Genomic DNA, 134,588 nt, shown 5'->3' with positions numbered 1-134,588 from the left:
TATTGAAAGTTGTTCAATAGATACATTTGTTGAAACACAATAGACATATTTGTAAAAATAGTACAAACACATCTGTTGAAAGATAATAGATACAATATTTCAGTGTCTGTAAAAGGAACGTACTTCCAAACTAGACTTCATTCATTCAAAAGCATTCCACAATAGGCTTGTTGTATCTTGGAGAGTCTTTGTCTGCAAATCTCCATAGTAGGCAACAACTCTTTCTTATACTACTTATTCTAAAAATTTTAAAGAGTTGTTCTAAATGGAGTCTAATCCAAATTCAAGATTTTAACTCATAAATAAAAAATTCATCAAACTTGATCGGTTTGATGGAGCCAGTTTCACTCGCTAGAGGGATAAAATAGTGTTTTTGCTCACAACCTTGAAGGTTTATTATCTTTTGGATCGAAGTCTTACTGCATTTCAAAAATTGACTGATGAAGTTTTTGATGCATAAAAAGCAAAGAGAAAAAATGTGAAGAAGATGAATTGATATGTTGTGGACTTATCTTAAATACTTTGACAGATTATTTATATGATCTTTACTCCAATCAAAAGACTCCAAAGGAAATGCGAGCAGCCTTAGAGACTATTTACAAGAATGAAAAATGAGGTATTGACAAATTTTTATCTTTAAAATATTTCGAGTTTAAGATAAGTGACAATTTGCCTATCATGGATCAAGTACATGAATTACACGTTTTAGTTTCAAAACTAAAAGACCATGAGGTTAAGGTTCGTGATGCATTACAAATAGGTGCAATTCTTTCTAAACTGCCTTAATCTTGGAATAATTATAGAAAATAGGTTTAGCATTCTATAGAGTCTCTATTAGTAGAATAATTCATGACTCAGATGCAAATAGAATATGAAACACATGCTTGTGGTTCATTATTTCAACCTTTTAATTTGGATGTGAATCTTGTAAGTCATAATTTTAATAATTTTGGGAAGAATTCTACAAAATCCAAGTCATCTACTTTGAAAATTTCAAGACACGCCTTTAAGAAAAAAAAAGAAAAATATAAATTATTTCCATTATGGAAAGAAAGGCCATATGATTAGTGAGTGCAGATTAAAGAAAGCAGGAAAGAATTTTGGTTCTAAAAATCCTGAAAAAGCAAACGTAGCATAAGTGGCTGTCAAGGAATTAGTTGCCATGGTTTCTACAATGAATATTGGAATGGTAGCAGACTTGAATATGGCTATTGATTCCAATAAGAGTAAAGATTGGTGGCTGGATTCTAGTGCTACAATTTTTGTATGCAATGACAAAAACTTGTTCAAGACTTACCTGGAAGTTAATAAACTAGAAGATATTTTAATGGCAAATCATGTTACAACCAAAGTTAAAGGAAAAGGAACTGTTGAGTGGAATTTCACTTTTGTATAGAAGTTAACATTACTCAATGTATTCGATGTTCCTGAAATTCGAAAGAATTTAATTTTTGCTATTTTGCTTGCAAAGAAAAGATGTAAACTTGTAATAGAATCTGATAATGTAATAGTACCTAAGGGTGGCCTATTTGTAGAAAAATGATACTTTTGTGATTGCATGTACAAATTCTACATCAATGAAATAAATATGATTTCTACTTATATTATTGAGTCTTATTCTTTATTATGGCATGTTAGACTAGGACATTTAAGTTTTGGTTCCATGAGATTTATGTCTAAACATGGTTATATTACATGTAAACATGAGCACGTAGAAGAATGTGAAATATGCATACAAGTAAAATGACAAAAAAATCTTTTCATAATGTAGAAAAAAACTCACAATTATTAGATCTTGTGCATTTTGATATTTGTGAGCTAAATGAAAAATTAATTAAAAGAGGAAAAAGATATTTTATAACTTTTATTTTTAATTGGGGGAAAGGGGATTTGAACCCTACTCTTTAGGTAAGGGATCATGCACCATCCAATAAGCTAAATGCTCAGGTGCAGATATTTTATAACTTTCATAAATGATTATTTTAAGTTCACTTATGTCTATTTAATTAAAACAAAAGATGAGGTTTTCATAAATTTAAAGAATATAAATCTGTTGCGAAAAATCAGAAGGTAGAAAATCAAATTTCTAAAAAGCAATAGAGAAGGAGAATATTTTTCTACAGAATTTGGTAATTTGTATGAAGAACATGGTTTGATACATTAAAAAAGTGCTCTTTATCCACCATAACAAAATAGATTGGCTAAAAGAAGAAATAGAAACTTTGGTTGACATGAGAAATGCTATGTTATTGAATGCACATCTATTGCACGGTTTATGGGGTAAGGCTAGCATGTCATATATTGAATAGAATTCCTTGCAAGAGTATCAAGGTTTCAGTTTATGAACTTTGGAATGAAATTAAACCAAACTTGGAATATTTTAAAGTGTGGGGGTGCTCGGCCTTTTATAAAGTTCTTGAACCACAAAGAACAAAGCTTGGACCTAGAGCAATGAGAGGAATTTTTATTGGTTATGCTCAACATTCTAAACATATAGAATTTTAGATTTACATTGAAATGTTATTGTAGAGTCTATATGTGTTGAGTTTATTGAAAATAAATTTTTGTATAAATTTAATAATAAATTTGATTGTGAACAAAATGTCTTAATTCCAATTTGTAACCAAAGTGATATGACTTCTCATGGTATATCCAGTATAAGAAAAAGTAATGATACTTAAATTTAGCCTCGAAAAAGTCAATTAGCCAGAAAAAGAAAGCACCTAGATTCAGATTTCATTGACTTACAAGCATTAGCATTCCATGTGGAAGGAAATGGAACCAAAATGCATAAAAAAACCTATTTTATTAAATGTTGAAGATGATTCAAAAACATTAAAAAAAACTATGTCTTCAAGGGATGTAACGTTATGGAAAAAAGTAATAAATGTTGAAATGGATTCAATCTTGTCAAACAGAACATGGGTTTTGGTTAATCTTCTTCTTGGAACGAAACCTATAGGCTATAGATAGGTATTTAGAAGGAAATATAACATAGTTGGTTTGGTTTATACCTGTAAGGCTAGACTAGTTGCCATAGGTTTTATGCAAAAAGAAAGCATTGATTATTTTGATACGCATGCTTTGATAGCAAGAATGACATCCATAAGAATGTTTTTGGCTTTAACGTCTATTCATAAATTACGTGTACATCAAATGGATCTTAAAACAATCTTCTCAAATGGAGAACTTAATGATGAAATATATATGGAGCAACCTGAAGGTTTTATACTTTATGCAAATGAGCGGAAGGTTTGTAAACTAATCAAATTTCTTTATGGACTGAAATAAGCTCCAAAGCAATGGCATGAAGAGCTTGATAGTGTTATTCTTTCAAATGGATTTGTACATAATAGTGTAGATAAATGCATTTATTTGAAATTTACAAAAGACTGTGGTATAATCATATGTCTTTAAGTGGATGATTTGTTGATCTTTAGTACAAATATGCTTGGAATTATTGAAACAAAAAAATATTTGACTTCAATTTTCAAAATGAAAGATCTCAATAAAGTTGATACAATCTTGGGAATTAAAGTCAAAAGAGATCAAAATGTGATTTCATTGAATCAATCTCATTACATAAGGAAAATTCTTCACAATATTGTCATTTGGAAATCAAGGAGTTTAATACTCTTTATGATTCTAGTATAAAATTGACTAATAATTGTGAAAGAGTTATGGTATATTTAGAATATGCAAATGTCATAGGCAGCATAATGTATGTTGCACATTGTACCAAACTAGATATAGCCTTTGTTGTTTGCAAACTTTCAAGGTTTACAAGTAAACCCAACAAATATTATTGGAAGGCTATTATTAGAGTACTTGGATATTTAAAGAAAAAAATTTGAAAATTTGTTACAGTGGTTTTCCTAGTACTTTAGATGGATTTGTTGATACTAGTTGGATAACTAGTATCGATGACAATAAATCTACATCAAGATGGATTTTCACCTTCGGAAGTGGCATCATTAGTTCAGTATCTAAGAAGTAGACTTGTATTACACATTCCATAATGGAATCTTAATTTTTAGCATTAGCAGTTGTTGGAAAGGAAACAGAATGACCGAGAAATGTTTTATTAGATATAAAGATGTAGCCACAACCGATTCCAACCATTTCCATATATTGTGATAATGAGGCTACAATGTGTGTAGCCCGTAATAAGATTTATAATGGAAAGTCTAGACACATAAGTCTGTGATATGCCTACATAAGAGAATTAATCTTAAACGGTGTTGTAATAATAGTTTATATTAAATCTTGCAAGAAATTGGCTGATCAACTTACCATAGCTATGCAAAGAGAGGTTGTAAAATGAACATCTAGTGGAATGGGGCTAAAACCCTTAACTTATAAGCATTAGTAATGGAAACCCAACTTTGAGTTAGCAAAACTTACAATAAAAGGTCAATGGGTAATAACAAGTTACTATATGCTATTATCGTGCACTAAATTTTTTTTATATTAAATAACCTCGTTTTAGAATACTTAAATAGCCTCATTTTAGAACATTCAGTGCGACTGTTATGAAGAGAGGATGAACAAAAGGCTCTTAATGGAAACATTAAATGCTAGTAGTAACAGGTGCATAATGACAAATTTTACCTATATGAATATTAAGTTGTGCTGCTTAAAACAAGAGTTGAAAGGGTTTATTCTTGTAAATATTCATAAACAAGGATTAGCATAAAGCCATGCAAGTGCTAAAGCAATTGGTAGAATCTTAAAACGATTAAATAATGGTATGTGTGTGATATTTTTGGTTATGACATAAAAAGTTATTGTTCAATCCCTGTGATACCAATAACTTCATTTTAACTTTAAATTTTTTACACTAATAGAAATTTAAAATCTTCAAGATACTTTCTATTATTCAATATTATTATTAATATTACCAATTGGTGGGAGATTGTTGGATAGTTTGTAATATTTGAAAGTCTCACATTGGAGGATAATTACTCAGATGTGACTGTTCAAGATTAAATATAACTCTTAAAATAAGATAAGTGTTTGCAACATAATTATTGAAAGTTGTTCAATAGATACGTTTATTGAAACATAATAGACACATCTATAAAATAGTACAAACACATCTATTGAAACTTAACAAGACACATCTATTGAAAGACAGTAGACATAATCTTTTAATGTCTATTAAAGGAACGTACTTCTAAACCAGACTTCATTCATTCAAAAGCATTCTGCAATAGGCTTGTTGTATCTTGGAGAGTCTTTATTTACAAATCACCATAATAGGCAATAACTCTTTACAGAAAGCGTGTTTCAGTAGGCCTTAAACCTTCTTACTCCTTTTCTCATACTACTTATTCTAACAGGGCTTTCATTCTATTACTTGGTTGGGGTCTTTATTTTAAGAATATGCATTAATTAAATATCCCTTTATCATGGTCAGTTATTTTTTTGAAATATAATAATAATAAAATAAAATAAAATAATGAATAGGTTAGTTTATAAGAAAATACGTATTTCCCTAAATATGATTGTAAAAAATAATATGTATAAAAAATATAAAATATCGTTTAGTAAAACTTAATACACACACACACACACACACACATACACATATAAATAGAAAAAATATAGTATGAAAAATAAAAATAAGTATAAAGTTTAGTCAAGAAAATAAATAAAACTTAGAATTAGTTGATGCAATAATATATAATGTTGATACTAAAAAAATGAGAGAGAAGAAATTATAATATCCATGCTTAGAAAATAGAATAGTTATACTTTAAAAATAGTAACATAGGAAAGTATTATTTAAATTAATTTCCAATGATGGAACTTCACTTGAGAATGTGAAGAGTCACATTTTCGAGACGACTTTCCTAGATGAGGAATTTGATTACTGTTTTCACCAAAGCATTGGGATAAATCTTAATTTTTATATTCCAATACTTTGCTAATTCAAATAATTATCTTAATAAAGATAATAATTTAAGGAAATTAACTCATTAATTTTTTACTTAAAATTAATTAATTAAAAATCAATATAGTAATTAACAATTAATTCAAGTAATTATTCTATATAAGTGATTTTTGAAGTTAATTTATTTATTAAATTAAAAGTTAGCTTAATTGTCACGACCCGGCACTCCCTTCTAGCCCGTGACAATCGCCACGAAGTCTTGGTAATCATTCATTATCTAGTTTGTCAACCGAAACCTTGCAAGGCTCTTGCATCAGTTTTTCACTTCCCTTGTGAGCAATAGTTACTAAATATCAAGTTTTAAGAGAATATAAACTATTTTAGATCGAAAACAATGAAAATAAAATTTTCGCCACCCAGGGGTATTTTGGTCATTTTTACCTGAAAATTTTGAAACCTAATAAAAATACAACGTATGGTAGAAAGATATCCATTTTCATTTAAAAATAAATTTTTGTAATCTAAATCATCCATTTGGAGTGAAAAGTTGGCTAATTAGACTAAATAAAAATATTTGATAATATATTCCATTTTCTTATAAAACAATTTTTATAGAACTACACATAAATAATTTTTATAGTGTAAGAATAAAATAAATTCATACACATAGTGATACAGTAAACCAGGTATTCAAAATTATCCTATAGTGGCATATGGACCCCGAGATAACCAAAAGTGTGCAAGAATGTAGACCTACGATTTCCAAGGAAGTAAGTCCAAAAGAAATCCTTGATGAAATCGACTGCCTACAGATTATCATGAACCTGAAATGGTTAAAAAAAGAAAGGGTGAGTTTTCATAAACTCATATTTAAATCATGCTAAAACGAACCATATATGAAAGTTTGATGTCTGCTTTCTTTGGCGGAATCCTCTTTAGCTTTTCGTTTTTAACTTTTGCACACCAAGTAAGACTTATCAAACCATAGCAGCACAATTGTTCTACCTCTAATGTTGATTCGTATAATGATTTGTATAAATCTATTCACTAAAAGTGTGTTAATCCCTAAGCCAAAGTTTGTGCTAGCAAACTCTCAACTTTGGGCTCCCTTGTATTTTCCTTTTTTTTTTTTTTTTTGCTATGATCCTATCTTAACACATGAGAAAATAAAAATAGAACTCTTCTGTACGTTCAAAAAGGATTAGACAATGTCTTGGGCTAATTGGGCCTTTATTTAATATTCAATCCAATTGGATTTAACTCAATACTTAATTGGATTAAGCCTCTACAAAATCAATTAGATTACATCTAATTGAGCTCAAATTAATTTTGACAATTCATCTTATGTGTGTGGCCTATTAGGTACCCAACATGTTGACAATAAATATAAATTAATTCAAATAAAAATTTATATTTATATTGTAGATCATGAGCAGCATTTAGCAATACATCATGACTAACCAAATGTCAGGAGAGTAAATATGGTTTGACTAACCTTTTAGCGTACAGTATCTTAGTGTAATCCGATTCTTTCATCATATATCCCAAATAAATAGAAAGCCTAACTCGATGTCTACTTTCTAAGTTATCCATATTAGTCTTGCAGCTTTTATATTGACCTATCAAGATTGCCTTAGCCAAGAACTTTCAGTCAATATAACCTAAGAGTAAGTGAGATATGACCCCTTCAAATCAATTGGGGTGATGAATCCTCTCTAGACTACTCATTCATCTATGTATGCTTCATGCCACACTTAAAAGCACCTTGTTTAAGCATCTGGTTGCCTCCAAACCCATAAAAATGAAATCAAAACATGACAATTCACATTCAAGATGACTTGGTATTGCAAGTCTAAAGATTACTTACACTATTGACACATGCTAGCATTTTCATAGATACTTGAGTGAAATACCAAATGAAACCCTCATAGCGGGTCATGTTTAGTGAACTTGTTCCTTAACAAGCACCCACATACTATCCCCAAGTATCTCACATATTTTAACCTATGAGATCGGTTGCTTACTTTCAAAGTAAAGAGGCTTAGCTTGTAATAGTCTTTGAGCATTGTCAGTGTCTTTATTCTTGACAATACAATGAGCAAGAACATATTTAGGAACAAGGTTTTGATGCATAAGAATCTCATAATTATAACATTTATATTTTCTTTGCAAGGCCATTCTATTCTAAAGACTTTATCTACATAAGTCTCTCATAACTCTTTATAAATAAACTCATGGATAAAGAAATACCTCATACATTATATAAAATATCCATAATGTATTTAACATGAAATATGGCAAATTAATGTAGTGTTTTACAAGCTCAATACCAATTGACTTGTAGGGCTTACACTAATAACTTAGATTCCATCATTCACTTAAACAAAATCGCATACTATGACCACTAAATCCAAGATTAGCATTGTCAAACCCAACCCTAAATATGCATATCTAACATACACATTCCAGCTCACATACCCCATGAACCTAAAACACTCAAAACTTTCGTTCAACATTTAGGATGGCTAGTTGCAATTCAAGAACAGATTATAGCACTCCATGCCAATGACACTTGGGAACTTGTTCCATGAACGTTTTATATGAATGTCATTGGAAGTAAGTGGGTTTACAACAAAAAAATCAAGTCTGATTACACTTTAGAAATGTTGAAGGCTCGATAGGTGGCAAAAGGATATTCCCAAGTGCAGGGCTTAAACTTTTCAAAGACCTTTTTTCTTATAATTAAACAAGCTACTATGAAGGTTGCTCTTACTATTGCTCTAAAACATAATTGGGGTATCAAACAATTATGATGTAAAGAATGCCTTCGTCCATGGCACCATCTCTGAACCTCTCTACCTTAAGCAACAACCTGTATTTCAAGAAACTAGTAGACTTAATGTTTGCAAAATAAAAAAGGCATTATATGGTCTTTACCAAGCTCCACATGTTTGTTGTTGACTCCATATGTTTTTTATGATAACAAAACATTCCTCATTCATTAAATTTCTAATCTTGTTATTTAAGTGTACATGATTTATATTTAATACCCTTAACAAAGTTGTTAAAGGCAAGTCAATAAGCTTTCTAAATTTAATAAAAAATTAATCAATTAAGAGAAAGAAAGATCAAGGTGATTATAAAAGATAGAAGTTTAGTAAATGATTAACAAAGAGCTATAATCGGTTAAGGGATACCTAAGTGTTGAAACCTAGTACCTTCAAGCGTTAAAATCAAGTTTGAAAAATAGTTGACCATTGAAAAGAGCCAAAATGGAAAAGTTTAAAATTTGAAGCTTTTCTAGTTGATTTTAATTGGTTATGATTGAATGAAGTAAAGCTTCAATTAGTTAAGGGAAAAGCTGACTAATTAAAGAAAGGTTGTTATGTACAGAAAAATGAAAACAGAAAATTTACAATCAATTAGAGCTTGCCGTAACCAATCAAAAAAAATCTATTGAAGAAGAGAAGCATGAAGATAGAGATCTTTTAATCGGTTAGAGCCTATTGTAATTGGTTAGAGCGAAGAACACAGTAGCAAGATAGTGTAAAGCAAACAAGTTGTAATTGATTAGCGCTACTTGTAACCAGTTAGTCGAACTTTGTTTCCTTTTTTGAATTTATGCATTAGATGATAAAATAACAGCTATAAGTACATCAGAGTTATTTCTAATGGCTAAAAACAATCTTCAACAGAAAAATCTGACTCCTCAAGTATAAAAGGAAGCTTTAACGGTCAAATAAAGTATATTGGATGAGAAAAGAGCCATTTTAAGCAAAAAACCAAACATTCTTCACCAAAAACACTTGTTTTTTATTCTAAATCCAGAAAAAGTTTTTGAGCTTAGTTGTAATATTTTCATATTTGTAAAGTGTCATAGTTGTACTTATTTTTCTTGTCTTTCTTGAGAAATTAGAGTGTGAGAAGCACTTTAGAGCTTGTTGTAAGGGATTAAAACTTGGGTTGGAAACTCACCTTGTAAAAGCTTGGTGGAATATGTTAATTCCACTAGTATAGTGAAGTTAGATTGAAAATCTTTGATTGGGAAGATCAAGATAGTGGATGTAAGCCAAGAGGACCGAGCCACTATAAATAGCTTTGTATTATCCACTTCTCTCTGCCCTTCCTTACATGGTGTCTTTTAACTACCACAAGCTTTATATCTATTTTCCTCTAATCGGTTACAAGCTCTATCACTTAAAAAACACTAATCTTTAAATTTTTTTAGTGTTATTCACCTCTCTTTAGCACTAAAATGGGGACCAACAAGTGGCATGTGAGCCATACTTTCAAAATTAAGCCTTAACATCCTTAGGGAATATCTACATGGCTTTGCAAAAGTCAATTATTGTTAAGGGTCAATCCACAAATACGCCTCTTCTGTTTGATGGATTAAATTATGTTTATTGGAGCACTAGGATGTCCATATATGTTAGAGCCTTTGACTATAAAATGTGGGATGTTATTAGAGAAGGGCTTTATATTCCCACCTTACCTAGTTTTTGTCACTAGTGAGAAAATGCCTAAACCTAGAGCGAGTGGATTGAAGCTTAGAGTTGAGTGGACTGAAGTTGAAGTTAAAAAGGTCCAAACAAATTTTAAAGCCATCAACACCCTTCATTGTGCACTTACTCTTTTAGAATTTGACAAAATCTCTAGTTGTACTATAACTAAAGAGATTTGAGAAAAACTTAAAGTCATTTATGAGGGGACTTCACAAGTCAAGGAGTTCAAAATTGTCTTCCTCAATCATAATTATAAAATGTTTAAAATGGAATTGGGTGAAGATATCACTACCATGTTCGATAGGTTTACCAATATTACAAACAAGCACTATCAACTTGGAAAAACCATCCTTGAACATGAGTTTGCAAAAAGATTACTTAGATGTCTCCCTAAGAGTTGGAAACCTAAAGTCACAACTATTCAAGAAGCCAAAGATATCAATGTGGTCACACTTGATGAAATTTGTGACTCACTCCTCACACATGAACATGAAATGAAAAAAGAAGAAGAGAAGGAAAAGAAAAAGCTGAAGAAAAGAAGAAAAATTTAGCACTCAAGATTAGCTTACTTGAAAAGGAATTAGAAAAGCTGTAAAGTGATGATGAAGAAGAATCAACCATGATGGCTAGAAGATTTAGAAAGTTAATAAGATAAAAAGGTAGAAAGTTTGGAAGGAAAAATTAAAAAAAGGATCGAGGTTCTTTTTGGAAAAACAAGCATAAGGGTGATTTCATCAAGAAAGAAGAGGTGGTCTATTTTGAATAGAAATCCTAATACACTTCAGATCAGAATGCTCATTACTTAAAAAGAAACCTCAAAAAAAATGAAGAAACCAAAAAAAGCAATGGTGGCAGCAAAATGGTCTGATAGTGATTCATCAAGTTCAACAGAAGAAAAAGAAGAATTGGAAGAAAGAGCCAATTTCTGCTTGATGGCAAAAAAAAGAAGAAATTAAGGTTGAGTAAGGACAAAATGATCAATGTTTTGAAGCTTAACCAAAGAAAAGGCAGCTTTGGTTCTTAAACAGTGGCTGCTCAAGGTACATGACCGGCAAAGAGAACTTGTTTGCCAAGCTTGATAGAAACAAAAGTGATATTGTTTCCTTTGGTGATGACTCCAAAGGTGTTATCCAAGGAATTGGAACCATTGATGACATTGAGAAGAAAATGGAGAATATGAGTTTAGATAGCAAAGAAAATGATGAAGAAAGCTCGAAAGAGAAAGATAATGATGAACCACTATTAGAAGACTTGCAAAAAGCTGAAAAACAACACAATGATCTTCTTAGAAGCTAGAGATTTGTAAAGAATCATCCTCAAGAACTTATCATTGGTGATCCCTCAAAAGGCATTAAAACTAGAAGGGAATTAAGAGAAGCTTGTGAGTATCTAGCATTCATGTCACAAGAGGAATAAAAAAACTTTGAGGAAACTGAAAAGGAAAATAGTTGGATGATAGCTATGCAAGAAGAGTTTGGCCAATTTGAAAAGAACAAGGTTTGGACCTTAGTTCCAAGGTCAACCAACCATCCAATTGTTGGTACAAAAAAGGTATTTAAGAACAAGATGGATAAGTTGGAAAATGTGGTAAAAACAAGGCAAGGTTTGTTGCTCAAGGCTACAATCAAGAAAAAGGTATTGATTGTGATGAAACCTTTGCCCCAATAGCTAGATTAGAAGCTATTAGACTTTTACTTGCCTATGCATGCTTTATGAACTTTAAATTGTTTCAAATGGATGTTAAAAGTGCATTTCTAAATGGCTTTATACAAGAAGAGATTTATATAAAACAACCACCTAGATTTGAAGTTTTTGATAAAATTGACCATGTTTATAAATTACATAAAGCATTATATTAGTTGAAAAAAGCTCCTAGAGCTTAGTATAAAAGACTATCAAAATTTTTAATTGAAAAGGGATATACTAGAAGGAGTATAGATATTACTTTTATTAAGAAAAATGAGAATGATTTGATAGTAGTTCAAATTTATGTTAATAATATAGTATTTGATGCTACTAATGAATAGTTGTGTGAGAATTTTGCTAAAAAAATGTAAGGAGAATTTGAAATGAGCATGATGGGAGAGCTAAAGTTCTTCCTTGGTTTACAAATCAAGCAATGTGAAGATGAGATATTCATCAACCAAGAGAAATACACCACGAAAATGCTAAAAAAGTTTGGTGGGATGAATATGAAGTCAATTAGAAATCCCATGGGTCCTTCCACAAAGCTTAACAAGGATGAGAAAGGAAAAGAGGTGGACCAAAAACTTTATAGAGGTATGACTGCTCACTTCTTTATTTGACTGCAAGTAGGCCTAATATCTTATTTAGTGTATGCCTGTGTGCAAGATTCCAATCATGTTTCAAGGAATCACATTTGACTACTGTGAAAAGGATTTTTAGATATCTCCTGGATACTCAAAGCTTGGGCCTCTGATATCCAAAAGGTTCATCTTTTAATCTTTTTGGATATTTTGATGTTAATTTTGCTGGTAGCAAAACTGATCAGAAAAGCACTAGTAATAGTTGTCAATTCCTTGGAAACATGTTTGTGTTTTGGTCTTACAAAAAACAAAATTCTATTACTTTATCAACTGTTGAAGCTGAATATATATCACTAGGTAGTTGTTGTGCACCAATACTATAGATTAGGCAACAACTAATGGATTTTGGAATGACTATGCATAAAGTTCCCATACATTGTGATAATATGAGTGCCATTAATATCTTCAAAAACCCTATTCAACATTCCAGAACAAAGCACATTGAAATTAGACATCATTTTATTAGAGATCATGTGCTTAAAGTAGATATTAAAATAGATTTTATAGGCACCTTTCATCAATTGGCTAATATTTTCACAAAACCATTGAGCGACAAACAATTTTGTAAAAGTAGGAGAGATTTAGGAATGATTGATATTGATGAAGTCTAAGTTATGTTGAATTAGTCATGTTTTTGATGATATGCCTTATGATAATCATGTTCTTATCTTGACATAATTGATTATAAAATGTTTTGATGAATGATAAAAGAGAAATAAAGTTCAGCATAATCAGTTCAAACCCTCTCTAATCCATTAGAACATCTCTATCCTAAGTTAGCTAGGCAAGTCAGTGAATTCATAATCGATTAAAGGTGATCGTAATTGGTTAATGAAAATTTAACCCTTTAGAAAACCTTAAGTCAGAAACATAGTAACCGATTAAGACTTAAGTTAATCGATTAGAAAACCTTTAATAGTGAAAGGACTGTGGCGCGAGATTTTTTTTTTTTTAAAAAAAAAAACTAAGTAGGAGGTATGGGAAACCACCCACTCAAAACGTGGGTAACTAATTAATAACCCTTCATAAAAGACCCTCAACTTACTAAAAACCATACCTTGAGAAATGAAAAATGCCAAAAAATTCCAAATTTTTTTCTCTTCTTCTTCCTCTGAAACCCAAGAAACCCAAAAAAGGAAGTCTAATAGAAAAAACTTCTCTTACCCACAAAATAGCTGAAAAATCAAAAGGAAAAAGGAAAGCTGATGATTCTAGCACACTTTCCCCTAAGAAGAAAGGAAAAATCAAAGAACCTTCAGCCAAGAGGATGAAGGAAAGAAAAAAGAAAATGATAGAGAAAGGGAAAGGATCGGTAGATGTAAGAACCACCACAAGCAAAGGTTTGAGTTCCTCATCCTGATTTTGAAATCACTTGCATGTTGATAGGTTTAGAAAAATTGAGAATGCCACAATCTCTTGTGGGATGTTTTTTGACTGGGCTAGTTTTAGTGCTGCACCAGTAGTAAAAAAAATATTTAGAAAGGTATTTTAGAATATTGAAACTAAAGAATATGAGTACATTTGGGGATAAGATGTTTAGCCCCTCCTTGGTTAATGGAATTATATTCTAGCATTACTATAGACAAAAATGAATTCAAAGACCAAGAAAGGTTTGCAGAGGATAGCTTGAATGTGTTTCTAAATGATATAGACTTTCAAATCAGTGCCCAAGATTTAGGAGAATTTCTCAAAACTAAATTTGAAGTAGGATAGTACAAGATGCTTGAGAAATATGATCCGAGTCATCTTTAGGAGATTGTAACTGGACAAAGGAAAAAGTTTCCTTTCAGAAGCTATGATAGTTAGATTAAGAATGGTTAGCTTAAGATTCTACATTATTTCATAGCAACCACTCTGCATGGAAGAAGTAGTAGCTTTAGCTATGTTAGTGGACAAGACTTGTGGCTGATGGAAGCTATATTCAATGAAATCCACTAAATGTGGGAAGGTATATGGTACAAAGAATAAGGGTAACTGATAATTATATGATATAGAGTTATTTGGGTTTAATTTTGATAGTAATTTAGCTTAGTTCTTATAGTAATGCATAAAAATTAGTAGGTTTTATTTAATTATTTTAAATTAGTTAATTTAAGTGAGTCAATCTAACATTAGTTAATTTTATGCTTAATTTGGTGTTAATGTGGTTAAGATAGGTTGTTATTGATTTATTTGTATTTTTGTAGGTGTTTGATGAAACAAGAATTTTAGTGGAAGAAGAAGAGCAATTTCAAGGTACAAACTTCTACTGCACATGTTTTGGTATTTCAGCTGTAACTCTCACTACAGAGCTCCAAATGAGATGGTTTTTAGACCATTGGAAAGATAAGAGAAAAAGATACAACTATCACGTTTACCAGTTCACCCAGTTCGGCTTGGAAGGTTGTCAAAAATCTTGTTGAATTTGAAACAATATAGTAGTCTGAGAGCAATTACGATTTCTGTTAATTAATTGGGTAAGGCTGCAGCCCACAAAGTCTACTGAGGAAATCCCAGCTGAAATTGACTTCTTTCTTCATCCAACCTGGCCTAACTTCAAAGCCTTATAAAAACAACCTTCGAGAAGGAACGAAACACCAAGTTAACAGTTGAGAGTCAAGCCACAAAGTCATTAAAGCTAAGAAGAATTTGAAGGATTCAAAGAGATTTAGAGATCAAGAATACAATTTTTGAGTTTTTCTATTTATGTTTTATTCTCTTATTCTCTTGGTTTTGTTTTTAATATTTAAATTTTATTTGATGATGATGTGTGACTTGATGGGGAACTAAAATTTTTATTTAAGATTATGATTGAACTCAATATGTAGTCTGATTTATTTATCTCTCTTTTGCTATGTTTGACGGATTTAAGTTGTTTATTTTATTTTGTTCTTAATGCTTCTAATTGTCTGAACACCAATTAGATTAAATTGGAAACTTAGGTAAAACCTTGACGAAAGAGATTTAAGTAGACCTTGAATAGAATAGCATATGATCGAATACACTTAATTAATTAGGTGGTTTGATTTGCATATAGGATAGATATACACCTATAAGCCATGTGTAGCCTAAATTAGAGTACAAACTTAATGAATTTTTCATCAATATAATTTGCATAGACATATAATAAATTAATTGAGAGAGGTATTGATATGAGAAACTTGATAGAGACTTGTAAATAATTTAAAACTCTAAGTTAGCAACTTAATCCATTAATGTAAAGCCCGACCCTATAAAATATTTGTCATGACATACATATGATGGATAGTATGTTTACATACTAAAAGAGCCCCGAAAAATCGACAAAAGTCGGTATTGTACCTAGCGGTACAATAAAGTTGATCTACGCCTCGAACTAGGTCAAATAGGGATTTTAAGGTGAAATTCAAAATTTGACAGTTTAGGAATGACTTAAAATGGTGATTCGGGTTCGAGTATCAATTCGAAGTTAAACCAGAATTTTCACCATCTAAGGGCAAAATGATAATTTTGTCACCCTAGGGGCAAATCGGTAAATTTTCACCCCCGACACTTGTCAAGACTAAGGGATTTTATTCATCATAGAAATGGATAAATATGAGAAAATGTGTGGTGGAGAATTAAAGAATTAAAAGATAAATATTTAAAGTGTGGACCAATCACAAAGTGCCACGTGTCAAGCTTTATTATCTTATTATTAAGCTATAAAAATCAGCATAGAATCAGCCCATTCTCACCATAAGGGTCGGCCAAGCAAGAAAACAAGAGAGGAAAGAAAGAAAATAAGGAAAACAAACCCTAGCCAAGGAAAATTCAAGAGAAAGTGTGAAAATCCAAGGAATTAAGCAAGGTAAAGTGAAAATTCTTTATTTTTACTTGAGATTTACAATACCCATGCTTTATTTGCTTATTTCTATGGTTGAGAAGCATGATTTCATAGTGAATAAGTGGTAGGGCGAATGGGTATGGTGAGAGAAATGATGTTGGAATTGTTTGATTTTAAGTTATGTTAGTGATTAAGGTTAGTTTAGCATATTTAGAAGCAAAACAATAAGAAAAGAATCCATTTTTCCCATGAATCTTCATTGGCCGATTCTACCTTGATGTGTGTGGGTGATGGATTGTTATTATTTCAAGAGAAATGGCTTAGAAAATGATGAATAATGGTGAGAAAATTAAGTAAGAAAAATCACGATGTTAGTGCACTGTAATGGCCGAATTTTTCCATGAAGAAATGAGAGGGTTTTGATGCTGAAATTGGTGTTATTTGAATAATGTTTGGTGAATTGAGGTATTAGAAAATAAATGGAGTAATTTGAGATTAAATTAGACGCGTTAGTAATTTAATCGAATGATAGACCGAATTAGGTCAACATCGCATTTAAGCAGTTGACCGAGCATTCCATGCATTCATTTAGATTTAGAGAGCTTGAAATAGTTTATGACAAATTGACACAAATTATTGAATTTTGTGTCATGTGTGATGTATAGGTGGTGAGCTATTTGATAAGGATAAAGAGATTACACTAAAGACCGGGAGTAAGAGTATTTCTACTCCTGATACTGTGAGTAACCTTATTATCGTCTTAACTATCTAAAGTAGTTTTTATTCGTTTTTGTGATTTTATGAAAATTGAGTTAAATGGTAAATCCTTATGTTTTATAAGTAAAATGTGTTTAAATAAAATGATTTTATTAATTGTTTTGAAATTGAATTATGGTTTTGAAAATAGAGTAATTGGAGACCACTTGATGTGTTGTAAATTTATGGTTTTACATTGAATGGCTTAGGACAATATATGAGCATGAATGGTTAAACTGATTTTTGGTGTTAGAATTATTTGTACTGTGTATTCAGCCTTGAGAGGCTAGGTTGTGATAAATTGCCATGTCATGCAGATAAAGATTTTATAAATCAGGTGGTAGATAAAATAATCCATAATTCCTATAGAGGAGGTTCTGTGGACCAGCCTAAGAGAAGGGGCACAGAATCAGATATACCTTACCTCGATCGAAAAGCTGTGTAGAGGGTGTCTCTGGAGGTAAAGATTTGAGTGTACTTCACGTGGACCACCGCGTGAGAGTGAGACTCAGCCAATGCCAAGGCATGGCTAGATTTTCAAATGTAAAAATATGTTCATGTGTGTACTACACTGAACAATCTTGGTGGTCTCGATCAGATGCCTAGGCCAAGGCATCCTCGGGAATTATCTTGGCAGGAGCCAAGTTTTGTGAAATACATAAGCCAAGTTGATTATTTGAGTAAATTGATTATTGATGTTATGAAAAACATACTAGAATGGAATATCTTACTTGTCTCCATTTACTCGACTTTAGATGGTTTAGATGGTATCTGTTTACTCATTGGGATTTTATAATCTCACCACTCTCAATTTCTCACATTTCAGGCTCGGGATAGCCAGTAGATAGTCGATTGCATCAAGGACTTCAGTTAGCCTTGCATCTATAAAATTGTAGGTTCACAGACTCGCACCTTATTGGTTAGTTTAGGGCCCATGTGTCACTGTAAAAGTAATTTTATACTTCAGTTATCTACTTTAAAGTACATATGAATATATTTACCTTTTACACTACATAAATTAATTTCTCTACAGAAATTAAATATGTATGAAAATGCCTCTGTGAGCTAGAAAATAATATTATATTATTTTTATTTGGAAACTACTTATGATTTCTTGAAATGCGAGATTTAATAACTGTCGCTCATCGAGGAGATGCGGAAGCTGATGCTAAGCCTTGCGGGGCTCCGATCGACATTCCGAGTAATAAGTGCCTATTGGGACGTCGCGGCGGTTGTCATGAGCCCGATGGGAGTTCCGAGTCGTGACAATTAAACTGAGTTAAGAGAGAGGGACAATATTCAGATGAAGTATTGAGGGATACCATAATCTTAGGTTTGGTAATCATTATAAGTTAATAAAATAATTTTACTGATATATTTTAGATTAGTTTTAGTTATTAGTTTATTAGTTTTAACTTTAAATTTAATTGTTTAGATAAAATTAAGGTGTGTTAATTTTAGTAGTTAACAATAAGAATTAATTCAATTCTTTATGGGATCGACACTCTACTCATCATTATATTATCTTTACAATACGTATACTTACTTGGGTAGAAAATTGAACAACAGCAACCCTACTAGGGGATAAAGCAAACTTGCTTTATGGCAACATTCTTACAACTCTTGTGAAAAAGAAAGGAATTTGGATTGTAAGATTTCAATCTGATCTTACAAGGAACAAGGATCAGGGGATATTTCTAAGAAGTGTGCTTAAAATGAGTTACAAGATAAAGAGGAATGAATGCATTAAAACAACAAAAAGTATACCTCTGCTCCCTCGAACTGGAAGTCTTGCAACACCCTTCACTAGGGTCAGTCAACCCCCTCTTCAAAGTGAGATGATATTTAATCTTCTCATGAGGATAGATGGTAAACTAACAAACCAGGCTGATAAGATAAACAAGATTAAAGAAAAACTTAAACGTCTTGAAAATCTGCCGCTTCAAGAGAAAGGAACCAAAACCCCTGCATCTAAAAAACAACCAACAGCCTCAAGTGAATCTAGTGAAAGAACTGCCACATAGTAGTTTAAACCACATGAATTTAAACATGAAGGAGAAATCAGAAAAGATGAAGCTAAAAATGAAGACTTGAATCAAGCTAAGAAAGGAATTTCTATAAAAGAACAAGCTACAGAAACTAAAAAGGGAAAAAATGTGCAAAAAGAAATGGAAAAAGAATCTCAAGGTAAGGAAGAAAACTTGAATGAAGAATACTCAGCTAGTGGTAAAACTAACGAGAACTCCATTGAAGAGTCTAAAGGTATTATTCTCTCAAACTTTATTAAGGAAATTATCAAGGAAGCTAAAGCTAAGCAGACTAAACAAAAGGAAGACATAGAGCAGGAAACATAGTCAGTTCCATAAAGTGAAGAACCCACTACAATGCAAGCACATTAGGACAAGGGAAAAGGAATTGACATTGATATTATTGCAAAGAAACCTACTAGTAGGGGAAGAAAAACAATAGCAACCAAAACCAAAGTGTTGAAAAGAATAAAATCTGCCAAAATAGCTAAAGCCACTGCCAAACCAATTCCTAAATCTACATTACCTCAAGTTATTTCTTTTACATCTTCCTCTTCCTTAGAACCTGAATCCTTTCATTCTATCCGCATTAACCCTTTTAACATCAACCTAGGTACTGATGAATCCTTTGAATCAGATTAGGTGGTTTATAGCTTCATCTCTTTTTTTTAAATGATGACAAAAAGGGAGAGAAAAGTATAAGGAAAAATAGGAAAGATAGGAAAGACAAACTTAGTCCTTATGTTATGTTTTTATTGTCTTTACTTTGGTATGTTTTAAGGTGTGTTTTGAACAATGGTTATGCTAATGTTTTATGGTGTGTTTTGAACAATGTTCATGCTGTGCTATGAACAATGGTTGAATGTGGATGTTTTTATTGAATTGTGTTTATGCTTATGTGGCTTTTGTTTTCATGGTTGGATGATTTCATGTCTCTATTTTCATACTTGTATATTGAAAATTTTATTAAGGCACACATGTAGGGGGAGCACATACTCAAGGGGAGCAATGCCAAATCTGCACATAAATTCTTTTTATAAACATTACACTTTTAATCTAGAAGTGTTTTGTCATCATCAAAAAATGGAGAGAATGTTGACTCCATATGCTTTTGATGATAACAAAACATTCCTCATTTATTAAATGTCTAATCTTGTTATTTAAGTGTGCAGGATTTAAATTTAATACCCCTAACAAAGTTGTTAAAGGCAAGTTAAGAAGCTTGTTAAATTTAATAAAGAATTAATTAGTTAATAGAAAGAAAGATCAAGGTGATTGTAAAAGATAGAACTTTAGTAACTGATTAACAAAGAGCTGTAATTGGTTAAGGGATACCTACGTGCTGAAACCTAGTACCTTAAAGCGCCAAAATCAAGTTTGAAAAGATAATTGACTGTTAAAGGGAGCTAAAATGGAGAATTTCAAAATTCAAAGTATTTCTAGTTGATTTTAATCAGTTATGATTGAATGAAGTAAAGCTTCAATCAGTTAAGGGAAGAGTTGACTAATTAAAGAAAGACTACTGTGTAGAAAAAAATGAAAACAAAAAGTTTCTAATCAGTTAGAGCATGCCGTAACCAATTAGAAGAAGTCTGTTGAAGAAGAGAAGTTTGAAGTTAGAAATCTCTTAATCAGTTAGAGCCTTCTATAATTGGTTAGAGTAGAGAACACAGTAGCAAGGTAGTGCAAAACAAAGAAGCTGTAATCGTTAGAGCTGCCTGTAACCAATTAGCCGAACTTCGTCTCCCTTTTTGAATTATGCATTAGAGGACAAAATAATGGCTACAAGTGCATCAGAGTTTTTTTCAATGGCTAGAGACAATCTTTAACAGAAAAATCTGACTCCCCAAGCATAAAAAGAATCTCCAATAGGAAAAAAAATTGATTGGAAGAGAAAAGAGCCATTTTGAGTAAAAAGCCAAACATTTTTCACCGAAAACACTTGTTCTTCATTCTAAATCTAGAAAAAGTGTTTAAGTTTAGATGTAATATTTTCAAATTTGTAAAGTGTCATAGTTGGACTTCTTTTTCTTCTCTATCTTGGGAAATTAAAGTGTGGGAAGCACTCTAAAGCTTGTTGTAAAAGATTAGAGCTTGGGTTAGAAGCTCACATTGTAAAAGCTTGATGGAAGCTGTTAATTCCATTGATATAGTGAAGTTGGGTTGAAAATCCTTGATTGGGAAGATTAAAGTAGTGGATGTAGGTTAAGGGGACCGAACCATTATAAATAGCTTTGCATTGTCCACTTCTCTCTACCCTTCCTTACTTGGTGTCTTTTAACTACCACAAGCTTTATATCTATTTTCTTATAATCGGTTAAAAGCTCTATCACTCAAAAAAGGCTGATTTTTAATTTTTTTTAGTGCTATTCACTCCCCTCTAGCACTTAAATTGGACCAACACTTGGTTTGATCGTTTTAGCTTATTCCTTATTTTAATTGTTTTTTCTTATAGTGTTGTAAACCTTTCACTTTTTATTAAACACAACACACACAACATCATCTATCTACTTGTATATGTTGATGAGATTCTTTTCAAGGCAATGATACAAAGTCCTTGCATGATCTTATTCAAACATTAAACAAAAAATTTTCTATGAACGATCTTGGATTCATTCATTACTTTCATGGTAAATAAGTTTATAAATTTCATTAGGATCTTTTTCTCAATCAAACCAAATATGCTAGAGAACTTTTTGACAAAGTTTAAGTGCTTGATTGTTAACAAATCTCTACGTCACTAACATCCAAAAATCTCTTCCCCACCACTAAATCTTTTGAAGATAACCATCTATCTTGAAGCATTATTGATAGCTTACAATATTTAACATTAATTAAACCAAATATTACTTTTAGTGTTAATTATGATTTATGCATTAACCTGTTAAGCAAAAAATAAAAAAGTTATGCATTCACCCCACATCACTTTTAATTTGTTAAAAGAATTGTTAGATATGTTAAGATAACTATTGTTGGGATGAGCCCTGCAGCCAATTGGGATTGGCTGAGGCTTAATTCTAATCATGCAACAGTATCATTTATGTTGAATGATTAGAGGTTTTCCTTCATCAGTAAGACATTAATTATAATGAGTTATAAGTCTAATTGGATGAAGTCCATGAGATTAATATGCCTTGTAAGGAAACTGTAATGGGTTGCAGTTATGAGATTCCTATGCATCAAAGCATAATCTCAAAATGTTCCTGGTTAATGTATCATTGAGATTGGACATTAATGATGCTTAGAGACTGGTATATTCTATGTTCCTTACTTTGGAAGTAAGCAATCAATCTCATAGATTGAAGTATAGAGATACTCGAAACTAGAATATAGGTGTTTGCCTAGGAGAGCAAGTTCACTGAACATGACCCGCCATGAGAAGTGCATTTGGTAATACACTCTAATGTCTATGCAACACTTCTCATGTGTCAGTTGTGTAAATACTCCCTAAACTTGAGACACCAGGTTGTCTTATGTGTGGAGTGCTATGCTTTGATTTCATCCCTATGGGTGCCTAACCAAGGATGCCAAAACAGGATGCTTTTGTTTATAGTATGAAGCATGTGAAGGCAAATGAGTGGTTAAGATAGGAATCATTACCTCAAGTGTTTTAGAGGACATATCGTATCAATTCTTGGTTAACATTAGCTTATTGAAGTCCTTGGCCAAGGCAACATGGAGATTATGAAAAAGGTTTCATAACTCTCTATAAAAGCTAATGCTATAATTGTAGGAACAAATATAGAGGTCAATAAGAGTAGACACTGTACCAAGCTCTTATCATCTCCGGGATATATGATGAGGGAATGAATTACACTGATAGATTGTACACTAAAAGGTTGTCAAAGAACCCTTTGACTCTCCCAACAATTGGGTGGCCATGATGCATTGCTAGATGTCAATCTTGGTCTATGAAATTGATTATAAACTAATTGATTAAAATTTATATTAATCAATTAAGTCATTAATTAACTCCATTGCCAACATGTTGGGAACCTAATGGGTCACACACAATGATTGCATTTGAATTAAATTGAAAAAGTGACGATTTAAGTTAGACTTAAATCACATGCTAGGTAATTAACTTCTATAAACTTAATTAAAAAAGTTTAATTAAGTTTTTGGCATAATTATAAATAGTTATAACTATAAGGCCTTGATTGCAAAATATAAAGGAAATTAATTTTGATTTTAATTTCCAAGGACTTAATTAAAAGAGCTTAATTAAGTAATAGGCCCAATATTATAATGTGTTATAATATTGAGGGCTTAATTGCAAATTTGAAGTTATTTTAACCTAACTATATAAGTTACATTTTAACTATTTTTCCTTATGAGAGTTTTTCACAATTGAAGAAAACATAGTTTTTGTCAGAAAAAGAGAAACGTTTTCTTTCTTTGCCACCACTCCCTTTGTGTGAAAGAGAAAATTACTTATGAAGCAATTTTCGAGAAAGGTTCAACTAAGATTGTGAAAAAGAAGAAAAGGACAAATAGTTAAAAACTCCTTCCTTTGTTGAAGGTTCAAGTGCAATCATGTGTACTACCATTGGAGGCCAAGCACTTGATTGGCTAGGGTTTTTGCTCTTTGTGGTGTTCGTGGGATTGCTTCAAAAAGTGTCATCGTGATTACGAAATTACATGACAAGGTAACTTTCTAAACAATAATTTATTTTGTGCTTTTATGTGTTAAATATCACCAAGGTGATCCATGGGTGGCGGCATGTTTTGTTGTTTAGTTATAAAGGTTTTAATTTTCTTTCCGCTGCGTATTTTGAGTATGCCATCCATAGCCAAACCCATCAACTATATCATATGGTATTCGACTAATATCTCAAAATCCCTTCATTATTTGTGTTTATTCAGATGTAGGTTGGCCTAGACGGCCTTCCACACAACGATCCAAAATTGGCTTTTGCACATTTATTGGTGGTAATTTCATTCTTGGACTTCCAAGAAGCAATCCATAATAGCTCGAGTTAGTGCTGAAGCTAAATATCAAGCCTTATCCTTACTATTAGCAAACTCACCTGGCTATCCCACCTATTGCGTGATCTTCATCTCTATATGGCTCAACCAACCTTATTTTTTTTGTGACAACATATTTATTATATTAAAATATAAAACTTGGATGGAAAATGCACAAAATAGATGCAACATTTGTGCATGAAAAATGTGGGAAAGTTATTGAGGATACAAGGAATGAGGAGATGAAGAAAAGTTTAGATATAGTGGGTGAGTTTCTAAAATGATGTAATTGTAAAATCCAAAAATAGAAATCTCTTAAAGTTCTCACAAAATCCAATATCCAGTATTGCTTTTTTTACAAGATTAACATTCATGTATCAAGAGTGTAAATTAGAGGCAAAATATGGTATACGTTACATATATGTTTGATATGAGGTGTATATGTTTTGGTAATAGAATCAACATATTTGGTAGGTTCTAGGAACATTATGTAATGATGTGGCAATGATTTTACTATATTATCTTGGGAAGCATATAATAAGAATTGAAATTAACTTAGAATGGCTAGCATTAATGTATATATAAAAGATGATCTAGAATCATGATTCTCAATAAAAATCTCACTTTTGTTTCCAACATGAACTTTGAAGGGAGTTTTTTGCTCTTCAAAATTTTGAAAAAAAGAACTAGTACACTTGGCAGAAAGAGGGTAATGTAAAAATCACGATTATTTATTTCTTTGATAAGGCTTCCTTCTAGAGCTCTTTGTTGTAATTTGTCGACAAGAATGTATAGAAATGGTATGTAGATCTCTATTCAGACTGTAGATCTATATCTCTTCGTATTTTTTATTGTTCACAGTTCAAGTCAATATCACCATATACTGAAACTTGCTTCTTCAAGGTTTTTAAGGTGTTTGTATATGAAAGAATAGCTCCACAAAGTCAAAAATAAAATGAATCATTCCTTCCATTTTACTCTAGTTATGTTTGAATTGCTTCAAGGAAGATGATTAGATAAGTGGACAAACTCTAGCAAGATGTATAATGCAAACATGTATTATTATCTTTTAAATGGTGAATAGAAAGGAGAAAAAATATATTTCCTACAAAATTAAACTAGATAATTAAGGAATACTATTTATCAACAGTTACAATATAAAAGAATACTATATCTATGCATTATGATGACCACAAGTTACAAATTTTTAATATCTAAATCTACCTTAATTAGATTTCTTAGAAATTATACAAGTGTAAACCTGCCATGTACCAAAAAAAACAAAAAGTGACACTAGCCACCTAGGGATTTGCCATGGTAGTATGCCAGACACCTTTTTTCTGATTTTTTTTAATTCAATTTTTTATTTTTTATTTTTTAAAAAATTTTGATTTTTTTAGTTTAAGGGCATTTGAGCTTTAAAGGTTAAAAAAGGAGTCCAATTTAAAATCAAACCAGATTGATTTTGAATTTCAAAAGTTCAAAATGGCTCAATTTTAATTGGGTTTAGATCTAGCTTGATCTAATAATATAATGTAAATAAAAATAAAATAAAGTAAACTATATGGATGAAAAATCGCTATGGCAAATTGAAGTGTCTATATTAGAAATTGTACAAGTGTAGATATGGCAAGTATAAAAAAATGCAAATTAGGAGAGAGATTTTTCCATTACATATGGTATATAATTAGAGAAAAATATGGTATTTAATTAACTAAACGTTACGTTCTGTTTGATATGAGGTGTATATTTCTTGTTGATTGAATCAAATATATTTGAATGATATTTCGCAAGATTATCATGGGAAGCATATATCACAAAATTGAAACTAATTTACAATGGCTAACATTGTCGTATATATAAAAGATGATCTTCAATATTGATTCTCAATAATCTTAAACATAACTCGTTTACTAAACTGGAAATTCTTATTTAGGTAATGAGTTTAATTGGATCATTACGAGAACATGGAGAGAAAAAAATTTAATGTTGAAATTTCTTCAATAAATTAAAGTTATTTATTTATATTTATGATTACTGTTCTATATTTAATGTCCAATAAATTATTTGATTTTATAATCAAAATTTTAAAATATAAAAGAGTAATTAAAGTATTAAATCACGTGGAGCATGCATGTAAGACAAAAAACTAGTTATATATAGAGGAGAAATTCTTCGTTTCTCATCAGATCACCCCTTATTTCTAGACTTTTCTTCAACATTTCCTCCTTCCATGTATCCTCATCTTCCTTCCCATATTTCTCGTGCATAGATGTAGCATCTACTTCCATGCATTTCCCATCAACCCCATACATTAGGCGTCGGATATTTTAAGTTGAGAATCCACCAGCTTTGGAGTGGTGATATTAATCTCTTTAAAAGCATCAGTGAGCCTCTTGCTTTTTGTAGCCTCATCAACATTTAAAGTAGGTCTTCGTCTCTAGAGCCTCAATAGCCCCCCTACTTCGTCGAGTATAGTCAGCGTCGGTAACAAATATCTTTCCAACTTCTTCCATCGGGTCAACTTTTCAAAGCCTTTGCTAAATCAGTCGAGTTCTTTTTCATGCTTTCACAGTATTTCACCTTTGATGAACCAAATTTTGACTTACCAGGACCATTATCATTATTAGATTTTTCAGAAGTTTACCCTTAGAATTAGAGGAAATCTTAGGGGTTTCTTGCTTGGACTTGGCTGCCTTTGAAGTGCCTTGCTTTGACTTGGTGGAGCTTTTGGTGTAACACTACCATCATCTTTGGATTTGGTAGACTTGGGTGCGTCATCATTGTTCTCATTCTTGGATTCGTTGCCTACTTTTAAAGCAATGTCACCTAATGGTCTACCACTTTTGGGGGTATGATCCTTGGCTTTAGTAGCAATGTCATTCTCTGATTTACAGACACTCTTGGAGCCATCTTTGGATTTGCCATCCACTATACTATCTTCCTTTGTTTTGCAACGACACTCTGTGGCAGCACCCTTGGGTTTTCCAAACGAAGCTCCTTCACCCTATTTTGTTGAATCATCCATCTTAATTTTCTTTGCTGGTTGACCAGATGATTTTGCTTTCTTTTTTTGAGGCATTTAGATGAACCATCAAGACTTGGATGATCAGCTGCTTCTTCCTCATCTGACCCAGACTCCTCTTCAATAAGCTCCCAGTTTTCTCTTTTAAGATTTAAAATTTCTTCATCACCATCATTATAGTGCACCTTGTGCTTCGTTTAAACAGGATCAAATGTATGAATAACACCTTTATAGAAAGCACGACCTTTGACCCACCAGACCTTCACCTTTAAGCCAACCAGATTCTCACCATATTCTATAGAATCAAATGCTTTTTCTTTACTTTGGGTATGCTTTCTCTTGGAATTTGTCTTAAGGGTCTCCTCCATGCGAGAATCATTTTTGTTTGGCTTCACTGACTTTTGAGAAGCAACCATTTCCTTATCATAATTAATTCATACTTCAACCTCTTGTGTAATCACTTAAACTACACAAGAATAAGGTTCTCTTTGTGATGGATGCAACAGCAACAGGAAAAATCCAAACTTTTGATGGACCGTACAACTCATTTTCATGGCAAAATCATCAACTCAGAAAATATTCAAGTTTTTCTTTAAAGGGCTGGAGATTATTATCCTCAAAGTAACTAAGGAAAAGTCTTGTAAGCTTCAAGCAATGTTTATCCCCGAGACAGACTATGCTTGGGGAAATAGGAGGGTTATCGGGCTCCGGAAATGAAGAACTACTTCGTGGCTGAAAATAATACAAATGTTGATAAGCCTACAAAAAGCAAGACACTCGCTGATGCTATCGGAGAGATTAAAATCGGTAGATTCTCAACTTACAAAAGATCTAATGGTTAAGAAATGAGCTTGGACGGGAAATGCATAGAATTAATGTTATATTTGTGCATGAGGAATGCCAAAAAAATGCAGACGTTACATGGAAAGAAGAGGTGCTGAAGATAAGTCTAAAAATAGTCTAGAAATATTTAATCAAACTTTTACACTTTTATTTTAGGTTAAAATTGATGTAAAGAGTGAAAAATATATGATTATATTATTATATCAATTTAGTATGTCATGTCATCATTAATTATGATATATCAACAAATTACATCATAATCGATTATAATATTTTAGCATACCACATAAGCACACGTGACATATAATAATAAATAATATTTTGACTAAATCAAGTGTTAATTATAAGAGTTTATTTAATTCAAAATAAAAAATATAAAGATTTATTTTGTTCAAAATAAAAAGATAAAAATTTATTGAACATTATAAAAATATAAAGACTTATTTAATTTTTTAAAATAATTTAAAGATTTTTTTGTATATTATGCCTTAGTTTTTTGTGTCCTTCTAAATTAAGAAGCCACTAATTGCTTTTTGAGTGACTGCTCGTAGCAATTGTACAAATTTCTTACACCAAAACTGATTCTGTATGCCGCAGGGAGTCTCAAGCCCACAAGACCACTGACTTGTTTTGACATAACGGTTGTGAGATTAATAAAATTGTTCAAGGAAATAAATGTTCACATGGCAATTGCATTGAGAATTCCACCGCATGTGTCCGACCCAAAGACTTATCTCTCCGCATTGAGGCCCAATTGCAACCTTAATTACTTAGCAGAATTTGTCTAGCCCATAAAACTTGAGCTTTTCTTTTCCTTTTCTTTTTTGGTGTAACTTGTAATTGTGATTAGTGCAAGATGTTGTTCATCTTTCTCATAATTATATAGCTATCACATTGCATCATCACTATTATTACATGATTTTAAATAATTAAGGTCTAGAACCACCCTTCTTAAAAATGAAAATTTGAAAATTACTGAAATATTCAAACAATTAAATAATGATATTTATGAAAATAAATGTTGACAGAAAAAAAAAAAGCTGAGTGAAGCCTTTTTTAAGATATTATTATTCGTATATGGCATTGCACCTGATTATTACTATTTTTAATCGATTTTTACAATTAAATTAAAATATTTTTAAATATAAACTTGAATGGTCAAAGATATACAGTTTAATTAGATAAAAAAATTCATATATACGGATAATTAATTCAAGGTAGAGGTACTACTATTTGTAATAAACTATATATATAGTGATAATACATACGCATGTATGTATTTGGGATCAATATTTTTGTGACTAAGAACTACATGGATGCATGCACACATATATTTAGCTTTTCAATGTTCTAACAAACTATTAGATGTGAATAAATAGGTGTTTAAACAATTGAGAAAGGAAGAATAACTATTTTACAACTTAAAAACGCAGCAAAAATGGGAACAATAACAAACAATAAAGGAACTGTCTTGTTTAGACTATATGAGGAATAATTTCTAATATACATAAAAAAATTTAAACTTTTTTTAAAAAAATTCTTAATATGTTTCAAAACTTTGAATATACTTAATTTTTAAATAAAAGTAATTATATCATATACAACAACATTTTTCTACCCTTACAGTCACTTAGATCAACTTAATCCTGAATTTCAGCAACTTTCATTCCAGCATCAACGTTCCCACCATTTGCTCACAATTTATTAACGACAACAAGATCATTAAATCCACTACCATCTTCCTCAACAACACAAACTAATGTTCTCCTTGCATTGTCAAAGGCTAGTGCACCTTTATCACTTATAACTTAGCTTTCAGCATCAACTCAAATAAATTCACATATTATAACTACTAGATCTAGGAGCGACATTGTCAAACCAAACCCCAAATATGCATATCTAGCATACACATTCACAACTCACATACCCCATGAACCTAAAACACTCAAAACTGCCCTTCAACATGCAAGATGACTAGCTATAATCCAAAAAGACATTGGAGCACTTCATGCCAATGACACTTTGGAGCTTGTTTCATGAACATCCGATATGAATGTCATTGGAAGTAAATGAGTTTACAAAACAAAACTCAAGTCAGATGGCACATTAAAAAAATTGAAGGCTCGGTTGGTAGCAAAAGCATACTCCCAAGTGCAGGACTTAGACTTTTCAAAGACCTTTTTTTCCTACCATTAAACATGCTACTATGAGGGTTGTTCTTACGACTGCTTTAACACATAATTGGGACATTAAACAATTAGATGTAAAGAATGCCTTCCATGCCATCACCTCTAAACCTATTTACCTTGAGCATCTAAATTTCAAGATATTAGTAGACTCAATGTTTGCAAACTAAAAGAGGCATTATATGGTCTCTACCAAGCTCGACGTGCCTAGTGTGATCATTTTAGTTTATTCCTTTATCAATTGGTTTCTCTTGTAATATTACAGAGTCCTCACCTATATTAAACACAATAAACACAACATCATCTATCTATTTGTATATGCCGATGAGACGCTTCTCATCGGTGGGGATACAAAGTCCTTGCATGCCCTTATTCAAACATTTTTTTTTTGAAAGATAAGAAAATATTATTGAATAGAAACCATAAACATGCAGGACCACTCTTCCAAAGATAAGAAGACAAGGTCCCACATGAAGAGCAAGTCCAAATTACAAAGACACTCTGTAAAACTACCCAACCCCGAATGAGAACAAATGACCATGAACAGGACAACCTAAGGAAAAGATGATGAGAGAAGGCACAGCATAACAAAAGAAACAAAAAACTCAGTCGGGAAAAAAGAGACAACAGCTCCAACACAAAAAGCAGCCCAAAGGAGTAAGCAGCAGAAAACAAAACTCAAGGCAACAAAAATCAGCAATCATCCACAAAAGTCCGAAGAAACGAAGCCAACAAGATCAAAAAGTAGACAACTCAAAATTATTTTCAACAGGATGAACATTCAGCAGATCATCAACTCTTTCAACTCCAGCTTTGGCAAGGGAATCAGCAATAGAATTCTCAGATCTAAGAATGTGTTGAATATCCCATTGATTAACTTTGCTAGCCAGAGAAAGTAAATGAAGAACCTGATTTCTCAGCCTCCAAGGAGCCGAAGCAGGATCCTTTATCCATTTAATAGCAGTGGTTGAATCACTTTCAATAATCAGACCATGAGTAGTAACCCATCTTGAAGCAGCGAAAATAAGAAAAGCCTTTTTAAACTCTTATTCAAACATTAACCAAAGACTTTTCTACGAAAGATCTTGGATTCATTCATTACTTTCTTGGTATCAAAGTTCATAAGTTTCCCAAGGATTTTTTTCTCAGTCAAACCAAATATGCTACTGAACTTCTTGACAAAGTTCAAGTGCTCGATGGTAAACCAAATTTCTACCTCATTACCATCCAAAAATCTTTTCCCCACCACTGAACCTTTTGAAGATCAACATCTCTATTGAAGCATTATTGATAGCTTACTATAGTTAATATTAACCAGATCATATATTACTTTTAGTGCTAATTATGTCTCTCAATTTATGCATTCACCCTTTAAATATTACTTTCAACTTATTCAAAGAATTGTTAGATATGTTAAGAGCACTGTATAATTTGTTATTCAACTAATATCTCAAAATCCATTACTTATTTGAGTTTATTCGGATGCAGGTTGGGCTGGATGTCCTTCCACACAACAATCTAGAATTGGCTTTTGCACATTTCTTGGTAGTAATTGTATTTCTTGGAGTTCTAAGAAGTAATTCATAATAATTCGATCTAGTCCTGAAGTTGAATATCAAGCTTTAGCCTCAATTGCAACAAAACTCATATGGCTAACCTACCTATTGCGTGATCTTCGTCTCTATATGGCTCACCAAGCCTTATTCTTATGAGACAACATATTTCCTACTCAAATCACTATTAATCCTATGTTTCATACTTGAACAAAACAGACAGAGGTTGGCTATCACTTTGTTCGTAAAAAGGTGGCCTTAAAGGATCTCTCAAAGGCAAGTTCATTCCTTCAAAACTAAAAGTAGCAAACAGTCTCACTAAGAATTGATACACCATTCAGTCACAACTTTGACCCTATAGTCACTCTCCCTACCGTTGCATAAAGTTTCCTTGTATAACAGATTTTGTAACCTATTTAAACAAGAGGACAACCAGCTAAGTTCTCGAGCTACAACACCAAAAATTCAAATCCTTGTCTTCTTTTCCTTCTCTGCCTCCTATCTCTCTTTAACTCTCTCTCTGCCTCTCTCTTTCTAAATTTTTTTAACTAGAAATGGCAACATCGTAATCATTGTTTGCGGCTGAAATTCCTATTTAGAGAAGCCCATGGAGGATCCAAATGTTAAGTTCCATGAAAATCTTGATTGTTGCTTTATTTGGATGGATGCCTCTTTACCTGTTACGAATGGGTAGGAAAGCACGTCGATTAGGGATCCAAAGATGGAGAACTATTTTTTGATTGAGAAAAAACTAAGTGTTTGGCGAGGCTACGAAAAGCAACATCCTCAAAAATGTTATTGAAGAGATCAAAACCAACACTCGGAAGTTGGTAAACTCTTAACTTTAAAAGATTCAACAGTTTAGAGATGAACTTGGATGGAAAGTTCACAAAATTGATGCTACATTTGTGCATAAAAAATGCAGGAAAGATGTTAAGCATACAAGGAAGGAGGAGCTGAAGAAAAGTTTAGAAATAGTGGGTGAGTTTCTAAAATGATGAAATTGTAAAATCCAAAAATAAAAATCTCTTCGATTTCTCACAAAATCCAATATCCCATATTTCTTTTTTCACAAGATTAACATTCATGTATCAAGACTGCAAATTAGAGGAAAAATATGGTATACGTTACATATTTATTTGATATGAGGTGTATATTTGTTGGTGATAGAATCAACATATTTGGTAGGTTCTGCCAACGTTATGTAATGATGTGGCAAAGATTTGGCTTGATTATCTTGGGAAGCACATATTACGAATTGGAAATTAACTTAGAATGGCTAGCATTAATGTATATATAAAAGATGATCTGGAATTATGATTCTCAATAAAATTCTCACTTTTGTTTCAAGAAACATGAACTTTGAAGGGAGTTTTTTGCTCTTCAAAATTTAAAAAAAATAAAAAACTATTACATTTGGAAGAAAGAGGAAAATGTAAAAATCACTTTTATTTATTTTTTGATGAGGGTTCCTTCTAGAGCTCTTTGCTTTTATGGTAATTTGTTGGCAAGAATGTAGAGAAATGGTTTGTAGGCCTATATATACATATTCACACTATAGATCTATATCTCTTCGTATTCTTGATTGTTCACAGTTCAGGTCAGTCTCTCCTGTACTGAAACTTGCTTCTTCAGGTTTGTTAGTGTTTGAATATGATAGAATAGCTTCACAAATTCACAAATAACATGAATCATTCCTTCCATTTTACTCTAGATATGTTTGAATTGCTTCAAGGAGGATGATTAGATCCTTCATTTTATTATCTCAACTCCTTTAGTAATTTTTTAAAAAAATGTCATGTCCATGTGATCACTCTCAGTTTTACGTAAGGGATGATTTTGTTCCTATTCTCCTACAAAATTTTTGTTTTTAGGATCAGTATACAAATTGATTTCCTTGGATTTGTTCACCATTCCATTGATTTGTTTACCTTTGAATTTGTAAATGCATAGAATGAAAGGTATAATATGGTTATTCAAATAATTGGTGCAGAGCTCGGGAAGGAGAAGAAAAGACAACAAGTCAAAAAGCGAAAGGTGAAAGTTTGAATCTAGCAGGTTAGTTTGAATGCATAATTCATGCCTAAACTTCTTGTGTAATCATTCAAAATCAGCTATGATTTATTGACTAGAAAACTTTCAAATCACTACATGAAAATCGTCAGTCTGAGTGCCTGGCAATTTGAGATTGCGTATATTTTTTTTCAGTTCTCTTCTTTTTTCTGTTTAAGATTAATTTTAATTACACATAAATTTTTTGGACTAAGAACAAGATTTTATAAGGAAAATTCTTGTAGCATGATTGTCGATGAAGAAAACAAAATTAGAGAAGCATGAATGGCTGTAGGTAGTGTTTACTTTTGTGCTTGCTTGGTTGAAGATGATTATTGTGGCTTATGTTGAGTTTAACATTGGTATTGGGTGGTTCTACTCATTGTTTCAATGTTTTGGTGATTAAAAGTCTGATGGTTATTATGCTGGTTCTCTTAGCATTTTAATATTATACAAAGCAAATTGAATGATTTTAAGTTAATCGTAAATTCAAAGTAAATTCAATCTTAAACTTTATATATCTCTTATACAGTTTAAACATTTTACAAGTTGCACGTATTTAATTGAGTGTTATAGCTTGTATTATATATTGCATCTCAAAACTGTTGATTTTTCATAGTGTTTTTCCCTAGACTTTTTGAAACAATAATAATTAATTATTCGCCATTAAGTTTCTTTAATTATTGTCATTTTTATCATAACTACTTAAAAATTTTGAACTAATGTATGAACAAATTTACAATATTTTTGCTGAGCAAAAAAAATTTTACAACATTTTTATCTTAAGTACTTAAAAGACTAATTGAAGTACACAAACATTCATAGTTTTATATGCAAGTTACATGTTGTGTGATCATTTGTATTTACATTTTATACAAAATTTATTGTTTGTTAAATATAGCCTTCTTCAACTCTTATGTCAGCCAAATAACTATGAACACCATTGGTTCTACTTCTGCTCAACACCAAAATGTGAAGAATAAGGTTATCTTTGTAATGGGTGCAACAGCAACAGGAAAATCCAAACTCTCAATTGACCTTGCAACTAAGTTCCATGGGGAAGTCATTAACTCGGACAAGATCCAAGTTTTCAAAGGGCTAGATATTATAACAAACAAAGTCACCGAGGAAGAGTCTCGTGGTGTGCCACATCACTTGATAGGGATTGTGGATCCTGAAGAAGATTTTACTGTTGGTGACTTCTGCCATCATGTGCTGAAAGCCATTGATACAATTTTGAAGAATGGTCATATCCCCATCATTGCCGGTGGATCAAACTCCTACTTAGAGAAGCTTGTTGAGGATCCAAGTATTAAGTTTCGAGAGTATTTTGATTGCTGCTTTATTTGGGTGGATGCTTCCTTACCTGTTTTGTACGAACGGGTAGGAAAACGAGTGGACGAGATGGTAATGAATGGCCTAGTGGAGGAAGTTCGAGCGGTATTTGTTCCCGGAGCTGACTATACCCGGGGAATTAAGCGAGCAATTGGGGCTCCAGAAATGGAGAACTACTTTTTAGTTGAGAACAACATCAAGGTTGATGAGGCTATCAAGACAAAGATCCTCGCTAATGCTTTTGAAGAGATTAAAATCAACACCAGAAAATTGGTAGATTCTCAGCTCCGAAAGATCCAACGGCTGAGGGACGAGCTTGGATGGAAAATGCACAGAATTGACGCCACATCTGTGCATGAGAAACATGGGAAAGATGCTGAGGATACTTGGAAGGATGTGGTGTTGAAGAAAAGTCTCGAAATAGTGGGTGACTTTCTAAAGTAGGAAATAGAGGATTTCTCTAATTAATATATAAGTTATCTTTCGGGATATAAATTCTACAGACATTTCTTTTTATAATAAACAATTTTTATGTTCTATGCATGGTTCGAATAAGAGAACGGTTTATATATTCTCCTATTCTATTTATATTAAATTTAATTAAGAGTGGCTATCTCCATTTGCAAAATTGTAGTAGTGTTTATTTATCTCTTAAAAATGTAAGACTTTCATTTAGGGTTTATATGAAGAATCGGTTAAGTTGGTTAAAAAATACTATTAATTGATAACGACTTGCATACATATTTTAACCAAATTAACTGATTTTATCCATTAATCGAATTAATCGATTAACTGACTTAAGACGGTTAATACGATTTTAATCACATTTGCCCTTACCTTTTTTAATAATATTTGACCATTGACTGCGTAGGAAAGTAATTTTTAGAAGCAGTCTTTATTATCCAAGGCAAATATTCATCATTCTAATTTCACAACCTTTGCACAAAAAGTTAAAAGTTTGAGCTGACAAAAAAAAAAAATCGACAATATTAATTAGCGGAGTATAGACTTTGTATATGATGTGGAAAAGATTAGAGCAGTGAAGCCAACAAAAATTAGAAAAATCTGACAAAGCAAAAAGATAGATGGAAGATGGACACTCCAACAAGATGTACAAGGCAAACAAGGATTATTATTTTTTGAAATGATGAATAGCAAGAAGAAAAAATTTAGTTCCTACAAAATTAAAATAGATAGTTAGGCCTTACTATTTATCAACAGTTTCAATAGAGAATACTATAATCTATGCATTCTGATGACAACAAATATCTAAATCTTCCTTTCTTAGATTTCTTAGAAATTTCACAAGTGTAACTATGCACATGGTATATAATTAATTATACATTATGCATTTGTTTGATATGAGATGTATATTTCTTGGTAATAGAATCAAATATATTTGGTAGGTTCTGGTAGCATCATGTAATGATTTGACAATGATTTTTTACAAGATTATCTTGGGAAGCATATATCACAATAATCTTAAACATAACTCCTTAACTAATTTGAAAATTCTTATTTCGCTATGAGTTTAATTAGATCATTATGAGAATATGGAGAGAAAAAAAATAATGTTGAAAGTTCTTCAATAATTTAAAATAATTTATTTTTATTTATCATTACTGTTCTATAAATTATTCAATTTATGATCAAAATTTTAAAATATAGAAGAGCAATTAAAGTATTAAATCATGTGCAATATGCATGTAGGACAGAAAACTAATTTTATATAGAAGAGAAATTCTTTGTTCCTCATCAGAAATTCACCCCTTATTTCTAGACTTTTCTTCAACTCTTCCTCCTTCCATGTATCCTTATCTTTTTTGCCGTATTTCTCGTGCATCTACTTCCATGTATTTCCCATCAACCCCATACCTTGGGCGTCGTATGTTTTGAAGTTGAGAATCCAACAGCTTTGGAGTGGTGATCTTAATCTCTTTGATAGCATCAGTGAACCTGTTGTTTTTTGCAGCCTCATCAACATTTGAAGTAGATCTTCGTCTCTAGAGCCCAATAGCCCCCTAATTCTACAAGTATAGTCAGACTCGGTAACTAATATCTCTCCAACTTCTTCCATCAGATCGGCCATTACCACTTGACTGACTTGTTTCGCAATTCGTGTATACACAACAGGTGAGAAAACTAATATTATAGATCTGTATGTCTTAGTGTTCTTGAATGATTAAAGTTTAGGTCAAATCATTTTCCTTGGATTTGTTCATAACTCCTATTGATTTTCTTACCTTTGAGTATATACACAATTCATAGCATTAGAGAGTGTTATATGTTGTTTCCAAATATTTGTTGCAGAGCTTGGAAAAGAGAAAGTAACAACTAGAAGTTAAAAGAGCGAAAAGATTGCATTCAATAGGTAAATTTTTTTGCATAATTCGTACTTCATTTTTTCAAAAAATAAATAATTACAGTCAATCATCTTTATTGACTTCATTATTTTTATTATATCTGCCTAAATTTTAAAGTAATAAGTAAAAGACTAATTATAGTCAACAGAATCATAGTTTTATGTCTAAGATTTTGTTTTAGCAAATTCCCTAGTATACCAATAATGAATGCAGAATTAGATGCACACAATTGCTGGGGTTCTTACTACCAAAAATCCTAATCAAGATTCAAGGGTGCCAATAACTACATGATTCTCCCTTCTTGCAATACCCGCATTCCTAAAATTTACAAACTCGCTGCCCTTTGGGCAGAGGTCCGAAAGAACCAACTCCATGTGGCTTACCGTACAACGATGACTGCCTATTCCATGAAAAGATTCATAAAAAGTATAAAGAAAGTCCTGTAGGTAAGATCTTGATCAAGAAAGAAGGCTCATCTATTACCAGTGAAAGAAACTCAGCACAGAAAATAAAGAAGGCTTTCTTGTATTAACACATGAAGTCCCATATCAGCTTACAATATAAAAACAACAGACAAAATATTACAAAAAAGGAAAAGCAGCTTAACAAATGGTGCAGCACCACCAAGGTTGTCAGCTGTCCTTTGTTGCAATTGTGCAAAGGCTAACACGTTGCCTGACTAAAAAGCAAAATTGCAGAAGAAGTTAAAATAACCAAAAGGTTTTTTAAATAACTATGTAAGTAGCAGATAAGGTCTTCTTTTTCAATCCAAATTTGATGTCTTCGCTCCCAGCAGAGTATTGAACCAGGTACTAACCTTCAACATTCCATAAGGACCTGCCCCTATCCAAACTTGATTCTCTGCCTTGAAAATCACGGTCCCTTGGACCAAAGTCCCTTTGTTGGCTTCCCCAAATATGGCGGATTCCCTACAGAAGTGCCTGAATTGATGCTGCCATTCTCCTGGAATGTTTCCTGACCTGTTCCCAAGTTAACATTCGAGGATCCTTGACCTAAACCTCCCCAATTAAAATTTGCATTTCCTTGAACTGCTCCCCAATTGGTGCTTGTAGTTTTCGGTCCTGATCTCCAAGCATTATCTATAGTAGCCATGCCCTTAATTGTTACATGTGGTGCAGTAGGCTACATTTTTGAACCAGCTTCATATTGGTTAACTGAGACGTCACTAGGCCTTAGATCTTCATCCATGTCAACACCTGTGGAAGAATGCCCGTCAGAACTCTTCTGAGTATCGACTACTTCAGACTGTGAGACCCAAAATGGTTCGTTGGTGACAGTTGACTGAGAAGGCTTTTGTAGATCATTTGTTGAGCTCAAAACATCGCTTTTTCCTAGATTAAGTGCAGGGCTCAATCCTCCTAGAGGACTAAGACAATCAAGTTCAGAACCTTGAGCCAAATGTCCATCACAACGCAATATCGATGTAAGTGAAGCCAAGCCATTAAGAGACTCCATTGCTTCGATCTCAGCCAAGAGATCTGAAACTGATTCATCACCCAAAGAATACTCGTTGTGTTCGGGAACAATTAAATCCAAACCAGATGGATTATTTGCAAGATCTGGGGGAGAAGAATGTATCAATTGGCCACTTCCTGAAGTTGGAATACAGCATGATCACTTGCCAAGTCAGTTGGTTTCAAAGAAGATTCAAGCACAAGATCTGAGCTTCATTCCTTCACAGAAGGTTTTGCTGGAGTGGAGGAATACCCACCCCATTACCTTTTGAGTCATGGCTCAACTTTGATGTCAAGGTAGGAAAATCTGGGAAATAAATACCCTGATTGGGTTCTGATGCTTCAAGAGCCTTAACTAGAGAAATAAGACCAGAATTGGGGTCCCATCCATTTGAAGAATCATCTAAAGGTGGAGATCGCAAGCTTTGCCCACAAGATTTTCCTGATTTTCCCTCACTGTCATCTTGCTTCACATTTCCAGCAATAATTTGACCTTCAGAGGTTTGGTTCAAATTCTTATTCATGTTAATCGAACCACAATCCCATCTTTCAACCCCATGACCTTCACTCAGTTGACGAGACTGAGTTTCACATTGCTCCTTAATTAGATAATGTAGATGAGGGAAGTGAACTGCTCACTTGGAGCTGGCCAGGGAAGTTATTCATCACCCTTCATAGAGTCTCAATGTGGTAAGGAGCTTCCTGTCCGTGCTGCATTGGAATTGACAACATCTACAAGAATAGTACAAGGAGAAGATTGAGAGCCGAATTCTTTGCTCTTTGTAGTTTCATTGTTTCCACAACAATAATCACTTGTGTCATTCTGCATTGACTTCAAGCTCTTTTCAACCCCTTTTACTTTGCATCTTACTCACTTTCATATCCCCGTTCTCTCTAATGTCGTAATGTACAAGTCTGAGAACCCGACCATTAGATATGAGAATTATTAGAAGTCGTCATTAATTTTTTTTGTTTAAGTACGATTGGCCACCTATTGATTTCGTTCTGGTCAACAAGGTCCTAAATTGATTTCAGATCCGTCGAAAGAATAATAAGTTGGTCTATAAATTTTTGTGTGGGTTCGGGAGTACAATTACATACGGGGAACGATTAACATCCCCATGACGCCCGTTCCACGAACGGTACTATTTAATCATATGTTACCCTATATTAACCTTAGCTTTCATTTTATTCTTATGTTTCCCTAATTTTTGTTTATTTATTTTATTCTTTATTTAATTAGCAATTTAAGTATTTTATTTAGTTTTACAGGTACACATGATGTAATTATGAAATGATGTCATGATTTACCAATTTTATATAATGGGAAACAAAAGCCTTGTATCGAAAAGTTATTCATAGACCATCCAACATTTTGGTAAAGTCTAGAAGCTTTTCTCACTTAGGAAAGTCTTAGAAAGAACTCATCTTTACAAGTCTTTCAAGAAAATCCCATCATTGGAGTTCTCATCCCATTAACAAAATAAACGTGTCATATGCTATGCCAAAATAAAATTATGAATGATGTCGCATGAGCGTGTTTATGAACATAATTTTGTTCATTACAATTTACATAATAATATATTTAATGGTTTAATGTAATTTACTACCTTATTTATCTTTATTATGTATCTTTTAAAGAAACATTCTATTTAAATCAATAATTTTTAATTAATTTTATAGGTTATTATTATTTTATTTTTTGAACTATTTTTTTTATTGAATAGACAACTAATCTTTTATTTGGTGATGATTGTTTGAATTAATTAATAACTATTTCAATTTTAATTTTAGATAGAATATTATATGAATTTATTTCTTCATGAATTTTAAGGTAATTGCTTGAATTAACGGAATATTGGAATATAAAATTAGGATTTATCCTAACACTTTGAAGAAAACCCTAATTGAATTTCATTCATAGGAAAGTCATTTCGAAAATAACAACTCTTTGCCCTTCTAGGTGAAATTTCGTCATCGAAATTAATCCAAAACAACCATTATATTTTATATTTCATATCATATAAATTTGTATAGCTAAATATTTCATTTCTATTACCTTCCTAAATTATTCTTATTTATGATTAAATATAATTATTTTCCTTATATTTTCTTTCATTTATAAAAGTCTATTTCTTTATAACCAGGTATTTTCCATTTTTCTATTTAAATCTCTTTTTTCTACTAAATGTTTATTTATTTTCTATATTTTTACTTTAACTAAATCTATCACCGTAAATATATTTTTTATTTAGACATTTACTTTCTATCTATATATATTCAACTTACCTAAAACTATATATTTTTTTATAACTAAATATTCATCTAAGTTTATGTTCTTTTTATAACTAACCATATTTAAAACATTTATTTTTATTTTTGTTGTTATTATTATTTTTATATTTTTCTGTTTATTTTAATTTCCTAACTCTATTTCTAATATTCGTACTACAAACATATTTTTCCCTATTTATTATTTTATAAATATATTTATATCATTGGAAAACTATACTAAAATGCTCATAAATTAACACTAACATCAATATGCCAGCCCAAATAATTAAAGGTCTAGAACATACTCAAACTCTAAGCCCAAAACAAATCCAACCACAAGAGAGCCTGCAAACCTACTTCAAGAGGCCCAACTCCTTCCTATGAAACGCATCTTTCTCCTTTCTTCTTTTTGTCTCTCCCCATGAATGATCAAAAAGCCTTAAACTTTCGATCTCTCTAACTCCCTCTCTCAAACACCAACTGAACCCTAACTATACTAACCCAAAAAAAAAAAAAACATTATCCACCCTACTATCGACTTTTATTATATGTTTCATGGTTTTTTATTTCTTTTTTTGGTGATTTCTTGGTTTAGTTTTTGATTGTGGGTTGTTATTTGGTTGCTAGACTAAAAATTAGGTTTCTTTGGTTTTTTGTTTTAGGGATTTCTGTTTTCTATAAGGTTTCTTGAGGTTCTTTGGCTATTGATACTAGGGAAATTTCTAGGGTTTCTTCATTAGAGAATCTCCGGCCACCTTTCCTTTTTTTTTTCCCTGATTTTGGAGTTCTTATAGAACCCAATTGTCCAAGTTTTTGGACAATCAGGAAGTGAAATCATGCTCTCTCCTAAGCATGATTTCACCAGTGAGGGGCTATAGGCAAAAATGAGGTAGAACCGCCTAGCAAGCTACCACGGCAGTCTGTCAGCTGGTTTCTCTTTTTTTTATTTGATTTTTTTTTCAAAAAATTGATTTTTGGTTTGTGGGCCTTTGGGACTTAAAGTCAAAAGGGTCCAGTTTAAAATCAAACCCAAATTGGTTTTGGGCTTAAAAAGCTTAAAATGGGTTAATTTTAATTGGATTTAGAACTAATTTGACCCAATAGCATAATAAAATTAAACATAAAATAAAATAAACTATATGAATAAAAAATAAAATTATCCGAACAAAATGAGATGTCTATACCTGCCCCTCTTTACGTATTTCTAAGAATCAAGAATTAAGTAAAGATATAGACACCTTACTCGAACAAGATTGAAAAACGTTCCTTAACTATGTAATTTAAAAAAAAAAAACCATTAAAGCTCTTCATCTCAAAATGAGGCTATGTAACTTAAATTCTCTCATGCCAAGATAATTGGGCTTAAACGTCTTGGATACCAGTTAAATTTGAGCTTAAAATTATTTCGTGCCAATATAACTAGACTTAAATATCTTGGATGCCAGTTTGATTGGGCTTAAACTCTTTTGTGCCAACGTAGCTGAACTTATACATCTTGGATGTCAATTAGATTGGGCTTAAATTCTTTTTGTGTCAACATAACTAGACTTATACATCTTGGATGGCAATATGATTGGGCTTAAACTCTTTTTGTGCCAATATAACTGGACTTAAACATCTTGGATGCCAGTTTGATTGGGTTTAAACTCTTTTTATGCCAACATAACTAGACTTAAACATCTTGAATGCCAGTTAAATTGGACTTAAAATCATTTTGTGCCAACATAACTGGACTTATACATCTTGGATGCTAGTTTGATTAAGCTTAAACTCTTTTTGTGCTAACATAACTAGACATAAATATCTTAGATGCCAGTTAAATTGGACTTAAAATCATTTCATGCCAACATAATTGGGCTTATACATCTTGGATGCTAAATTGATATTAAACTCTTTTTGTGCCAATGTGACTGGACTTATACATCTTGGATGCCAACGTAACTTGGGCTTAAATTCTTTCATGCTAGTATAACTGGACTTATACATCTTGGATGCCAACGTAACTTGGGCTTAAATTCTTTCGTGCTAGTATAACTAGACTTATACATCTTGAATACCAAGTAAATTGGGCTTAAACTCTTTTCATGCCAACATAACTAGACTTATATATCTTGGATGCCATGTAAATTAGGCCTAAACTCTTTTTGTGCTAACGTAATTGGACTTATACATCTTGGATGCCAGATTGATTAAGCTTAAAATCATTTGCTGTTTGATTTTCCTTTTTTCCTTTTTCAATGAAAAACTAAAGTCCTTCCTTACTTAATCAAGGTTTCGCAACCTTGAAAACATTGCATTTAGTGAATTTCACTTCTAAGGCTTGAAAAGCACACATTAGTCTTGACATTTGTTTGAAAATTTTCAATTTTGATGATGCATGGTCATGTGTGTGATTGGACATGTATGCACGATTGAATGATGGACAAATGATGCATTGCTTCCCTTTGTTTTGCACCATATATTCCTCACTTGAAAGACCATTTTTCTTAGTTATGCGTCTTTTAGCGATGTTCTTTTACAATTGCCAATTTCTTTGCCTTTAAAAAACCTTCTTGCTAATCTCATCATATTGATTTGGATTCTTGAATCACTTTTCCACCATAGATGTCAACAAAAGATCACCAGTTCAAATTGGGTTTCAATGTTTCCATGCCTCTTGATCATGAAAGCTCTTCCAAACATTTCTTTTTCTCACTTTTCTTGAGATATGAATTTGTCTTTTTCAAAAGTGTTTGTCTTATCTCACAATGATTGAAGGATTTTCCCCACAAAGATCATAAGGACTTTCTTTCTTTTTCTTTTTCTTTTGCTTTTAAAAACATCTTGATTTTGACAAAATCATAACAAAATTGCCCCACACAATTATTTTCATGATCAATGATAGTTGAATTTCGGAGCAAGAATGTATCAATTCTACACTTTTATTGTTAAAGTGATAAAATATCTAAGTCTGGAGAAACACGTGATATTTGAATCTCTTAAGAATTAGTGATTCCTATTTAAAATGACCCTAAGATGGGTCAAATCATAATTGGATCTTTCAAATGGATTGAAAGGTTCAAAAAATTAAAGTCTAGCGTAACAAAAAGGTCTCACTATTTTATGGGAAAAGGAAGGATCGATGTTTCTTCATCTAAGCTCACAAATATCGCATGATTTCCTAAATTTATACTCTTTGAAAATCAAACTCTTCACAAGAAGACTCATTCCAAATCGTAATCAATTTTGACACTCTCCTTATCTCATGATCTGTGGCATTTTGATAGATGTCAAGACCAACTTTAGATACTTATTTTTTGCAAAGTTATTTTGGAAAAGAAAGGTTCAAAGTTCAACATTAATTTTCTGACAAATCTTAAATCTTACATTCTTAGACATTTTGAGGGTATCCAATGCACTCTAGTTGCTTTGAAATGATCTCTTTATCATGCTTCTTGTTATAGCCTCGGTAAAATTCATGAGTAGCTTTGTAAGTTCCCATTTTTGCTCTAGACTGCCTTTTAGGTTTTCACCCTAAAGCACATTGTTCTCTTTTCTTTTTTTTTCTTCATCCCTTTTTTATCTCTTTTTCTTTTGTTTTTTTTATTGATCGTTCCATCATCCACTCAAAAAAAATTCAAACTCTACCCAAAATGGATTGATGGATTCAAATGGATAATCTTGGCAACGAAAAAGAAGCCAAGCCTCATTGGTTATATGATGAATTTTTTCTCCTAGAAGAAAGCTCTTTAATTTAAGCATCCACACTTAATCAAAATGGACTTTAAGAGCATATAATGTAGGTTAAGGTTAGGGGTTTAGACAGAATAGATAAAAGTGTTAGTATAAGCCCTACAAGCCAATCTGTGGTTGTATGGGAATTACAATTTTGAGATATTCATGTATGACATTTTATTATTCATAATAACATTGAGGTAGTTCTTTATCCATAAGTTTGTGATTTAATTACTTTTTGTACTTATGTAGATAAAGCCCATGGAACTATATATGTCTTGCAAAGGAATTGTATTGGGATACAATTATGAGATCCTTATGCATTAAAGCATTGTTCCTAAAAGTTCTTGATCATTATGTTATTCAGACAAGGCATCAATAATGCTCAAAGATTGGCACATGTTATGTTCCTTACTTGTGAAGTAAGCAATCGTTTTCATAGGTTGAAGTATAGAGATACTTGGACCTAGCATGTGGGTGCTTGCCATGGGAGAGCGAGTTCACTGAACATGACCCGCCATGAGAAGTGCATTTGATATTTCACTCTAGTGTCTATGCAATACTTCTCATGTGTCAATTGTGTAAATATTCCCTAGACATGAGAAGTGCACACTATATATGTCTTATGTGTGGAGTGCTATGCTTTAATTTCATCCCTATGAGTGCCTAACCAAGGATGCCAAAATAGGATGCTTTTGGGTATAGCATGAAGCATATGAAGGCAAATGAGTGGTCAAGATAGGAATCATCACCACAAGTGATTCAAGGGGAAATATCTCATTAGTTCTTGGTTGATATTAGCTTAATCAAATCCTTGACCAAGGTGATTAGGAGATTATGAAATGAGTTTCATAAGTCTCCATAAAGCTAATGATCTAACTGTAAGAATAAATATGGAGATCAATAAGAATAGGCACTGCACCAAGCTCTTATCATCTTCGGGATATATGACGAGTGAATGAATTACACTGAAAAACTGTACATTAAAAGGTTATCAAGAATTTTTTGACTTTCCTAACAATTGGGTGGCCATGATGCATTGCTAGATGCCAATCATGGTCTATGAAATTGAATTAGTTAATTTAAAATTGAATATGATTCATTTAAATTAATTAATTAAAAATATTATAATTCAATTCCATTGCTAACATGTTAGGAACCTAATGGGTCACACACAAAGGTTGCAATTTGGATTAAATTAAGAGTGTGATGATTTAAGTTAGACTTAAATCAAATTCTAGGTTTTAACTACTAAGGACCTAATTAAAAGAGTTTAATTAATTATTGGTTAAATATTATAATTGTTACAATATTAAGGACTTATTTTGCAAATTTTAATAAGTTAAACCTAGATATAAATATCACATTATAGCCACTCTTTTTTTTTAAGGAGAAGGAAACAAAGAAAAAAAAAAAGAGATTTTCTCTTGAGTGCTGCCACTCTTGAGAAGTTTATTTTTTTAAAAAAACTTCTCATTTGATTCTTTGTTGAAAATCAAGTCGGGTTATTTTTTCTAAATGCACCTTAACCAAGGATCACCTCTCACAAAGGTTATTTTACAAGTCGGGTGTATTGGAGGTATTGAAAAGTTTTCGTTTTTCGATCATCTTGTCCAAGAGTATAGATGAAGGACAACTTTAGGCAATGGGTGGAGAAGCTCACATTTTGGATCCAATCGAAAAAAGTTGAATGGTTTTGATGTATTTGAAATTCTTGCTAGTCTTGACACTTATCAAATTACCAAATTCAGATTCTATCCAACAGTGCAAGATTTGCCTATTTTTTGGAAAAGATGAATTTTACCTTGTCACAATATTGATCATTACTTAGACGAAGACCAACATCCTTGGATGCCAAATGATAAGATTGATGGAGTTTCAAAGCTTTTGCTTTTTTTTAGATTCGAGCCGTTGCATGGCCTTTATTCACTTGGTTAAGGCATTGAGAGTGTTTGAAGATATGGTTTGAGAATGTTTAGGAAGATAGGTTAATTTGCAAATAGCAACTACCAATTCTTTCGAGATTCTTTTCACCATTTATTTTATAAGAATCTTTTTCTTTTTTTTTTTCTTTTTTGTTTTGGAAACAAGCAACATGGGGCTTTTATTTTCAATTGATTTTAATTTGTCAACATTCTAGAAACTCCTCTTTTTTTAAAAAAAAGAAAGAAAAATAAATAAACAAGAACCAAAGAAATTTGAGCAATTTTCAAACTCATATTTACAAACTTGATTCAACTCATGACAACATGTTATGATGATAAAAACTAAACATACACTCATCTCAAATTATATGATCATGCATGAAAGACAAAAGTCCATATTCCCATGCGTTTATGCTCTCAAAACATAAACCTGTACACGACTAGAAGGTGATCAAGGATTGCCTTCGAATTGGCATGCCACTCAATTGTTCCAAAACCCAAGCGTTGCAGCCATCACCTTTGATTTCTATAGTTGTTGACAAGTTCTTTGAATTTAGTTGGGTCTGCATTGATTAAAGCTTGAACTTTGTTCTTGAATGCAGTGCAATTCTCCATGGAATGACCTTCAACCCTAGAATGGTAATCAGATTTAGCATTTGGGTCATACCATCTTGTGTAAAGAGGTTTCCTAGGCTTGGCAGGAATAATGGAAATCTTATAGTTTTGCACCAATAAAGGAAGAAGCTCTACATAGGACATTGGTAATGAATGGTACACTTTAGCCTTCTTTCTCTTATTGCTTTGAAGGTAATCTAGATTAATTTCTTGATTACCTAAAATGGACATGTGGGGTAGAGGGGCTTGTGTAAATGCTGATTGAACGTCAAAAACGAAAGGTCAAGGTAGATTATGGACATATGGTGATGGGTGTGAATGAATGCCCATAGGATCTCTTTGTATGTCACACAATTTCCTTTTTATTCTTTGAAAAGTCATTGCTTGAACTCCTTTATCAAGAGCATCATATTTTCATTTGACGAGATTATTTGTTTGAGTGTCTATGATCTTTCTCTTTTTTATCCCATCTTGAATCCTTCCCATGAAGAACACCAAATCTACGAAATCTAAAAAAGCATTGCCTATTAATCTGTTATAATATGGAGGAAGGAGAGTATCAACAAATAAAGAATTTAATTTTCTACTAATAAGGGGTGGTTGGACTTGTGATGCTATTTCCTTTCACATACAAGCATATTCTTTGAAACTTTCAAAAAGGCTTTTTTCCATGTTTTGAAAGGTCATTCAATCTAAAAATGCTTCTAGCCTGTGCATGTATTGTCCAAAAAATGCTCGAGCCAAATCTCTTCATGTACGAATACGATTTTTTTCCAACTTGAAGTACCATTTAGTCGTAGCTCACTTCAAACTGTTTTGGAAAAAATGAATGAGCAATTTCTCATCATGGGCATATGGAGCCATCTTGTTGCAATACATGATCAAATGTGCCTTAGGGCATTTCGTTCCATCATACTTTTCGAACTCCGAGACTTTAAACTTGGGTGGGATAACCACATTAGGCACCACACCTAATTCCCTTGCCTTAACGGAATCATAGAGATCCATTCCCTCTATGGCTTTGAAGTGTTCTCCTAAAAATTCTTACTTTTGTTGCATTCTCGATTTTTCTCTCAGTCTTGATAAGTCCGCTTTCAATTTTCCTTGTTCTTTAAGGTCATTCAAGTCAAGTGTAGGAACCTGGTTTGAAATATTTGCTTCCAGAATTGGCATAGTTTGCCTTTGTATTGACAATTGGCTTAATCCTTGAAAATTTAACGACTATTCGATAATCCCCTCTCTTTTCATTAGCATTAACTATCTCTATTAGCTTTGCCAGCTATTTTCTCATCTTTTCTTGAGTCTTCTCCATCTTGTCTATCAAATTTGATTGGTCATCTCCCATAATTCTAGCTTGAGCACCTATATTGTGCCAATTATAAGTGAGCTCCCTCAACCTTTTCTCTTTTCACAAGATAGAAATAAATTAGACAGAAAAACAAATTATACCAAAGATCTTTCTAGATATCTTGCTTATTTAATACATAATTAGAAAGAGATCTTTTATTATCGAGAATCAATAATAATCTTGCTTCTTTTTTCATGGAATATAGTAAGGTCAAGTGATGCTAGTTGCAACAAAGGAGGATGAATGATGAGTGCATGTGTGTCAAAATCAATGGATGTTTGAATGCATGATGGAATGATTAAATGTATAACGCGTGATTTGAAATACAAAGACACTTGATTATTAATAGTGCACCAATATGTTTACATTTCAAACAAACTCTCTTTTTACATTTTTTTGGTTTTTTTTTTTTTTTGTTATTATGAAACAAAATTTAGAAAAATGTTAAACAAGACGTCAAAAGTCAGCATTGATATGTTCACGACAACAAACATAAACCCATTCTTAGAAGATTCAAAACAAGTTAAAGATTAAAATGTCTTAAAGTCTAAAAAAGCTTTTCTAAAAAAAAATTAGCACAATCAATCCTTCTTTCATCCTGACACCGAATTATGCTTCCCATAACCATGCCCGATCATTTTTGCTGGATCAAACCACTTGGCATCTATTAATGTTTGCACTTGATACTTGAGAGCATCTCAATCTTCAATGGAATGTCCCATAGCTCCACCATGATAATCACATCTTGCATTTGAATTGAACCAATTTAAGTATGGAGGTGGCAAGGGTTCCAAAGGCACCAAGACAATAAAATGATCAAGAACCAATTGATACAAGAGTTCTTTGTAGGCAATGAGAATACATTCATATTGTTTTTTCTTTCTGGATTATTTTTGAGGGGTGCTTAGGTTAAGAGTAGGGGTAGTTAATAATGGTGCCCATGGTTGGGTTTGAAAGGCTTGTTGAAAGGGTGGTCGAAAAGTGCTTGCACAAAGGTATGAATTTGGCCACAAATTGATACTTATGGGTTGAAAAGTGGTGGGTTGAGAATATGCACTTGGTTCAAACCCATTGTTCGAGAGTTGTGTAACATTTGGAGACCGCATCTTAGTCAAGAAACTTTTCAACTCAATCATTTGCGTATTCAACTCATCCATCCCTTTTACAGTTTTTTTCCAAACCTTGATCCTTACTTGGGCCATTGAGCAATGTGTTGGATCTATCAAGGACAAATTGACTTTTATTTAGTGATTGCTTTTGACGTGGTTTGATTTGAAGCGATGGGGATTCTTGCAAATGAATTCCATTAGCTTTATTGAGACGTTCAACCTTTCCTATCAATTTGGCAATCTCTCGAAGGTCATGCCCAAATTCTTCTTGATTACGTTCTAGTGCACTTATCTTTACTTCCAATTAGTGTTCCATATCTTTCAATCCTTTTGACCCAAACCAAAATAAATTAGGAAAGTAAATTGAAACTTTACTAAGATTTTTGGATTTTTTCCTTTTAAAAAAATAGATTTATTCCTTTTCCTACAAAACTAACAACATAGTAAGGTTCTTCTTTATTAGAAAAAACATGAGATGGTTGCATGTAGATGAAAATATCATATATATACATGCATGCATGAAATGCTAAAATGCAATGATGCCTTGATGTATAGATGATATGAAGTGAAATGGAAAACCACATTATTGAAAATCATGTATAGTGGGAAGTTGAAAAAAATTTTAAATTGAAATCCCTCTCTTTTGTTGTTTTTGTAGAAAATGGAAGAAATGAAAGAACCTTTTTGTTGCCTAAATGAAAAAAAAAACCCTTTTTTTTCGCAAGAAACATGATTTTCTCCTTTTCTCTCCTTTTTTTTTTTTTTTTGTAAGAGATGAAGCTTTTCTCTTTTTCTTTTTTCTCATTTTTATGGACAAAAGTAACTACAGACCCCCCTTTTTTTTTAGAAGACCTCACTCGAAGGAAAAACCTTTCTCTCTTTTTTGTTTACTTTCTTTATATTTGTTTTGTTTTTTTTTTTCACGAAAGAAAAAAATCCGCTCTCATTTTCATGTTTATTCTTTTTTATTTTTAGGAGAAAGAAAGAAAACTATTCTTTTGATATTTTTAAAGTAAAAAAATAGAGAAATAATGAATGTCAAAAATCTTGTTCTTTTCTTTTCTTTAAAAAAGATGGAAAAGGAAAGGAAATAATTTTTTTTTTTGTTTTTGTTGTTTTTAAAAAAAGGATCACTTTGGCATGTGTTACTTTTGTTATATCAAAAATGAGGTTGTTAAGACAGTGTTACTCTTCATGACGGTTTGTTACGACTCTACCTATGGGATGGCTCTTCACAGCCTTCTATATATCGAGTTCAATTCACTCAAAGCTAAAGGTTCCCAAATTGTTCCTTGTTGTCATCTCACATAGACTAGCAAGGCACTCTGGTCCTTACCCATCATAGGCTTCAAACGAACTAGGTTCAACTTGAGTGAGAGTGTTTCACTAGCCCATACGAAGGTTATCACCTCACAAAAGCGTAGCTACTTAACCCCCTTCTAATGAGGACAAAGCTCAGGTAGAAGGCTCATTCATGAATGCAAACATGTCATGCGTGTGAAGAAACATTCCGACCCTTGACCATTAATCTCATGCCCCTATCCTATATGCCCTATAATTATTAAAATATAGAAAGTAAATTAAATAAGATAAAATAATAAAGATAAACAAACCAAGTGAATACAGGGAATGTCATTTTTTTTAATTTTTCTTAAAATAAAGGCAAAGGTTGGATATTGAATCATAATTAATTAAGGCTTAGGATAACACATAATTAATTATTGACTCGACTCTCGAAATCCCCAGTGGAGTCGCCAAGCTGCCGTAATGTACGGGTCTAAGAACCCGACTGCTAGACATGGGAAATGTTGAGAGTCGTCACCAATCTTTTTTGTTTAGTTGCGATTGGCCACTTATTGATTTCATTCTAGTCAACGAGGTTTTAAATTGATTTTAGCTCCATCGATAAATTGGTCTGTGAATTTTAGTGTGGGTTCAAGAGTATGGTTACACATGAGGAACGATTAGCACCCCACTAACGTCCGTTTCATGAACGATACTATTTAATCATATGCTACCCTATATTAACCTTAACTTTGATTTTATTTTTATATTTCCCTAATCTTTGTTTATTTATTTTATTAGCAAATTTAAGTATTTTATTTGATTTTACGAGTGCACATAATGCAATTATAAAATGATGTCATGATTTACCAATTTTAAATAATGGGAAACGAAAGCCTTGTATAAGAAAATCATTCATAAACTATCTCAATGCTTTGGTGAAGTCTAAAAGTTTTTCTCACCTAGTGATGTCCCTAAAAGAACGCATCTTTACAAGTGCTTCAAGAAAATCCCATCATTGGAGTTCTCGTCCCATTAACAAAATAAACATGTCATATGCTATGCCAAAATAAAATTATGAATTATGTCGCATGAATGCATATGAATATAATTTTATTCATTACAATTTATATAATAATATATTTAAAAATTTAATGTAATTTACTACCTTATTTATCTTTATTATATATCTTATAAAGAAACGTTCTATTTAAATTGATATTTTATAATTAATTTTATAGGTTATTATTATTTTATTTTTGAACTATTTTTTGTATTGAATAGACAACTAATCTTTTATTTGCAATGATTGTTTGAATTAATTAATAACTATTTCAATTTTAATTTTAGATAGAATATTATATGAATTTATTTCTTTATGAATTTTAAGGTGATTGCTTGAATTAACGGAATATTAGAATATAAAATTAAGATTTATCCCGACACTTCAGAGAAAACCTTAATTAATTCCATTTCTAGGAAAGTCATCCCAAAAATAACGACTCCTTGCCCTTCCAGGTGAAATTTCATCGTCAAAATTAATCCAAAACAATCATTATATTTTTATATTTATAATTTTATATTATATCATATTTTCTTTTTCTATTTATATATATATATATACACCTATATGTATAAATTTGTTTGGCTAAATATTTCATTTCTATGACCTTCCTAACTTATTCTTATTTATGATTAAATATATTTATTTTCCTTATATTTTCTTTCATTTGTAAAAGTCTATTTCTTCATAACTAGGTATTTTCCATTTTTCTATTTAAATCTCTTTTTTCTACTAAACGTTTATTTATTTTCTATATTTTTACTTTAACTAAATCTATCACCATAAATATATTTTTTATTTAGACATTTACTTTCTATCTATATATATATTCAACTTACCTAAAACTATATATTTTTTATAACTAAATATTCATCTAAGTTTATGTTCTTTTTATAACTAACCATATTTAAAACATTTTTATTATTTTTGTTATTATCATTAGTATTTTTATAGTTTTCTGTTTATTTTAATTTCCTAACTCTATTTCTAATATTCATACTACAAACATATTTTCCCCTATTTATTATTTTATAAATATATTTATATCATTGCAAAACTATACGAAAATGCACATAAAATTAACAGTAACATCAATATACCAATCCAAATAATTAAAGGTCCAAAACATACCCAAATTCTAAACCCAAAATAGATCCAACCACAAGAAAGCATGCAAACCTACTTCAAGAGGCCCAACTCCTTCCTGTGAAACACACCGTTTAGGTGCCCAGGGAAAAGAACTTGCTACTCCGAAAACGTCATTGTTCCAAGCTTCCCTTTCGACACCAAACCACCATTAACAAAACGACGTTGTTTTGCCCATCTTATACCTAGGTATATAAATCCCTTTTTTCTTTTTCCCTCTTCACTTTCCCTTTGTGCTTTCTCTCTAGCAACTAAACTTGTTGCCCTCTCTCTACCCTAACACTCTCGTCTCTTTTCCTCTCTCGATTTTTGAAACCACCTTTCTCTTTTCTCTCTCTCCCAACAAACGATTGAAAAACCTTAAACTTTTGATCTCTCTAAGTCCTTTCTCAAACGCCGATTGAACCCTAACTATCCTAACCCAAAAAAAAAAAAAACCAACATCCACCCTACTGTCAACCCCTACTATATTTTTTGTGGTTTTTTTATTTCTTTTTTTGGTGATTTCTTAGTTTAGCTTTTAATTGTGGCCCAGTTGCTAGTTTAAAAATTAGGTTTTTGTGGTTTTCTATTCTAGGGTTTTCTAAGGTTTTCTATAAGGTTTCCCAAGGTTCTTTGGCTACTGATACTAGGGAAATTTCTAGGGTTTCTTCGTTAAAGAATCTCTAGCCCCCTCTCCCTTTTTCTTCTATGATTTTGGAGTTTTTATAGAACTTGATTGTCCAAGTTTTTGGACAATTAGAGAGTGAAATCATGCTTTCTGTTTTGAGCATGATTTCATAAGTGAGGATAAAATAAAACAAACTATATGAATAAAAAATAAATTTTTTCGGACAAAATGAGGTGTCTACACCTAACAGCTCCATTCCTATTCTTACTTTATCATCAGAGGCTATCCTTTTGTCCTTAGTGGGTAAGCAGCTATTATGAAACATTTATTGCTCTTGGTTGCACCACCCATACAAAGCATCAACTAAGAGGATGGAGTCATCTTGCTTTTCACTTGCTTTTCATATTCTCAACTCAGAAGGAAATTGACCACTCATGCTTCATCTAGGTAACATTGTCATAGCAAATGGCCCTTGAATTTTGCCAAGTGGGTCTCGGAAGTGCTATGTTTTATCTGTCTCCACATTATTTACAGATGGCTCAAGTCCTTTAGAATTAGATATGCTATTCTCTTTGCTCCCAAACTCAAGACATCACCTCCCTTCAATGGAGAGTCAGGCTGCTTTTCCATTTTACCAAAGTCAGAATTTCTTGGCTTTGGAAATCAGGTACAGAAGAGTAAGGCAATGCTTTGGAAGGTCCCTAGATGGCAGATTCTTCATATCCCAAGGTCAAGAAATGAGATGGCGTATAATTTCACCAAGTTGGGGGTTGAAAGAGTCAATGACCTGCTGCAAGTCCTACACTAATTTTCAAAGGATGGCTACTGTTTATGGTTGGTCCACGACTCTTTTTGTGTCTGTAGGTGCTTTGTTTTCGACTCTTGTTTGCAAGAGTACGGACGATGAATTTTTGCTGGATTGATGATGATGCACTGTCACCTAGATGGATCTTGACTCTTTTCTGGATTTCTATTTTGATGCTCAGAATTAGCAAGAGTTGGGAACAGTGACTATGTTCTCATGTCTTAATTCTATCTATTCTGATGTCTCTGGTTCTGGTTCTATTTCTCTAGTTAGCACAGGTTTATTGGGTTCAATTGTAAATGGCGGAAGAGATGGTCTTTATGTTTTTGTGGGACAGGGAGGGGATACCCGTGTTTTTTGTTACCAGTTTGTGAAGAGAGGGTCCAGACTGATCTCAAATAAGTCTTTTACTCTCCTGGGATTGTATGTGGATTCCCTCTTTAGAACGAATGATTCTTAATTTTCAAAAAAAAAAAAGAATTTCTTGGTTTCATGTTGCTCTCTTTTTTCTTCTCGTCCAATTCTCTTGCAACTTCCTCAGTCTTGAGATTCATATTTGAATCACAGTGTATTTCGGGGATTTCATGCAGTCTACGCTGACGTTCATCAAGTGAGTTCAGAAGCTGCAATAAAATAACTATGAATACAGTTGATTCTGCTTGAAACGAAGAGAACAAGGTTGTCTTTGTGATGGATGCAACGACAACTTGTTTTCATTGCGAAATCATCAACTCAGAAAAGATTCAAGTTTTTCTTGAAAGGACTTGAGATTATTATCCTCAAAGTGACTAAGGTAGAATCTTGTAAGCTCCGAGCAATGTTTGTTCTCGAGGCTGACTAAGCTTGAGGAATTAAGAGGCCTATCAGGGCTCCGGAAATGAAGTACTTCATGGCTGAAAATAATACAAATATTAAAGAGGTTACAACAAGCAAGGCACTTGCTGATGCTATTGCAGACATTAAACTTGGTAGACTCTCAACTTGCAAAAGATCAAATGGCTAAGAAATGAGGCTGGACAGGAAATGCATAGAATTAATGCTATATTTGTCCATTGAGAATTCCTCCATATGTGTCCAACCCAAAGGCTTATCTCTCCATACTGAGGCCCTACTATAGCCCTTGTTACGTAGCTGAATTCCTCATGCCCATAAAACTTGAGTTTTTCATTTCCTTTTCTTTTTTGGTGGTAACTCAGAAATTATGATTAGTGCAACATGTTGTTCATCTTTCACATAATAATATATCTATCACATTGCATCATCGCCAGTATTACAAAATTTTAAACAATTAAGGTCTAGAACCTTTCTTTAAAAAGAAAATCTCTAAATTATTAAAATATTGAAACAATTAAATAATTATATTTAGAAAAGTAAATGCGGACAGAAGAGAAAGACTTGAGTGAAGTCTTTTATAAGTTATTATTATTCATTCATGGCATTTGCATATGATTATTAGCATTCTTTATCCATTTTTAAAATTAAATTAAAAATATTGTAAAATATTTTTAGATAAACTCTTGGGTTGTTAAAAATAATGGTCAAAAAGATACATAGTTTAATTAGACAAGAAAGAGTCATATATAGATAATTAATTGAAAATAAAGGTAATACTATTTGTACTAAACAATTGATTTTGATGCCCTATTCATTAAAATATATATATATATATATATATATATATATATGTATGTATTTGAGAAAAACATTTCAGTGACAAATAACTAAATGGATTCATGTAAATGTATGTTTAGCTTTTCAGTTTTTTAATAAACTGATAGATATGAATAAGTAGGTGTTTAAACGATCGAAAAAGGAAGAAAGTTATTTTATAACTTAAAAATTGGCAAAAAAAACAAAGGAATTTTTAGACTATACAAGGCATAATTTCTAATACAACTTATTGAATTACTGAAAACCTTTGTAATTGTAGAGGACTCTCAGACTCAAAGCTAGTCTTCTTATGTCATTAGAAGTCTTCTAATGGTTGAAGACTTATGATGACATACTAGCTTGTGAGATCTCAATAAATACCGCTTTTCAAAGGAAAAAGCAATGCCTTCTCGAAGTTTAGTTTGAGAACCACCCCACCATTGTTGTAGTGATTTTTGTTCATACTGTGAATCGCCTCATTAGCAAGAAAGATGTCATCCCTGATTTGGAAACAACTGATGAAGGCATTTGGCTGTGGCTCACAACTTGATTCACCATCTTTTCAACCAGTTGGCTAAGATTTTGGCAAGGATCTTATAGAAAGAGTGTTGGTAATATTGATTGGCCAGAATTCTTTCAAAAGAGTTGGGGTTTGAAGTTTTTGGAATCAATGGGAGTTGATACCTTTTTCCAATCTGCCTGATGCCATAAAATCACAACAAGTTCCAAGATTTCATTGCCTACCCAGGATCATGATTTTTTGAAGAAATTAAAATTAAATTCATATGAACCTAAGGTTTTGGACCCATCGCAATCTCATATTGCACCCTATAATTCTTCAAGTGTGACCGGAGCCTCCAAATTCAAGGTCATGCCTGGACGCACTTTTTGAAATTGAGACCTTGAAAAATTAGCCTCACCCATTCTCACTATGAAAAAGCTCTAAAAAATATGCAATAGTGGCCTCCCTTACCTCCTTCAGATTGGAGATTCATGACTTGTTTCTAAAAATACCGTCCATATGATTAATGCGGGCACAAAGATTTGGCTTTGGATTGGAAAAAATGAGTGTTTTTATTGCCTTCCTTTACCCACTGGATCCATGATTTTTATCTTCAGATTGACTCCCTGTGTCTAGCTGCTTTCCAAAGTTCATTCACCATGTCAAGTCTTAAGGAGATTTCCTCATTGGAGATATCTCTAGAATCTCCAATTCTATTCAACTCTTCAATCTTCTCTTCCAATTTGGTTGTATTGTTATCAATGTTGCCAAAAGTCTCATCATTCAACTACTTCAAACAAATTTTCAACTGGTTCAGCTTAACTTTGAGACGAAACCCGGTTTGCCTTGGACATTCACTGAGTTCTACTTCTCCGTAACAGCATTAACGAAAGAGCTGTCACTTAGCCAACAGTCAAGGAACTTAAAAGGGCCATGACCCAAATCCGTATCTTCGGAGTACGGAAAGAAGAATCAGCGGGCAATGGTCCCATACCGAGCATTTCAAGCCTATTTGGCTCAAATTATTAAAAGCCGAAAGCCACTCAGTCGAAACTAAGAAGCAATCCTGTCTGCTGCTTTTTGTCCTTGACCCAAACCAAGTGAATTTTTTCCCTATTGAAGGGAGGTCTATCAGCTCACAGTTGTCGATAAATTCATTGAAATCCACGATGTCCACTCCCTCTCCTCGACATCATTTTTCCTCTTTAATAGTATGGACTATGTTGAAATCACCCACACAGCATCGATTTCCACCAGTGTTGCTCTTGATGGAAAGTAAATTTTCCCACGATGTCTTTGGTTTGAATCGGGCAATATTTGCTCCGATTGTATAATCGGTTAGCCACACTCCATTAAGCTCCCAAATAGCCTTTTCTGCTTCTTCCACAAGAAGCCAAATTTTCTCCCCCTGTTCGATCTTTTCCTAGGAATAAATGCATCCCCCTCCACACCGAAATTCTCTCTAATCTTTCGAAGCCACTTCCACCCCACAGTTGGAGGCAGATTATTGATAAATATGGTCACTGGATCTGGATCCCTACCCCAATCCGTGAATCGCTAAAAGACATATCGCCTTCTTAATTGTTGGCAACTCTTGTTATTGTCTTATTGATCTGAAACCTCTCAGATCAAGTTAACCATTTTGAATTGGAGGCTCATCAAACTTGGAAAAATTAAATAATTAGAATTGAATCAAATCTTTAATCAGGCTTTTCCACCAAAACAAAAAACACAACAAAATTTGAATCAACATTGGTTTTCCCTGCAAAACAAATACCAGTGCCTGAAAGATTTTCCTTGCGGTGGATGGTCAGTGGTAAATATCAGCCATTTATCTTTAAACCCCCCCAAAAGAAAAATGGCCATCGACCTTTTTCCCGAGCTGGCCCAAGGGGTATTCTTAAAATTTAATTTACTGCAATTAAAGCAAGTTAATGATGCTTTTTCTACTTTACTTTAAGCAGTGGGAGTGTGGCATGTGGTCATGCCATCATATGGGTTCACCCCCACTCAGTTGTCCCCACCTTTTGTAACTGTATAAAGGCTTTCAAAATAGTTTCTTAGCTTTACACGAAGATGCTGAATGTTTCTTTTGCAGTGAGGAGGATAATTTTGACTTTTATTGGGTTAATTTTTGAAAAAGAATATGTATTTGAATATTTAATTTATTAATTAGTATATAATTTTTTTTTTCAAAATGAGTAGAGTTTGAATTTTTTTTTCAAATAAACAAATATATATATTTATATATATAATTTTTGAGAGAGAATAAGAGAAATTAAATTAACCCTATAAATATTTTTACAACTAATAATATATTTTTCCAATAATTTTGATAATCAGTAAGTTGCAACTAAATTTTGAATAATACATAAACCACAAATAAAAGTAATTTCATATAAAATATTTAATTATTAAACAAATATGTGATAATCCCATAATAAACATTTGCAATGTTGTAGAATAATAATATTTGTATTAACATTTTTTACTCAAAAAAATGAACTTAAAAGCAATGGTAAAATCGTAACCCTAGTCCAAGAAGGATTGGCACGCCAAGAGAATCATCTTTCATCATTTGAAAAGACCCATGATGCTCAAATTTTCTTCTCAAAAAGATTCACACCTTAGAAAAAGGAAAATAAATATTAAAAGGAATGTGGTTTTTTGGGTCATCGCCATCATTTGGATTCTGCGATAAAAATCAGATAAGTGGAAGTGATATAAAGGCTTTTTTGGTCCCTTTGGCGTGCTATCGACGACAATCTGGTCTTACTCCCCTTCTATTTTCTAACCTTCATTCGCATAAAAAGTCACAACCCACATGTCACACACACCTTTTATTTATATCTCCCCCCAAAATTATGGGAAAAAATAGAATAAAATCCATAAAGTCTAAAGTAAATGATCCAAAGTCTTTTTCCTCTGAATTATTGAAAAGCACATTTTATCATTTGGCTAATAGTTGAATTTGCTTTTTTATTATTATGACCGTCTGATTTTGCCCATTTTTATTGACTTTTTGACTGGTAGTTTAAAATGTGAAGAACCGTCGAGGGTAAGCTTAGGAGATAGCTGGGCCAAAAATAAAAAAGTTTTAATTGGGATTGCCTTCCCAATAATATCTAGGTAGGACCAATTCAATGATAAATTTTGAGCACATTCATGAGTTGAAACTTTAAACATTTTAAACGATAAAATTAGACAATGTTTATGACTTTTAAGTAAAATATGCATGAAAAGGTTGCAAAGGTTTAAAATTTAAATTTTCAGCTAATCACTTTTTTTATTTTTAAAAAAAGTTATTAATTATCACACATTGTTCAATTGGAATGAAACAAAAAATAATTCTTCTTATCAATTAATTTTTTTTAAAAGAAAAAATCAAACTCGACACTTCGAACAAGATAGATACAAGGCTTAATAGTTGCTTAATTATTATAAAATCATATTACTTGTGAGAGTTAATAGTTAATTGAAGAATTAAGCCGGTCAAACTATATATACTTTGAAATTTGAATGCCAACCTAGACATATAATCCATGCGTGTGCGATTAATTATCAAAAGCGAAGGAAAAGAACAATGATCAATCTGCACTGCGGGAAATTAATGCCATGACTTGCTTTCGTTCTTAATTCTGATGAAGTGGTTGGGTAAGAAAGAAAAGGTGAAGTCACTTAAGATTCATACTCGAAACTAGAAGAAAGGGTAGCGGAAAAAAACATATACTAACAGGGCACAAGCCACAAGGATCACTAGCCTCCATCCCCGAGCTAGGTTGCGGCTGATGATTTTCATCCAAGTTTTTAGGAGCTGTAGGGAGGTAGGTTTACCTTTTCTAATAAATATTTAAGATATTTTAAAAAATAATCTTTAAAGATAAGATATTTTTAAAAATGATCATCTTTATAATTTTAACTATTTTTAGTTAAGTTGGCTAAAATTACTTTTAATAAAATTACATATTATGATGTTACACGCTATGTATAAAAATATATAATAAACCATAGTTAGCGTGTTACACGTCATGTATAAAAATCTATGACACGTCATGTACAAAAATCTCTGACAAGCCATGGTTAGCGTGTGACACGTCATGTACAAAAACATGTGACACGTCATGTATAAAAATCTGTGACAAACCATGATTAGCGTGTAACACGCTATGTATAAAAACATGTGACACATCATGTACAAAAATCTGTAACAAGTCATGATTAGCTTGTAACACACCATGTACAAAAGCATGTGACAAGCCATGATTACCGTGTTACACGCCATATACAAAAGCCTGTGATAAGCCATGGTTAGCGTGTGACACGTCATATACAAAATCCTGTGACAAGCCATGTACAAAAACCTGTGAAACTTCAAATCCTCTCAACTTTTTGCTTTTTTTTTTTGACAATTTGGTATAGATTAAAGTGTTTCTAACATGTTTTCATAAATCAAAATATAAATATTTTTTTATCTAAAACACCTACTTTGATTAAAAAAAATTCTTTGAAAACCTAGATTTATAAATTTTAAAATTTTGAGTTTTTTGATATTTAGGTCCTGAATTGATTCAATTAAAAGTTATTTCATACATTTGTGATTATTTCTACTGTTTTAGTTTTATCCAAAATACATAAAAATCGAATTTTCTAAACAGTCATCCATCCAAGCATGTCAAAACAATTGCTTGGTGTTTTAAAAGCGTAAAAAAGATATATCTGAAAACGTGAGAGAGAGAAATCGGAAGTATAGCAGATGAATGCCGAACAAAGAAATCGATAAATTTGAGAGATTGGGATGGTGAGAGAGAAATCTGAAGCACAAATGGGGAGAAATGATGAGAAATTGTGATGAATGGTTTAATTTATTTGAAATAGTTTAAAGGGTATTTTCGTCAAGTCATGACTAAATATAGTTAAAAACAATTAAATTTATTTTGATAGTTATCTTTTAAAATATTTTTATCAAGAAAAGTCATTTTCCACAATTTTCTCTAAATATTTCATTTCTTTTCTGATCAAAGAAGTTTACCTTACAAATCTTTCTTTGCACATATAATAATCTCTTCACTCTCGTTGTTCCTCCATAGGAAATTACACATTTCAAAACCCTTTGACATTTGATGATGTCTCAAGAATGAAAAAAAAGAAAAAAGTTTTTAGTTTTTCTAACTTACATAACAACTCATGTTCACTTTTGGTTGTGTGAAAAAATCGTTCACCATTTATAGACTTATTATAAATATATAGATAAGATATTACTTTTAAATTTAAACAAATTAAATTTAAATATAAGTAATCTTTATTTAAATTTAAATAAATTCAATTTAAATGTATATCTTATTTGAAACGTTTTTTTAAATTATTAACATCAAAATAATATTCAACATTAATTAATTGAATATTTTTTAATTATTCACAAATAATTAATAAAGTTGCATGCCATGGACAACCACATTTAAATGCAATAAGCTCACATTGTGATCGAAACACACAAAACTTTATCCTGTCAAAAATACATAATTAAATAAAACATTTGTGAAATAATTGGAAAGAAAAGAAAAAGAGTGATGGATCATTATATGGTATTTTAGCGATCGACTTGTCTTATTGCCAACTTTTGCAATTGCTTTCAATCTTATTCCAAGTGGAAATTAGTAGAGTACAGGTGATAGCCCATTGTATCCAGTTCGTTTCCTTGTCCCTAACTATACCATCACCAAAATTTGGAATATTCTTAGTGTACCAATATAATTACAACAACATCTCCACTTGTTTCTTTTAAATTGTTTACAGCGCTTGTGACAGCAGTGCCATATGCTGATTAATTGTCCTTAATTTCGGGGTGTAGACTAGCTAGCTATTTGGCTGCTCAAGGGTGATCTTTGTTTATCATATTGTTCTTAGTGGCTGCTATGAAATCTGCTGTCTTTCCTGGAGAAAAAGCTTCTGAAAGGACGGCGAAAAGAGAATTAAATAATGGCAATTCGCGGCCGGAGCCTTTTTGGTCAAACCACTACTCTATCCTCAAAACCTGCTTGGGCAATAGTTTGGATATATGGCAAGAATTAGAAAAACTTTGGAAGAACAAATTAAGTAGTCTACACTTTCTCCCAAAAGGCCCCAAGGAGTATAATTACGCAAAGGGCTATATACTCAACACTAATAATAAACCTTACACAAACTTCTTTCAGCGGTCAAAATATGCAATCTACCACTATCATAAGAAGAGGTCTCTACTCTCCATACTTCGGATTGACTGGAATCCTTCTTTATTTCAAATACCACTACCATTGGCGTGCCAAGGAAAGTAAGGGCTGAAGAAGAAGAAAAAAAGCGAAAATGCATTAATATGTATGCTTATATGCGTGTGCGCGAGTGACTATGGTGTACCCATGACTATGCATGCGGGATATATAGCGGGAGACTATCAATCTTGTCTCCCAAATCGGCTGCCGGCAGCATAGTACCCTAAATTTAAGATTCGATGATTAAGCATGTGATGATTGATTGACGTGAAACACTATCTATCGTTTCTTCATTAACGATGCTAACATCGAGAAGCTATATATGCTATTGAATTATAATTGTTGTCGCAGTCAAAGTACAGTGTTATTTGTTACCTTTTTGTACGTCCTAGGTTTACACTGTTCTCCTATGTATACTTTCTACCATTTACATTTTACCGCATGATTCTATAGATCAGCTCAACTTTGGCGACCCCTGTTTGAGTCCCTTCAAAGCAACCATTTTGTTTTACGTGCTTTTGTCTTTTCATATGAAGCTTTTCAAATTTGAAATTCAGCAAAGGTGATTGGGGTTTATCTTTGCCGCGTAAGTACCTACATGGCACATTCGTGGAAAAATAAAATCTCTATATACAATAAAATCTTTATAAATTAATTCCCTTGAAATCATAAAAATTTATTAATTAATAGAGATATTATTTAATCGATAAATTAATAATTTATTAATTTATACATTAATTAATAAAAATTAATTTATCGAGTATTTTTTATATTTTTTTAAAATATTGTACTTAATACATATAATATATATTATAATTATACAAATATTACCTAATTACCGAATTATGAATTATCATTATTTTATATATTTTTTTAACCAATACAAGTTCATGAATGTAATTAGTTTTATTAAATAAAAGTCATGAATCTATCCATTTTTACAACAAACTAAAGTTACATTCAATATATACTTAATTAATATACTTTATGAACATTATGTGAAGCAAAAACATCTATAAAAAAAATATAGTATTACAAAAAGTAAAACTAAACAGTGATTTTTTGAACTGTAAATAATCAACAATAACAGATAAAATGTGTAAAGTATTATGTGAGTATAATATAGAAAATATAAATTGTACCCAAAAACAATTGAAACAGTGAGTGTTAGAAAAGTTTAACTTGTAAGTGAGCCAAGCAATAATATCAAATACTATCAAGATACACTCAAAGCAACAATCACATTGTATAATTTGCTCTTACAATACGAGAATACTATACTAGAGCTTCTTAATACATTAAGAAAAGTTAGAGATGAAGTCTAATGTGACATCAATTTCAAGAAGAAACAAGTAACATTGAAATCATATTTTATAAAAATCTCTTAATTGAGTCATGTATAAATATAATTTTGATGCATATGAAGATTATTAATTTATATATCAAGTAGAATCTATATGTTTTTTTTTTAAATGTATTATCTTATAAATTTAACGAATTACTAATTTACTACATTAGTCCTAAGCATGACCGATCAAAAATATTATTTAATCGAGATTATTAATTTATCAAATATTAATTTATAGAGGTTTTACTATATGTAGATGCTAATATGACATTAAAATGCTATGTAAGTACAACTCAACATAGAATTTTTATATTTTGCCATGTGAACAATATAGAAAAGATAACGATCACATAGACATTCATATGATAAAAGTCAGTGACTTTAATAAGTTTTCATCCAGGACTTAATTAAAAAATAATATTTTAATGTATTCATTTGAATACAATAAAAAATAAAAAATTATCTAAAAAATTTGAGAAAAATATAAGAACTATTTTACTATTCTAGCCATTCCTACCAAAAAAAAAAAAGTATTTCAGTCATTATATATACTCTCCTTAAAAAGTTAATTTAGTAATTTAGCGGAACTTATATCAAAATAATGGACTGATGTTGTAATTTTACTTGTTGAAAAAAAGAAAGCTAGATAATGGAATTCGTAATAATTTTTCCAACAATAATAATGCTTTATATTTGTTAAAATGAAGAGTGCATTTGAGCATGTAACTCAATAGTAATAAGATGAAGAATTGCAAAAGGATTTCTATATATGTAAGAGGATTGTACAAGATAAAACAAAAGAAAAAGGTGGACCCTTGACCAGCTAAAAAGGTTCAACTTTAATGTTGAGAAATAGCAGGATTTTGAATCAAACAAAGGGGCTAAGCCAGTTAGCACCGCTTGGTAAGAAAGGGACCGAATGGGGGCATCATCACTTCCCATGCCAATATGCCATTAACCACAAGAGCTAATTGATTGTTGTTCTGTTTGTGGGGCCTCATTTCTATTCTCCCCACAATTAATTAATGTTTTAATAATTTTTGCCAGTGGGTAATAAACTTTCCAAATTGATGCTCTTCCCAATTGGACCATATACATATAATATCATCGATTCCATTCAATTTTTATCTAATGGGGACCCATACCAGATATGATTTCCTTCATTAATATCTTTTAATACAGTATATAAAAAAAAAAAACAATCTATGAAGACAGAACAAGGATTTTCAGTTTAAGGGTATTTAATACTGAGGGTTAATATTTTTTATGCTAAATAATGAGCCCATATACCATATATCCAGTAATGTAATACAATAAGCATAAATTAAAGAAAAATCATAAGATAAAAAATTTTCATTATTTTTTTCAAGCACAAAATTTTCATGTTTATGGTGTTGTAGCATATTAAAGATTAGATTGCATGTTAGTTTTTTACATGTTTAAGTTAACAACCTTAATATTGGAGTAATAAATAAGACAAAATTGATGTAATAAACAGGTATTTTAAATAATTTATTTTGTTGAAGAAAAATTATCTCTAAAAAGTATACTAGAATAAATTCCAATAAAATTTTGAAGTGAGATGAAAGATTATTTGATTGAAAATGTTCTTGACTATTGATGAAGTTCATCAGAGGTATAAACTTTTCAACCATTTACTGTATTTGATTCCATCTGGTTTTAGAAATCCTTTTACTGGATTTGATTCCATTATCGCATAGACCACTCGTTAACAAATGGGGAATACCAATAAGATGCTATAAAATGGGTTAATGTGATGGACATCAAAAGGATTATCAATCTTAAGTGTTTGATTTATGATAATGCAGTATCTCAGAATATATATATTATTTTTTATTCTATGTAAAAGTTTACTTTTGGTTAGTTTACTGCTATTCGGTTCTAGTTATCCCAGTACATCAATTTCTAATGGGACAAATACCAATGAGTGAAATGGATTGATGGTGGTTATATATAATAACAAAAATTACCAATAATAATAATTTTTTGATTACTATACAATCATGGCAAATGTAGATCCATGCTTATCCTTTGAGATATCAGCAAATTAATATGCTGGTTGTCACTCGATTTTTGTCAACACACACCAAATAGAACCCAGTGGAGCATTAGATCCGAGAACGTAAAGCTTCAACAGCTGTTGGAGTGTCTTGTATAGTTGGAAACTTTACATGGCATAAGTCGGTGAATTAATTAAAATTTCCAATTGAATTAAAGAAGTGAAAAACTTTTACTGTAGTAAATCCATAAATAGTATGGTGGGATTGTAATTACACTGAAAGTGACACTAGGATAACATAAAAGTAGCTAGGCAAAAGCTGCAGTTATGTCATTTCTGTCAAATATTCTGATTTGAGTTTCACAAAAACAACAAGTATGGTAATTTACTTAGACCTGAGGGTTTGCATCCAACATCCGTATGTGTTTGACACATTTGACATCTAACAAGTCTAACTTTCATATTCATATCCATCTTCAATACTTATTGGTGTCAAGGTTAAATATCAAAGTTGAAAATCTGTTGATGGAAATGAAATTTTTCCAGGCAATGGCAATGGGATTGGACTAAACAAGCAACAATAGTCAGGTGGGTTGCATTTACATGAGAGACAAAGACAATGGTCCAGACGGGGGACTGAGATGTGTGATGTTAAAGTCGCACCTACACCGTATCTGCATCTGATGTTCTCAAATATGAAAGAAGGAAACATTCTCTCACGCCTCTCTGACAGAAGACAGTGACTCTTGGATCAACAACCCAGAGTCCAAATTAAAGATTTTTTCTCTAAAGAAGCCGATCTTAGTTAGAGCTTGTCTGTGGGTCCTCTACCTTTTGACCACAAGTCAAATCGATATGCTTTCAGCAAATTCTGTCTTTCTATATACCATATACTGCTTCGCTCTACGATTTCTAGTACTCAATAACTATGACTAAATGAACCGTGTTAGTACCATGCACATCAGCACATCCACAGTCCACCACCAACGTCCATCTGAATTCCCTTTCTTTTCTTATTACTTTCCCATGTTCCCTCCTTTTTTCCCATTTTATAAAAAAATAACACATTTTAAAAGCGACTTCTTTTTCTAAAGCTTCTCTTCTGCTTTGCATCAACAACAAATTCTCATCATTTTCACCACTCCCCCCCCCCCCCCCCCCCCCTTTCTCTCTCTCTCTCTCTCTCTCCAAACATTGCACTATCCCTTTCCCTATCTCTTGCTTTGCACTCTTTGTAACCTTCATCTCTCTCTCTCTCTCAACTGTGTTCCTGAAAGCCTGTTTCTTCAATGGAGAGCAACCCAGTTCAGCTTTTATGTCATCTGGCTCTAGCACTAGTCTTCACAGTTTGTTTTTCAGTCTCTGCAACGGAACAAGTAGTTGTTCCACCGATCAAAACCGATGCAGTAGCCCTTCTTGCGTTCAAGAAGATGATTGAGAAGGACCCAAATGGAGTTTTGTCAGGGTGGAAGCCCGAAAGGAATCCATGCGCCTGGTATGGAGTTTCATGCTCTTCAGGAAGAGTCATTCAACTTGATCTTAGTCAGTGTAGCCTTTCAGGGACTCTCTTTTTTAATCCTTTGGCTTCTCTAGACATGCTATCTGTTTTGAGTTTGTCTTCAAATATGTTTACTGTAAATTCGACAACTTTGCTTCTACTCCCATATGGATTGAAGCGCCTTGAATTGTCTAACTCTGGACTTGTTGGTCTAGTCCCTGACAATATTTTCTCCAAGCTTCCAAATTTGGAATACGTGAATTTATCCCATAACAATTTAACAGGGCCTTTACCTGATAATCTTTTATCAAATCCTGATAAGTTGCAGGGTCTTGATCTCTCTTATAACAACATAACAGGATCTATTTCAGGCTTGAAAATTGAGAATTCTTGCAATTCCTTGTTGCTCCTTGACTTGTCAGGAAACCATATTATGGATTCCATTCCTGTTTATCTTTCCAATTGCACAAAACTCACAACATTGAATTTTTCATTCAATTCTCTCACCGGTGAGATCCCAAGCTCTTTTGGAGAGCTTCTTAGCTTACAAAGATTGGATCTTTCTCATAATCATCTCACCGGTTGGATTCCTTCTGAGTTGGGAAATGCATGCGACTCACTTTTAGAACTTAAGCTCTCTTACAACAACTTTTCAGGCCCAGTTCCCATTTCATTCTCTTCCTGTTCTTATCTGCAACTCCTTGATTTATCGAATAACAACCTAACCGGGCCCTTTCCGGATTCCATCCTTCAGAATCTTAGCGCATTAGATACCTTGCAGTTGAGTAGTAACATCATCTCCGGACCATTTCCCTCTTCCATTTCATATTGTAAGCGCTTGAGGATTGTGGATTTGAGTTCCAATAAATTCTCTGGAATCATCCCACCTGATATATGCCCAGGAGCTGCTGCACTTGAAGAGCTGAGGATACCAGACAATCTCATTTCAGGACAAATCCCACCTCAACTGTCACAATGTTCCCATCTGAGGACAGTTGATTTTAGTTTGAACTATCTCAATGGCTCAATTCCAACAGAGTTTGGGGAGCTTGAGAATCTTGAGCAGCTGATAGCATGGTTTAATGACTTGGAAGGAAAAATCCCAAAAGATTTGGGAAAATGCAGGAACCTAAAAGATCTTATCCTTAATAACAATCGTCTTACTGGCGACATTCCTGTGGAGTTATTCAACTGCAGTAATCTCGAATGGATATCTCTCACAAGCAATGAACTCACCGGTTCAATCCCACGGGTATTTGGCCTTTTATCAAGATTAGCTGTTCTGCAGCTTGCTAACAATAGTTTGAGTGGTGAGATACCGGGAGAACTAGGAAATTGCACCAGCTTGGTGTGGTTAGATCTGAACAGCAATAAGCTCACAGGAGAAATCCCACCGAGACTTGGGCGGCAGCTTGGGGCAAAATCGTTGAGTGGAATTCTTGCGGGCAACACTCTGGTGTTTGTAAGGAATGTGGGAAATTCCTGTAAAGGAGTTGGAGGACTGTTAGAGTTTGCTGGAATCAGGCCTGAAAGATTGTTGCAGATCCCGAATTTGAAAAGTTGTGATTTTACGAGAATGTATTCTGGAGCGGTGTTGAGTCTTTTTACACAATACCAGACATTGGAGTATCTGGATATTTCTTACAATGAGCTTCGTGGAAAAATCCCAGACGAAATAGGGGAAATGGTGGCTTTGCAAGTTCTTGAATTAGCACATAACCAGCTCTCTGGAGAGATTCCCCCGTCACTTGGCCAGCTCAGGAATTTAGGTGTGTTTGATGCATCACATAACAGGTTGCAGGGCCAAATACCAGAGTCATTCTCAAACCTATCTTTCCTGGTACAGATTGACTTGTCGAATAATGAATTAACGGGGCCAATTCCACAAAGGGGTCAGCTCAGTACACTTCCAGCAAGCCAGTATGCAAATAATCCAGGACTTTGTGGAGTTCCATTGCAAGAATGCAGGAATGGAAACAATCAAGCTGCTGCCAATTCAGATTTGAATGGTGGCAAAGGAGGCCGGAAGCCTGCAGCTGTCTCATGGGCTAATAGCATTATCCTTGGAATTCTTATTTCCATTGCATCTATATGCATTTTGATTGTATGGGCAATTGCTATGCGTGCAAGGCGTAAGGAAGCAGAGGAAGTCAAGATGCTTAATAGGTTGCAAGCATCCCATGCAGCTACCACATGGAAGATTGACAAAGAGAAAGAACCGTTGAGCATCAATGTCGCAACATTTCAGAGGCAGCTAAGGAAACTCAAGTTTTCCACACTCATTGAAGCCACAAATGGTTTCTCAGCAGCAAGCCTCATAGGTTGTGGTGGGTTTGGAGAGGTTTTCAAAGCCACATTGAAGGACGGTTCAAGTGTTGCAATCAAGAAGCTTATTCGATTGAGCTGCCAGGGTGATCGAGAATTCATGGCAGAAATGGAAACTTTAGGGAAGATAAAGCACAGGAATCTTGTGCCTCTACTGGGCTATTGCATGGTCGGGGAGGAAAGGCTGCTTGTGTACGAGTACATGGAGTACGGCAGTCTTGAAGAAATGCTCCATGGAAGAGCAAAGGCAAGAGATCGACAGATTCTAACATGGGAGGAGAGGAAAAAGATTGCCAGGGGTGCAGCCAAAGGACTCTGTTTCCTCCACCACAATTGCATTCCACATATTATACATAGAGATATGAAGTCAAGCAATGTGTTATTGGACCATGAATTGGAAGCCAGGGTTTCAGATTTTGGGATGGCAAGGCTCATAAGTGCCCTTGATACTCATTTAAGTGTAAGCACTCTTGCAGGCACACCCGGTTATGTCCCACCAGAATACTACCAAAGTTTTCGATGCACTGCAAAGGGTGATGTCTATTCGTTTGGAGTTGTCCTCCTGGAACTCTTGACTGGAAAGCGTCCAACCGATAAAGAGGATTTTGGGGACACCAACTTGGTGGGGTGGGTAAAAATGAAGGTCAGAGAACAGAAACATAAGGAAGTGATAGACCCAGAAATACTGTTGGTGACTAAAGGAACTGATGAAGCAGAAGCAGAAGAAGTTAAAGAGATGATGAGGTACTTGGAGATAACATTGCAGTGCGTGGATGACTTCCCTTCCAAAAGGCCTAATATGTTGCAGGTGGTGGCCTTGCTAAGAGAGTTGATGCCTGGATCTGGCAATGGAAGCAGCAACAGTGCTTGAAAATAAGGTAATGTCTATTTGATTATGGTTAATGTAAGAAGATAAGGTTTGTGTAATATTTATTGCTCAGTTTTTTAAGAATTTTGATGTATCTAATTTTGCAACTCTTTCCTTCTTTCTGGCTTATGCAAATTTGAGAGCTTATAGATGGGAATCACTGGGTTGAACATACTAGTAGCAAAAGGAGAGTAGCCAAAATTTCACTCCAGGAGATATTGTACTCAAGTCCAAACAAGTAACATGTCTAACAATATTATGGAATAGATTCCAGTCTGGAGACAATTCATGTTGCATAAAAATCCATCTGTTAATACCAACAGGTTACCTTTCCAAGTTCTGAAAGCCTGATAAGTTGCCCCAGGAACTTGGATAACTTTTTTGAGGTTTCACTATATAGTCATAATTTCTCAGGCCAGACTCAAGAGTTGCTACTGCTGGATAAAGTTTCCAGCAGAATATACTCTGTTCCCTGTTTTAAGGTACTAGTCCTAATTTGTTCTCCCATATGTTGTTCTGCTCGTCCGCTGGGTTATTATTATTATTATTATTACTATTATTTCATTAGCCAAAAAAGGACAAGAGTTTTGTCAAATTTGACCAATAGTGAGAATTCTAAGATGCTATCCCATTGCCTTTGAGCATCTAAATTGATACTCACTCAAAGAGCCAGCAAGGGTGTGTTTTACTTAAGAGGCTCTAGTGGCTAGATGGGAAGCATTCATTCTTTCTATAGAACTTAAGCTATGATGGAGTTTTTGTTATAAGTTCATCATGGTTATAATAATCTTTGTTATTTCTTTTTTTTAATTGCGGGGTTTATAATGCTGATTTGTGTGATTAATTTTTAATATTTTACTTGTAATAACCCAAGAGAAGTTGTTTATTCAATGTCAAAAGCATGGAAAAAGAGTTGTTTTGCAGGGCCATGAAGGAGTTCAAAGTCTTGATGGTTATGCATCTATCTACATCCATTAATCTTAATTATCATCAACTCTTCCCCACTTAGCCCGTGAATCCATCATGTGCACATAGCCCATTCATTCGATTAATCAGCTTTAACATTGTAACGCGTGATAGTGTTCCTATCTTCGTGTACTAACATGAAAAAGGTAATATTTGGATCATGAAATAAAATAATTATTTTGTAAAAATAAAATTAAAAAAATTATTATATAATTTAGATTATGAAATAAAATTGTTATTTTTTAATATTATTTTAATATTTGATAGATAAAAATATTTTTACAATAACAAAAAATATATGAAAAAAAGATAAAAATATTATTTATTATAATTTGTGATTTTTAATTTGAATTATTATTTTTTTTATAATTTATAATAAAATATAATAATTTTTATAACAAAACTTTAATTTTTTTTTCATTTTCTATAATAAAAATTTTATAATTTATTTAAAATATAATTTGTAATTTTAATTTCATTTTATTCTCTTCTTTTTTTCTTCTGCCGCTAGCCACGACGCACTCTCAACGAACACAGTCGAAGGACAGCAATAGTGGTGAAAGTTTAGAAAGAGAGAGAGTGGGGTGGATGAGGAAGAGAGGAAAATAAAAAAGTTGTTATATATTAGGATTAAATTTTATTATATATAAGATAATAATTTTAAAAAATAATTACAGACATTTTTATTCCAAATTTTTTTATCCCATTCCCACTCACACAAATAGTTATATTATCGAGAAAGGTCCACAATAATTATCCCAGTTTCTCTCAACTTGACCATTATTCAGAATAATATTTGTACAAATCAAACTGGGAAAAAATAAACATAAAAAAATAAAATAATCATTTCCCCCACCAAAGATGCTGAAAAATAAAAACGACAGGCAGCAAGTAGCCGAGGATTTCTTGTGGTGATATGGCAAAGGTCCAATGGGGTTTCTTGTAAGCCTTGAATCATGTTGGCAACAAAGTAGGGTCAAGCGTGGGCATCGCCCACAAACTAAGAAAACATAAAAACAAAATATATTTATATGTTTTTTTTTAATTAACTTAAAACAATCTAAACATAACAATATCATAAGCCATTCAATCTATTGTTCTCATCAATCCACTTTACTCTCACTAATTCTTTTGAGTGGAATTTTTGCACCTGTCGTGCATGGCAAAATTAGATAATGTCTAGATATAAAATTGCTAACTATAAAGATTTGTTAATTTAATTAATATAAATTGATATCAGATTTTGCTAACACCAACATTGGTTTGGTGTAAATCGTTTACCTATATATGCAACAATAAGCCAAAACACATACTAATGATACGAGATTTTCCTAACATCAAAAGGTTCTTCTTTATTTTTGTTCATAATTTAAGATATTTTTAGTTATTTAATTTTTTTAATTATCGATATAAAAATTTACAATTAGTTGAGGGAATGGAATATTCATTCCCCTTGTTCCTAATCATTCTTTTTAGCACTTTATCTATTTGGAAGAATAACCATTAAGGGAGATGAGGGAATAACCAATACCAATACCCCTTCATATTGGCTATTCCCAGAGGTAAGGAATAGAGTAAAAACATTAATGGACAAAAATATCCTTCATTAATGTGAAAAATTACTATACTATATAAAATACATTTTATTCATTTTTTGCAATTTCTTTCTCTCTCTACCCAACTACCTCTCCTACTTTCATTAAATTAAAATGAATTTAAAATTTAAAATTTAAAAATATTAAAATAAATTTTAAAATAAAAAGGTTTAAGTTTTAATTATGTATTATAAAAAGTTAATATTTTAAACTTAAAATTTAAATTATAATTTTTTTGTATTTTAATATTTTAAAAATAAATAATAAAGTAATAAAATCAATATTTTAATTATAAATATTTAATTTAAAAATTTATTATTATAATAAATGATGTTTTTGTCATTTATCACTTATTCTTTAATTATTCCTAAAACTATTCCTACTAACTAAACATTAGAATAATTTATAATAGTAATTTCTATCATCTTTCATTCTCATAAACTAAACTATATAATAATTATTCATCTCTTATTCTATTCTTATAAAATGATTATTCCATTCTCACTATATTCTTTCTTACAAACCAAACACACCTTTAAACAGTTAGATTATGCACATATAAATCTTCTCGTTGGCCTACGGTCAAATCAGTTCAAATTTGTTAGTTTTTGCCGCAGCATTAAATTGACATTGAGTTTTTCTTTTATAACTCGGTGGAATAACAAACCATTCATAGTGTAACGTACCCACTGCGTTTAAAGAATTATTGATCCAATCGAGAACTTAACTAGGGCTAACACTTTGCTGGCCTCTGAAAACCCGACCTATTGTAAACAATCATATCAAAGCATTCTGTCCCCCAAGGCATGACTGCAAACTTGCTCAGTTTCTTCCTTCGTACATTTATGGAGCCCAAACATATTTTAAAAGAAAATGTATTCAAAGCAAAGAATATGGAATTAATGATCGTACATAAACTATTTTGGTCATAATTTGTTAAGTACTGATTGGATCACAATTCATGATCTAATATATTTGACTAAAATTATAATTTATGTATAATATTGTGTAGTTGAACAAGTTTAAATTTCTTATTCAATATCCAGCCTCTACTTTTGTTTTACTTTAAAGTTTATATTTTTCGTTATAAATATGATTCTTTAAACTTTAGAAGTTTAATAGTGTTCTTGAGAGAGAAAACAACTTATAAATCTATTTTTATTTTAAGTGGAGAGAGAGTGAGTTTAACAATATTTTTAAAATTACACAGTAAGTGAGTGAGATAATATATAAAAAAGTTTTGAATTTGTTTATAAATAAAAATTATATATTTTTTTAATTTTTTAATAGTGAAAGATCTGTTTCATCTCGTAGACCTAAGAACGTAAGTAAGTGATTGAACTCTATTTGCTTAACTTAAATTGATATTTTGGACTATATATGTTTCTTGCGCAACTTCACTACATGTTTAAAATTAAAATAGGCTATGCTCTACTTAATTAATTTTCTTCCTTTACTAGAAAAGTACTAGTAATAGCTTTGAATTCCTTTTTGAATTAGTCTTTGCAAGGTTAATTAATCTGTTGACATTAGAAAACTGTGTGCATATATATATATATATATATGTATATATATATATGATATTCTAAAGTTTACGGTAAATGATATGAATTTTGTTCTTTTACTATTATTTTAATTACTTACCAAACTTGGAAGCAGTAGACCACAGATTAATATTTTCCTTCCACTCTCTTTCTTCTTTCATTCTTCTCAGCAAACATATATAGGGTTAAGAGAGAAAAGGAGATACATAGTTGGATAAGGATGAGAAGACGGCCGGAGATGAGACAAATTGGAAAATAAGTCTAGTAAGACAAGAGTTTGGTGAAAAAGTTTTTAAAATACTAGTATTATTCAAGATGTTGATAAAGTCACTGGTCAACCCCATGCCTTATATATGTTGATAAGGCTACCTAAACCCATTTGCTTGAAAGCTATTGCATTAAGTCACACTTCAAATTACTTAAATTATAAGCTAAACCGCATCTAGAATTTCACATAAAGTTTAAAATGGTTGCTATTGCACCCAGGGCACGCGGTTCATAACTATGGTAAACAAGCTCATCACATCATCAGTGATCAGGCAGCTTGCCAAGTACTTTTTCCACAGTAACTATTCTTTAATGTTTAGCATGGAACAATTCAAACTAACACTAACTATAAAAGGATGCTCCGGGATGGGAAGTGCAAATATTCAACACACAGACTATAGTAGAAAGAACAAGCAACTGATAGTAATGGCAGTAGTAGTACCTGAAGTCACTCTAAGCTCTAGTGACGGCCTAGCTATTCCAGTGATCGGCATGGGAACCATGTCAAGCCCTCCGGTTGGTCCAGAAATCACCAAGGATGCAATCATCGAAGCAATCATGGCAGGCTACCGCCACTTCGACACCGCGTTTGTGTACCGGACGGAGCAGCCTCTAGGAGAAGCAATTGCCGAGGCCCTGCGTCTTGGGCTTGTAAAGTCTAGAGATGAACTCTATATTAGCTCCAAGCTATGGTGCAGCTTTGGTGAGAAGGGCCTTATCCTGCCTGCAATCAATATGAGCCTTAGGTAACATTAGTTCTTTTGCTTTTCCAACATGTAGGTTGAGTGTTGTTTCCATGCTAAAACTGGTCATATGCATGTGTTAGAGCAAGTGAACGTAGAGCATAGATAGAACTGCACAAGAAGCTAACTTAGCAGCCTTTCTTCGGATAAAATGTGTCGGTGCTAACGTCAACCAACTGAGCTTCCCAATTTTCGTCAATAATTTGACTAGCCTTGATCAACTGGAGAGATCCAAGTGAACCAAACTCGGGCCCAGCCTGGCCTGCATGCAATGGGCAGATATTATTTAAAACCCAAGATTGGCCTGATCAGCTTATATATAATGTTTGTTATAAATTATTTTTAAAAATTTTAAAATAGAACTAAATAAAAATATTTTTTATATATTAATACAATAATGTTTTCGAATTGATGTTTAACCTAGATAACCATAGTCGTACCTCTATGACCACTGTCTTCTTAGAATATTCTCATGAGGTTAATGCATAATATTTAATTAATAAATTAAAAATAAATATTTGTCAAGTCATTATTTATTAAGTACTTAAAACATCGATACGAGGATTAAATTATTAAGCCACTTAGGCTTCGCTTGGTTTACTTGTCAAGTCATTCATCTTGATATTTAATTTAATCATTTATTATATTTAGATTTTTTCTTTACATATGAAATTAGACTATACGATGGAGATGGTCCTTTCTAACTATATAAATTTCATCCGGTCCATCTCATAATTTGTACTTACGACTTTCAAAATTTACTCCCAAGAGCTTTCTCACCATTTAAACAAAAAAAAGTTTGTCACTTATTCTAAAGTAAATAAATGGCCCAAATGCTTTATTGACATTAACTAGACCAGAGTAGCATATTTGGTCTTCTTGTTGTATACTCAGGAATCTTCAATTGGACTATCTTGATATGTACCTCATCCATTGGCCATTGAAATTGAGTGAAGAGGTACGTCAAATGCCAGCCAAAAAGGAACATATATCTCCCTTAGATATCAAGTCAGTCTGGGAAGCAATGGAAGAATGCAAGAGCCTCGGCCTAACCAAGGGCATTGGAGTAAGCAATTTCACTTGTAAGCAGCTTGAGAAGCTCTTGTCCACTGCCAAAATTCCTCCAGCTGTTAATCAAGTGAGTAAGAAGGCTAAAACAATTAACTAAATCAGAGTTTCCAATTCTAATTAGCCATTTTCTTATGTTAATTTTCAGGTGGAGATGAACCCACTTTGGCAGCAAAAGAAATTGAGGGAGTTTTGCAAGGCAAGGGGTATTCAGGTCACAGCATACTCACCATTGGGTGCATTCAATACTAAATGGGGAGACAACAGAATTTTGGAGTGTTATGTGCTTGAAGAAATTGCAAAGGCTAAAGGAAAAACCACTGCTCAGGTTTCAAATTCTATAACGTTTTTTTTTAAAAAATAATTGATTGCATGTCTTAACGAATAATTAAATTTTGGGCATATCATTTTATAAATTTTTAAATAATTAGGTGAGCAATTATTGATTACTGAAAGGATATATGTCAAATTCATATATTTTTCTGATACTGGGGCCTGATTTGGCAGATATCTCTGAGATGGCTCTATGAGCAAGAAGTGAGCTCAGTAGCAAAAAGCTTCAACAAGGAGAGAATGAAACAGAACCTTGACATCTTTGACTGGTCCTTAACTGAAGAGGAGTCCAAAAAGATAAGCCAGCTTCCTCAACGCAAAGGAATTACATTTGCATCTATTTTTGGACCTCATGATTGGCTGCTTCAGCTTGATGCTGAGGATTGAGATGTCATCCTATATATATATATATCATCGAGAGTCCAAATCATGTGTAATTAAGTTCGATCCATCTCTATGTCGGATGTTCTCTGGCTATATGCTGGTTGAATTGTAGGTCTGTATGTTTACTTAATTAGTTTGCCCCTTCTACTTGATGTAATAATTATGTTATATATATTAAAATTTTACGGGTGTGAATGTAATTTTTTATACAATAACTGCTATACTAGTTAGTCGTTTTATCATTTATTATACAATAATTTTAGCTTTATAAAATGATCATATCACATTAATATAAATATCAAAATTTAAATAAAAGAGATATATATATATTATTATGAAATTCCGTTTTGGATCAATAATATTTGTTACTGCTTTCGAATTAAATTTAATTGTTAACCTCTCTCATCATGAATGTGGGAATCAGGGAAGTCAACTCTTATAGTATTTCAGAATTTCACTTCAATATCTCTAAGTTATAATTAGTGAGGTCCGTCTTTTTACAAACTCTGGTAATAGTATTATACAAATAGGTGAAGTATCTCTTGGAATGTCTTTTTCCTTTTATGAATGCACTTGCTTAAAGTCAATGATCAAATATTAAATTGTGAGCGCCGGTCTACATTTGACAGCCATCTAGAACTCCTTTGAAATTTCCCAATCAGGACAAAGTTTCTCACGGTCAAATGATGTAACATTTTCAATAAAGCATCCAACCAAGGGCTGCCCAATCACGACTATTGGCACCCAATCTAGTCAGGCACTCGCCGAGGACTCGCCCCTCTCTAAACGCCACCATGATATGACTATAAGAGGATATTGCTTCGGTTTGGTCAGTATAAAGTGTTCAACATATAGACCAAAATACAGAGAACTCTCATGGAACCAAGCATGGCAATAGGAGTACCAGGGGTCACTCTAAGCTCTTGTGATTTAACTATGCCGGTGATCGGCATGGGAACTTCATCAAGCCCCCCTGTTGCTCCAGAGACCACGAAGGCTGCCATCGTTGAAGCAATCAAGGCAGGCTACCGTCACTTTGACACTGCCTTTGCATACCGGACTGAGCAGCCTTTAGGTGAAGCAATTGCCGAGGCCTTGCGTCTTGGCCTGATAAAGTCTAGAGATGAACTCTTCATTACTTCCAAGCTATGGAGCAGCTTCGCTGAGAAGGACCTTATCGTGCCTTCCATCAGAATGAGCCTTAGGTAACATTACTTTTTCCAAATAAGACTTCGCATAAATTTGGCCTGTGCCTTTGTTGATATACTAGCTACGCCAAAGTTGCATAAATTTGGTTCTGTTGTTTATCTCAGGAATCTTCAATTGGACTACATTGATTTGTACCTTATACATTGGCCATTGAAATTGAGCCAAGAGGTTCGTCAAATGCCTGTTATGAGGGAACATATATTTCCCTTGGATATCAAGTCAGTCTGGGAAGGAATGGAAGAATGCAAGAACCTTGGCCTAACAAAGGCCATTGGAGTAAGCAATTTCTCTTGTAAGAAGCTTGAGGAGCTCCTCTCCACTGCCAAAATTCCCCCAGCTGTTAATCAAGTGAGTGCGATGCAGACAGATGAGAATATATGAGAGTTCCAATTCTAATCAATCATTATTGTTCTGTTATTTTTCAGGTGGAGATGAATCCACTATGGCAGCAAAAGAAATTGAGGGAGTTCTGCAAGGTAAGGGGTATTCATGTCTCAGCCTTCTCGCCATTGGGTGCAAACAACACTAAATGGGGAGACAACAGAATTTTGGAGTGTGACGTGCTTGAAGAGATTGCAAAGGCCAAAGGAAAAACCACTGCTCAGGTGGGTCTGAATTTACTCAAATGGAAAGCAACAAAGCAAGTTTAAAACATAAAAATCATCAAAGATGAAAATGTATGAACACTAGAAATGCAAAACATGACAGAGATAGAATTTGATTTTAGGAATTTAATCCCTTATGCAAAAAATATACATTTCATAAACTCATTTTATCATCACATTGGTTACTAACTGACGAGTTGAGATTTGACATGTCAATTAAACAAATCCCAAGGTCTAATGATATAATGAAGTGCTATTAATCTGGCAAAGTTATGATTATTGTTGAACTGAACTATCATAGTTAGTTTCACTCTGTATTATAATTATTTATGGCAAGATAGTTGTTTTGATTCCATTGGTGTTCCTGGTTTGGCAGATTTCCTTGAGATGGCTATATGAGCAAGGGGTGAGCTCCATAGCAAAAAGCTTCAACAATGAGAGAATGAAACAGAACCTTGACATCTTTGATTGGTCTTTAACTGAAGAGGAGTCTAACAAGATAAGTCAGCTTCCTCAACGCAAAGGAATTACATTTGAATCTATTTTGGGACCTCATGATTTGGTGCTTGAGCTCGATGCTGAGAGTCTAGATGATTGCTGATTAGTAAATTATGATTCACTTGCCGCACTTCGTTTTCTCCATTAGGATCTATGTTTTTTGGCACTTCATATATATCAGTAAATAATGACGAACATTTACAGTAAGATATAACATGATGGGTCTGTTTCCATCATTTTTCTCAGTTCATGAAAGATTTACAGTCAGTGGGCAAGAGGAAAATCAGTACATGTGTAAACGGTTCAGCGATGGTACTAATGAACTAAATATAAAATTAAGAACGATTATTGGTATAATGTGTTGGTGTAAATGGGGTTTAGATTAAATTTAAGGAATGGTTATAATGCGTTAGGTTTTTCAGAGAAGAGTCAAGGCCTCTACCGGTGAGGAAGAAAAAGAAAGGAAAGGAAATTGTGAAAGATAACCTTTCCCGTAAGCTCAATTTCAAAATATCATTTTTTATAATTTTAATTATTTTTAATCAATTTTGACATGACTTGACAACAATACTCTTTAAACAATTTTAGACAAATTAAAATAGTTTCAATTTTTTTTATCTCACAATCCAGACAAAAATTTCAAAATTAAATCTCGATTTCTCTCTCTGGTCAAATATTGTCTATCTCGCCATCCAAAGATGACATCAAGCTCTTTCTTATTTTGTTTTATTTTTTTAGATGATGGATCTTGGGATTCTTAAGGGCGATGAACAAGGATTTTACTCTTTTATGGTGATTGCAAGCAGGATGATGAATGTGATAACTGGATGTTTTCTGATGATGACTTGTTTCGAAACATGTGCTGCGATGTAGATGCTTGTGTTGATGAGTTGAATCAGATTGGTTAAGATGATGGGCTTAAAGAGAAGGAACAGTTAAAGTATGTTTGATGGGTTTTATAGTGGTTCACGATTTTGTTGTGTCTGATATTGGGATAATTGTTAAGCATGTTTACTGGAGATTTTGATTTTTTTATGGGATTTTGAGTTGAAATTGTTCAAAGATTATTTTGTAAAGGGAGTATATTTTGTTTTTACGTAAGGGAAGTGAGCAAGGCCCTCCCGATAAGGATATATTTTATCTTGCTTTGAAGGGTTATAGAGTTTTGTAACCTATCTTTTATGAAATTTATGGAGTTTTGTAACCTATCTTTTATGAAATGCACAATTTCATGGCTTAGTAAAAAAAAAGTATATGTTTTAGGTTCTTGAATTTATTGGTTTATTCATATAACCCCAAAGTTGAGGAGTTGAAATTGATTAGATTAGTTTTTAACTATTGTAAGACTGGTTTTTAGGCATTGCGTGACTTAATAGTGCGTGATTAGTTTTTAAGCATTACGTAATTGGTTTTAGGCATTGCATGACTGGTTTTGAGACATTACGTGACTGATTTTTAAGTAATGCCTAAGTCACACAATGCTTTACTAACTAGTCACGTAATACTTTACTAACTAGTCACGCAATGCCTATCAACTAGTTACGCAATGTCCAAAGTAAGTCACGCAATGCCCAAAAATCACCAAAACTACTGAATTTCAGTTAACAAGATCAACAACTTCAAACGATACATCATATTCCATTTAACAACATAATTAACGAATATGCCTACTTAACAAAGAATACTCAAAATGTTCAAAGGTTTTTCTTCATAAATCAAAAATCATTCCAAAATGCTTAAAATGCTCAAAACCCTTAAAGGTTTTCTTCGTGTATCAAAAACTACTCCAAAATGCTTAAACGTTTTTCTTTCTAGTAAGAAATACTCCAGATATGAATAGTCTAGCAATGAAAGCTCAAAGAATATGAGTCGATTTGAGGTGTAGACCTAAACATACTTGACTCGTTAATAGGTTTCGGGTTGAGGTATGGAGCCAAATAAATGGATCGGTTTCATTAAGGGCAATTTTGTTCAAATTTTAATTCTCTTCGTTAAAAACGGTTAAAATTGTAAAAAAGGTCTATTGTCAGAAACGCCTTATGCATGGGACCCATTTAAAAAAAAAACTCAAGAAAGAAAGTAGGAAGAGACACACGAGATGTTTCTATACCAAGGGTTTGAGACTTAAGGTTGCCAAGCCCCTTACTAGGTGGTCGGATGTTCGATTCCTAGTAAAGGCGGGTTTCATTTTTGGAAGAAGAGATGAGGAGAAAAGGGCTCAAACAGGCCAAGCCTAGCTGCTCGTGTGGACCTTCACCAAGTTCATAAAATTAGGGCATAAGGTGAGATTTTCTCGACCATTTCACTTTGTTTCTTGTTGGGTTTTGTTTGATTACTTATATGTCAAATCAATTTACTTTATTAGCGATTTTAGTTAGAATGAAATATAGAAATAAATTTATTTTAATAAAAATAATAATGATAAAAATAAAAATATAGTATGAAAAGTAAAATAAGTATATAGCTTAATAAAGAAAATAAATAATGCATAGAATTAATTGTTGCAATTATATTAAGAAAAAAGAAATTAGAATATCCATGTTTAGAAAAATAGAGTAGTTATGCTTTAAAAAATAATAACATAGGGAAAATATTATTTGAATTAATTTTCAATGATGGAATTTCAATCGAGATGTGAAGAGTCGCATTTTCAAGTTGAATTTCCAAGGTGAATTTCCAAGGTGAGAAATTTAACTAGGATTTTTTCCAAAACGTTGAGAAAATCTTAATTTTATATTGCAAAACTCCATTAATTAAAATAATCATTTTAAAATCTAATAAAAATCAAAAGAGATATTTAATTAAAGCAAAATATCAATTATAAAATCCTAAAGTTTAAAATTAAATATTACATTTATAAATTTATTCATTTTGCATCATTCATTATTTTGCATCACACATGACTTGGTTATCTTGCCAATGGGTACAAAAACCCGATGATGGGATTTTCTCGAAAAGCTTATAAAGACGAGTTTTTCTCGAAAATTTTCCTATGTGAGAGAAAACTTCTAGATTTCTCCAAAATGTTGGGATTATCTATAAATGTCTTTTTTTTTATACAAGGTTTTTTCTATTTATTTAAAATTGAAAAATCATACCATCATTCCATAGTTGCATTATATGCATTAAATAAGATATTTGGTTCATGAGTGATAATCTCCAACGATGGAACCTCAAAAAGCTTGTAAAGACAAGCTTTCTCGAGAAATTTCCTGGATAAAGAGAAATTCTCAGACTTCACCAAAGAGTTGAGATGGTCTTGGAAATGTTCTTCAAGATGAAGATTTCATTTACACACCAACAAAAAATAAATAAATAAAATATATAAATAATAAAAATAAATTAGAAAAAATAAATGATAAAGAATATATAAAAATCAATAACAAAGTAATGAATAATGATTAACGGAACATAAGAACAATAATCAGTAATTAAGGCTAAAGGTAGGATAACAAATGATTAATTGGTACTATTTGTGGAATAGGCGTCACGAGGGTGCTAATCCTTTCCCATGCGTAGTCATACTCCCGAACCCAACTTTAAAACACGCAGACTAAGTTTTTGTTATTTAGACCGACCTAAAATCAATTTAAGATCCCATCAAAGAGAACTAATGTAATAGATAACTAATCGCACCTCGATAAAAAAGATTGATGGTGACTCTCAAAATTTTTTATGTCCAGCAATTGGGTTTTTGGACTCACACATAATGACACATTAGAGCCTACTTTTTGCAACAAGTAAATTATAAGGAATTTGGACTCCTTGAGTAGATGATGGAAACTCAAATGTTTATGTTTACTTTCAAAACATAACACTTTTATTGCTATTGATTTTTCTATTCTTATCTTATTTGTTTTTAGTATGTTAAAATGGTTGGCAGCAAATTCTTTATATAAACTTACAAATGTTTCTTCTCAATGCCACAATCCTTTCATTAAAGCACCTCTTTGTCTAAAAAATACTTTTGCATATTGTAAGACACAACCTTTGGATAATGTATTGTTTCAATAATTACTCTATGAAAAAACAATCATTCATTTCATAAGACACAATATAAAAATATAACTTTTCATTTGAAAAGACAACCTTTATTTTGAAAATACATCAACAATCTCCCACTATTTTCAAAATTTTCAAATACCAACAACTTTGGGAATCTTGTGCATAAATGAAGGTTTCCCCCAAATTTGAACTTTCACTTAGTGACCGTGGTTAGTTCTAGTCTGAATTAAATGGTTGACCAAGCATTGAATCATTGATTCTTCATTTGACTAGTCGAGCCACTAAACACACACAATTTTCCTTGCTCACTTTGTATCTAGTTTTGCTAACACATTTTATAGCCTTATGTTTTGCATCCATTCATGAGTGCTGTCATAGTCAAGCCTTTAGCTCTTAGAAACAGCCACATTTTCGCTCGTATAAGTAGCCCTCATTTGAAGTACCCCATAATTATAATACTTCAACATATACATATGATACGTCTATTATGAACTTTGTTCAACCATGCTTTTCACATTATGGGAACCAAGCACTATACAGCTTAGAATGGAAAATAAAAATTAATGCTTGCAATCATCCATGAGGTAGAATAGTCAATACCCAAGACTTACAAGTCAGCCACAAGCATCGACGTAGGCTCCCACCATTGAAAATTTAGTTGATAGGCTAAGACGCATTCCTTTTAAGGTATTTATCTCCAAGCCCTTTTCAGACCTTTAGTAAACAAATCCACTAAGTTTAAGTCAGAGCAAACCGGTTAATTCGATTTTGGATATCTCATAACCAAACTAACCGAACTTATTTTCTAAACTAACCAAAATCAAATCGAACTAGAATAATAATTGAAAAAATAGAAAACCAAAGTAGTTCAGTTTGGTTTTTGAAAATTGAACTAGGAGAAGCTAGTTTCAAAAACTTACAGCTTTTTCCTAAGCTAGCTTTTCCAGCAAAAGAACCTAATACAATAGTGAATTTGTGAGCTACACTCAAGCTTCCTTTAATCCTCATTGTAGTTAACAAGTTATTACCAAACTAAAACATTCTAAATATTCAACCCAAATTCATAAAACTCATATCACAACTTACAAATTGGTCACTGACCACTCAAATTCATCAAGCAACTTTTAACAAATAAAATGGTCAGATGGATACTCATACAAACAACAACAAATAACACCAAATCAATAATAGCCTTCAAAGATGGATACGAACAACAACAAAATAGTCTTGAGCAAACAACAACAAATTATTAACAGTTCAACTTAACATAAACACATAGCCTTGATGCCATTAGCAACTTAGTATAAACGCAAGTTGTATCTTAAAAAATTACAAAAAAATAAAAAAAAACATCATTAGTTTAAAATAATAGTGGCAAATGATTATTAATTCATTTGGTAAAAAAGTAAACTAAGAATTTAAAACCCAATGTTTGTATATGTTTTTCATAGACTAAAGAAAAAAAGGTACGTTAGAACATGTTAAATGTTTTATAAGTTCAAATAGACATTAGATAACATTAGTACATTACCTTAAAGATTATCAAGTACATGGTCCATTACAATCTTTGACAACTCTAAAGTACATAAAAATGAAAAATAAGCTTTAAACAAGAAATTAAGAAATAAAGCAATAACATAGTAACAATTGAAACAACAAAAATGAAATGATGATATAAATAAAATGCTTACCTTCATCAAGTTTTTCAAGCTCTGTCAAATCATTCTTATTGTCACTAAGATAGTAGGAGGATCCACGTAGCCAATCTTGAGCACAAATAAGGGCTTGCAGCATCTTAAAAGTTAAAAGAACTCCTATATGTATGCCACTAATGCTAAAAGTTGATTTCAAAGCATTTATGGATGGAGGAATTGCCAATTCATCATGAGCTAGTAAAATAAGAGTAGGATACCTATGACTATTGAGTTTCCAACAAATGAGAACATCAAAGTCATCGTTATCGATTACATCAGGCTCATTTAAACTCAAATACTTTTCCAATTCTAATTTATCCTATTCCCTGCCAATTGCAATCTTATATCTCTTAAATTCATTTAGAAGAGCAATACTAGCACTGGAGTCAATTTCATCATTACCTTCTAAAATTTGTCTCACTTGGGATTGTGATTGGCTACTATCATCAACTTTCTCAAAAGGAGGAGGTTGTACACTTTTTAGGTATTCAGCAAGCAACTCTTCCATTATCTTTTTTCAAACTCATTCAAATACATTTCTTTAAACAAAACTGCACAAACACAAGTTTCTTCCTTAGATTAAGAATAAAGGCAACATAAAGCAACTTATTCATTTTTTCTATATTTTCCCAATACTTATCAAGTTTCTCTTTCATTCTCTTTGCCATTGTTTGCAACTCAATATCAAGATGTCTTTACATATCTCTCAAAAGGCAATAAACACCACAATATGATCACGAAAAGTATTAACAGTGACATAATAAATACCTGAAACTTTTACTGTGAGTGAATAAATATGTTTCAAGAAAATATTCAACCTCTTAACATTTTCCCAATTCTCATATTCATCATCCAATCTCCCATCAACAAATCAGCTTTATAACAAGGATCGACTTCCTCAAATAAATTAAAAGTTGTTTCAAACTTTTGAGCTATTTCCAACATAAGGTAAATGGAATTCCATCTAGTAGTAGTAACATCCAAACACAACAAATTCTTTGATTGAATATTTATAGACTTAACTCATTCTTTGAACTTTGCTAAACCTAGTAAGTGATTGTCTCACATATCTAACCGTCCCTCTAACATGAGCACTTGAATCATTCATTTCCTTCAATCCATCAGTGACAATGAGATTAATAATATGTACAATGCATCTCATATGTAGAAATTTACTTTCTAAAAAACTATCTCCTAATAAGTTCAATTTTTTCCCTATGGCCTCACCTTTGTGATTATAAACGAGACAAAAGTTTAAAATTTTTTTGTGCAATTTCCAATCATTATCTATAAAGTAAGCTATAAAACACATATAATTCATTCTTTGAATTGATGTTCATATGTCTGTGGTCAAAGAAACTCTAAAAAAAGTTGTTCTCAATATATGCTTGAAATGGTTCATTCCATCAACAAAAAAGTTATAGCAATCTTTAGCAACAGTCCATCATGATGGCAAAATAAATCTAGGACATGAAGTTAACATGAATTCTTTAAATCCTTCCCATTCTATAAATCTAAAAAGCAACGCATCTCTAATGCTCATTTCAGCTAAAGCCATTATAATGGCTTCTTGACTAAATTTCCATGTTCTTACTGACCCATCTCCTAATTGAAAAGCTAATTCAGTTTGAGTAGAATCATTAGCACCAAGAAACTTTTTGCAAGAATTCATGTGATTCTTTAAAGCACTTGTGCCATTATATTTAGTATTAGCATAAAGTTCCATACCACAATAATTACATCTAGCTTTACTTTCACCTTGATCATTGATGAATTTGGTGAAGTATTTCCAAACTTCAACCTTGGTGGAAATGCTTTCCTTTTCTTAGAATGAATAGCTTTGTTGTGTAGTCAATGACGATAACAAGGACAACATGGCAATAGGTGTAGTAGCATCATTAAGAGCAGGAGCTAGATTATCGCTTTGACTTGCCATTGAAATCTTCAATCTGTCACTCAAAAAGAATCAATTGATTAGCAAATATGTAATTCAAGAATCTATTACTTTAATCAAAATTGAACACTATATAAACAATTTATTGCTTAGCTAATGTATTGAATCCGACAAGCTAAGAGCAGAGGATAGCAGAGATATAAACAATTTATTCAGTATTTATCATCAACATTAAATATTCATTAAAACTGTAAATCATAGAGATATAAACAATTCCTATTAAAAGAAAATATATTCCTTTGGCAAAAATAAAAAGGAAGAAACCAATTGCTTTTGAAAACAATGCATAACAGGAATGTATATGGATCTTCCATAAAGAATATCTCATCAAGATATTCACAAATCCACAAGCGTTCTCAAATCCATATTACAACACCTCCAACTATGTTTTCACAAGATTTCACATAACTTATAGTGACTATACCATCACTAATTCTTTGTCTCACAATGCTATGTCAAAGTTCAATATATCAGCTCTTTTCACTGTATGCTTGATTACATGCCTTTGATACTGTTGCTTCATTGTCACGATGTATCAAGATTTGTGCCATTAGTTTAGGCCACAATGAAATTTCATAGAGTAAATCTCTCAACCATTTTGCTTCTTGGGTGGCAAATACTAAGGCTATAAATTCAGCCATCATGTTAGAGTCTACTTGACAAAATTGTTTCTTGGAACCCCAAGAAATAGTTACCCCACCAATCATAAAAATCCAACCAGTCATATAGGTATGATCCATTCTATTTGAGTTCCAACTAGCATATGTATGCCTTTTTAAAATTAAAGGAAAACTTCAATAACAAATACCATAATTCATTGTACTCTTTAAGTACCTTCGAACTTTATGAACAACATACCAATGTTCTTTACTTGGATTATTTGTAAATTGACTTAGCATCCCAACCGCAAAAGCAATGTCTGACCTTGTACACACCATAACATACATTAGACATCTAATCACCCTTGCATATTCATTTTGTGCTATCAACTTGTCTTTTTTGGGGTTTTAACCTTAGATTAAAATTAAAAGGCATAGACATTGACATACAATCTAACTTACACATACTTCATTATAATTTTTTCAATATAATGAGATTGAGACAATGTTAGGCCATTATGTCCCTCATTATTCTTATACCATAAATAACATCCCACACCCATACCTTTCATTTCAAAATTCTTTGATAAAAACCTTTTGATGTCCTCCACTTACTCCAAATTGGTACCAAAGATTAACATGTCATCCACATATAGATAAATGATGACACATTTACCATTATGAAACTTACTATAGACATATTTGTCAAATTGATTGATCCTGTATCCATTTGCTAGCACAATCTCATCAAACTTTTCATGTCATTGTTTAGGTGTTTCTTTTAATCCATATAAGGACTTTATAAGCTTACACACTTTCCTTTCTTGACCAGGAAAGGCAAACCCTTTGGGTTGTTCTATATACACCTCTTCATATAATTAACCATTTAGAAATGACGTTTTAACATCCATTTGGTGAATTACCATCTCATATATAAATGCAAGTGCTATAAGCAATCTAATTGTAATTATTCTTGCTACTTGTGCATATGTATCAAAATAATCAATACCTTCATTTTATTTAAAATTCTTAGCCATTAACTTTGCTTTAAACTTATCAATGGTTCCGTCAACTTTTATTTTCTTTTTCAAAATCCATTTACAACTTATTGGCTTGGAACCCAATGGAAGGTTTACCAATTTCTAAGTTTTGTTTCCTATTATTGAGTCTATCTCATCTTGCATTACTTCTATCCAAAAAGAAGCACCTTAAAATCCCATTGCCTCCTCATAAGTTTAAGGATCACTTTCACCTTCTACATTAAAGTAGTAAGGTAAGTATTCACATGTTTCTTCTCTTATACCTTTTACTAAGTATATGAGGAAATATGATCCATGTGTCTTTGTTTTTCTAATTTCTTTACTTCTTCGAAGCTTAATAATTTTCTCACCATTTTTCGAAAGTTTATCACTTTTTGTTACTAGTTATTAGGGTCTTGAAATTGAATTAAACCTTGTTTCATCAAAAATAGCGTCCCTTGATTCCATGACGGTATTAATGGAATATAAATCATTAAGCTCTATCACCATGAAACAATATGCTTTACTATGTTTAACATATTCTATGAATGTACATTCAATTCCTCTTTCACCCACTTTCCTTTTCTTTTGTTATGAAACTTTTAGTATGGCTCGACAATCCCAAACTCTTAAATAATTAAGGTTTAGCGTTCTTTTTTTTTCCATAGCTCATAAGGAGTAGTTTTACTCCTTTTGTTTGAAATTCTATTTAGTATATGTCAAGCCATTAATAAGGCTTCTCCCCAAAATCCTTTTCCCAAACCCAAATTAAAAAGCAAAACATTAACCATTTCTTTAATAAATCGATTCTTACATTCTGCTCCACCACTTTGTTCTGATGTGTATGAAACGATAGTCTGATGAATAATACCAAAGGACACAAAATACTTGAGATCATAATATTCACCTCCTCTATCACTTCGTAAACATTTGATAATCAATTCACAATGCAATCCAATTTTAGTTTTATAGATTCTAAACTTCTCTACTACTTCATTTTTAGCATGAAATAAGTAAATATAACAATATCTAAAGAAGTCATGTATAAATATTACGAAGTATTTCTTTTCACCACTTGTTGGAGTACTATCATGTCATAAATATCATAATGTATTAATGCAAGTAATTTGGAATTTCTTTTGATCTTAAGAAATGAGCTTTTGTGATTTTAGTAACCATGCATGTCTTGTACATATCATTATTTCCATCAATATTAGGTATCAACTCTAATTTAGTCATATCATGCATTCTTCAATAATGAACATGACCCAATCTATTATGCCATAGATTAGACAATACTACTTTACTATCATGAACATTAAATGAGGCATCAATATAAGTAAAACTAGTAGCATTCTTATTAATATTAAGCTTGAACATGTATTCAAATAAGTATCCACTGCCCACATATGGTCCACCTTTTGTAAAGATGAACTTATTTGCCTCAAGTATTAATTTAAAGTCATATTTATTCAACAAACCACCTGACAAAAGATTCTTTCTAACTTTCGGTACATAATAGATATTGTTTAGTATATGTATTTTTTCATAAGTAAACATGAGTTGCACGATGCCTTTTTCATTCAGTTGTGTAGTGGAGGAATTTTCCATGTACAATACCGTTCCATTATTAACTACTTCAAAGGACTTGAAGAAATTCTTGTCCTTACATACATGCTTAGTTACACCAGTGTCAATCCACCATGCTCCATCATCTTAGAAAAGATTGATCTCAGAAACCATAACAACAAACTTGTTGTTGTTCACACCTTGTGTCTTGTATATCAAAAGTCTACATTTCGCCTTGAAGTGTCCAAGTTTATTACAATGAAAACGTGGACCATTTTTGTTCCTTTTGATCTTATAACTTTTGCCATTCGTACCAATTAAATGTTTTCTTTTGTTGTGCGAGATCGACTTGTTTGCTGGTTTGTGTTCCATCACATGGACTTTGAAGTCTCAAGATTATTTCCATCAAAATCCTTTTCTTTTCATCTTGCTTAACTTCTTCTTGTTTGTAATAATCTTCTTCTATTCGAAGATGATTATCAAGGTCTTCGATAGATATCTCCTCTTTCTTATGTTTTAGAGTTTTTTTTAATAACTCTCCATGAAGGGGAAAGTCTATCAATTATGGAAGACACCACAATAGCTTTATCTATATTAAGATTATATTGCCTAAAGCTATTCAGCATGCATTCAAGATTATGAAATTGATTCATAATAAAATGATTATTTATTGATATGAAAAAATACTTCCTTCCAACCAATATGCATTTACTATGAATATTACATACAATATCATTCATATCAAATAAGGAAAGAAACTTATTTTATAATCAGATGAAGCACCATTTTGCCACAAATGATTATCGTTCATAGATTTTTCTTCAAAGCGATCTAACTTGACTATGTTGGTAGTCATCTCTTTTAGTAAAGTCATTTTTCATTTCAATTACACAAAAAATAAATCTTAAAATTGTTGGTGCAAATGAGGTTTAGATTAAATTCAAGAAATCGAAAAAATTGACTTCAAGGTAAGCCTTTTAATAGACACTATTTTAAAAACTTATTTTGCTCCCACCAAACGGTATGCAAAAGAGAATTATGCGAATAGCCTTACAACATGCATGGTTTACTAGAAGGAATAGAATGAGAATAGAATAGTCATTCCAAGGGAATAGAATAGAAGAATAACTATTATGTAGATTGGTTCATGGGAATGGAATAGATAGAAATTGCTATTATTACTTATTCCATTATTTGGTTAGTAGGAATAATTTTAAAAATAGTTAACGAATAATGGCTAAATGATAAAAATATATTTTGTTAAAATTTAAAATTTTTTAATTAAAAACCAAAAATACTAAGAAAAAAATACTCTTTATTAAAATTAAAGAATATATTTTGTTAAAAGATAAAAACATTCTAAGTAATAAAATCAAAACAACTTTTACTATAATTAAATAATATTTTCATCAAACATATTTTTATTATAATTTAATAATATTTTGTATTAGAAGATAATCAAACCTTTTATTATAATTAAATAATCTTTAATATTAAAAGACAAAATATATTCTTCATTAAATTTAAATAACACTAAATAATATTCTTTATTACATTTATTATATTCAAATAATATTATTAAATAATATTCTTTATAATATTTATTATAGTTAAATAATATTAATCTATTAAATAACATTTAAATATTTTCATTTTCATTTTTTTGAAAATGAAGTAAAAAATTTTGTCTTCTGCGCTTTAGAGAAAGGAGTGAGGAAGAGAGAAAAAAAATAGGTTTAGTATTTTTTATAAGGTAATTTTTTAAATTATAAAAAGATATATTTGTTTAATCAACTTTTTTTCTTATTCCCAATAATTTGGATTTGCCATTATCAAAGGAGCCTTGGTAATGGCTAATAAGGTTTCTCTTGGAATGGTTATTTCGAAAAATGGGTATTCCATTGAAACAAATACAGTTTTATCTCAAGAATGAGAATAGGGGAGGAATGACAATTCCATTCCCCCCAACCAAGCACCCCCTAGAGTTATAATGAAGACAACGTCTAATTTTGTCTTTACATTATACGAGAGTAGACCGCTAGATACACTCAAAGTTTAGCAAAGTTGTTCGACTTTAAAACCTACTTTCTGCAGCAAATAAATTATAAGGAATTTAGACTCTTTTAATAAATAATGGGAACTTGAGTGTTTATGTTTACTTTCAAAACATAACACTTCTATTGCTCTTGATTTTTCTACTCTTATCTTAATTGTTTTTTGTGTGTTTAAATGATTGACAGGAAATCTTTTATATAGATTTTCAAGTGTCTCTTCTTTAAGACTACAACTTTTTCATCAAGACGTTGTTTTGTCTAACGGATAATTTTACATTTTGCAAGACACAACTTTTAGATAAATGTATTATATCAATAGTTACTTTATAAAAAGACAATCATTCATTTCATAAGACACTATGAAAAAATAACTTTTTATTTAAAGAGATAACTTTTATTTTGAAAATACATCAACATAATGAAGGCCGGCAATGCAAGAAGAATTGTTACATAGAGGTCCAAGAGGAGGATAAGTTTACAGATTAACTTCAACTCCAAAAACAGCAAAATAGATGCTGGTTTAGCTGTATTTCCTTTTATGTCAACTTCCACCTTTACTTTTGGCTGTAATAGCTTGTTGATTAGGAGTAACTTTGCTAGAAATGACACATGTTTCCGAAAGAATAGTTCAAATGGACCCCAATTATTCTCTATGAAGTTAATGCTCAGCATAATGAATGAAACAGAAAATGTTTGTTGCACCAGACAAAATTACATAACACCTAAAATTATCACGATTAATGCGAAATCAACGGTGTAAATCTTTCTCTTATCTGGAAGTTGCAGCAGGATTAAGCCTATTTGGGTACTGCTTCCAATCATTAATCAATATCGAAGTCTAATCATAAACCAAAAATTATGGAGATTAGAGTTCCAGAGGTTTCAATTGGCTCCTGCGGCCTAAACATGCCTGTGATTGGCATGGGCACTGCATCCTATCCGCCAGCGGATGCAGAAACCATAAAATCAGCCGTTCTTGAGGCAATCAAAGCTGGATATCGCCACTTCGATACAGCTTTTGTATATGGGTCAGAGCAGCCACTCGGAGAAGCAATTGCTGAGGCCTTGAACATTGGCCTCATCAAGTCTCGGGATGAACTCTTTATCACTTCCAAGCTATGGTGCAGCTTTGCTGATCAAGACTTAGTCATTCCCGCGATCAAAATGAGTCTCGAGTAACTGTTTACACTCGTAAACTCAAAATTAAATATCACCCTCCTCCTTCCATTCACTCTTCGTAAATTTGTGTTTTGCAGGAATCTTCAGCTAGATTATCTTGACCTTTATCTAATACACTGGCCATTAAAGTTCAGCAAAGAGGTGAGTCGGGTTCCAATTCCGAAAGAAGATGTGTTTCCCCTTGATATCAAGTCAGTTTGGAGTGCCATGGAAGAGTGTCAGCATCTCGGGCTCACCAAAGCCATTGGCGTCTCTAACTTCTCCTCCAAAAGGCTTGAAGAGATCCTTTCCTTCGCCAAAATCCCTCCAGCCGTAGACCAGGTAAGCATGCCGAAGTCTCTTTCTTTTCATTTTTTTGGTTAAATAAAATAGATTTTTGGTAATCAATTATTATCAAGGTAATGGCGTAGTATTATGATATGCACAAGTTGCAACGGGCAACCTCCATGGCATTGCGGCCAAAGACTCATCTACAGTTAGTATTGAATGTGTGGTGACTTCAATGCCAGCTGCGATTGAGAGATGAGACTCACTGTCAATATGTCTATTTGCTGACATTTACCTATTACAGAATCACTCAATCGAAAACTTTCAGACTGATAGGTGATCATTTAGGAATAAATTAATGTCAGCATTGATGAATATGCTTTAATTTGCACATTTGTTAAACTTGAAAGGGAATATACTAAAGGAGTGTCCAGGGGTTCAAATTATAAAGGAAAAAGGCTCTGATACTTCTTATCAAATTAAGAAACAATCATCTAAAATCACAACTATAATTGAATTGCTAAATGAGGGTTCAAATATGTTGTAATTTCTAGCATCTGCCACCTCACGCCAAAAAAAAGATGTGTCTGGTATTGCACTCATCTAGAAAAAGACGTTTTAGCTAAATCCCTGCTGGCCTCTGAAAATGCGACCCTGTAAAGAAGCAGGGGAGAAAGAAACAAAAGCAGTGTGTTGGCCTAAGAGGCTTCTTTTTGGTCCCCTATTGCATGGGGACTTTGATGGTTATGGTTATGGATAACGAAGTACGACTTTTGTCTAAACAAAGACGGAATAAGTTCGGAAATGTCAGCAAGATAATGTACTTGTTTGCTTTGTCTTCAAGGTGGAGATGAACCCACTGTGGCAGCAGAAGGAGCTCAAGGAGTTCTGCAAGGCCAAGGGCATTCATGTGACTGCGCATTCCCCTCTGGGCTCTAAGGGCACAATATGGGGAAATAGCAGGATTCTTGACTGTGATGGACTGAAAGAGATTGCCGAGGCTAGAGGGAAAACAACTGCGCAGGTTGCCTTATCCTGTTGCTGTTTTATTATTATTTTAATCATTGAAAAAGACCATTTTAATCTTTTTGGTTAACATATGGCAGATTGCTCTAAGATGGGTGTACGAGCAAGGGACAAGCGTGATCACAAAGAGCTTCAACAAGGAGAGAATGAAAGAGAACCTTGAAATACTTGATTGGTCCTTGAGTATGGAAGAATTGAACAAGATCAGTTGCCTTCCTCAGCGCAAAGGTGGCTCCCCTAGTACATTCCTTGAGCCCAGCGACCTGGTAAAGGAGCTTGAGGCAGAGCTGTGATATAAACATCTTCAGACGAAGATCTGTAACGATCATACATAAAATATTTTCATGCTTAAAATTTAACTCTGCTATGCTCTAGGATTCCTATTTGAATTAGTCTTTGCCAAGTTATTATTCCCATAAATATTACATTACAATATAAATTGCATATAAAAATGGTACTTGGATGTATCCTAAATGTCAACTAGGGATTGGCCTTATTACACTGCAGAAGTCGGAAAATAATCATTTATTTTGCAACGCAATCTTTTAAAGTCAACTCAAAACAGTCGGTCAAAGGAAACTAATTGAGCATCTTTTTTTCCCGGTAGAGAGGTATAAAAAATAACAGCATCCTACACAAATCCGTCTCATGGTTACGTACAAAGCAAATATTAATAATAAACACATGATGCCTAAAAGTTCTCCAATGCCTAGCCACCCACGTGCAGATCTTACAGATATCCCTTTAGGCATAGTATAGCATCCCCATTTGCTCATGACAATTAGGGCAATCTTCCAGCTAATTTCTAACAAAGATCATAATCATAGACTTCTCTATGACAGCATTGATGGAAATGTTAAGGGACAACTAAACCCTCTACTCACACTTGATGGACCTGTATATGTGACGAACAAAGAGCAGCGAGGCACGGAAACCCACTGTCCCGAGCATCAGGAAGAATCCATAGCAGATGCAAGCCATGTAACCAAAGAAGAACGAGGTTTGCATAAAACCAGACATATCTGATCGTGCATAGTAATAATACAAGCAATAGGCATAGATAAAGAGGCCAGTTGATCCACCGCAAAGGAAAGACCTGTGACAAATTAAGGACTAAGATCGGTAAACAACATAACACTTGAAAGTCATTTAATGTATTATCAACTCACAAAGTCCACAGCCTTCACTATTTTCAACCGAATGGAGACAAAGTTGTAATCAAACAGGTTAAACAAGCCAAAACTGATTCGGTAAAGAACCAATGAACCGACCCCCAAGCTACCACAAGTCTAATTACCAAAATACTAATTTTAGTAAATAAACTATGGCTTCTTTTTTTTTTTTTTTTTCCCTAATAAACTAACCTGCAGATTATCCAGTACCATAAAAACCTAAAACAGAATTAGGGAATTTACTGTTCTTCATTCTTTTTATTCATTTACCAAGGCAGCAGTACACAGGGGGGTTGGGGGTTGTACTTTTAAACCAAAATATTTCGCTTCTTTTCAAGGATTGTAGCAATCCATGTCCACCAACATTATGCATGACAAAATAGAAAGCTAGCCCTTTGCCATTCTCTAACCAACAGATCACCATGAAAACAGAATAATATACTTCTCCAAAAAAAATTATCAAGAAACACAGCCAAAGAAAATGCAAACACGAGCTGAGAAACCCTCAGGAAATTGCTAATAGGCATCCAATTGTCCTTTATACAAAACATAAACTCGCCATTTGTAGCCAATTTTTTTTTACAGTTCTTGAATTACATACAATATTCATCTAAAGGCATGAAAATTTACTTGTCATGTACCATAAACTAAGAGAGCAGCAGGGGAGAAGTGAAATATAGTATGAAATTCCAGATTTTAAAATATGTCAAAAGTGCAAGGCAAAAGGCAATGGAGAAATGAATGCATAATTAGAGAACTTATCTACCTCCACCACCATTCATGATCTTCGGCTGCAAGTTGGAAATATGTCAAAGCCACAGTTATAAAAGCAGTGACAATCAGCAGGATGATGAAGACAATAAACAAGATGCTGTATATGGTATAGATCCTGTGGCCCCAGACACTGGCAAATATGTAGTAAAGCTCAATGTAAATAGCACTAAATGGAAGAAATCCAGCCATTGCCATCTGAGGAATCGCACTCCTGTACCAAGGCAATGGTGGAATCTCTCGAGGATACTTTGTGGTGCGGCAGGGAGCTTGGAACTCAGCCTTGCTATTTTTTCCAGCAATACCACCCAGAACAAGCAAGGGAGATGTCACTAGTGTCCATATGAGGACTATTACTACAATAGTTCCAAAAGGCAGTGCAGCAGTTGCTCTGTATGCAATAGCAACCGTGTTAAGGAAGCAGAATGTGAGAAATAAGGGCCCACAGAAAAGGCAGCCAGTCAATAACAGATTCCTAACCTGTCAAATCAAGAAATCACATAAATACGTTGGTCCACTTAGAGGCCTAACTTTTAGAAGCATCACATTTGCATTTCATACTAGCAGATAAAATCCATCTACACATACCCAGTTCTTTCCTTCAAGCTGACAGTAGAAAGAAGTAGCTGTATATCCTGCAATACCTGATGTAAGTGCATATATAACCACTAGGGCAGTAAACAGAGCACCGCGATTGTACGGATAGAAGACACCAACCAATGCAAGCATAAAAATGAAAACCGTTCTGATAGACAAACAAAGGTCCAGGAGAAATTAGAGAGAGGAACATCAATAATTGACATAGAGATCACAATGCAATAACTGTAGTTTCAGAAATCGAAAAGAAACATAAATACAGAATAAGTGGGATTCTTACAAAGTGAACAGCTGTGTTCCAGATCCAAGAGCAGCAGCAAACAAAGATTTGAACTTTGGGAATCGGAATACATCTCCATGAATATACTTCCATCCAGTCTCTTCTTGGTCATCAGCTGCTTCTTCATCTTGACCATACCTTTCATAACAAACCAAACATTTATAGAAACCAACAACCACATAGGAAATAAAAAAAAAACATGAGAAATATATACAAATACATCTAATAGATCTCACTTAATGAAATCATTCTTCAAGACCCGCATGAGAATCGTTGCAAGGAAACCCGTTAAAAGGAGCACCGTCACGCAAGAGTTGATGATAGAAAACCAATGAATCTCCAAATGATGTGGCAAAGAAGAAGACATGGAGTACTTGTCCATCCTCTTCTCGAAAGGAGTCTCAGTCTCCTTCCATTTCACAGTATACATAAACTCGGCATCAACTTCCTTATCCTCAGTCAAGTCCACAAGCGAATGAGGATCCATCTTAGCACTGATCTCAATTACGCGATCCTTGTTATAAAGTATATCGAACTGGATATGCTTGTAAAGGAAATACTTGTACTCGCTCGGATCAGCTTTTCCCTCCTTATCAACTTTTCCAATAAAACCCCAGATAGGTAAATCATCATAGTACATTTGGAAATAATAATCCTTGTCAACCACCTTACGGAAAATGGCAACCTCTTCTTTTGAAAGCTTCGTCTTACAAACAACATAAGAATCTCTTTCCTCTCTAAAGTTAAGTTTATAAGGAGCGTTTACGAGTCTATCACCATTCAAGACCTCACCTAACGCTTCTTTCTTCTCCTTTAAATGATCTAAATTCCATCCAAAAATAGACAAAATTTAATTAAATCTAAATTAAATTATTTAAGATCTGAATTTGTAAAAATAGAAATAAAAAGAACCTGGAGAACAGAAGGGCAGATCAAAGTAGCGATAGGTTTCACTGGAATCAAACAAACAACATTAAAAACATGTTAATTTAAGGACTAATCCAATCAACGTGTTAAACGTAATGAGGTTTTAATTTTAATGTTCCAAACGCGGACTCCTTAAATGGAAACAAAGGCACTGACTCGGGATCCGGATAATGAGTAACTCAGATCTAAATTCAGATCTAGTAAAAAAAAAAAAAGAGGGGAAATTATAGAATTACCTGGGGTTGTGGAACGGGCCGACCTTATTGGCGTAGAGCGGGACAGGATCACCGTCTTTGTAACGGTGGTCGGAGGCGTCGGATCTAACATGGGAAAGACAACAGAAGAATAAAACTCCGAGGATTAGAAACGTCGGACAATTGCCGAGGTTTTTCATTTTTGGGTGGACGAAGAGAGTAAGGGAAAGGGAAGTGTAGAAAAATGGATGAAGGGAATAGAGAGGTGGATGTATGGAGTAACCAAGATAACTAAATAAATAATCACTGTTATAAATATTTTTATGAATATTAATTTATTCTATGTATTTCTAAATTTGATATAAATTAGATTAGATTAAGATTTAATCTATTTAATTTTTAAGTGTTATTTTTATCTTGTAAATTCTATTAAAATAAAAAAATTATTTACCTATAAATAGGCCTCTCAGTTCATTTGTAAACATACACTTCAATAAGATCTATTTTCCTCACCTAAATACTTTTTTTTTCTCTTTAATTATTCTTTCAAGTTATCTTTATTTATTTTTTTAAGTTATTTTTCATAACATGTTATCAGCACAATCTTCTTTGATCTCTCAAGTTTTGTAATTATTTTGTTTCATCATCTTCAAGCTTCAAAAGGATTTCAATGATTCAATTTTGATTTATAGTTTTAGCAAATCAGGTAAGTGTTGCTATTACTTTATTTTCATCATCTCAAAGCTTTAAAAGGATTTCAATGGTTGGTCTTTAATTTTTTATTGCAACAAAAATCAAGTAAGTGACTTGATATCTCTTTAGTATTTCTATTCTCTTAAAATCAATATGAATATGAATTTGCTATTATATAGTTATTAATGAAAAATCATAATATCCATTCCCTGAAGTGAATGTGACAAACGCATTACTAATAAAAAAAATTATAAATTTATTCATTCCCTGAAGTGAATGCGACATCATTTAATAATTATGGTCATAGTCATAAATCTATCTATTCCCTGAAGTGAATACCACATTATTTAATAATTATGATCATGGATATGAAAAAAATCATTATAATAATTTACACTATCACTATTTTAATTCTATTTATAATTTTATCACCAGAAGTAGATAATAATTTTACTATCAGAATTTAAGGATAATTTTACCATAAGAAGTGGATGGATAATTTACCACTAGAAGTGGATGAATGTCGTAACCTACTAAAAAATATATAATCCACCAGAAGTGGATAACCCATCATATGTGGATCTCCCACCAAAAGTGGATATATACTTGTAACCTACCACAAATAGATGAATACTTTCAATACACAAAAAGTATATGGATACCTTAAACCACTAACCTATTAGAAGTGGATGTGTAGATACTAAAAATTTTAACAAAAAACATAAACAAAAATTATAAACAAAAAATGAATTAGAAAATAAAAATAATAAAAATTAAAAAATAATAATAAAGAAAAAATGAAAAAAAGGGTGGAGAGAGGTACGACTGGCAGGGTGCGGACGCACCCTGCCACGCACCTCCTTCACCCTGCTAGACGCGAAAAATTCGCGTCTGGCAAGGTAATGGAAGTAGTACACTCAGCCAAAAGCCGAGTGTATAAAGCATTGTAGCATTCGGAAGGAAAGGATGGGGGGCATTCAAACCCGAGAAAAATCTCGAAACTTGCAAGCCAAAAAACAAACAACCAGAGACCCAAAAATCCTAGTCTAGCAGCCACAACAACCCACAGATTTTCAATAAAAAAGATACAAAAAAATAAAAGAAATACAATGAGAAAGGAGAGTTGAGAGATCGTTTTAAAGGAAGCTTTGGGTGGGGTTTTAGCACTGCCGGCTGTGGGAGTCGGATTTGGGTTTTGGGTAGTTCAAATCGGGGGAGGCAAGGGAGTTTTTTTCACCGTCGCCGGTGGTGGGGGTTTTGGCTTTCCCGAGTTTGGGTGAAAGGAAGCTGACGCCGGCAGTAGAGAGAGAGAGAGAGAAGCCAGCGTCGGATTTGGGGTTTGGGTTGCTGCCGGTTAGAGGGAGAGAGAGAAACCAGCGTCAGATTTAGGGCTTGGGTTGCCGTTGGTCGGTCATTTTGGGGTAATCAATCGGAGATCCGGTCATCGAGAGAGAGAGAGAGAACCAACGACCGACGAAAAGAAATAGAGGGAAAGAACCAGGTTGGGCAAAGAAGAATAGATCTAGGCGGCCGGTCGATGAAGGGTTTTGGAGAGAGAGGAGCCGGCACCGGTGAGAAGATAAAGGTGAGATTTTTAGAGTGAGATGAGAGAATCTGGCGGCTAGAGAGAGAAAGTGAAGGGAAGAAATGGGAAGAAAAGAAAGAAGAAGGGGTTTTATAGTTAGAGCTTAAAGCTAAACGGTGCCGTTTTGTGGAATAAGATTAGGCAGCTCAAGGGCATTCAAAGCGACTGCGTTTTGGCTCAAGGAGGCTGAATACTTGGGGCATGCTCACGGGCTTTCTGCCAGACTGATGCGTATTGGGCTAAGTTGGGCTTGAATCTTGGGTAAGTTTTAAATCCTGGGCTTTTGTTTGTGATAGTTATGGTGATTTTCTTAATGTAGCCTTTTGTTAGTAAAATAATGGGAACATAGTATATTAACATGGTAATATAAATTAAAAATGTAAAAAAAATCATTAAAATAGAAAACATAAAAAATAGGTAAATAACAAAAATAACAATAATAAAATAATAATATAAACGAATGAAATAAATGGTAGGCTAAAAGATTAAATTAAGAAATTAAAAATTATTAGATTAAGCATTAAAATAATAAAATAGGTATGAGAATCTATATTAGAAAATTAACTCTTTTAAAAAAATATAATAAATAAAATAATTAATACCGAGGATGGAATGATTGGTCGGGACTCGAGAAGTCGCAATCTCGGACCCATATTCCCTAGGTTCGAAATTTGATTTTCAAATTAAGGCTCCACCAGTACGATAGGAGGGCCTCGATTTTGAGATCCTGAAATTTTTTATAAAAAAAAATCACAACACAAAATCTTCAAAATAATAATAATAATATAATAATCAAAATATAAAAAAATATATAATAAATAATATAAAAATAAAAAATAGTAAAAAATAATAAAATTCTTGTTCACAAAAATAACATGGAATCATAAATAATTTATCTAATTATAAAAGGAAAATATAGGTGAAATTTAGAATAAAAAATGTAAGGTATAAAAAAATAATAATTAGACATAAAATAGAAAAAACATGATAATAAAAAGTATAATAAAATAAAAATAAAAATTAATTAATAATAACTAAAAAATATAGATAATTGCATTAGTATAGCATATATATATTGCATAATACATATCATTGCATATAAATATTTCTGTTTTCGAGTTTAAGCCCCGATGATGGGATCTTTCGAAGATCTTGCGAAGGCGGATATTCCTCGAAAAGTTCCTTAGGTGAAAAGGTGTCTCCGGGTCCCACCAATATGATGGGAGGGCTCGAGAGACATCTTTAATAAAAGGCTTTCGCCCGAATTAGGTTCATTATGCACGAAAACATTATTTTTAAAGAAAAACGTACGATAACTCCGATGATGGGAATTATTCGTCAAATTTGCGAAGGTAAATTTCTCGGATAATTCCCTAGGTGAGAGAATACCCCGAGTCCCACAGTATGATGGGCGGATTCGAGAAAATATCCTCGATAAAAAGTCATTCGTCCGGCATTTTTTTCACGTCATGCATCTTGCCTCGCATTTGCATTCCATTTTAGGTTGAATAGGAGATAAAAATAAGTGAATAATAACTAAGGAAATAAAATGAACTTAAAAAAATAAAGCCTAATAGGATAACCTAAAAATGGTACCGTTTATGGAACAGGCGTTCCGGGGGTGCTAATCCTTTCCCGGGCGTAACCGTACTCCTGAATCTAGATATCTAAAAATGTAGACCAGTTCAAGGTTTTTTTTGGTGGGCTTAAAATTAATTTAAGGCTTCATCGATTAGAATCGAGTCAATAGGTGGCCAATCGCACCTAGTAAAAAAGATTGGTGGCAACTCCTAATTTTAGTTTAATTTTTTAGTGAGTTTTCACATCGCGTCTGGCAGTTGGGTTATCGGACCCGCACGTTACGACAGATGGCGACTCCGCTGGGGACTGCCGAGAGTCGAACCATTAAATAATAATAGGTTATCTAAGGCTTTAAATAATTCAATATTTCCTTAGTGTTAATGATTTGTTCTGCATATTTTGTTTGGTGCATTAGTTTATTTCACATTTATTACTTTATTGCTTTTAATAATTGTGGGGATATAGGATAGAGGGATGTGAGATTGTTACTCCAAACTCTATGTTTTCCTTCACACACACAGCACATTTTATATTCATGCATAAACCCTCCACCCGGGTAATATCCTTTTAGGAGGGAGTTTAGTAGCTACGCTCTCGTGAGGTGATAACCTCCGCACGGGCTAGTGAAGACTCCCACTCAAATCGAACCTAGTCCGTTTAAAGCCTGTAATGGGTGAGGACCGAGGTGCCTTACTAGTCCGCATGGACGACAGTGAGGAACGATTTGGGAACCTTAGCTCTGTTTATAATCCCAACCCAGCATATAGAATACCGAGAGTAGCTTAATCCTAGGTAGGGCCATACCCGTGAGAATATACCCTATAAATAGGTACACATGAGGGAATTTTCCACTCCCTCTATTTTAAATTATGCCATGAGATAATAAAGTATCGTGGAGTAGACAATAATACCCATGATATTGCTTATTATTCTCTCATTATTTTTAACATTCCATTCTTTCTTTTTACCATACTAACTTAAGTTTATTTTGCTTGTCATGTGCATGTTACATGTTCATTTGCATGCATCGTAATTGCATATAGGAGAAAATATTGGCTACACAACTTCCAACTTAAGAGATCCACAGTTACATCCATGGCATCGTCATCGGCAGGTCTGCTCAACATATACAGAAATGACTATGAGATAGAGTTACAGATGGGGCAGATCCAACAAGAAAAAGGAGACTGTTTGACCCAAGGACATGTCCCAACTTTACCCGAGAGAGTTCACTTGGACTTTCAGCAGAATGACTTCACAGAGATGGTAGGAATTTGGGAACAGTGGAGACGTGCTCACCGAGACAATTTTCAGAACAAGTATGGACACATTGCATGGCTCCTATATGTACCTATTGATGACCAGATGCTTTGAGCCATTGTCCAGTTTTGGGATCCTTCATACCGTTGCTTTGTCTTTAACAAGGTGGACATGACCCTTACCATAGAAGAGTACTCCTCTCTGCTCCGGATAGATCACATGCAGCCTAACAAGATCTATTAAAGGGCTCAGAAGATGGGACACCGATGAAAGTTGGCCAAGTTGTTAGGAATGACTACGGTAGAAGTGGTTCAGCATTTGAAGAAGAAATGAGACACAAAATGCCTTCTGTGGAGTTTCTTGAACGGATATATTAAAAAATACATGGAGGATGAACAAGGTCTCCTAGCTTTTACGATTGCAATCTACAGCTTAATGGTCTTCCCAAAGGTTCTAGGTCATATGGAGGTGTCAGTCATAAACTTCTTTGATCAGGTGACGAGGAGCATTAACTCGGCCCCATCTATCTTAGTTGAAACCTTCAGATCCTTGAATTTCTATCGACGCAAAGGCGAGGGACGATTCATTGGATGTGCCCAACTCTTAACTATATGGGTCAAAAGCCATTCCGAATGTAAAGAGAGCAAATTTCGGAAGCCTTATTTGTCTGTAAGTTGCCCTATCCTCGAGTTCTGCGAAAGTGTATGGCCCGACTACAAGAGGAAAGAAGAGTGGGTCGCAAATCTCCAGAGGTTAATGAGTGTTGAAGTAACTTGGAGAGCTCCATGGATGCCGCGAATGCAAGTGATGTATAAATGTGGAGACAAGCCGCGGGTGTCGCTGATGGGATCATGAGGAGCCATTAGCTATGCACCGATAATGGTACGGAGATAGTTCGGATCTGAGCAATTCGTCCCCATGACTCACCAGCTCAGCCAGTTAGAGTTTACATATGGAGAGCCGAAAACGCTCAAGAAAATTGGAAGAAAACTTGCCGAGTGGATCAGGGAAGGGTTATTGATGAAGTCACCACAGGGTATCATACTTGGCATGACCAAAGGGTGAAAGATGTCGTATGCCCCCCGAAAAATCCATCAAAACATCCCATAAACCTAGAACCTCAAGATGTCCTACTAGAGAGTGAGTTGACAAGAAAGAGACTTGAAAAGGAGATGATGAATATGAAGCAGAGACATGAGGATGAACTAGAATAAGTGAAGAAAGAGACGGCAAGAAAGGTACAGATGGCTTTGGAAGAGCGGGATTAGTAGCAAAGCAAGTTTGAGGAAGTGAGCATGGCAAATTCTTCTCTGATAGCCAGAATGCAAGAACTCCAAAGTGCCAACAATGTTTTGCAGCACGAGGTACGAAAACAAGAACAAACCATCCAAGAGTTGAAAAATGACTGCGACTTGTTGGAAACTGCCATGAAGGGCTACAAGGCACAGTACGAAGTAGTAAGGCAATAATATTTCTAAATGAGGGAAAGAAATGATTCGCGCACACAAAGCCTTCAAAGGAAAGAAGCTGAGATGCGATGGATACTGAGACAGATGAGAGAAGTGGCATTTAGAGCTCGAGTGATGGCAGACAAGACCGAAGAACTCAGGCGAGAGATTCTTCCCAAGGATGAATTGAGTGAGCGATTGATCGATCACCTCAGGATGGTTAGGGACCAATATGACAAAGTCGGTTTTTCCTTTTGATAGTTATGTAATGGTTTTAGATAATGATGTAATCGGATATCTAAGTTTTATGGATGCGGATTTTCTTATGGTAAATGTTGGATGGCCAATATTTTTCCTATTTTTTCTTTTCAATACATTTCATTTGCATCATAATGCATGATTTAAATAAAAGTAATAAATAATAATGCACTCAACATAAAATTCTAACTTATTCTTTGAACTAATAGAACAAAATTCTAGAAAAACAAATTCTCCACAGATACAATACAAGAGCCCATTCTAAGATCATGAGGGATGAGCATTCAGAGAGGATGGATAAGATTGAGAAGAAGCAAGAAGAAATCATGGGTCAGTTATCAAAAATTTTAGAGTTAATATCTACAGATAAAGGAAAGAGAGCGGCAGGGAGTTCTGGTACACCAGAAGACGTTCAACAGACAGAAACCAATACAGACCTTGTGTATGCACCAGGATTTACACCACCACCTGCAAGGAATGCGTCTATTCCCATGCCATCAATGGGTCAATATCCATTTTTTGGGATGTCAATAGGGCCACCACCGACTTATGCTCAACAAAGGCCAATTGGAGGGGCAAGTCCTTCAGATCCCATCTCTGTACCTGATCTGGATGATCTAAAGGAACAAGATAAGCTCAAATGTGGATCCGTTGAATCGAAGGATAACCCCGATACCCATCAGAAATTTAACCGTTTTGAGGAAAGACTGTGCATGATAGAAGGAATGGGAATGTATTATTCTATGGATGCAATTGAGCTCTGTCTTGCTCCAGATGTGGTTATACCCCCAAAATTCAAAGTTTCAGACTTTGAGAAGTATGATGAACCCAAGTGCCCGATCACACACATCACCATGTATTGTAGAATGATGGTCGCATATGCTCACGATGACAAACTCTTGATACATTGCTTCCAAGATAGCCTTACTAATGCTGCAGCAAAGTGGTACGTCCAACTGGACCGCAATCGAATCCACACGTGGAAAGACCTTGCTCGGGCGTTTGTAGCTCAGTATAAGCATGTTACAGATATGGCTCTGGGTCGCCTTTCTTTACAAAACATGGAGAAGAAACCCACTGAAAGCTTCAAAGAATATGCTCAAAGATGGAGGAATGTGGCCTCTCAAGTTCAGCCACCATTGATTGAGAAAGAGACCACTGTAATGTTTGTTACCACCCTGCGAGCCCCTTACTATGAACAATTAGTTGGTAGTGCCACAAAGAACTTTGCTGATATGGTGATTTTATGAGAAATGAGAGAAACTGCCATTAAGCAAGGGAAGATAGAAGGAGGTGATACGGTAAACACGAGGAAAGGGGAAACTTTTAAGAGGAAAGAGGGAGAAGCCCAAGCCATCACTTCAGGACAACACCAAGGAAGAATATACAACCTTTACCAGCCATACCCACCATACCCCTATTACCCAACTGTGAACAACACTTCACAAAGCCCATACCTATACCCACCCATGCCAAATGCCTTTCCTAACTTGTACCCATATACTCCCATCCAACGGATACCTTACCCCACAAATATTCACTCACTTACTTCCACACCTGTTATAGCTTCAACCACACAACAAACAACACCTTCAAACAACCATACTACCGGTGAATTAAGAGGATGGCGTAACAAGCAAGAGAAAGTGCAGTTTGACCTAATCCCAATCACATATGCTGAACTCTTCACTCAGTTAGTTGCAAATCATATGGTGGCACCTTTATACATAGAGCCATTAAAACCTCCATTCCCGAGATGGTATGATACTTTCACCCACTGTGATTATCATTATGAAATCGAAGGTCACTCGATCGAGAATTGCACGGCATTCAAGCAAAAGGTGCAAGGGTTGATCAAGGCAGGAATCTTGAACTTTGAAAAAAAGTCTGAACAGAATGTTAACAACAACCCACTGCCAAATCATGTTGGGGCAGGGGTAAATGCAATCGAAAGGGAGGTGCATATTAAAATGAACATTCGGGAAGTGGAAACCCCCATGGAGAAAGTATTTGAAGCCTTGGTAAAAGCCAATATGCTCGAGATTTGGTCAGAATGTCCTAATGTGAATGACTCGGGAGATATCCAAAGACTATGTTGCTTGTATCACAAAGGATGTGTGGGGCATTTAATCCAAGATTGTAGTTCTTTCCGGAAGGAAGTGCAAAGAATGATGGACGAATCAAGGATCGAGTTTTATATGGAAGCTTCAGAGTCAGCAGTAAACATGATATCCAAGGAATCCACTCACCTAATGAAGATAAAACCTTTAACCATTTTCTATGAACCAAGAGGAGAGTTTGTGGAGGACAGAACCCATGCCAAGATGATCATCGAAGTCCCTAAACCCTTCCCCTACAAAGATGACAAAGCTATCCCATGGAACTACAACTGCAGTGTACAAGTTTTAAAAGCGAAGAAATAGATAGCTGAATCTCAAGATGATGCTGCAAATATAACTAGTGTTGGAGGGATTACCCGTAGCGGACGTTGCTATTCATCGAAAACATTGGAGAATCTCAAGAATGAGAAGGGAAAGGAAAAAGAGCAAAGTTAGAGAGAAGAAAAGGTGCAACCTCTGAAATCGACAGATGGCTCAAAAGGACCGATGACGAAAAAAGAAGCTGTCGAGTTCCTCAAGTTCATCAAACATAGTGAGTACAATGTGGTCGAGCAATTGAACAGGTTGCCCACTCGTATTTCACTACTATCTTTGCTTCTCAGCTCGGAACCACATAGGAACTCTTTGATGAGGATTCTAAACCAAGCATATGTGGATCGCGATATCTCAGTTGAAAATTTGGACTACATCATTGGGAACATTTCGGTGGGTAACATAATATCCTTTAGCGATGAAGAAATCCCTTCTAGAGGTAGAGAAAATTATAAAGTCTTGCATATCACTACCAAATGTAAAGGCTGTACCGTCGTAAAGGTACTGCTTGACAACAGATCGTCTTTAAATGTGATGCCTATGAGGACCTTGGCCCGTTTACCTATCAACATGTCTTACATGCGAAAGAGTCAGATGATCGTGAGAGCCTTCGACAGAACAAGGAGAGAAGTAGTAGGGGACATAGAGATACCGATAGAAATTGGCCCGTGTACCTTTAAGATTGAATTTCAGGTTATGGATATCGCTCCTTTATACAATTATTTGTTGGGAAGACCTTGGATCCATATGGTTGGGGCCATACCTTCATCTCTTCATCAAAAGTTCAAGTTCATCATGGATGGGAAGATTGTCTGTGTTAACGGGGAAGAGGACTTACTCATAAGCAAGCCAGCAGATACTCCTTACGTAGAAGCGGCAGAAAAAGTGCCTGAATGTTCTTTCCGATCCTTCGAGTTTGTTAACACCACATATATTGGAGAAAGAACCACACCGCCTATTCCGAGGCTTTCCAAAACCACCAAGATAGCTGTCAGTCAGATAATAGGGAAAAGATACCTAGCGGGGGTAGGACTGGGAAGAGAACTACAAGGCATTAGAAGGCTCATACGTACTACCAAAAATGAAGAAAGGTTTGGCTTGAGGTATAAGCCAACTAAGAAGGAAAGAGAAGAAATGATAGTCAAAAGAACAAAGGAAAGGTTGGCTCGATTTAAGGGGCATGAGTTGGAAATCCAAGGAATGACATATCCTCATCTCTACGAGACATTCCGATCTGGAGGTTGCATCTTTCTTGAATCACTCACCGTTCGGAGCCGAGAATTAGTGTCAGCTTTAAGGGAAGCCTTTTCTGATTCATCAATATGTGCAATGGAGGAAGGTGAAGAACAGTCAGGAAATGTGGATGGGATTCCTACTACATACCTCAGGCCACCGAATCTAAAGTTGAGCAGCTGAACCACCATGAGTTTACTGGTCACTTGTGATTCAATTTTAAAGTAATATAAACTAAACATCCATGCTTATGCCCAAAAGCATTGGAATTTTATGTATCGGGCTTTTTATCATTTATCATTCTAATAAATTGACATGCGTAGTGCATTTCTTATATCTCTCCTCATGATTAACCATTTCTATTCGTGTCATTTCATCCCTTTATTTTAACTGTTTATCTATAGAATAGCTCTACATATTTCAATCCCCTTTACCTTCCAGGATTCCAAATAATGAATGCGAAAATGATAATGACAGTGGTTTTGAAGTTAATTTCGAAAAAGGTACAAGTGTCAGTGAACTTGACGATACAGAAAACGTGGAGGATTGTGATTTAACTCCGGACTTATTAAGACTAGTAGAACAGGAGGGGAGACAAATTGTCCCACATCAAGAGACACTTGAAACGATAAATTTAGGAAATGAAAAAAATAAGAAAGAAGTTAGAATTGGTATGACGTTGGTGCCAATGGAAAAAGAAAAACTAATAAAGCTACTCCATGAATATGTAGATGTGTTTGCATGGTCTTATCAAGATATGCCAAGACTCAATACAGATATTGTAGCCCATAAACTACCTTTGAAACCCGAATGCAAACTGATTAAGCAAAAGTTGAGAAGAATGAAACCTGAAATGCTGTTGAAAATTAAATAAGAGGTGAAAAAACAGTTCGATGCAAGATTCTTGGAAGTAGCTAAGTACCCTGAATGGGTTGCAAATATTGTCCCAATACCTAAGAAAGACGAGAAAGTGAGAATGTGTGTGGATTATCGAGACTTGAATAGAGCTAGCCCAAAAGATAATTTTTCTCTTCCCCACATTGACACCCTTGTTGACAATACTGCCCGTCATTCCGTGTTTTCCTTTATGGATGGCTTTTCAGAGTATAACCAAATTAAGATGGCACCAGAGGATAGAGAGAAAACTACCTTCATAACTATGTGGGGGACCTTTTGTTATAAGATAATGCCATTCGGTTTGAAAAATGCCAAGGTAACTTATTAGCGAGCTATGGTGACTCTCTTCCATGATATGATGCATAGAGAGGTTGAGGTGTATGTGGATGATATGATTGTAAAAGCTCACAAAATAGAGGACCATGCGACCAATCTTGAAAGATTATTTAAGAGGTTACGAAAATTTCAGCTCAGATTCAATCTGGCAAAGTGCACTTTTAGAGTCACTTCAGGAAAGTTACTGGGTTTCATCGTTAGTGAAAGAGGAATAGAAGTTGACTCGGATAAGGTTCAAGTAATCCGTAATTTGCCTCCTCCCAAAACGCAAAAAGAAGTTAGAGGATTTTTGGGAAGATTAAATTATATAGCCCGGTTCATATCACAGCTCACACTCAAATGTGACCCGATCTTCAAACTCATTCGCAAACATAATCCTGGGGCATGGAATGAAGAGTGTCAAGTTGCTTTTGACAAGGTTAAAGAATATCTGTTGAGTCCGCCAGTATTGGTACCACTTGTGGTTGAGAGACCCATCCTCTTATACTTGACGGTAAATGAAGGATCCATGGGATGTGTGTTAGGACAGCATGATGAAACTGGTAAGAAAGAAAGAGCAGTTTTCTACTTGAGTAAAAAGTTCACTGAATACGAGTCCAAGTATTCCTCGTTGGAAAAGATGTGTTGTGCTTTAGCATGGACGGCGCATCGACTGAGGCAGTACATGCTATATCATACCACTTGGCTCATTGCGAAGTTAGATCCTATTAAATACATCTTCGAGAAACCCTCCTTATCAGATAGAGTGGCAAGATGGCAAGTGTTATTGTCTGAATATGATATTGTGTATGTGTCCCCAAAAACTATCAAAGGAAGTGCAATCGCAGATTTTCTTGCAAAAAGGGTGGAAGAAGATTATGAACCAATGGAGTTTGAGTTTCCGGATGAGGACTTGATGTCAATATGCCAAACAAGTGGGGAGGAATCGGAGAAAGAGAATTGGAAGATGTTTTTCGACGGAGCTTCGAATGCCTTGAGGCATGGCATAGGGGTCGTGTTAGTGTCACCAGAAGGAGATCATTATCCCGTCATAGCTAAACTCAACTTCTATTGCACCAATAATGTGGCTGAATATGAAGCTTCTGTCATGGGTCTTCAGGCAGCAATCGAGAGGAAAATTCACATTTTGGAAGTGTATGGGGACTCTGTTTTGGTTATTTATCAATTGCGAGGAGAATGGGAGACACGTGACTTAAAGTTAGTCCGATATCACAAGTATGTTTCAAAGCTAATTGAAAATTTTGATAAGATTTGCTTCACCCATTTGGCCCGAGAGGAGAACCAAATGGCCGATGCATTAGCCACGCTAGCGGCAATGTTCAAAGTTGGTACCAATGTCAAGATTCAACCCATCATGATTAATCTTCGAGAGTGCCCCACACACTGCTCCAGTGTAGAAGAAAAAATAGACGAGAAACCGTGGTACCATGATATTGTGCATTATCTCAAGTTTCAGCAGTACCCGGATCAAAGCTCAGAAAATGATAAGAAAACCATTAGAAGGTTGGCAATGAATTTCTTCTTGGATGGGAACATCTTATACAAGAGAAGTAGGGATCAAACGCTTTTGAGATGCGTGGATTCAGTCGAAGCTCAGAGAATAGTTGAGGAAGTTCACGAAGGAATTTGTGGAGCACATGCAAGTGGACATAAGTTGGCAAGACAAGTCATGAGAGCAAGGTATTACTGGCTCACGTTGGAAACGGATTGTATAGATTTCGCTCGAAAGTGTCACAAGTGTCAGATATATGCGGACAGAATCCACACCCTTGCTAATTCACTGCATGTATTGACATCACCATGGCCATTCTCAATGTGGGGCATGGATGTGATTGGGTTGATAACCCCGAAGGCATCAAATGGGCATCGATTTATTCTGGTGGCAATTGACTACTCCACTAAGTGGGTAGAAGCAGTATCTTATGCCAATGTGACCCAAAAAGTGGTATGTAAGTTCATCCAAAAAGAAATAATATGCCCCTATGGTCTCCCGGAAAGGATCATCACAGATAATGCTAGTAACCTCAATGGTTCAATGATGAAAGAGGTTTATGCCAAGTTCAAGATCAAGCATCACAATTTAACGCCTTATCGCCCAAAGATGAATGGAGCGGTAGAAGCAGCCAGCAAGAACGTCAAAAGGATAATTGAAAAGATGACAAATGTATACAAAAATTGGCATGAGAAGTTACCCTTTGCTTTGCATGCTTATCGCACAACAGTCCGAACTTCCACGGGAGCTACACCGTTCTCTTTGGTGTATGGGATGGAAGCAGTTTTGCCAATTGAAGTAGAAATCCCTTCCCTTCGGGTCCTTAAAGAAGTACAGTTGGAAGAAGCCGAATGGGTTAATGCTCATTATGAGCAATTGAATCTTATAAAAAAAAAAAGGTTGACGGCACTTTGCCATGGGCAGTTATATCAAAAGAGAATGATGAGGGCATATGGCAAGAAGGCGCATCCTCGATAGTTTCGAAAAGGAGAATTAGTATTGAAAAGAATTCTCCCGAACCAGCATGATCCTCGCGGGAAATGGACACCGAATTGGGAAGGACCATTTGTGGTGAAGAAAGCTTTTTCAAGAGAAGCACTAATTTTGGCGGAGATGGACGAAAGGGAGTTTTCCAACCCGGTGAATGCCGATGCTGTCAAGAAATATTTTGCAAAAATAAAAAAAAAAATTTCAAGTTGAAAACCTAAAAAGGCGGCTTGAATCTGGGAGATGTGTTTAGGGCGAAAACCCGAAAGGGCGATCTAGACACAAAGGAGGTCCAAGTACTACAAAAGCTTAACACAGAATGGGTGAACATCATGATCCGAGATGTTCATACAAAAGACAAGGGAGCTGACAAATGTGCCTGTTTCGGGATAAAATTTCGAGACTACTATCAATATCTATCGGAACAGTCATTAAGAAAGAACAATATCCCTTTTGTATTAATTGGTTTTCCCCTGATCCTTGTCATTATGCTTGATTGTAAAAACTTCTTTTTTTTAATGATAAATAGCCTTTCTGCTCCCAACATTGTTATCATTTCCATTCTGCCAAGAGAGGAGATATGAGTACATTGCATTGCATTTGTCATAAAATTGGAATGATACTTAATAAAGAGCATGATAAAGTAAGAAATGTTTGCAATATTTTGAAAAAGGATCATAATTGACAGGGAATGAAATGGAGTCTGGTAATGTAAAAAAGAAAGAGAAAAGACTAAGAAAAGAGAGAAATAAATGGAAATAGCAATAGAATGGAGTACAGTAAAAATGTTAAGGATGATTGGACCATGCATATGATAGAGGAACAAAACAATTGTGAGCAACGAATTGGGGAAGACGAGAGATTGGAAGCGTGATCGGTTCATCCCCCATTCATCAAAGAGAAGGCCCTAAAACACCCAAAAAAGGAAACTGATGAAGATGAATTGCCATGTTCAAAATTTTAAAACAATTGAAAATAGGAAAATTCATCTTTAAAATCATAGAACCTCATATGAGGAGTTGATTATTTTTCACCATTTCAAAAAAGGAAAAAAAAGGTTTCATTGCCTCAATTTTCAGGAATTCATTTTTAAAGATACGTTGCCTCAGCTTTGAGGAGTTCATTTAAAAAAAAAAAAAAGCTTTCGTTGCCTCAGTTTTGAAGAATTCATTTTTAAAAGCTTTGGTTGCCTCAATCTTGAGGAGTTCATTTTTAAAAATCTCGTTGCCTCAGTTTTGAGGAGTTCATTTTTAAAGTCTCGTTGCCTCAGTTTTGAAGAGTTCATTTTTAAAATCTCGTTGTCTCAGTTTTGAGGAGCTCATTTTTAAAGTCTCGTTGCCTCAGCTTTGAGGAGTTCATTTTTAAAGTCTCGTTGCCTCAGCTTTGAGGAGTTCATTTTTAAAGTCTCGTTGCCTCAGTTTTGAGGAGCTCATTTTTAAAGACTCGTTGCCTCAGTTTTGAGGAGTTCATTTTTAAAGTCTCGTTGCCTCAGCTTTGAGGAGTTCATTTTTAAAGTCTCGTTGCCTCAGCTTTGAGGAGTTCATTTTTAAAGTCTCGTTGCCTCAACTTTGAGGAGTTCATTTTTAAAGTCTCGTTGCCTCAGCTTTGAGGAGTTCATTTTTAAAAGTCACGTTGCCTCAGTTTTGAGGAATTCATTTTTAACAGTTTCGTTACCTCAGCTTTGAGGAATTGCCAAAAAAAATAATAAAAAAAAACCCTGTTAAGAGAATTAAAGAATTTAGTCAAATACAATGTCTACGTCTTTGCACTATTTCGAATTTTCGAAATGTGCAAAGAGGGGCAGCTGTAGACACTAAAAATTATAAAAAAAAATCATAAACAAAAATTATAAACAAAAAATGAATTAGAAAATAATAATAATAAAAATTAAAAAATAATAATAAAGAAAAAAATGAAAAAAAGGGTGGAGAGAGGTACGACTGGCAGGGTGCGGACGCACCCTGCCATGCACCTCCCTTACCCTACCAGACGTGAAAAATTATCGTCTAACAGGGTAGTGGAAGCACTACACTCGGCCAAAAGCCGAGTGTATAAAGCACTGTAGCATTTGGAAGGAAATGAGGGGGGGCATTCAAACCCGAGAAAAATCCTGAAACCTGCAAGCCAAAAAACAAACAACCAGAGACCCAAAAATCCTAGTCTAGCAGCCACAACAACCCACAGATTTTCAATCAAAAAGATACAAAAAAATAAAAGAAATACAATGAGAAAGGAGAGTTGAGAGATCGTTTTAAAGGAAGCTTTGGGTGGGGTTTTAGTACTTCCGGCTGTGGGAGTCGGATTTGGGTTTTGGGTAGTTCAAATCGAGGGAGGTAAGGGAGTTTTTTTCACCGTCGCCGGTGGTGGGGGTTTTGCCTTTCCCGAGTTTGGGTGAAAGGAAGCCGACGTCAGTAGTAGAAAGAGAGAGAAGCCAGCATCAGATTTGGGGTTTGGGTTGCTGCCGGTTAGAGGGAGAGAGAGAAGCCAACGTTAGATTTGGGGCTTGGGTTATCGTCGGTCGATCATTTTTGGGTAATCGATTGGAGATCTGATCATCGAGAGAGAGAGAGAGAACCGACGACCGACGAAAAGAAATAGAGGGAAAGAACTAGGTTGGGCAAAGAAGAATAGATCTAGGCGGTCGGTCGATGAAGGGTTTTGGAGAAAGAGGAGCCGGCACCGGTGAGAAGATAAAGGTGAGATTTTTAAAGTGAGAGGAGAGAATCTAGCGGCTAGAGAGAGAAAGTGAAGGGAAGAAATGGGAAGAAAAGAAAGAAGAAGGGGTTTTATAGTTAGAGCTTAAAGCTAAACGGTGCCGTTTTGGGGAATAAGATTAGGCAGCTCAAGGGCATTCAAAGCGACTGCATTTTGGCTCAAGGAGGCTGAATACTTAGGGCATGCTCACGGACTTTCTGCCAGATTGATGAGTATTGGGCTAAGTTGGGCTTGAATCTTGGGTAAGTTTTAAATCCTGGGCTTTTGTTTGTGATAGTTATGGTGATTTTCTTAATGTAGCCTTTTGTTAGTAAAATAATGGGAACATAGTATATTAACATGGTAATATAAATTAAAAATGTAAAAGAAATCATTAAAATAGAAAACATAAAAAATAGGTAAATAACAAAAATAACAATAATAAAATAATAATATAAACGAATGAAATAAATGGTAGGCTAAAAGATTAAATTAAGAAATTAAAAATTATTAGATTAAGCATTAAAATAATAAAATAGGTATGAGAATCAATATTTGAAAGTTAACTCTTTTAAAAAAATATAATAAATAAAATAATTAATATCGAGGATGGGATGATTGGTCGAGACGCGAGAAGTCGCATTCCCGAACCCATATTCCCTAGGTTCGAAATTCGAATTTCGAATTAAGGCTCCACCAGTACGATAGGAGGGCCTCGATTTTGAGATCCCGAAATTTTTTATAAAAAAAAATCACAGCACAAAATCTTCAAAATAATAATAATAATATAATAATCAAAATATAAAAAATATATAATAAATAATATAAAAATAAAAAATAGTAAAAAATAATAAAATTCTCGTTCACTAAAAATAACATGGAATCATAAATAATTTATCTAATTATAAAAGGAATATATAGGTGAAATTTAGAATAAAAAATGTAAGGTATAAAAATAATAATAATTAGACATAAAATAGAAAAACATGATAATAAAAAGTATAATAAAATAAAAATAATAATGAATTAATAATAACTAAAAAATATAGATAATTGCATTAGTATAGCATATATATATTGCATCATGCATATCATTGCATATAAATATTTCTGTTTTCGAGTTTAAGCCTCGATGATGGGATCTTCTGAGGATCTTGCAAAGGCGGGTATTCTTCGAAAAGTTTCTTAGGTGAAAATGTGTCCTCGGGTCCCACCAGTATGATGGGAGGGCTCGAGAGACATCTTTAATAAAAGGCTTTCATCCGAATTAGGTTCATTATGCACGAAAACATTATTTTTAAAGAAAAACGTACGATAACTCCGATGATGGGAATTATTCGTCAAATTTGCGAAGGCAAATTTCTCGGATAATTCCCTAGGTGAGAGAATACCCCGAGTCCCACCAGTATGATGGGCGGATTCGAGAAAATATCCTCGATAAAAAGTCATTCGTCCGGTAATTTTTTCACGCCATGCATCTTGCCTCGCATTTGCATTCCATTTTAGGTTGAATAGGAGATAAAAATAAGTGAATAATAACTAAGGAAATAAAATGAACTTAAAAAAATAAAGCCTAATAGGATAACCTAAAAATGGTACCGTTTATGGAACGGGCATTCCGGGGGTGCTAATCTTTCCCCGGGCGTAACCGTACTCCCGAATCTAGATATCTAAAAATGTAGACCAGTTCAAGGTTCTTTTTGGTGGGCTTAAAATTAATTTAAGGCTTCATCGATTAGAATCGAGTCAATAGGTGGCCAATCACACTTAGTAAAAAAGATTGGTGGCGACGACTAATTTTAATTTAATTTTTTAGTGAGTTTTCACATCGCGTCTGGCGGTCGGGTTACCGGACCCGCACGTTACGACAGGATGACCAATCAAAAAGTGGATGAATACTTGTAACCCACCAGAAGTGGATAAATAATGAAAATAATAAAAGGAATATAGAAAACATATTGTTATTGATGTGGCATGAAAGATCATTGATCACGTACCTGTTGTACGTCTTAAATTTTATCAAGCATCACTGAAAATTAAAACATCTTGTGATATTTTTAATCATGGCCAAGTTGATATAGCACATCAAGATATTTGTCCACTTTGAAAAAAGAATTGATTACATGATTGGTAATAGAAATATCTAAGGATGAACTTAATAGTATAATTATATTATAAAGATACTTTACTATGTTTTCACTATATTTAAATGATATGTTCTTATTATGTATTTTAATTTTATATTTAATATTCTTTTATGTTAACTTGCAAGTTTCTTATTGTATATATTTTATTGAAGAAAATATAGATATTGATCTTATTGGATCTAAGATCAATAATGCAAATATATGTCTAGCAGACATTTCTATAACACACACTATATTTAAAGACAAGAAATATTTTTCCTACTTGACAACGAAAAAAAAAAGAAGCTAATGTCAATTCAATATCTGGTGGTCTAAAATTAATTGAAAGCTCCAGAAAAGTTAATATTTTACTACCTGGAGGAATAAAGTAATAGATGATGTATTATTTTCTATTAAGTCTCAAAAAAGTTTATTAAGTTTTAAATATATTTGTTTGAATAGATATCATATTGAGACAATGAATGAAAGAGACACTTAATACCTCTATATTGCAATTATCTCAAATAGAAAGTGTGTGTTGAAAAAAAAATTACTCGTTTTGTTCTTAGAATTAAACTATACAAATATTAGAATAATTGAAACTCCTAGTAAACCAGAAGTTTACTAATAATTTTAATGTTTGGCATGATAGGTTGAACCATCCCGATCAATAATGATGAAAAAAATGATTGAAAATTTATCATTTATTGAAAAACCAGAAGATTTTTCAATCTAAAGAATTTTATGTGCTGCTTGCTCTAAAGTTGGGATTGAATTCCTTACGTTTTTTAATAATATTCAAGGTTATATGTGGATTCATACATCCATCTTGTGAATCATTTAGATATTTTATGATTTTAATCGATGCATCGACATGTGTGCTTATTATAGCTTGCAATTTGGCATTTGCAACCATTCATTTGCAAGCACATTTTCCTGGTTATGTAATCAAAATTATTTGTCTTGATAATGCTGGTGGATATACATCTCAAGTCTTTAATATTGCATATTAGTTGGAATAATTATTGAACAACCTGTTGCTTATGTTTATACACAAATGATTTAGCAGAATTATTTATTAAACACTTCTAACTGATTGCAAGCTTATGAAATTCAAACTCTCAATATTGACTTGGGGGCATGTCATTTTGAATGCAGCAGCATTTGTATGCATCAGGCCAAACGAGTTATTATAAATTCTCCCTATATAATTGGTTTATGGTTAGGAACCAAATATTTCTCATCTAATAATTTTTTGGATGTGTAGTATATGTTTTAATTGCTCCACCACAATGCACAAAGATGGGTCCTCAAAGGAGGTTAGCAATATATGTTGGATATAAATCTCCATTTGTAATTAAATATTTAGAATTATCGATAGGAGATTTATTCATGACAAAGTTTGTCAATTGTTATTTTGATGAAACAATTTTTTCAACATTAGGGGGAGAAAATAAGCAGCTAAAAGAGAAAATTTCTTACAGTAAATTATCATTATCTAGTTTTGATCCTCGCACAAAGCAATATGAACTTGAAGTTCAAAAGATAATTATTTTGCAAACTATAGTAAATCAGTTGCCAGACGTATTTACTGACCTAAAAGGAATAACTAAATCCTATATACCAGTTGCAAATGCTCCTATTAGCATTGATGTCCTTGTAAGACAAGGCAAGCCAGAAGCGTGGAAATCAATCGGCTCCAAAGATAAAATCCTCGAAAAAGAAAAGGAGTAAATATTTAAGATGGTCAAAAAGAGGAAGTAGAAACTCTAGAAGAGACCCTTGACGTAATTGAGAAAAATTTCAGAAGAAATTCAAGTACTTGAAATCATTGAAAATGAAGATATCTCAATCAATTATGTCATGATGGGAAAAGATGGAACCGATAAATAAACGTCGACGATATTTTGTATATAATATAGAGCTCACTATTATGAAAGAAAAACGAGGATCTTGGACTTATATAAATTATTAGCCAATGTGGAAAGACGCAATTAAGGAGGAAATGTATTTAATTGAAAAATGTGAAGTTTTTGGAGTTGTAGTTCGTACACCAAATGGTGTAAAACCAGTGAAATATATACATGAGTATTTGTGCGAATACGAAATGAGAAAAATGAGATTATGAGATATAAAGCACGATTTGTCGCACAAAATTTTCTGTAAAGATCTAGTATTGAAGATGCAAAGATATTCCCTGTGGTGGACACAATTATAATTCTATATTAACTAGTTTGGTAATAAATGAGAAAATGAAAATGCGTCTAATGAGTGTAGCTACAGCCTATTCATATAGCTCATTTGATATCGATATCTATATGAAAATCCCTAAAGGATTTGAGTTGCCTGAAGTACAAAAAATTTGAATTCTCGATAAATTTACTTGATAAAATTTAATAAATCTTTATATGGATTATAGCAATCCAGACACATGTGGTATAATCCCCTTAGTACAAATTTATTGAAAGAAGGCTATAGTAATAACCCTATATGCCCATGTATTTTATAAAAAGGGTTTATATATGAATTTATTATAATTGTTGTTTATGTTGATGACTTGAACATTATTAGAACTCCTGAAGAGTTATCAAAAGTCGTGGATTATTTAAAGAGAGAATTTGAAATGAAAACCTTGAAAAAAAATAAAGTTTTGTGTAGGTCTTTAGATTGAACACTTGACAAATGGAATTTTTGTCAATTAATCTAATTTAATAGCGAAAGTACTAAAATGATTTTATATGGAGAAAGCATATCCATTGAGTTCATCAATGGTTGTAAAGTCATTAAATCTGAAAAAAAAAAACATTTTTTGACCTCGTGAGGATAATAAAGAACTTCATGGTCCTGAAGCACCATATCTTATTGAAATTAGAGCATTAATGTATCTTGCTAGCAATACATGATTTAATATAGCAATTATTGTGAATTTATTGGGAAGATATAGTTTTTTTTTCAACTCGAAAATATTGAAATGGAATTAAACATATACTTTGATATCTCCGAGGAACAATGGATATGGCTTATATAATTCAAATGCATCAAAAATAAAATTTAATTAGTTATGCAGATGCAGAATATTCATCTAATCCACACAAAGCTCAATCCTAGACAGGTTATTTGTTCACATATGGAGGTATGGCTATTTTATGCCATTTTATAAAGCAAACTGTAGTTGCTACTTATTCTAACCATGTAGAAATTTTAGCAATTCATGAGGAAGTCATAAATGTGTCTAGTTAAAATTTGTAACTCAACATATTCAAGGAACGTGTAGTATGTCAACTAAGAAAAAAATTCCAACAATGTTATATGAGGATAATACTGTTTGCATAGCACAGCTAAAAGAAGGGTATACTAAAGGCAATCGAACAAAACACATAGTTTGCCAAAAATTCTTCTTCACTCATGATCTCCAAGAAAATGGTGAAATAAGTGTTCAACAAATTCAGTCAAGTGACAATCTAGCAGATTTGTTCACTAAAACCCTTCTTACTGCAACATTAGAAAAGTTGGAATGCATCATTTTAAAGATCTCTATAATGCAGTCATCAGGAGGAGTAAAATGCGCACTGTACTCTTTTCCTTCATCAAGGTTTTTCCCACTAGGTTTTTCTTGATAACGTTTTTAATGAGGTAATATTTCATAAGCATATTCTTGAAAAGAATTATGTACTCTTTTTCCTTCACTCGGATTCTTTTCCCATGAGGTTTTTTCCTTGTAAGGTATTAATGAGGCATATTCTTAATACAATAGATATTCAAGGGGGAGTGTTATAAATATTTTTGTGAATATCCATTTACTCTATCTATATCTATATTTGATGTAAATTAGATTGGATTAGGATTTAATACATCTAATCTCTAAGTGTTATCTTTATATTGTAAATTCTATCAAGATAAGAGGGTTATTTGCCTATAAATAGGCCTCTCAGTTCATTTGTAAACATACACTTCAATAAGATCTATTTTCCCCCCTCAATACTTTCTTTCTTCTCTTTAATTATTCTTTCAAGTTATCTTTATTTGTTCTTTTAAAATTTATTTCATAACAATAACCAAGTTCTAACCTTTTCCCTTTTTTTTTTCCTTTATTATTCCGAAGACTACTACTATTTAAAAATAAAAAACAATTTCCCTTTTTTTTTTATATGTCAACGGGATTTTCGAGATTTTTTTTTTAAAAATATTTATCCAAATGCAAATTGGCAGAAAAGAAAAACCAAAGCAAAAATAAATCCTTAATACATTATTATTCAAGATTTAATGCTTAAATAAGATTATTCGATTATTCATAAAAAAAATCAATATTATAAGAAATAAATTCATGAATATTTGAATAATTCGACATTTTATCATTTCTTGTTATTCACAAAAAAAAAACAAAAAACAAACTATTGCATAAGTCCTTTTTTATTATTATGTCAATTATAAGTTTTATAAATTTAACATATTTACTATTAAGATATCAAATGTGTAATATAACCCGTGTTTTTATTTCTTTATTTTTTTCTTAAAATGTTTTTAATTGAAATGAATAAATAATTTAATTAAATATAAACAACGTGTGAAAAGGAAAAAGTTGGAAAGAAAAGTGTAAACCAAGGAATAAATCTTCAATAAGAAATTAATATTCATTGATCCTCAAGCAGCTGATAAAGTTTTATGCTTATTGTTAGATCTGGTAATTTTGAACACGACACGAGAAGACACAAGTTAAACAGGTTTTGGATTTAATCAAAACGTGTTTTGTGTCTAATAGTGTCTAACACGTTAACGTGTCAAACACGACAAACTCATTAAAAACACGTTTAAACATGTTTATTTAATTGTGTTATCGTATTTAAACGTGTATACATGACATATTGAAATACCCCATACTTTGATATGGTGATAAATAAAGTTGATCGAATGCAAATTGAGGTCAATTAAAATGTTTAAAAGTGATAAAAGATGAAAGGAGTAGTTTAGGATAAAATATTCCGTAAGTGAAAAAATAATAATAAAATAATAATAATTTTATCGGAGGAGAATTTGTGAGATAAAAGGCGATTCGAAAGTCAAGTGAGGCATAATAAGGTATTTCGGGTACCAAGGAGACAAGATAAAATTTTTAGAATAAAATAATATTTTATTAATAAAATAATATTAAAATATTAATATTTAGTCGGATGTCGAAATCAGTCAAGAAGAAGGATCATATGGTTGATCCAAGTGGGGGAGAAGATGAAAAGCCCGACTCTATAAATATATTTGTCATGACATACATGTGATGGATAGCATGTTTGCATGCTAAGAGAGTCCCGAAAAAAATTTACAAAAGTCGGTATTGTACCTAGACGTACAACAAAATTGATTTAAGCCTCGAACTAGATCAAATAGAAAATTCACGATGAAATTAAGAATTTTAAAGTCCCAGAATAGTTTAATATGGTAATTCGGAGTTTGAGGTCCGATTTGGAGTCAATCCGAAAAATTGACCGATTAGGGGCAAAATGGTAATTTTGCCACACGAAATCGAAAATTTAATTTTTTAAAAGGATTTTGATCAAATTTAATTATTTGGAGTGTGAAATGAGTATGAGGAGTGAAAATTATGCATTATGGCAAATTTTCAATTTTTGGGATAAAAATGTAATTTTTGAAAAGTTCAGGGGCAAAAGTGTAATTTTGAAAAATTTACTCCATCAAAACTTTGAAAAAATCTGAAAATTTCACTTAAGACTTGGATAAGTCAAAGGAAATGCATGGTGAAAAAAGTAGGACAAGTGGATGGCTAGAAAAAAAATGAATTAATAAAATATTCAAAATATGAATAAAATAATATTATTTCATTAAACTAATAAAAAGGCATAAAAAAATCAGCCCATAACCCATTCTTCTTCTTCAACATTCGGCCAAGCAAGAAACAAGAGAGAGAAAGGAGAAAATAAAACCCTAACCAAGAAATTTACAGGGAAAATAGATGGAAATTCCAAAATCAAGTCAAAAAAAGGTAACATTTTTTAAATTTGTCTTGTGCTTTACCTTTCCCATGCATTTCTCATCATTTTTCATGGTTGAATCATGTGATTTGAGGATGAATTCAATTCTAAAAATAGGTTAGGAGAGAGAAACTTGTTAGATTAATTTGATTTTAAGTTATGTTAGTGTTTTAAGTTAGTTTAGCATATTTAGAACCAAAACAACAAGAAAATAATTTATTTTCTCCCACAATCATTAATGGCCGAATTTTAAGTTATGTTTGTGTTGAGTGAGGATGAATTTGATTTTCATTTTAGGAGAATTGGTTAAGAAATGATGAATTATGAGCCTAGAAAAATAATGGGAATTTTTGGAGCAAAAATACGAATTTTTACCCACTGGGGGTATTTTCGTAATTTGCTATCGGGACTGATAAATTAAATCTCATTCATAGTTATTAAGGTAATTTAGGTATAATGGAGTGTAGAAAGTGAGAAGAATTGATTTTGAGTTAAATTGGAGATAATAGGCCGAATTAGGTCAGCACCGCATTTAAGTGATAGTCGGATAAGTTGTATATCATATCATGCATATATACCGAGCTTGAATTGATTTTATAATGGTCAAGTATTGATGTGGTGAATTATGTATTGTACATTGTGGATAGGTGGTGAGCAAAGTACACTAATAAAAGTACAAAGATTGTGTTTGGAGACTGGGATTAGGAGTACATCGACTCCTAGAATTGTGAGTGAACTTATTATCGTCTTAATTATTTAGAGTAGTTTTATACAACTGTATGGTTTTATGAAAAATGGGTTTAAATGGTAAATTTTTATGTTTTAAGAGAAATTGTGATTTTATAAATTTTCTGGAAAATCGAATACTGGTTTTGAAAATAGAGTAATTGGAGACTACCTGCTTTTGTTGTAAATTTATGGTTTTAAATTGAATGGCTTATGACAATATATGAGCATGAATGGCTAAACTGATTTTGGTGTTAGAATTATTTATACTGTGTATTCAGCCTTGAGAGGCTAGGTTGCGATAAATTGCCATGTCATGCTAGAATGAATTTTATTGATTGGTGGATTATATATTAATTATTCACTGCAGAGGGGGTTCCTAGACCAGCCTATTAGAGGGGCACGGTAAACTTCAGTATATTCTTACCTCGAACGGAGAGACGCATAGGGTATCTCCTGGGGTAAAGCTTAAGGTTCACTTCACGTTAAACCACCACGTGAAGGAGAACTCAGCCAACGCCAAGGAACGGTTGAATTTTTCTCAAACTAAAAATATGTTTTAAGTGTATACGAAAATTTAACAGCCTTGGGGGACTCGGTTGGATGCCCTGCTCAAGGTATCACCGCGTATGAGTTTTGGCACGAGCCAAAGTTTTAAGAAATTCATAAGCCAAGTTGATTACTCGATTGATATGGATTGATTTTATTTGGTTGAAATGAGTTGAAAGGTAATGAAATTACAGTATGATGACTTATTTCAATTGTCTCCATTTACTCGACTTTAGATAGTTTAGATGGTATCTGTTTACTCACTGGGATTTTATAATCTCACCACCCTCATTTCCTCACATTTCAGGTTCGGGGAATTCCATAGTTAGCTGACTTTGACAAGAACCTTCATTTGGACTCAAATCGGTAAAAGCTGTAGGTTTCCAACTTCCTATGCATTTTGGATAGATGTGGGCCCACGTGTCACTGTAAAGAAATTTTATGCTTTGGTTATTTGCTTTATAGTATATATGAATATAATTAACTTTTACGCTATAAGAATTATGTACCGATAGTTTTATGAAAATTATTTTACAAGAAAATAGTTTATTTTATTGAATATTTTTATTATATTCAAATGGTCAAATTTTCACTTCAAATGAACGTTTTAGATATTTAATTTGTTTCTAAATCATTAAATATATATTTTCTGCTTACCTACTACATTTTTAGCAAGTTTCGAGATTTTTGACGAAAATGACGAAAATGCCCCTGTGAGCCCGAAAACAGTATGTTATGTTTTGATTTGAAAATAATTTGTAATCCTTCGAATTTTGGTATTTGATAACTATTGCTCACCGGGGAAGTGCGAAAGTTGATACAAGAGCCTTGTGAGGTTTCGATCGACATTCGGGGTGAAGAATGTTTGTCGAAGCCTCACGACGGTTGTCACGGGCCCGATGGGGAGTTCCGGGTCGTGACACATATTTATTAACCTATTAAAAATTTATAATTAAAAACTATTTTAAGCTTATATAAATAATTTTAAATAATTATTTTAATAATTTTTTTAATTTTATAAAGGGTATAATGTAATTATACATACTCAACCCTAATTTTTAACTTTTGGTGATTATTTGATGTTATTATTATTTTTTTTATTATAATTATTTTTATAATTATAGATTTTAAATTTATATAATAAAATTATATTTAATTGTAAATATTTTTATTTAATCGTGTTAAACGTGTTAATCGTGTTAAACATGTTATTAATCGTGTCGTGTCGTATATTGACACGTTTAATAAACGTGTTAATCGTGTCGTATCGTGTTACACGAGTATTAAACGTGTACGTGTACGTGTTTTAAATTTAACACACGAATATTAAACGTGTCATGTTCGTGTTTAGCCTTAACATGTTTCGTATCTAATCGTGTCTGACACGTTTACGACACGTTAATACGAATTACCAGGTCTACTTATTGTGCAAGACTAATTAACTATTTACGCACAAATAAATGGTAATAATAAACTAATAAAGGAGACTTTACAAAATGTCAATAACCTTACCCAAGTTTTTCATAATTTTAAATAAAATAAATATGTTTGATCTATATAAATTTTATCCCTTTACCAAAAAGATAATTTTATAAATTAGATAGCACAATTAAATTATTTAAATAATTTTATTTATTTGAAACATATCAATTTTAAATAATTAAATTATAATGAGGTATTCATCTAAATATATATATATATATATAACTTTATTATGCATTTGAAATTTATGCCATGACTTTACCCATTGGACCTTGGATTATATATATTAAAAAAGGTAATTCATTCTTATTTTATAATTTCACTCTTATAATTTCAAATTAAAATCTCAAACTTTCAAGTTAGAATTTCAAATTCTAATCATTTAAATGTCTCATTTGCGACATATATTATAAAACATTTGTTAAAGAATTATAATGATATAATTACATATTTTTTAAGTAAAAGCTTCGATTTTCTATCATAATTACACATAAAATAAAATTAATTTTAATCTAACATTTGTTAGAGCATTTCACTTGAAAAATTATGTAAGAGTCTACTATTTATAAATGTGAGTTTCATGTAATACTTAGATGATATTGTACAATCCATAATTATAATTAATTAATTGTAATATAATAATTATAAAACATATACTCTTTTTAAACAATATATTTGTAATCCTTTCTGGGCCCGAGTGACAATATATAATTTGACAAGACCAAAGATAGAGAGGGCGATGTCATCACTTGTTGAATTAATTAAACCATCTAAAATAAGCCCTCGTCTGAGACATAATTATAAAAATTAAGAATTTGGAAGATAAAAGTTTGTAATTATTAAATTATATGATTTCACTTAAAATGAAATAATAATTGGATTCAAATATGCTTTACATCTTAATTATGTGCACATTTTTATAATCAAAATATCAGTCAAGAAGGGTTAATATTAAGATAATATATATTTTGTATTCAAATTTGTTTCTAAAATATATAAAATAAACACAATAAAATGGAAACTAAAATATTGAAACTTTTAACAAAAACAATTTTGAGCTACGAAATGCATCTGGATGTGGGATCTTTTAATCTCAGTTAATGAGATGCTAGATTGGTAGGAAAGTTTAATTAATGAGTTCCAATCAAAATTATTTGATTAAATAAAAGAGATAATTTATAATTAGTCGGCAAATTTAAAAAGAATACCATAATAATATCTCATAATTATAAATATTATTAACATTTGTTGAAAAGTTAATTTTCTGTTATTACCACCAAAGTTATTTTAAACATAGCCATCCCTAACTCAATGCACTTATAATGGGTAATGAAATCGAAGGATTTAATAAATCCAAAATTTTGCAATAGTTTAACTATCAATCTCAAATAGAAATTATTATATTATTTTTTACCTAAAAATAGAAATTAACATCTATTTATCATTCTCAAATTCATTTTATTTGCATTTAATATCTATCCAAATAATGGAGAAGTATTAGGGAGAGTCAACATGTCCTAAAAAAGGACCTTAGGTGGCATGTTGGAAATGGAGAATATGTACAGATAAGTAGTGAATGTTAGATATCCTACGAAAAGCAATGACATTCCATCAACCTGTAGATGACTCAATGAAGGTCTCTGATTTGATAGACAATGCTGCAATGAGGTGGGATGAAGATAGAATTAGAATTTTATTTCCTCCTTATGAATGCAACTTAATTTTGTCGATATCATTGAGCAAAAGAAAACCTAATGATCCACAGATTTGGGTTGATAATGAGTTTGGGGTGGACACTGTCAAATATGGTTACAAACTGATATCATCTTCCTATTTGGTGTTGGAGGGTAGTAACTCAAACAATAACTTGGATAGAATGATGTCTTGCCAACCCATGTGGCATTGCACCAAAGAAGAGTGAATGTGGAGTTGATCTACCCTTTTTGTTGGGAGAATATCGAAACAGACTTCCACTGTTTAATGGGTGTAAAGGGGTTCTTGTAATAAGGAGAGAAAGTGTTGCAAACAAGTAAATGGATGCGTTCAAGGCGAGAGAAAGGAAGATCAAAGCAATTTCTAAAATACTGAGTGTCGTGGCAAGTGAAAAAGAATAAAAGAAGAATTAGGGAGTATAAGAGAATTAGAGAAAAAAGCTCTGTAGAAGAATGTGTTAGCTTTGGAAGGAAAAGGAAGTCTCGAATGAATTGTGAAGATTGTATATATAGTGCCAAAAGTGGCGATTACAAAAAAAAAAAAAGCTTTAATGCACGTAATGAATGAAATTATTAAGAAAAGCTTTAATGTTAGGTAACCATTACTGAGAGTTAATGTCGAGCAACAGTTAGAAACTCATTATGTGACTAATGAAGCAATTAGGTGTAATAAGACTTATTCTCAACTTAAAGGAAACAGAGAAAAGGTATACGTGAACAGGTATAAGAGAAAAAGTTGTACGTGAACAGGTATAAAAGAAGAAGCTGTAAGTGAATAGGTACACGAGAACAAGGTAAAAAGGGAAAATACTTGTACTTCAAGAAAAAGTTAATAGGAAGACCTCTTAACTACCTTCACATCTAAGCTACCAAGCTAAACTCTCCAGAACATCCCAAGATGAAAGTAATCCATGAACCCTACCATTTATTCCGAGTTTATTTCACTATCATCTGTGTGAAATGGTTATTCTATGCAAAGTAGTTCTTATACTCGTATCAGTTATTCTACATGGAATAGTGCTCCACTTATTCTAATTGTTCTACGTGAAGTAGTGTTTTACTTGTTTTAATTGTTCTTATTATTCTCTGTACAACATTATGTTGTAAAACAATTCTTTAAAGAATAGGTATTAACCAAAATCAAATATTTACTTTTTGCCCCCTGCATAAAAATTCTTTCTTAAAAATAATTCTTATGCATTAATTTAGGAAAAAGTTTTATTTTGTACTGTAACTCCTTGAGCAATAACACCTTGAACAGTATTACATTTAGAGAGTAACACTTTAAGCAATAATGCCTTAGGTAATAACATGTTACTGTCTTGTGTAAAGTGTGATGCGAATATCTTGTGTAATATTTGATTGATTATGTAATAATATATTTTTCATATAAAATAAGATTTTCAAGATACAAATCGTAAAAAGAAATTTAATCTTTTTATAAAAATCTTGATTCTAGGTGCTTTATAAATACAAAGCTACTATGAACTATTTTCTTCATTCAAATTCAAAGTAAAGCAAAATAAAATTTAGAGCAAAGTCAGTTCTTTTGCGAATTTTTTTAGCAAGTTTTTTTTCTTCTTGTTGTTTTTTTTTTTTGTATTTCTTATTTGTATTTTTTTCTTGCTTGTTGCCCCCAGCATTAATTTTTTTTCTTGAAATATGAAAAAAGAAATTTTTCATGCATGAGATGAAGCTTGTTTATTGAAAGAGAATTATATATATATGTATATATATATATATATATATATATATATATATATATATATATATATATATATATTCAAGCAGATAAACAAATTGTTTGATTTTACAAGAAAAAGACAGCAAAAAGTAGAAAAAATAATCATATATATTTTCTTTGAAGCGTAATGCAAGGATTCCATGCTTTCTTTTTATTTTGTCTTTAGTGTACTCACTACTGATATCTGAACCTTATTTTGTCCTTTTACTCTTCTTGAAATAGAATATAGCTACTTTGATAAACTATTTTGTCTTTAGCTTTTTATTTGCTCATAACATAAGCTGTGTGTGTGTGTGTGTGTGTGTATATGTATGTATAAGAGATTGAAGTTTGTTTTGAAGAGCTATTTTAAGTGAAACTTGTTCATTAGATGCCGCGAGCTTTTTAAAGTGAAGCTCACGGCATAAGTCGTGAGATACTTTTATAATTTTATAATTTTATTTATTTATTATATATATTATATTACATATATATAACTCTCTTATTATATATATTATTAATAATAATAAATCTATAATTTTGATAAGTTTTTGTTATTTTTTTCACGTTTAATAAATAAACAAATGAAAACTTATTGCATATGTATACTTATCTCTTTTTCCATAATCACGTTTGTAGATTTCTTTTTCTATCTTCCTTTATGCCGAAGACATGTTTCTCTCCAAAAATCCATTATGGTGAACCTGGAAGGACTACAACAAGGAAAAAGACCACTACACATAAAAGAAAGAACATTATTTCCAAAGTAGTTCCTCTCAAAAAGATTAAAGTAGGAAAAACTGATGAAGTTCCTATTGTTCTTGAAAACTGGGAAGATGAAGTTATTAGAGAAAAAGGAGAAATCATTTTTGGGAAGAAGTCCATGACAAATTGATAAACATCTTTCTGAACCTGTTGGATATGATTAAAATCGTCTATACTCGGAAGCACCTCCTTATAAAAGAATTAGTATCCCAAGACCATCAATTCTGAAGTTCAAGTTTGAGCAGGGGAGTTTCCACTTTTCGTTACTAAGCTAGGCTCCAATTCTCAATTTACTTATGGTTAGGATAAGTAGGTAAACAAGGTGTTGAAGAATCCTACTTATGTTTAAGTTCTCTCAATTGCTAAAATATGTGATACTATACGTCACTTCTAAGCTCAACATTCGTAGAAAGAAAAGGATGGATGTATGGCATGCTATTCTTGCAAGATGGAACACTTTTTCTCATACTATGATTACAACATGAGGGGAATTTACCTTCACTCTAGAAGATGTGTGTATTCTCTTGGAACTTCCTTGTATGGGGAAGCATGATTTTCACTCTATCAAGCTTTTTAAAGAAGAGATATGTATTCGAGACTCTTTCCTTGATCCACTAAGAGTCTAAGTAAAACTTCAAAGATTGCACAATTCTCCGATTTGGTAGGGGTATTTTGTAAAAAGTTCAATGTTAAGGGAGTTGAGATTGACCCTCTTAAGTACCCAGACCATGAGCATGAGCTAGTTGCTTCAATAATCTTTTGATTGGCATGACACATATTTCCAATGTGTCTAGATGATGGTATCTCTTCAACAATTATTCTTTTAGCAATAAAAATTATTAAGGGAATACATTTTCCTTTTACTCCACTATATTTAGAATTTCTATATAAAAGGCTAGACTTGTACCAACTCAACATTGTTGAGTCAGCTAGACGTTATAAAATTTTGACTTATGTGGATGCTTCCTTCATTCAGATGTGCCTATAGGAAAGGTTTGGTATTTAAGCTCATATGCCTAATGCATATCCTTTTACATCTTTTTCAATGAATAACCCTTCATCTAGGAACAACTATAGAGCTTAGGGATAGCATGATTAGATCTCGAGAAGTAACATTCTTGAAATGATAGATGTGACAACAGAATTTAATCCCAGATCTTATGTGTAACCTAAAAATGGATTCAGTGATCTTAGAATTTATTATGACCGCCACCCTCTATTGCCTGGAAGAATGAGTTCACGAGATATTAACTTTTGTGTATGGGTTCATAATTCCTAATTGCCTTCTATGATTGAAAGTTTCAACTTAGGTGGAGATAGAGATTTTCTTTCTATCGAGGTATATTCTCCTTATAATGTGGCACGCCAATTTGGGTTTAACCAACCAACTCAACCTGACTTTTCTTATCTATCAATTTATCTTCTTATGTTTCTTCATTTTTCATAATAGGACTTCAACTCCGTTTAGATAAACTTAAAAGTTGTACTGTCCCAACCTTTGATAAAGTTAGTATCCACACTTTTGGATGGTTTGCTTATTGAAAGAAGTGTCTTGAAAAATGGAGATCTTTAATTGTGCCTTTAGCTAATCCTAAAACTTGTCTTTACAACACTCCCGTAAGCAACACCAATGTATCTTTGTGCTTGATTTTTTTTCAAAAGAAGAAAAATGTAAATGAAGAAAAAGATGATGCTCCCCTTGCTTTTACTCATCGAACAAAACATGCGCATCGAAAAGTAAGTTCATCCTTTACTTCTTCTTCTTTTACTTTTTTTTAAATTAATTTCCTTATTATTTTTTTTTTAGAGAGAAACAACTGCAAGAGTAAAACGTAACTCGGTCGAAGAGGATGAGACTTTTAAAGCTAAGATTGAGGAAGAATTATGTGACTCTGAACGTAGTGATGAAATAAATGACAAGTCTGTTGATGTCGCTGAAGTTGAAGTTAAGGGTGTTGTTACTTCTTTTAGAATACTAAATGTATTGACAGGCCCTTTTGATGTTTTCGTTGATCTGGATGCTCTATTCCCCTCTCACATTCAGAGTTCCAATATAAACCAGGTAGAAACAATATTAAAATGTTACTCTAGTTGATGTTGTTTCATTTTTTATTTTTTTTTTAAACTAAGTTTCTTGCAGCATAAGCTACTCAAGATGATGTTGTTCTTGATACTAAGGTTGTTCCCAACATTGAAGCTATTCCTACTGTTGAGGTTGTCCTTGAAACTATTACAAATGTTGAGGTTATTCATGATGTTGGAGTTGATGCTAGAATTACTCCGAATGCTGAGTTATTCATGATGCTGGAGTTGTTACTAATGATGCCAGAGCTATTCCGATTAATCCTCATGCTTCTTCCTTCCTAATGCTAGAACACAGAAATGCCAATAGTGCTTCCAGCACTCAAGTTACATGTACTGAACAGACTGGTAGGAAAGTCCACTTCCATGGTTTTCAAATTTCATTAGAGTACGTGGAATACTCGAAGCATATTTTCAATATAGAAAGGGAATTTTGAAGTACCTTCTTTTTGAATAAGGTAAATGTTATTTGTTTAATGATGGAGATGTTGGGTAGAGCTTTAATGATTTCTCGTGCTTCATTAATGAATACTTCACTAGAGAAATTGCAATTGATGTTACAAGATTTTGACAACACCAATAA

At 32.9% G+C, this 134,588-nt stretch overlaps 5 protein-coding genes and 3 pseudogenes across 5 annotated transcripts; 5 read left to right on the top strand and 3 right to left on the bottom strand.

Annotated features, from left to right (window-relative positions):
* Positions 1-26,783: 26,783 nt before the first annotated feature.
* LOC148764339 (uncharacterized) lies at positions 26,784-27,716 on the bottom strand (annotated as a pseudogene).
* A 7,139-nt stretch (positions 27,717-34,855) lies between these two features.
* Positions 34,856-35,701, top strand: LOC108660727 (adenylate isopentenyltransferase 3, chloroplastic pseudogene; annotated as a pseudogene).
* A 1,370-nt stretch (positions 35,702-37,071) lies between these two features.
* On the bottom strand, positions 37,072-58,132 carry LOC18609973 (zinc finger CCCH domain-containing protein 44-like; annotated as a pseudogene).
* Positions 58,133-67,924: 9,792 nt separating this feature from the next.
* On the top strand, positions 67,925-71,601 carry BRL2 (BRI1-like 2). The gene has a single exon (XM_007045355.3). The coding sequence runs from the start codon at positions 68,043-68,045 to the stop codon at positions 71,445-71,447; it is 3,405 nt and encodes a 1,134-aa protein (XP_007045417.3). The 5' UTR covers positions 67,925-68,042; the 3' UTR covers positions 71,448-71,601.
* Positions 71,602-76,191: 4,590 nt separating this feature from the next.
* Positions 76,192-78,539, top strand: LOC18609970 (D-galacturonate reductase-like). Its single transcript, XM_007045354.3, has 4 exons — positions 76,192-76,562; positions 77,454-77,697; positions 77,776-77,955; positions 78,135-78,539. The coding sequence occupies exons 1-4, from the start codon at positions 76,243-76,245 to the stop codon at positions 78,345-78,347; spliced, it is 957 nt and encodes a 318-aa protein (XP_007045416.3). The 5' UTR covers positions 76,192-76,242; the 3' UTR covers positions 78,348-78,539.
* A 633-nt stretch (positions 78,540-79,172) lies between these two features.
* On the top strand, positions 79,173-81,013 carry LOC18609969 (D-galacturonate reductase-like). Its single transcript, XM_007045353.3, has 4 exons — positions 79,173-79,549; positions 79,658-79,901; positions 79,979-80,158; positions 80,535-81,013. Exons 1-4 carry the CDS (start codon positions 79,221-79,223, stop codon positions 80,757-80,759), a joined length of 978 nt encoding a protein of 325 aa, XP_007045415.3. The 5' UTR covers positions 79,173-79,220; the 3' UTR covers positions 80,760-81,013.
* Positions 81,014-94,405: 13,392 nt separating this feature from the next.
* Positions 94,406-96,461, top strand: LOC148764338 (D-galacturonate reductase-like). Its single transcript, XM_088803402.1, has 4 exons — positions 94,406-94,725; positions 94,807-95,050; positions 95,841-96,020; positions 96,103-96,461. Exons 1-4 carry the CDS (start codon positions 94,409-94,411, stop codon positions 96,313-96,315), a joined length of 954 nt encoding a protein of 317 aa, XP_088659528.1. The 5' UTR covers positions 94,406-94,408; the 3' UTR covers positions 96,316-96,461.
* Positions 96,462-96,532: 71 nt separating this feature from the next.
* Positions 96,533-100,241, bottom strand: LOC18609966 (transmembrane 9 superfamily member 3). The gene is made up of 7 exons (XM_018129875.2): positions 100,006-100,241; positions 99,755-99,795; positions 99,079-99,664; positions 98,843-98,980; positions 98,554-98,710; positions 97,961-98,445; positions 96,533-97,118 (listed from the first exon to the last, which is right to left on the bottom strand). Exons 1-7 carry the CDS (start codon positions 100,161-100,163, stop codon positions 96,899-96,901), a joined length of 1,785 nt encoding a protein of 594 aa, XP_017985364.1. The 5' UTR covers positions 100,164-100,241; the 3' UTR covers positions 96,533-96,898.
* Positions 100,242-134,588: the final 34,347 nt, after the last annotated feature.

Source organism: Theobroma cacao, chromosome 2, assembly GCF_053813885.1.
Source record: "Theobroma cacao isolate CCN51 chromosome 2, ASM5381388v1, whole genome shotgun sequence".
Taxonomy (NCBI): domain Eukaryota; kingdom Viridiplantae; phylum Streptophyta; class Magnoliopsida; order Malvales; family Malvaceae; genus Theobroma; species Theobroma cacao.
Note: the sequence above shows the minus strand (reverse complement) of the source record. Positions and strands in the feature narration are given on the sequence as shown.

Bases quoted from the DNA above. Each gene is read 5' to 3' on its own strand.
- LOC148764338 (XM_088803402.1), top strand. From the start codon at position 94,409: ATGGAGATTAGAGTTCCAGAGGTTTCAATTGGCTCCTGCGGCCTAAAC. The intron at 94,726-94,806 runs GTAACTGTTTAC...TGTGTTTTGCAG, and splicing joins GCGATCAAAATGAGTCTCGA to GAATCTTCAGCTAGATTATC. The intron at 96,021-96,102 runs GTTGCCTTATCC...AACATATGGCAG, and splicing joins GAGGGAAAACAACTGCGCAG to ATTGCTCTAAGATGGGTGTA.
- LOC18609969 (XM_007045353.3), top strand. From the start codon at position 79,221: ATGGAACCAAGCATGGCAATAGGAGTACCAGGGGTCACTCTAAGCTCT. The intron at 79,902-79,978 runs GTGAGTGCGATG...GTTATTTTTCAG, and splicing joins TTCCCCCAGCTGTTAATCAA to GTGGAGATGAATCCACTATG. The intron at 80,159-80,534 runs GTGGGTCTGAAT...CTGGTTTGGCAG, and splicing joins AAGGAAAAACCACTGCTCAG to ATTTCCTTGAGATGGCTATA.
- BRL2 (XM_007045355.3), top strand. From the start codon at position 68,043: ATGGAGAGCAACCCAGTTCAGCTTTTATGTCATCTGGCTCTAGCACTA.
- LOC18609970 (XM_007045354.3), top strand. From the start codon at position 76,243: ATGGCAGTAGTAGTACCTGAAGTCACTCTAAGCTCTAGTGACGGCCTA. The intron at 76,563-77,453 runs GTAACATTAGTT...TTGTATACTCAG, and splicing joins GCAATCAATATGAGCCTTAG to GAATCTTCAATTGGACTATC. The intron at 77,698-77,775 runs GTGAGTAAGAAG...GTTAATTTTCAG, and splicing joins TTCCTCCAGCTGTTAATCAA to GTGGAGATGAACCCACTTTG.
- LOC18609966 (XM_018129875.2), bottom strand. From the start codon at position 100,163: ATGAAAAACCTCGGCAATTGTCCGACGTTTCTAATCCTCGGAGTTTTA. The intron at 99,796-100,005 runs GTAATTCTATAA...GTTTGATTCCAG, and splicing joins GGCCCGTTCCACAACCCCAG to TGAAACCTATCGCTACTTTG. The intron at 97,119-97,960 runs GTAGATAAGTTC...AATTTGTCACAG, and splicing joins GATCATGAATGGTGGTGGAG to GTCTTTCCTTTGCGGTGGAT.